This window comes from Strigops habroptila, chromosome 5 (genome assembly GCF_004027225.2).
Source record: "Strigops habroptila isolate Jane chromosome 5, bStrHab1.2.pri, whole genome shotgun sequence".
NCBI lineage: Eukaryota > Metazoa > Chordata > Aves > Psittaciformes > Psittacidae > Strigops > Strigops habroptila.
This window is the reverse complement of record NC_044281.2, coordinates 77,142,299-77,270,931: the sequence shown is the minus strand read 5'-3', so window position 1 is coordinate 77,270,931 and position 128,633 is coordinate 77,142,299. Positions and strand designations below refer to the sequence as shown.

General features: G+C 38.2%; 1 protein-coding gene across 2 annotated transcripts; it reads right to left on the bottom strand.

Moving 5' to 3' along the window:
• Nucleotides 1-7,259: 7,259 nt before the first annotated feature.
• Nucleotides 7,260-68,074, bottom strand: PLPP4 (phospholipid phosphatase 4). Of its 2 annotated transcripts, XM_030487859.1 has the most exons (8): nucleotides 67,739-68,074; nucleotides 47,640-47,748; nucleotides 43,246-43,336; nucleotides 39,863-39,926; nucleotides 38,492-38,616; nucleotides 12,673-12,843; nucleotides 10,137-10,325; nucleotides 7,260-8,768 (listed from the first exon to the last, which is right to left on the bottom strand). In XM_030487859.1, the coding sequence occupies exons 1-8, from the start codon at nucleotides 67,792-67,794 to the stop codon at nucleotides 8,758-8,760; spliced, it is 816 nt and encodes a 271-aa protein (XP_030343719.1). In that variant the 5' UTR covers nucleotides 67,795-68,074; the 3' UTR covers nucleotides 7,260-8,757. The 2 variants fall into 2 exon arrangements, with proteins under 2 accessions (XP_030343719.1, XP_030343720.1); XM_030487860.1 differs by lacking the exon at nucleotides 67,739-68,074 and adding an exon at nucleotides 67,092-67,642 and having other exon boundaries at nucleotides 7,260-10,325.
• Between the last annotated feature and the right edge of the window lie 60,559 nt (nucleotides 68,075-128,633).

The following is a 128,633-nucleotide window of genomic DNA, read 5'->3' as shown; positions in this document are numbered from 1 at the left end:
AGCATAAGCACGCCTACCAGCTCACCTGCCACGTATTTATAGAAAGTAATGCACAGTATAATGCTAGTATTCCCCAACTATATTTGGCTTCCATTGATTTCAGCAGTGATCAAAGTTCTGTTTCTTAATGACCAGTAATGACATTAATTTTGGTATAAACCTTTCTTTATCAGGCCTGTAGATAGATATCTGTCTGTCCTAAACAGAGTCAAGGATTCACTTGAAGCTGAAGGTTTAAAACCTCCTCTAGAGCAGTCTAAGTACAGAATGGTCTGTTAACTAGAAAGAAAGCCCAGAGTCACTAAGCCGTATTTTAAGGGCCCAGTGTTGGGCCCTTATATTAGCCTGTTCCAGCTTCTCTGAATAAAATCTGAACTGCTCAACTGTGTAACCTACACTGCTGAAAGCAAAAAAGAAAGAGTCATTTAACCGAAATAGTAAGAGCCAGTGCTTTGCAGGAGAATCTGTTTCTTAAATAATCACCTTTGGGAATCACTGTTTAACAATAGCGAGCAATCGCCACACACAAAAGGTACTGAAAGCCCATTTAAAAAACCCCTCACACCTAAAAACTCAGCTTTTTCCCTGTGTAGTAGCATTAGCTCACAAAAGTTAATGCAAGCATTATTGTAAGCATTTAGAAATGACCCAAACCATAAACACACAATTTAGCCTGAAGAAAGGCATAGTGTTTTATGAAAGCACATCCCTGAACCGTAAAATATCAGTTGTGATGTTGCACCGGCAGGGCCAGAAGAGGAAAGTATCTGTGAATCTTTCTCTACTTATCTGAACGTTGTATGATTAGCATCCCCCTTTCAACTTAACCTTTATTCCTTTAACACACTTAGAAGGGTAAATTATACCTCTTGCCCTCCTTAAGTGAAAATTCAGCACGATGGGGAGGTGACAGAAAAGCTTTTAGTCGAGTTCAGCTGACAACAAGATGCATTTCAGTCCCGGTCTCCCCTAGCAAAGCCATTGAAATTCAGGTTACAGCATTGTTTTAGATCATATTGTGCCTGTTAGTTCTGGTGTTTAAACAAATTCTTCACAATATCGATGTACCTAGGTGAATGTCAGCAATGCTACCAGCAAAGATTTAGCAGAGGAATAGCAAACTTACAGTCCTTAATGTACGATTTACTTGAGTAGGTTCTGAGGTTGTTACACATCACATAAGATTCTGAATGGTGATACTAATTACAGCAGTGACTCCAGCTATTTAGTGGATCATCACAACATAATGAGGCAGTCTTTTTATGATTTAACTTGTAAGCACCTTTCTTCATATCTGCATTCACTGCTTTATAAATGCCTCTTATCGTATAGCCATTACTAGTGCCATTAAACTCCATAAACCCTCCTATCATGACTACAGTTGTACAGGAAGATCACAGTAGAAGGAGTGTAACCTTTCCTCCTATTGTTAGCAAGGACAACATAATGGCAAAATATGTATTTACTTGCCTCATAGTTCTGTGCAAGTCCTTAGAAACTAATATAAGCATTAAATAGATACATGTTCAAAAACTAGTTGGCTTCTGCAGAATAATCATTCAACAAAAGTAAAGATGGAAGAGATTAATAGCCTTGAATGGTTATAAGCTGGTATGCTTTAAATTAAATGATAGCTTTTATTTAATGACATATAAGAATTTGCTTAAGAACACAAACCCTGGTGCGTCTTCATTTATTAGGAGTTAGGAAAACAATACAAAGCTGAAAAAGCTCATTAGGTGATCAATTCTAACTCTCCTTGCTGCAGAAACCTTTCACAAACTAGGGGCCGTCAAGAACCAAGGTCAATTCTTCTGCCCCGCCTTTATCCAAGACACAAAACCATTCTACAATTTCACTGCATTAAACCATGCAGTGCTCAAACTTCACTAATTCCCAACTGAAGTGCACTCACAACTAATTCATTTCCATTTATAACTCCCAAATAAAAGAGACCGTTTTCATCTCATTGAAAACATAAAGCCACTTACTAGTCACAAGCTCTTGTAACACCTCTTCTTGCACCATGGACCAATTCTCTACCCTCTCCCTAAGCTTGCCAGCTCTTACTAAAAACGTTGATGCAGGAAGCTGGGTTTGCCTGTGGTAATGCTTGCTCTCCAACAGCCTGAACTGGATACTCAGATCAGCTGTGTTCATCTCGTTTTGGAGTTAGTAGCACAGGAGTTTTCCTTTAGTATTACAAGAGGGAACTCTAGCTGATGCTAAAAATAAACTGGTTAAAAATGAAAATGAAACTATTTCTCATCAGAGCAAGGATGGGAAATAGAAACAGAAGAGTCACACTGATGTTTTGGGGAAGGTTTCTCAGCCCAAGGTAGAATTACAAAAGGAGCAAATTAGGAAGGAACAAATCAGCCACTCAAGAATAACCCTGTTACTATGGGCATTTGCTTGGCATGAGTGGGTTGGAAGCCTTGAAGAAGCATGAGTAGAAATCATTCTCTCCACATGTTTGTAGAAGGCTTGATGCAATGAGCTGTAATGGAGAGATTTTAAGATTTTTTTTTTAATTAAAATATTCCTAAAATTCTGAGTTTTATGTGCATATGGAATTAAAACTATTTTCCAACCAACCACATGCTTGTGAAATAGAAATCGTGTTTTCAAAACAAGCCTCAGAAACATGATTTCTAGCTTTTTGTTTCATGAAATTATTTGTTTGAAAAGGCCAGCTCCAGTCTTTTTCACACTCACTGACACAGAGAACAATTTAAGTTGCTTTATCTTTGTTGGACAGTGCTGCAGATATGAAATCCAGCACATTCACTCCACAGACAAACTTACACTTCTTAGATTAGAGTGACATTGTGACATTGCCATAATGTTCTTTTCTCCTTCCTCTTTTACAGTGTTATATTGGTTTCAGTAAGAACTCACATTTGAATCTTTTATTGTGGCTTCAATCTGTTGGGCTGGAAATGAAGATGAAGCGCAGTTTTGTATACACAAATGCTCTGTAATGATGATAAGAAGTGATGTGCACGGAATACAGACTAATACATTAGTATTGTACATTAAGTCTGTCTGGTAAAGGAGATAGTTATTTGACAGTCTGTTGAGTAACAACAAATGATTTGCAAGCATCTCACTCAATAAAGTGTGGACTTCTTTCTCCTAATGAGCCTGATACAAAGAATTGAATACAAAGCTCAAGGAGATCTTTTACAATAATAACTCCTGGGAGCATCACCTACTGTGTGTGTCCAGCAAAGGTCAATAGACAATTTACTGTTGAGACTAGTAAATCAAACATTCCCTTGTTTAGATATTAGGTAGTAGTTCTTTACTGTGAGGGTGGCGAGGCTCTGGCACAGGGTGCCCAGAGAAGCTGTGGCTGCCCCATCCCTGGCAGTGTTCAAGGCCAGGTTGGATGGGGCTTGGAGCAACGTCGTCTAGTGGAAGATGTCCCTGCCCATGGCAGGGGCTTGAAACTGGATGAGTTTTAAGGTCCCTTCCAACACAAACCATTTTATGATTCTATGATTTGTCCATTCATGCAGCTTGGGCAGTATTTCCATTCTGCATGCTGATGCCCGTAGCGCTGTTGCACTGCATTGCTTAACCCAGAAGGGGCAGGGAACTGCAGGGCAGGCTTCAGATTCAGTGTTTATGATCCTGTGAGCTGCCTCACTCGTGTCAATCTACTTGTGCAGAGCCCTTAATGTCAGCCTATATATTTCATTTACATCAAAGAGAGAAAGTTAGCCCAAGCAGCTGATCCCAAAGTAACTACTGGCTGCTTTCCCTGAGCGTGGAAATACAGAATTGAAAATGTTATGTCAAACCATTCCAGCCTGTGAATTAAATCAGTGCCCCAAAGGAGGGGTGACTGTGATATATATCAAGCTGACTAAAGCTGTGACCAGAAAAAGGCAGTTTTCAAATAAGAACAAGGGAGTATACAGCAAAACAACAGGGAAGACCACTTTAAAATCCTCTAATGCATGTAGAGAGGATTGAAAAGGGAGAGGAGAGAGACAGACACCATCCAGGAGGAGGTATGTGTAGATGTCAGCAAACACTTCGCTTCCCCTTCCTTTCATCAGTAGAGTAGCTGCTCTGGAGATGAAAACAAGCGAGCTGAAGTAGCTCAGAGGATATGGGGAGGGGAATTAAAAAGCACAGTTATACATGTGAACAAGAGGCCAAATAAAAGCAAACACTGGAATAAAAAACAGAGACTCCTTGTGTCCAACCCCATCTACCCCTGGGAATAAACTTGTTTCAGACCATGTGAATCGAGTCTTCATATCAAGTGTTAAATTGTAGTAGCTCGACAGAACAAGAGATGACAGCTGTAAACCTGCCAGTGAAATTAAGAGGGTTTTTTGGTAAACTAACAGAGAAACTCAGTTCGAAGGTTTAAGGTTTACAGAGCTGGTTGAATTGTGATTCACACTTGACATTCTGCAATACTCATGAACTGGTCGCATGCATCGCTGTGTTGTTTTGATCAAATCAAAACACTGAGCAAGGATTTTCTATTTCATGCCCCATTCATACCTTGCTACACAATGTGGACGGCCCCAAATGCCTCTTGGTTTTCCCTTTGGAAAGTTTTCTCAAAAGCTGGCAGCAAAATAATACCGGGCAGGTCTTTACTCTGTAACTTCAGGATACATCTATTGCAGCTCAGATGTTTTTAGTACAGTAACCTGGGTTCAGACAAGGTCCAAATCTGGCCTGAATGGTCTGAATGCTGATCTCTTGGCTATCTCTGCAGGTTTAAGCAAACAATTCTATAGCACTCGGTTAGTATGCCAAGCATCTCTAAAAGGAATCTGAGTTCAATTCTGTGTGTCAGGAAATATCCTCCCAGTGTTGTTATTTTAATTTTACACATGTTGAGCAAGTTTTGACTTCATGGCAAAATGATAATGTTTTCTTTCTGTTTGGAGGATGCTGCCGGAGCAGGGAATGATTTGTGCTCCTATGGGGCGGGAGTTCTCTCTATAATAAATTGTATGGAACTGGGTGCATCCTACTGAAAACTTCTAATTTAGTTTTAGCCTTTTAGGAGAGCAATTGTAGAAATTCTGCTTGCTTATAAGAATGCAAAAGAGTAATATGGAAAATATGCCTACCGTTTATACCTATGGGTGTTAATCCTACCTTTGACAATTTGTTTCTGCTTAGCAATTTTAAGATACACTTTACACTGTGGGAATAAAACCCTAGTGGGTGCCTTAATTTTGTATTTAAAATAGAGTCAACTAAATAATTTGGAACTATTTCTAACTGATCTTTGCATCGTGTCTAATCCACTAGATATACTGTTGTGTATTTATAGATTTTTTTTTTTTTTCCTTTTGGGGCTTAAAGCATATTAGCATGGCCTTGAATTTTAATTTATAGCATTACCTAAAGATTACCGATCCTATTAAATGCATAGTTACAAACAACATTTGATCAATATGATATTCTTTTGCTTTCTCAGCATAAAACTGATTTTTGCACAGTTTGTTAATTTTGATTTATGTGCTTTATATTTTTATTTCATTTATACTGTTCTTATTTTTCTTTTTAAGTGATCTTAATAAAGGGAGCTGCTTATTTGTATGATTTTCTTTCTAAAAGAATAGAGAAAAAATAGAGAAAAACACTGGAACATCTGGAGAGAATGTTTAAACTCTTTGATCATGAGAATTCTGGAGAAAAATAACAAGTGTTCAGCATTTTCTCTTGCAAGAAAGAAATTCTCCATTAGACAGATGTTCATGCAGCTTTAAACCTCTCCGTTACACAGATTGACATGGAAGGTTTTCCTGCCCTGTTGATATGGTAGCTGTGAATCCCTAGACACATTCCCAAGACACATGCATAGGCACACAACCCCTGAAACTATTCATTGTTTAATGCACACCCACAACAGGATGACTCCTGCAATATAACGTGTTTGGAAAGGAACTATAGACTCTCCTTTTCACATTTAAATTGATGAGAGTTTATTGGAAGCAAGATCCAGCCTGCAGTAATGGAAGACCAAAATCTCAAAATTTGCTTTGATAAGAAGAGTATTATTCTGCAGTAACTCCAAGCAATCCAGCAGTGGTTACACTGCTGTAATGAAAAGCAGAATTCCTGTTTTCTTTCCATGAATTAATAGAAACATAGCGTATCTCTTCCATACAGGACACAGTGCTGTGTTTGTCCCAGCTGGCACAGCACTGTTGTAAACAGCGACACCGGTGAGTAGGTAATACATTAATTTTATAATTATTGTTGCGTATTGCTTGTAGCAATTCTGAACACATTCTGGACCTCAAAAGCAACAGAAATGTGTGTCTGACCTTCTCATTCCCACCATGCTGATGCTGCTGTGTTCAAGACTTTTCCCCTTGTGTTAGGTCAGAGGAAGACAACAGTTTTCTAACTCAGGAGAGATATATGTTATCACGAGAAAAGAAAATTGAAGACAAATTGGTTGCAATATTTTGCTAATTATACTCCTGAAAATGTAAGAGTGTGAGCAATAACTATGTGAAGGCTTTATGCTACTTACTGGATGTGATATGCTTAGTGATCCAGAGCAGTTCCACTGAAGTCAAAGGAATTTTAGTACCATAAAACAGGAGGAAGAATTTTTCTTTTTTTTCCCCAATCCATAGCACAGTTTTTGCCATGGAAAGGAAGAATGAAAATGAGGTTCTCTTTTCATATTAAATAGAAAGAACTTGATGGATCCACAGGCAAAAGAACAGAGGGACAAATCAGACTAAACTGCACACATGAAAATGTGAGAATGAATCGGTATATACGCTCCAGCTGTATTCTAACACATTGCCTGAGATATGCATTTTCTGTGGGACATTTTGCTGACTGGTTCACAATCTCATGCCTCTCCTGGATTCAGGACATTTCTGCTGTGTTCAATCAATCAGATTCTGTCCTCCTTTTCTAGTCCAACCACATTTGTTATTAAACATGCCACTCCTAGTACTATTTGAAATACGGAACTTGACAGATGAAAGGGACCTGTTGCAGTTTAGCTGGTTAAATATTTAAAGATTTCAACCTTGCAGACTTACATGGTACATTTTCCTGGGTGTAAGTTGGATAGCAGGAGGAAGGCTGTTCCAGTTTAGTGGTATCACTAACGGCTTTTGGAACTGCTGTTGTTTACCAATGATTCAATCATATTAGGGCTTGTTTTGTTGTAATACTCCACGTGGTTTATTAATGAAACTTAACTTGGTAACTTCTATTCTTCTCAATAAACTGATAACACACAGATGTATAAACCCACATTCATGTGTTGTTTTATTGGTGCGTTACAATGTTACATTTCCTTCACACTGAGAAAGCATGAGATTAAAATACACTGATCCACAAAAATGCCTTCCTTATGCTGACTCTGCACTGGTAATTACAGCGCCCACAGATCCTTTCACAAGTTTCATTTCATTAAGTGTTTCGTAATTTTAATTACATTCTAATCAAAGCTTTTACATTGTCTATTTGATGACTTTCAATTTGATTATTCCCATTAAAATATGTTATTCTTTACTGCTTGGCAAAGTTCACCAATTACTCTTGTAATGTAAGTATTTATGCTGCATTACACTTCACATTCCAATCTTTTAACAGCCACTACTCATTTGAGGGCTGTATAAGCTTTCCCCATCCCAAAGATAACTTGTTTGTATCAAAAGCCATTAAAATACTGGCAATGTGTACAGCACACTTAGGAGGCCCCACTTGTCTTTGAGAATAAGCCAGATCTATATAAAAACATGCAAAATGCTCTATGCATCAGTATTAAACTTCTAATTTTGATTTAAGATTTATTTTCTTTTAACATTTGCATATAACCTGGAAGACTAAGGTTCCTGCTGAAAGAAAAAGCTAATGGCTAAGCCGTGTATAATGTAAAGACATGATACCCTTACTGTAGGGCTTTCGTTAATCCTCCCCTATGAAATAATACAAAATTATATCCCTGTTACAGAATTCTGTAGGATGGTTTAAAAACTTTATAGAAAGATTAAACCTCCACTAAATTGTGTGGATTTCTAGAATAAGACTCGATAACACTAGAGGAGTGCTCTGCCAAATCCAGTGCAAATGCAATGCTGGAATAATTTTGCTTTGCTGATGCTAGTTTTTTGAACTAGCATATATACACCAGCAACCCCAGTTACGTTTGGGTAACTGTCTCTATTCCAGAGCTCAGAATCCTGTAACTGTCAGAAAAAAGGCCTACCTCTAACTGATGCAGTCAAACTGGTATCAGTTTTACAAGTAGACCAGACCTAATTTCTACAGAACCCTCCTGGGTTCATGCCTATTACATTCTGTTCCTTAATGCCATTTCCTATTTATAGTTATTTCCAAATATCATATAAGTTTATAGATAGTAAGGTTGCATCCTCTTGTACACAATTATTACATTTACTTTTAAAGGGTTTCTAATTTACTTGCTTTCTATAAAAATTCAAGTGTTGCCAATCAGGAAGTAGCTCTTCTCAGAAAAATCTACAAAGTTTACCTTTGAGAAAAGTAAATGACAAGCTTTACATAAAGACATTGAGCTGTTTGAATCACGAAATGCCTACAAGGCCAATACATATTCCAAGAGGAACACAGAAATTATAATTATGGCAGCAGTCTCCTCCAGTCTAAAGCACCATAATAATGGTCATTGATCAGCGCTGTCTTGATCACTTTAACCAGCAGCTCCAGATAAGAAATGTTCAACTGCCAAGATGTGGTCTGGAACATTTGCCTGCATTTTCACAGGATATCTAAGGAAAAAAAAAAAAAATCTGGAATCTGACATTGTGCCACCCAAAGGTACATCATTTCACAGGAATAAGATGTATACTACATAGTGCATACATAAGAAAACAGGATCCTACCAGTAATAAATTAACTAAAATCATACACTTAGTAATCTTCTCCATACCAACAGTGTTGTGATTCAGGTAAGTTTCAATTCAGGTACCAAGCCAATCTTCGCAAACACCATGCTCGAGAACATGATGAGCTGAAAATGTGGAATGGGTCTAGTGAAAAACTGTCTCAAGCATTCTTATGGATATGTTACAGCGCTGGAGACCACCACAAGCATTCATGGTTGTGTGCCCAGAGTCACAAATGAGAATCTTTGTGTTTCTTTAGATCACCAATGCTGCAGTGAGTCACAACACAAGAATGAACATGGCACACCAAGATTCACAGAAAACATTGTGATTTTTATCCTCACAGTTTTAGGATTTTTTAAAAATTGTTTCCCAGACTTCAGCTTGTTGAATGTCATGGGCGTCCTTTCATTTTGTTTTGGCAGTAATTACTGTGATTGCCCTCAAAAAATTGTTGATTTTATTTAAACACCAAGTTTCTAATCCTTCCTATGAACATATATGTTCCTGTAAGCTATATAATAATTTTAACAGTGTGGAATTTCTTGACTGTCAGAATCATCCTGTGAAACCACTAATGCATGAAGCTTGGCTCTTACAAACACTTAACCATTCATACCTTTTGGCTGCTTGATCATTAGTAGCTCAGAATGACCTTGTCAAAACTTGACAATTAATACAAAGTTCTACCAGTATGTGGAGATTTTTTTTTATGTTAGAAGGCAACAAGCTAAGCATAAAGATGATGCCCTAACTTACTAAATTATATAGAGAAATGTCTGGCCACAACAGATGCTGAACATCTGGTGAAAAGTGCTTTGTGTACTCACCACCCATCAAAATCAATGAGTGCTGAAGATGACCAGAACTTGCTAGGAGATACTCAGTACTTCAGACAATCTGTTCCCAGATCTACTCTATCCTCAACTGCATCTTCTTAAAATTACTTTCTTAACCATTTCTCCACACAGCATTGTTCTTACGCCTGTTCTTTTCCCTTCCCTCAAGTAGCCTATCTGTTTGCAGTAGACTGAAAACAGATAATTCAGCAAGTCAATATGAACTGAAAATTTAACTTTAAAAGTATGATGATATTATGCCATTAAAACCAAAATATTTATTTTCTCTTTATAAAAAGGAAAGAAACAAAACTAAAACAACAGTAAGAAACACTGTGTTAAGAGACCAGTTTGGAGGAAATGTGAGAAGGCTAAAAGTTCATTCTGCACATTTCTTAAAGTCATACAGGACCTTCAGTTATTCCCTCTAGAGGCAGCCCAGTAGCATTATCTGCTGTAGGTCTCTCTTCTTTCTTCACAGAGTTCTGATCTAGCAGGCTGACATAAGATTTATGACACGCTGTATTACCCAAAGGAGGGTAGTGTTGTCTGTAGCAAATATAAGCAAAAATGAGGCCAATGATCCCTCCAACGAAAGCATCTAGAGGAGAAAAGCAACAAAACCAGAAGCATGTTACCATGGAAAGGTCAGGCAGTAGCAACAACTGTAAATAAAAGACATTTGACCTAGAAGTGTTTAACCCAGAAAATGTGAACTTCAAATTTTCATAAAGAATTTGGAGCCCAATACCACAATCACAGAGAGCACATAAAATCAGTATTTTGTTGGGGACATCTCCAAGAGTTTGAATAGCCAAAATCTAGATAGCTGGCTATGTTTCAGGAGATGAACAAGGGGAATAGAACAGCCTCCATGGGGCCTCTGTGATGTTGCAGATTACCTCTGACCAATATTTGTGGGTAAGCAACCCACGTATCCTCTTCTAGTGTGCCATGATTTACAGTGACCACCATCAGGTTTTCTTTTTATGAACAATTCAGCAGAACTATGCTGTTTCTGACATCCAGAGCTCCCCCACTGAGCTACACCACAAACTATTGCACTGAGTGCAGTCTGCTCCTTTTCTCTGCCCAAGTACCCCCAGAATGGCAGCTACAAGAGATCTACTCTTGTTTTGCATTCTAGAAGGCATTCTCCAATGCAGACAAGGAGCAAGTAGAATATAAGATGGAAAATTATCTTCCTTCAAAAGTGGGCCACTCCAGCTAGAACAGCTCCTGCAAAAGACAGCTGTCAAGGACCATTTCAAGCTGGGTGAATTCTTCCTAAAAGCACCTGAAAGGTCAAAGACGAAGCATGCCTGATTGATAACTGATTTGACACCTTTTGAATTTCTTTTGATGCTCTTTGCTATCCCATACTCCTACCAGAAAATAAAGTAAGATAAAATAAGGCCAGTGTATGAGATACTTGCAGCTCTCACACAAGGGCAATTACAAGTTTTCCATGGGAACCACACAGCACTGGAAGGGTAAGAGGATTTGTTCTGTTGTCAGGTTCTCCTTCCATCTTACTAATAAACTCCCCAGACCATGTGTTTCTTTTTCAAACAACCAGAGCAAAATATCACTGAAAATACACACAGACTTTGAAATCCTCAGATTTGAACACAAACAATAACAGAAGTGAGGCAAAAGGCACAGGCTAGAATATGACTTGACACAATCTTTTATTTCAACAAGATGTACCAAACGCTGTATCATCTGCATATACAAAAGATTAGGATTATGCATGCTTCAGACTCTTGATGCTTCATTTAAAAATATCCCTTGTTGTTGATTATAGGTAGACTTCTAAGAATGCAGGTTCATCCACGAGCAGATCTTTTATACAATCCACTCATATTATCAGATGCTGCTGTTGAAGACTTAAGAGCAATCTCCCATTCTGTCAATAACTGTCACTCCTTCACAAAGGTAAGATTTAACATTATGTGGCATGTTTCTTTAGCTTTGTGGATATACTTCACGACTAAGAAAAATACTGCATGCTGCTTCAATAACCTCCTCATTCATACTGAACACATTCAACATTTATTTGCAGTTAAAATCTAATGAATATTCACTGGTACCCCGTGTATGGTACCATGCTGAATCCATCACACTAACATCTAGTCAATATAACAAAATAACAACATCAAAATAGACACAGCCCAAAGCTATGGAAAATCAGTTTTAACAAGACATAACAAGAAAATAAAAGATTTCTCTTCCTCAAGTAGGACCAGACTTTGGAATTACAACTTTGGCCAAAAAAGTTAAGAGAACAGAAAGCATCAAACTTTGCAGAAAGTTTCTCAGTGTGTGAAGAATTTGCTACAACCTATGGTATGTAGCTTGATAAGCAAAGTCTCTATACTTGTCAAGGAGGGACCATGAACCCACCTCATGCCAAATATATTTTGATTTGAATGAAAACCAGTGTATTACATCATGTGCATCAAATAACCAGAACATAGACAAATGACTGAGTGCATCTTTGCAATGACTAGCTACACACAGATGCATCAGTCTAGTCTAATGCACATGTGTTCACATATTAACAGTCCCTCATGTACCCAACAGGTACCTAACAGATACCTGGAAAAGCAGTAAGTAAGGACTAGGCAAAGCTTCTAATGGGCCTACAGCTGGATCCATCCAAGACAGCTATGGCACACATGTACACTTGTAAAAAAGGATGATGTAAGAACCCACAGATCTAGATTTGTATATAACTACAATGATGTACATGGTGTACGTAAAAATATAGAAGAGTAAAGAACCCCTGCAGTATTTTCAGACATAAACCCTCAGCATCAATCCAGGAGCAAGGAAGATCTATAGCATCCTATCGTGAGTTTTAACTCATGTGATTTAATTAAAATAATCAAAGAAATACAAGGCTAATAAAAAACAGCAGAAAAAAAGGTATCTCCATGGCTCACCTTGCCAGTGATGTTTGTAATCACACATACGTGACAGGGCAATCATCATGGCACAGTAGAGTGGGAGAATTGCTGCACAAAGCCGCCAGCTCTTCCCCCGGCCATTTTCCGTGAAGCAGTGTAACTTTCCGGCTAAGTAAAAGGTGGTAAAGCCAAGGCCTGAAAATGCAACTGATAAAGAAAAACACAGAATTACAGTAATTCTGTCATTATCACTGTACAATACTATCTTTCAGATCCTTTAAGAACTGACAGCAGGATCTTTCTACTGCAGAGAAGCCTTGGACTTTCTAGGGTGCTACTAGGAGCCACGTTAAATTGAGATGACCCATCTGCCCCATCCCTGGAAGTTTCCAAGGCCAGGCTGGATGAGGCTTGGAGCAACCTGGTCTAATGGAAAGTGTCCCTGCCCGTGGTAGAGGGTTGGAACTGGATGAGCTTTAAGGACCCTTCCAAGCAGTCTGGGATTCAATTATTCTATGATCTGCAAAAAATTGAGGAGGCTTCATAATTTGAATGGTGATTCCTATGTAACAATATAAATGATGCTGTTATAACTCAGTATTTTAAAAGGATGTAGCGAATTGTCTAGTTAGAGAGTTTTCTTTTTTTTTTTTTTTTTTTTTTTTTTTTTTTTTTTTTTTAATAAAACAACTTACAAACTTTAAATAAACACAGTTCTTTGGGGGATAAATGGGAAAAGGTATTCTGCCACAAGATCCATGATGTGTGTATGTTCTCCACAATAATGGTGTTATCTATGCAGCAATGCAAGCAATCAGGCAAGTGAACACTGCAAAGCAAATCAACTTCCTACTCATAGATACTCAGCTTTCACATAATCTGACAAGTCTGCAAGTACTGTGGTACCTCTAGACATTCATCTATCCAATAGCAATTTAGATTTTTTTCCTGTAGCAATTTACCTTTTTCCTCTGGTGCAGGCATTGGCTGTGGAAAGAATTCCTGATTTTATTTGTACATTAAATTAAACATTTAGGTAATTTTTTTAACTGGAATCACAAAAGCTCTTTCATGTTTAACTTTCAGTACATCTTTCCCAATTTTAGACCTATTCTAAACAGTTACGGTTCAAAGCAGAACAGGATTCAGTCAGATTTTACTGCAATGGAATTACATTTAAATGAGATTTTTAGGTTCCATTAACCTTTTTCTATAGAACATGCACAACTGGCAGTGATGACAGAACTCGGGCACCAAGTTTCTGTGATGAACATTTTTCCTCTTGGTACTTTTCACCTTCCAGAGGGATACTAGATGGATTTATATTTTTAATATACATTTTAAATGTTTTTTACAAAAACATTTGAACATTTCTCTTTTTGTGCTGCAGGAAAAGTAGCGTTACACTTGAACAGGTATCTCTGTGAAATACATTTCCTATTTTCTCCACAAATGTCATACTCAACTTTGCTCCTGACTGCAGAGATCAAAATAGAACATGAGCACATAAACCACAGATAGCAAAATTATAAATATTTATCCAAGCATTTGGAATTCTTTTTCTGATTACCTTTATACTTTTTATCTTTGCGGTATCCAAGCACCTCCATAAGAGGGAATAGGTCACATTCATAATACATACGTCTGTTCTGATTCTGCATCCAGTGAATTTAATGGTAAAATCACCATCAGTGCTGGGTCAGACATGCATCTTTTTTCCTAATCTCCTGCTAGGGCTTTTCAAATGCTCTTCTCTTCATGTTCCCAAATGCTAGATGTGATAAAGTCAATGCTTTGTGTTCTGCTGATAAATCTAAGGGATGGTCAATTTTAGCTGACAGTACAATGAAGTAGTTTCATCAGATTATACTACATAACTGAATGCAATTACTAAAGATGTTTTTAATCTTCAAACACACAAATAAATCACTTCTTTAGACTGGCTGTGGTGGAGCAAGACAGAATGCTGATTTATCATCAAACCACTATACCAAATACATTGTTTCCTACATGGTTTTTCAACCACCGCTGCTTCTGTACTTGTCAGAAGACAGTGGGAGGCAAACTTTAAAATATAACAAACAATCCTGAATAAGTAAAAGTTTCTTGCAGACTGGCTTACCTTCTTATGTACAGACATTTGAGCCATATAAACTTGCCTTTAAGACTACCTATCAGATAAGAAGAAATAATTTCTTTTGACATTTCTACATCATTGTATTTTTTAATGAATTTCTTTTCCTAAGAGTACCATGTCTCCACAGAAACAGGTTGTGAGCTGTATAGTCAGAGCACCAGGCTATAGCCACAATGATGAAAATAAATCTATCATCCTGACAACATATCTCATAAAATTGGAATACACTCCCCCCTTTCTCAAACATCCTCTCCAACCCTTAGTACAGTATTTGACAACAAATAAACATTGCTGCTTCTTTCCAGTGTAGACACCCTCTTGTGCCTTTCCCATTCCTCAGATTAGCCACTGGAATATGACAAAAGACAACAGTTGCCTCTTTTGTGCTCTTCCAGTTGCACTGAATAATTTCTGTGGCATAGTCTTTTGTATCAAAGATATGTAGCTCTTCATAGGCTAACGACACACATCCACATCTGTGAGCAGACATAGGGTTGTCCATTCTGCAGACCTTTGGAACTAGAATCATGTCTAAACTTACCTGAGACTGCAAGGACAGGACTCGCCTGCACCATTCCATCTTCCAGTTGAGTAAATGGAGTTAGCAAAACTCAATCTGTATTGGATATTCAATATCAAGTGCAATCCTGGAATGAATACTTTCAAATACTTCCTCTCAAAATTACTACTTTCTTTTTTTTACTTTCATATTTCCATTTTCCATCTCAGGTTATTTATTTTTTGTAGATCTTTAGAAGATGAACTGAAATCTGAAGATTCAGTATTCCCATAGAAGCATTAAGTGCTTTGTGGCTTCATTCTCAAGCAATCTACAATGCCTAGCAATTTAGAGGGCTTAAAGAAATATTGCCCAAACAATAGAGTAGATGTTCAGTTCACACATACTCATGTTCAGAATTACTAGCATTTGCCAGGCAATTTTACTAGCAGTTGTCAGTGTGGTGGACAGCAGCAGATTTAGCTAAATGGGCTTTAGAGCAAACTTTGTGGTATTTAAAAAAGTAATTTCCCAGAATCTGGTTTTTTTTTTCAGGATCTGTCACATCTCCAGAAGGAGGTGCTCATGAACGAATATGGAAGTTCAGCAGGAGCTATACCTGCACTAGACCCAAAGGCAGATTTTGCCTTCCTCTAAGCAAAAGCTTAGGAAGAAAAGAGACTCACAAACACTCTTCCAGGGGAGCTTATCCTAATGTAAGATGGAAGAGAACTATAATGATGCTCTAGGTTATGGCCATGAAACTAATATTCTGCAGAGCAGCTTTATACTGCAATGTTGTAAAACTGACTTCCCTTACCCTGGAGCGCGCACATCCAGAAAGCGCCGCTTGACCCAATAGTCCCAGTGTGTGCAGAGTCAGCAGCAAAGAACGTGGAATTAACAGCGAAATGCTCTGTGATGTGGGAGTACTCATTATAAAGGTTATTATATATTTCAAGACAACTTGATTGCTCTGTACTCCATGAAGGCAACTTTGCTTGATGCCTGTATTTTGAAGATGTTGTCAATCAATAAAATTAAGAATAACTATTTAATCTACAAGAAACCTGGGCCTACAGGTGATATTTGCATTGAAGACTTGATCAATCTGTAGAATATATTTGAGCATTTTTTTTCTTCACCAGCTAGAGACAATAGGTCACTGTATTACAGAGTAAATGCAAATACACACATACACACATTGCATGCCCTAACATATTATGCACTGCTTAATGTTACAAGAAAAATTATCATTCTACAGAAGAAGACAATGCTCCTCATCTCACAAATACTTCTGTTATGTTGGTTTCTTCCTAGATCATGAAAAATTAATACTCTTTTCATACAAAAAGGCAAGATCAATATGCAATACCAACAAGCCCTCTTAGGAGACATTGACACAAATGAAAATAAGAAAATCAGTCTGATTTAGTTTAAAAAAATGTTAAGATAGATGATGCAAATTCCAGACACTAGGAATAGGTGCTATGAGCTAACTTAAAGGGGATAAAAGAAATGAGAGCAAAACACATTAAGCAATATTTGATTTGTCCCCTTATTTTTTGCTTCCATTTCCTGATCTGCTGATAGCACCAGATAATTGGATTAGAGCCAGTGGGGCAATTTAAATGCCAGTAAAAATCCTGGATTTGCAAATCTGTACCTTTCCGAACAGATTCTGAAGGAAGTTGAGATTCATAGTGCATCTTACTCATGTTTTGAGTTTCTTCTTTAAAGGAATAACTGGAATTCGCATGTATAATACTTATGCTCTACTTACACGGTTTCATTTCAAACTCTTATCTACAAAGAATCTTTAATAATGCATATGCAGTCTCCCGATTATATTAATGGTACTCTAGATAGTCATGAATAACCATTAGTTTATGAAGAATCAAATCAATGTAATTCCCTTTTTATACCTGTTGTAACTGTTTACGCTTTTTCATAACATAGATACACTGGTTATGTAGACCTGCCAGTCAAAGGTATCTGACTGATTTTGTTTGCAACACAGCTATAAACCACTCAGAGACTGCACTGCAAGATCTGTCATATGATTCAAGCTAGCAGGGTGGTAGAGGGCAAGCATGTTGTCTTTCTCTGCTCATCAAATTGAATTCCCTATTCCCACTCCCAGAATGAGATTTCTGAATACCAGTTACACATGGGATCCATCAACTTGAAGTCAGAACTTTAAGTCAGTCCAGTTCACAAAGTGTACTGAGGTTTTTCTTTGCAGATAACACTGCCTATTTTGGTTGCTGGATAAGGACTGTTCAAAAGTTCACAGAGTAGGCAGTCAGAAGGGATGAGCTGATCTTTTCATTGACCTCCTACATATCACATCATTGAGTATGATCTGGCACCAGAATGAGAGTTTGGATAAAGTACACAATTTTCAGAGAAATAATCTGAAGACAGAGGAGGAAAATTATCTCAGATGCACCAACACCTGGTGAAGTTCTTACTGACAAAACCATGATCAAACTGTAAACTGCCATCATCAAGGGCCATTTTCATCTGTGGATCTGATTCATAAAACACTTACAATAGAAAGAAATATAACACTGCTATGGAGGCAAAACATTGCTAAGGTTCTCCAACAGCCTTCCTACAAGAATTGCTGTTCCCACTTCACAGTAATCAAGTAGAATTAATTCAAACATTCCATTGCAAGCACCTATTGAGATAGAAGTGAAAGGAAGTATCTGAGTATGTTTATTTACTGCTACAGCAATGACATGAGCAAAACATTTCATAAAACCCCGTGAAAACCTGGCATGCCTTCTGCCCAAGGAGTTCATGTACTTAAGCCTTCATCCTGCAATTGCATCAAAAGATGCAGAACCTTGCCAACATGGAAAACTTTGAAGGGGATAATGGAACTCTGTAGAGTCCAAGCCTTGCAGATTTGATAAATGAGCAACCAGTAGAAGGTAAAAATATGGAACAGTCAAAAAAATCCCAATGGAATAGGTATTTAGAACTAACTGGATTATAGCTGTAGATTCTGTGTAAAGACAAGTGTTTTAAACTTTATATCTTAGTTTAGGAATCACCTACTTAAGAGAGTGCTTTTGTGTAGGTGGGATATCTGAAACTCCTATTGGAAGGCACATTTTGAAACTATACCATAGTGGTACTTGAAGAATGTTACAAAACAGTTTACTCTTGGGCATTATGATTATTGAAATGAATAAAACTACATTAGACTCAGTCTTTCAAATTGTTTTGATCATCTTCTTTAAACAAAACCTAAAAGGTTCACAGAAGAAATAAGGACGATGATAGCATCTGGAGACACTGCAGACCCCATCCTGACATCTGATTCTCTCCAGACAGGGGATCTAGGCAAGTTTAGAAACCCATCTGTATGGCCCAAACCGAATACCAATTTGAAATGAATAAAGTGAGAAACAGTGAACAAGAATCTGATCTAAAGAATCCCAAATAAATTATTCATTAAAAATGTAATTGTTTTTGTGGGTGTTTTCTGGAAATTACACTACTCCATGAGGATCTTCAGCTTCTCAAGTTTTAACGGATGCTTTGCTAAGCACACAATACACATCTTTAGAATAAGCAGTTTTTGAGCTGAAGAAAAAATCCTCAACTTAAGAGGCAACAAATTATGAAACCGAAAAACAACCATTCAAACAGCCTATGTAACAATCAGAGAAAATGATCCATCTCTTTGTCTGTAATACTTTATACTTGCAGTGATTACTGTATATTTTCCAAATGCAAACACACACTATTCATCACTGGAATTGCGCAGCAGCCTACTGCAATTTTAGCTAGGGCTGCTGGTGAATGTTTTCAGTTTCACACTGTTCAAAGACTGAAATATTTATCTTTCCTGAAGGAAGTTTTAACACATAAATTTTAATGCTGAAATTCAATTCAAAGAGCATTTTATAGAAGTAAAATTCCCAGAGAACATTCTGAGCATATTATCACAGGCAAAATATTTTTGGGTTTTTTTGCAAGTGGGACAGTCAATCACCTTCCTTTTGGCTTAGCTTTATTAATTTCTTTTTAAAAAGAAAGAGACATCAGCAGAAGCAGCATGAAAACCACATCACAAAATACAAACGTATGCAGGCACTTGGGAAACAAAAAGGAGGTATTGGAGACAGAGACATGTTAGCACAAAACATAGACCTGTGTTATCTGAAAGGCAAGTAACTGGAGTATTAGTCATTAGATTGTTTTTGTAGGACTATCAGAGTGAGTTCTTGTGAATGTTTTGTGTGGGTTTTTTCTGACATTTTATTTTCAATGCACCTTTCAAGATACCTTATTACACCTGAAATATCTAAAGTGGTCTCAGGGTACATCTCTTTGCTATCAAAAAATGAGAACTAAGTTCCGATTTGTTCAGTTAATGATGGTATTTACAAAGAGTCCTAAAAGTGAACCTGTTCCATAACCTGCTTTGACATTTCTTTTGACAGAAACCTTGAACAAATCCCCTTTCTCTGAGAACACAGTAAAGACAAGCCTAAAAGGGCTCAGATTCTGGAATTACTTTGAAGAGCAGGGGTCAGCACTCATGCACTGATCAAAGCAGCCTTAGCATTAAGATATGCTACAAGAGACTGTCTTGTAAACTCAGTGCTAATAATACAACTGTATCAGACTAGGGAGACATCTTTCTCTACATGGTATGTTTTTTACTCTTCACTCGCTGCCAAGATCTCCATGCTTCTCAATTACACTTGGTGAAATTAGGTCCACCTAATGAACTTGTATCAGATTTAAACCTAGGACTAAATCACATCAGGATGCAACTAGTCCTTGAACACACACATGATAGTGCTGCTCTAGTGTGGTCCCTGGCTAACATATTGTTCTCCTGACAGGCATCAGGAATACCAAGTGTTGAGTGAATTCTTTTGGGTTTTTTGCTAGAACGGATGTAGATAATTTTACGAAATAAGGTTCCAATACTAAAAAAAAATACAAAAGTTTTATGTAAGTAAGAGTTTGCAGGGAGGAAAAGGGCAAGGAAACTGAAGCTTTCTTCAATCACACTCTAAGTTGCAAAGTGTACCAGAACACCAAGAGGAGAGTGGCTGCACAGCTACATTATACCAGCACTGAAATCCATGCTGGGATCCAAACTTGTAAGTAATTCTCTTGAGGAAAGTGGGTATCTTCACTTCCAATCCAGCCTAGATCCTCTGAGGATAGCAAAAATAAAGCTGCTGTCCATTGTGGAGCACACAGTGGAACTGCGAATTATTTAATCATGCAGAGAAAAGGAGAAAATATGTTACCATTACTACCAATAAAAAAGTTATTGTGTTAAAGTGTGTAAAAGACAATGCATAGAACATGTTTGCTAGGTTGCATAAATACCAGTGAGGAATGACTCTTTTACACTGACATGATATCACATATAAAAACTCCACATTTTTTTCTAAATTCAAGAAAAATATAAAGTCTTTTGGTAATATGCTTGAGACATACATAATCTGAACCTCAGACCATCAAGAGTTGATTTATTATTAGAGCTGGAAAACAACTGTAAAGAGTACATCTCAGAAGCCCCTCATGAATTCAAATGGCCTTAGCTATTAAGTACTGAGAAGTAAATATGTGAGGGAAGAGGTAAAAGCATTAAACACAACCATTTCTGAGTATACTTACAGTTTGAATTAAGAAGCCAATAAACCCTACAGGAGATTTTAATTCTTTTTCTTGTACATCTAAGAGATCCATTCCTTATTTTGCTGAATTTTTCTTTAAGAGGATGAAATATTTCATAGAGACACTGCCATATAGCTGTTAATTGAGAGATTTATCTTGAAAATAGGGAGTAACAGCAATTACTGCCAAAAACCTGTGGCTTGTAGCTCATCTGTTACTTAAAATGTTCACTTTCAACTGAAGGAAATATGATTATTCTCCATGAAATTGCTAGCTAGATAATTAACAGTTCAAATCTAGATATCCAACTATAATTACATGTGCTGCAGTAATATTTTATATAAATTATCACAGGATAGCAAACAATTCTATTCAAATTCAATAATTTCCTCACTCTGAAGCCCATAAATAATTTTATTTTTTCAAACAAATTAATGGCTTTTAAAATGTAAGAATCTTCTCATTTTTACAAGTGACCAATTTCAATCATATAGTGAAAAGGGGGAGGAGTAGTTAGCTGTTCTTTCACTTAAAAGACAACATTTTCCAGTCCCCTGTCTTCTTTTTGGCGACACAGCAGGACATACCACAGACACACTCATTTAATGAGTGCTTCATCAAGCAAATCAAGTGCATGCATGAACTGTGATCAGCTTTGATATCATCAGAGAAGGCAACTTCTCAGGGGTAATACAACAGTAATCCACTACACAGTGACAAACAACACTGAGTGAAACAGTTAGCTGTGGAGATAAAGAGAAAATAAAATATTAACCAACCAGGCAGTCAATAGCAAAGGTGCTATTTCTTTTAAGAACTGTTCTAATAATCCAGAACTATTGTGGTAATCCTTACCTGTCCAAGACGACAACTCACATCAAGGAAACTCCTAGTGTGAGCATCAGAGACTATAACTGGTTTAGAGAACGAAAAAAACCAAGAGATGTCTCTCTCCTTTCTCCAAAACTAAGGAGCAGACCGGACAGACAGCAAACTAACTTAGGAGTAATCTTGAGAATGATTTCTACTCAAATCAGCAGAGTTTAACTAGGAGGAATGGGACAAACCCAAGCAAACGCAGACACTTGTATGTGACTCAGTTATCAAGACTATAGTTGCTAAATAGCTGTTTCCAAGGTATGCTGTATAACATTTTTTGGTGATAGAATCAAGGCCAAACCATAGGCACATCCAAATTATACTCCTGCTTCTCATATTTAACTCCTACCCATTACCTACCCAACTGCAAGAGGTGTGCCCTGGATACAGTGATACTCTCTTTTTCATTCAGACTCAGGCCTCCTTGCCACAGTAAACAATACCAGAAAGTGATACACTATTCTGTTGCTTCATAACACAAGTATCTTTTAACCCTTGCCTTTAGATTTTTGTTATTTACAGCAACTAGTAATTCCATTTTTCTAGACAGGATGTTTCTGTGTTCATCCACACAATCCACACTTGCTGATTTCAAGCAAGTAATGAAGGAAGAAAGCCAGAGTGGGGAAGAGAGAGACCAGAACAGAATAGGATATTTTCAGTTGGAAGGGACCAACAATTACCATCTAGTCCAACTGCCTGATCATTTCAGGGCTGACCAAAAGTTATAGTAAATTATTAAGGCATTATTCAAATGCCTCTTAAACACTGAGAGGCTTGGGGCACCAACCACCTCTCTGGGAAGCCGGTTCCAGCATTTGATCACCTTCTTAGTAAAGAAATGCTTCCTCACATCCAGTCTAAACCTCCTCTGGTGCAGCTTTGAACCATTTGCGTATGTCCTATCACTGGATACCAGGAAGAATTGATGAGCAAAGAAGACAGGCTAATAAAGAATAAAAAAGAATAAATTGGCTAATAAAAAACTTCTTGAATCACTGACCACTCCTCAACAGTTCAAAACATATTTAGTCCTGAGTGTCTGTCTAAATGCTATGATATCTAAATGCTATGATATCAAAAACATCTGGCCAATAAATATGTATATTTTAAAGACCTCCTGTGCTATTATCCACTGGCAGTTTCACCCATGAGTCCAACTCACACTACCTTCCAACACAATCAGAAACTTCCAACATAATCATTCTCCATGAGTTTCTGGTTGTTAAAAGCAGAATGCTGGAACCCCAGACAGAAAGACTTCTAAAACCACTGCCTTAGTTCAGACTGAAAGAAGCGAAAACTAAAAGTCTCAAGAGAAAATCCCCATGGAAACGAGTTGATTGCAACAAAGCAGCATTAGTTTTAAAAATATTTTGCATAAACATTTTTTGTGCAGGTTTCTTTGGATAAATACTGACTTCATTATTTGCTCAGTCCTTTGAGGAGGAAAAAAAATTACCTACTCACTTATCTGTAATAGCTGGTGGTTTCCATGTAGAACTGACAGTAACAGCAAAATCCAAACAAGGCTTTCTGTAGATGTTCTGTACTTTTTCTGGTATAAATAATATGCTTGATTTCCTGCATTTATCTTGTAGCTCTTATCTCAAGAGACTTTTAATATCCCCTGTTTTTCAAGAGACCTAAATCAATGTTTATGTCTCTATGACTAAGATTTCTGCAATTTGATAAATCAGTCATCTACCTTTAAAGAAAGGTGCCTAGCATTTTAACTTTACAATTCAATTTCAAGAGTTCTATTGATTTATTTCTCTTTTGCTTACAGAAGAATTGTAGTTGATACTCTTGTTTTTATTGAAATAATTCTGTTTGACTCAGGATTATTTGCATTATAAGAACATGTCCTTATGTGAGTCAGCTCTGTCATTCTTGCTGCTCAAAAGGGGTTTGCATCAACCAGTAGCATTTGGAGACTGATCACAACTAGCTCTTGTAGGATGGAAAATGCAGACCCCAACTCATGAAAGGGACCACCCTTTAGGCAGATTTAAAGTCCCCATGGAAACAGAACAGTTGGGTTTACTTCAAGTAGCTCTAGTCTAGGTAGAACACTCTCATACATATTCTGGTTTATTCTTACCATGGGCTCAAAGACCACACCATGATGTGAAATTTGTGCTACAAAAGGGGACTGTCATAACAGTGTCTTCAACAGCGTATGCATGATCAGAATGAAAATGCTGCCACAGAAAATCTTAGGGACCCTTTGTCTCTACAGACATAGAAAACCACTCTACCAAAGTAAAGTGCAAAGACAGCTTCTAGCAGTCATTCCTGATCAAACCCGATCAAAATGTTTCACAGCTGATGGGACTGGGGGCAAATTCACACAGATATCAGCTTCTACTTCTCAAAACAGGAATTCTGACTAGACCTATGAGTCTCTATCTTCCTCTTTGCAGAGGAGGATGAAGGGACACCCTTCACAAGACCAGGGTCTGACCTGAACAGACAGTAAGAAAAAAGCAAAGAAACATGTTTATGCAGTGAATACAATGAACACGCAATCAAGACACTGTTTTGCTTGGGCTATTTACTTGCTTTTCATATACAGTGCAGTAGCCACTTCTCTTACCTTCAAAGTGCTGCCTAAAACAGCCCACTGTTGAGCTTACCTAACTTAAAGAAAACTCCACACTGAAGGACATATTTCTAAGAAAGAGCTAACACACATCTGATTTAGAAACATAGAATCATAGAACAGTTAGGGTTGGAAATGACCTTAAGATCATCTTGGTTTGTTCTTGCACAGAAATGCTATACAAAACCATACCGAATGGATTTTGGAGTGTGATGTCAGTGCTATTTCAAGGAATCTCAATGTTTGCAACTGCTGTAATGAGACTTCTTCCTTAAAGATGCTCGGAAATTGATGCATCAGCCTCCTCTGTCTGAGTTGAGTTGATAGCCATCCACTTTCAAATTAGTCTTGAGTTTTCTGACCCATTTTACTCCAGAGAAGAGCTGTCACTGCAGTTCATAGATGAAAATTGATCTTTAGATCTCTAGTGTAACTCAAAGTCCTTTTAACTGAAAAGGTCAGTCAGAACAATGGTCTTAGTTCTACATAGAGCTAAAGTCAACAACATCACAATGAAGTCTTCTGCAGGCTGTGAAGTCAAGCATATACCTTAAATTTAGCTTAAAAACTTCCTGAAAAGTTAAAGTAAGTCAAGAGAAAAGAGAGAAATAGACTGAAAAGTAATTAAGCTTCTTTTCTACGCGGAAGGAAGCAAGTTGAACAGCAATAATAAACAAGAAACAGCAATAGATCCCGGGAAAACTGGTTTATCGAACCTAGCTCAGAGATTTACACATATTTCCAGCTCACTTTTTAACTTCAGCTCTCCAGCACTTGAGGAAGAACCATGTTAACTCACAGATTCATTCATTTTATTCCTCATTAATGACACAGGATTCAAGATGATTCCATCTTTTTGCTTACTCTCCTCTGAAGTCTCACTCTACACTTGGTTCCTTGCATGATCTGGTCTCCAGATTAGGAAAATCAAAACCAAATAAAAAGTTCTCCCCACACTCTTTGGTATCCTATGTGAATCACAAATTACAGTGGACTGCAAGTCAGCAAATCACAGTCTTGAGATCAAGAAAGCAACAGGCTTATTTGGTACAAATCCTGATTTTTCATGCAGTCCTTGGAATTTCTAAATAGCATGTTACCATGACGAATCACATTACTTTCAGCTTTTCTTCAAGAAGGTCTGTTGAATTTTGCTAGATAACAGAGACATGTAACAACTCATGTTTCAGTTCTTTAGTCATTTTAATGAAAAAGGCTGGGCACTGGTGAGAAGCAAAGAGCTTTTACACTGCTCAGAAGCAAGCCTGCTGCTTGCAGAGAAACTGATGGAAAGTAAGGACCTTTTCTTTCACCTGAAGATTTGATATATTCTCAGACAGAGAAGTGGTTAGCATTGACAAGCATGAATACCTACATCTTTTCATAAAGAAAACAGGCAGACAAATAGCCACCTTGTTTTTCCCGATATTATGCATTTATAGCTGCTTGATAAACTGGCACCTGAGCCAGTTTATACTCAAACTCTAGATAGCTCGTGGAAATTAACTATTGATTCTTCCTAGAAAATGGGTGGAGCTCAGACCTTCAGCATTCACCTTCTCTATTCTGCATAAGGGAACTATCTCCTTGGTACTGTCTCCAAAGCTGGATATGCTGCCACAAGATAGGATGCTCTGTAAGGGATGAGGTTGGTGATGCACATGGTCATTTCCCCTATTGCCACCTGCCTTCAATGACGATCATGAAATGTAAATACCAACAGTAGTATTAGCTTTCCAGTAGAGACTCTTTCATTCTGTGAGAGCCTTACTAAAAAGCAGTCCTAAGAAGTTAACACAGAAACTCCATTTCTGGGAAGTACATCAGTGCTGGAGGGAAAGATGTGCATATTCTGAATATCTTTAGGATACACAAACGAAGAAATGTTCACGTGGTGAAAAAAGCTGGGATTCTTCTCTCCTTATTCAAGGATAGGGCTGGGGGACCTCTGCAGAAGAATTTTTCTTGTATATATTCTTAAGCTTGTTACAACAGATAGAGCAATTACTGCTTTAATTCATAACGGAATCTGGCTACTTAAAGTAGGAAATTACTATTCAGGACTGGTCTGAAGATGTAATCTCATTTATTATGCCAGCAGAAAAGGGTAACCAATTACTTTTTTCCTATTGCTGTTTGTACTTAGAGACTGTTCTTTCTCCCAAAAAATAAGCACAGGTGACCTCATATCCCATACTCTTATAATATGCATAGCTTAATTTTAATATAAACAGACCACAGAATCACAGAATGGTTTGGGTTGGAAAGGACCTTAAGATCACCCAGTTCCAACCCCCCTGCCATGGGCAGGGACACCTCACACTGGACCATGTCGCCCTAGACTCTGTCCTACAATGTGTAACCTGCTCCACTGGCGATGGGAAAGATCCTAATTCCTTGGTTACTGCTTGGTTAACCCTGTTTGCTGAAAACTTCTTAGCTATAGTAATGATGACTATTAATAGATTAGAATTCTCCAGGCAAATCAGTTCTGCCATTGATATTGCTCAGAGCAAGATTATGCCCTGTGTTGGAAATGGATGCTTACCTCAATTTGCAATGAATTTATTCTACCTGCAAAGGCTCATCCTAAATAATGAAACTGAAAAATCAGTTCTTCATGGTACAACTGGTTACAACCTTTCAAATCTGGTCACTGCAAACACCAATTACATCAGCAGTGATGCATTACTACCTAGGTCTTATTTGTAAAAAAGTGCAATTTGTTAAAAATAAACAGTAAAAGGAACTGTTTCACTGAAAAACATGAATTCCTTGTAAAAACAGGGTCAACCAATATATAAAATTTGAGAGTTTACACGCTATTGACCATCTTATCTACAAAGGCTGTGAGGTAAGTGTCAACTAGAGCTTGAAAGGCAGAGAAAATAATTTTCTTCTTCACTTTTAAAATGCCATTACTCTCTCAAGCATATCAAGACACCTTCATTCATCAAGGAGGCAATTAAGAAACATGACATAACAGCCACTGTCATTGTCCCCCCCAACAAAATATTCTGATTACATGCTTAATTTCAGATTTCAGATTAAATTCTCTTATTTCTTCAGCTGTATTCAACTGTAATCACTATAACTTTCTTTCAGCAATATAATACAAAGAGGGAAAAAAATCCACCCTAAAAACCACAACCACAAGAAATAAGAGCTCTTGTACAGCTATGTTTGTTAACATTCACTCTGGAAGCTGAAATCAAATCGAGATGTTATTGTGAAACGGTTTCTTCAGACCTTGATTCTTCCTTGTAAAAAGGAACCTCTGGAATCAATAAAGAATTCTATTAAAAAATAAAATCAATGGCATGATTTAACCAAAAGTCAACTTTTCAAACTAAATAACTAAATTGCAGCTACAAAAATAAAATCACAGATGTATTTTATTTATTTTGCTGCTAGTACAGCACTTTTATCCAGATTTTTTTTTAATTATTTTATTCCCATGAATCTATCCAATTCAACATCAGATTTTATTTATCTCTGCACCCACTGAGTTATTCAATTGACTAATTTTTATCAAGTTTAATTTTCAGTCAGTTGATGTGAAATCCACTAGTGCCAATTAGGATCTTCCCTGCTGGGATCAATAGCCAACGTCAGTCTCCTGAAGCTCAACACAGGGAACTGCAAAGTTCTGTTCTGGGGGAAGAAAAGCCAGACTCCTCGCTTTGGGAGCCAGTAAAAGGAGAAGAGACAATGGGCACAAATTGAAGGACAGGAAATTGCATTTGAACATAAGAAACAACATTTTCACTGTGAGGGTGATCAAACACTGGAACAGGTGTCCCTATAAGAAAGGACAGGGAATGTCCATCTTCAGTTACATGCAAATTTTAACTGGACACCATCATGACGGACCTACTCTCACTGACCTTGCTTTGGGCATGGGTTGGGACTTGAGGATTTCCAGAGGTACCTACAATTTAAGAAGTCTGTGGATGAAACAATAAGCTGATACAAACCCAACCAGGATGTGATTATTTATTTATTCATAGCAGACATCAATTTCAAGATGTATATGTGGATATTCATGACAATCATGGCCTCAATCTGCTACTGACTACCAACATTAAGCAGTACAGGCTCCAAGGAGGTTAAATTAAACTTTTACCAAGCCATTCTTCTTTCCTTCAGCACAAAAGGTATCAAACCCAGTTTCATGCAAACTCAAATATATGCCAGCAATCCCTTATTTCAAAAACATAGGTTAAACAGTTCTGACCAATTCAAAACCAACACACTTCTTTAAAAAAGTTACTAAATAAAGCTGAGGCTAAAACTCTGTCAACTGCAATCTGCTTGCAAATGTTATGAGTAGAATAAAAACTTAAGGGGAGTTAGAATCATAGAATCATAGAATCGTAAGGGTTGGAAAGGACCTTAAGATCATCTAGTTCCAACCCCCCTGCCATGGGCAGGGACACCTTGCCCTAAACCATGTGGCTCAAGGCTCTGTCCAACCTGGCCTTGAACACCGCCAGGGATGGAGCATCCACAACCTCCCTGGGCAACCCATTCCAGTGCTTCACCACCCTCACTGTAAAGAACTTCTTCCTTATATCTAATCTAAACTTCCTCTGTTTAAGTTTGAACCCATTACCCCTTGTCCTACCACTACAGTCCCTAAGGAAGAGTCCCTGCCCAGCATCCTTGTAGACCCCCTTCAGATACTGGAAGGCTGCTATGAGGTCACCACGCAGCCTTCTCTTCTCCAGGCTGAACAGCCCCAACTTTCTCAGCCTGTCTTCATATGGGAGGTGCTCCAGCCCTCTTATCATCCTTGTGGCCCTCCTCTGGACTCGCTCCAACAGCTCCATGTCCTTTTTATGTTGAGGACACCAGAACTGTACACAGTACTCCAAGTGGGGTCTCACAAGAGCAGAGTAGAGGGGCAGGATCACCTCCTTCGACCTGCTGGTCACGCTTCTTTTGATGCAGCCCAGGATACGGTTGGCTTTCTGGGCTGCAAGCGCACACTGCCGGCTCATGTTAAGCTTCTCGTCAACCAACACCCCCAAGTCCTTTTCTGCAGGGCTGCTCTGAATCTCTTCTCTGCCCAGCCTGTAGCAGTGCCTGGGGTTGCCCCGACCCAGGTGTAGGACCTTGCACTTGGCTTGGTTAAACTTCATAAGGTTGGCATCGGCCCACCTCACAAGCGTGTCAAGGTCCCTCTGGATGGAGTTATGATTAATCACTTCCTCTAAGAAAGCACATACAGTCAAGAATTTGGCTTTCATTCACACAGGATTTTTGGTGTTTCTAAATAAAATGTGTTATGTTACTGTTATTTAGCCACACTTGCTTGTACAAGGACTTCCATGTCAGTATATCAGATATCTGTCTAGGAATTTTTGTTTTTTATCCTAAACAACCTGTTTACTGAACACTATTTGAAGCACGTCTGTATTGCTGAGTTGCTACTGTTTTCTAAGAAAGCTTCAGGAGAGAATCCATTCAGAAGTCATTTATACAGCAAGCAGACCAGAATACAATGCTATGGGTTTTGCTGCTATTGCAAAGCTGTATTTACATCAGAATGGCCTATTACTTGTTGAGCTCAGATATGAAGTAGGTCTCTGGACACAGCCTTTGTCTGTACATGATTTGGCTTTGGACTTTCCTTTAGCAGTTTAATAATAAATTAAAAATATAATATTTATGTATGACTACCCAACAAACAGTCAACAAATGTGAAAGAGAAGGCAGGTTATAATAGGCAATAAGAGACACACACTTTAAGATCACTATGCTGTGCTCCCCTCAACCCACTTTGCCATCACACTTCACAACATTCATAACCAGAACAAGAAGCCAAGACCATTCTGTGGCTGCAGCAAAATTTCTGACTGCCAGTTCAGTGAGGTCTAGTTCCTTTCCTTTGTTTATCCACTTACTACTTTTGTAAGTGACATTTGAATATAAGCAAACATTTAAGGTCAGATCTAATCAGGAAGTTGATCCAGTTCTGGCAACAGATCAAGACTCATTCATTAAACTATATGAACATAAACACACAATACTTTTGCAGCGCTTTTTAGATTGCTGTTGATGGCCTATCCTCATTCATACAGATGTATTCTGGTCAAAGACTCAGTTAAAATGCCATGGACCAGGGGTTTCGCTCTCTCTGATTTAGCCAAATCTGTACCCAAAACTTGGTGCCACCAACTTGGAAAGATGATCTGGATTCATATTTTAAGCCAAAATCTTCACAGCTGAAAACTTAGGGAAATTACTTTCAGGCAACAATTAGAAGACGACTTGGATTTCTATGAATTTATGCTTCTAAAATATGCTTTCTTTGATAGCTGTGTTTCCTGTTTTGTAGCATCTCTCAGTTTCTACCTCTTCATTCTCTAAATTGCCTTCCTACGTCACTCACACAAAGTACATTCAACTCCTCCACTTGCAGAAATCTATGTGCAGTCTTCGTAAATGGTGCTTTAAATCAATAGCCAGTCAGCATACAAATTGTCTAACAACTTCCAGTAAAGTAGACAGGTGTTCATTCTTGGTCATATTAAGATACTAAGGATCTAAGGATACTAAGGCCAGCCCTTCAAAGATTTCAGACCTAAAGAATGGAAATCTGCTTCCATTCATTTGCTCCACTTCAAAAAATTGCTAGATTTTAAATGCACCCTGACATTAATTTCCTTATTTTGCATTATAGTGCCTTAAGGGATTTTAAGAAGACTAGAGCATATATTATGATAGCATCTATTTTAAAGGACATCTATGATGATACTATCTGACAAGATAGTGATACTATCTGACAAGAAACCCACATCTAAACTTACCTTTACACAGGCAACTTACAGAGTGTACAATTATATCACACAGATGATCACTCTGTATCCCTTGCCAAGAATCATAACAACAGGCTTTAAAATAGAACATCACTGATACTCTGACAGCTCCTAAAGCATCATCTCATCCTTGTGTAAGCTGGTAGTCAGCTCTTTTTGCACCAGTCCCCACAAATAGTGCAAGAACCAAGAGAGACTTAAAGTCTCACCCACTGCTGCTCATTCCAACACAACATGCATCCCTTCCTCCTCCTCCCCATCGTATTTGGTTCTACCGCATAATTCTGTTAGATATGATCAGATCTAATGTTTTTGATATGTGGAGAGTTCCACCATGCAGTAGCCCAAAGAACTAGCTCCTGAATTCCTTATTAGCATACTTGGTGAGAAAAACAAGCAAATGTGTTACCAATGATGTAAATAAGTACAGAAAATGGAGTTAGCATGACAGCAAAAAAATAAATTGTACAGCAAATTACTAGAACACATAATAAACTGCAATATTGAACTGTAGCTTAATAGAGGAGAATCAGACTGACATGATGAATTCAGGGAAATTTGAAATGAGGCACCAAGCGCAGAAAAGAAATGTCCAATTAGGTGGCTCAAGATTAGATCGGAGATAGGTATTTATCCTAGACTGAACTCACAAACCATGTAATAACCAGCCTAATTTTGAGCTGCAGAAAAATCCTACTATGCGAGATGCTTAAAATTAATATAAGAAAATTTGTCAGGAATATAAGAAATCTTGTTGGGAATCATCTGTATACAGCAATAAACTGATATACTGTAATGATACAAGAAAGTTTTCCATCTTCAGTGTATATGAATGTATGTGTATACCTGAAAGAAAAAGTCTGCTTTCAGACTGAATTCTGTAAGATTTCAGTGTTCATGGCTTCCAGGTCAGACCTTCCAAAACCACATAAAGGGTAGAAGATATTCCCAAACTCTGAACATTCTTTTCATATTAAGGGTTCAAGAGTTTAACTGAGTTCTGCTGTTCAACACAGGGGAAGAAACCTCAAAACAACCCACATTTCTTTTAAAACATTCCCTTGTGCTTAAGAACTGAATTCTGACTGGCATGCAACTGAAATCTGGACTTGTCATTATCTCTTAAAGCTATAATGTATGACTGATTTAGGGAGAACAGCTACGTCTGGTACTGCCTCTGAGCATACCTCTCCTAGAACTCTCTAGAGGATCCTTCTCCCTTTGCAACAATTGTAAGCTGCCACTCATTAACCCTAGGTGCTTTATGGAAATACGAGCTTTCATATAGAAAACATGCTCAGTATTTCTGTCACCTTAATTAAACACTCCTGACGTATAGTTTTCTATTCACAAATAGAATCAGTCTGTCTAGTGCATGAAAAAAACCCTGATGGTTTGTAAGCTGAGCACGTTCCCTGAAGAAATTTAGATATATTATCTAAACAAAGATATTTACCTGATTATAGCAATGGTAATTTAAGACTAATTCAGAGACTAGAAATCACATTAGTATAATGTATGCCTGCAAATTCAGTGACCTTTTCAGCTACCAGCTATCCATGTGGCTTATCCAATTAACTGGTTTGTGTTCATTCACCATTTTATTTCCTCTTATCAATGAGTTTTCATGTGTTGCATTCGGTTAAATACTCTTTATTCATACATCGCATTTTTCACAAGCTGGTATGCTGGGTAATCATTACACTTCTTAATTCCAGACAATAAAAGGTTTATGCCAATTTCTGCATAATTTGTTCTGTTTGTTTCCTTAAATACACTAAATCGTTCTGTTTGCATGTCCATCCATTTCGTTGCTCATGGTATTTTTTAATCTTTTGCTTGCTGCTGCTGTTTGAATCTTTCTGCAAAGAGAGAAGAATGGTGAAGGATCTTGTATCAGTCCATCATCAGTTACATTATGTACTTTCCAGCACTGCAAGGAGCGATCCAAAGAAACAACATGTTGTGCTGCGCATCAGGAGGTTGAAGGAGGGAAACCATGCCAAAAAAAACCCTCAAAACAAAACAGCAAAGGATAGTTCCCATCATACTCCACCAAACATAAGACAAAGTTTCTTAGGAAGCTCACTACAGAGAAGGCTGAAATCCTCCAATTCCTTACTACGGTGTAACTGGCTTTGGATGTTCAAAAACTCCCACTATAGTCAGAGCCATATTTGAGAGAGACTTGCTTCTTATTTGGATAACAAGCTTGCAAAGTACAGCCAGAACAAACCCTGAGGAGTGTATGTGCTTACTCCACATACCTTAGGAGATTAGGATGCTGCGATGTATGTCCAGTATCAAGGTAGGCTGCCTGAAGGCTCTCTACAAGATAACTCTACAGAAGGCACAAAGGAAGGACACAAGCAGGAGGAAGAAATGCTGTGTTTATGATCTTCATAAACATAATTCTTTCAATTAGGTACGGACATAAAGAAGCTGGAGGGTATCACTACAGGTAGTAGCTTTAAATAGCATAAAATTGCCAATGGATTATATAACCATGGAAATATTAAAAAAAATAAAATACACCTACATTTTGGAAGTGGTTTAGTTAGACTAGCTACATGTAAACCTGACGCTCAGGAACAGCCTCTGAGCTACTGGACCCCGGCATGAGTCAAATCTTGGCTCCCTACCCCCAAAAGCTGGTTCCCTCAAATAAGATATACTGGAGCAGTTCAACTGGAAAAGAGGCAAAAAAATGCTCCAAACAATCCAGAAGGTCCAGGGGACTTTTTTGATCCAGTAGAACATGCACTACTGTGTGAATTTCAATGGAGTCATTGAACTTTGTGTTGTGCTTGTGTAGGTTCTAAATTCAAGTTGCTGTTGTGAAGAGTTATCAAGAGGAGACTCCCAACTTCAACAGTTTTTCCAGAAAAGGACAGCAAAAAACAGAGCTAGGAGGCAGCCTTGAATGAGGTATTTTCAGCAGCCACTGAGTCCTGCTCCTTGTTCAGAGAAGGCAGGAACAACAACGCTGTCTTCATGTGGGTCAACCTCCTGTTCTCATTAGGTACAAAATGCTTCATTTGTTTCAGGCAACCATAGTTTGCATCTATCTGCAAGTCACTCTTTGACTTTACAAAACAGTTAGTGCTCCATACATTTCTCTTATTTGAATTGCACACACTCCTTGGCACAGGGAGATGAAAGACATGGTAATTTAAGCCAAGAAAATCGTCTGTGATTTAATAAGGAGAATACACTCTCCTTCAGGGCACAAGCTGACTCTCAATGTGGAAGACAGGTAGTTCACAACATTTTTATTGAGCACGCAAGGTCAGGTCAGGCCATCTGGGGTGTCAGTACTGTCACTCTTGTTATACATCCCTGCGCTACATTCTTACAGCACAACATTCACAGCACCACAGACTTCCGTGTTAAAGGCCTCATTTTTCACAGATGAGGTTTTAGATCCTGGTATAACAAAGCCTTTGATTGACAGCCTGTCCAAGGAATGCTCTAAGAAAAACTCTTTTGAAGATGAAAATGGCTCCTGACTGAAGCTTCTAACCTCTCTTTATGAGCTGCCTGGCAGCTTTTACATGTGATTTATTTTCTTCGTGTGTTCAAGTGAAGTAGGAAATACCAAACTGTAGTAGGCTACTTGTATCTATCATTCCTAAGACACTTACTGTAGTTTATGGCAACTCCTGTCCTCCTCACTGGCGCTTCTGCAGCCACGAAAATGGATAAAACCCAAGAAAACACAAACAGTAACAAAAACACACCTTTTTTTGGTGCTGCTTCATGAATTCCAAAACAAACAGAGAAAGGATGACAGAAAACTAAGAACAGAACCCCTTCAGTTTACCTAGCAGCAATCTTATGCTGCAGGAAGGGAGAAAGGAGACAAGAAAAGAAATCTTGGACTGAGTTTGTGGAAGGAAAGTTTGCAGTTACCTACATGTTAAGAAGGCAGGAAGGAGAGCTTTTTAAAACTGAGGTAAAAGAATGATTTTCTACAGGGAGTGGGAGGTAGAAGAGGTAAAGTTCATATATTACACAAACCAAAATACTGAAAATGTAGAATTATAGCAAAATTTCCAACTGTGAATTATTATGCTCTCAACATCCTCATTGCTTTACAGGTCCAGGAAGGTAGTATAATGTTGTCTTTCCCATCCCAGTTTTTGTTTTTCACTCTCCAATCTAGTGAGGGATGAAGTAACAGCAAGAAACTAAATTTATTATCACTACTATAAACTATTCTTCGTAAAATAATGCTGTCAATCCTGGTTATCTAAATTATTTTGCTACACAGCAGGAGCAGAGGTTATCATTTTAAGATTATCAAATTAAAATGGTTTCTTTCTCCATTATGAGACTAAGATACATATGGATTTTAAAGCTTCAAAACACACAGTCTTGTCAGAGACTTAGACATTATAAGATCAGGCTTCAAACAGCTAAGTACTTCAAGCAGCTGCAGAATTGCCTCACTTCAGCATACACTTACCAACAGATAAAAGTTACTGCATACATAATATCTTTTCATTCTTATCACATTGTAATAAAAGGCTCTGTAGCAGGAAATATAGTCAACTCAGCCACATGCTAATATTATACTAGTCAGTGATGGAGAAAGCTGTTCTCATATAATTTTGATCGAAATACACTGGGTCATCATTCTGCTCCAACTGAATTTTGTGTGAGCTGCAGTAATGTAACTCAGAGCTTATAAAACCAAAACCAGTTCAAAGTAAAATCCCACTATACAATTTCTGGCTGCCCAAATGGAACAGGGACAAAGCACTTCACACTGTGACAAGCAGTCCTGGTAAGAGAACTAGTATGTGTGACAGGGGTAAGTAGACCATGCTACAACATACAGCGTTTCTAGTCTGTGCAAAAGCACATTGGGTATGTTCTGCAGCTCACACTTTGCAGCCTCCAAGTAAACTGTTGCATTTTAGTGAAGTGATGAACTATAGCATCTGCTGAGGGCTAATCTATAAATTCTAGTACATCAGCGTAGACATGCCTTTGTTGTTATTACACTGATGAAATACTGAACCAACAGGATTGCAATTAAGTGTGACAACCAGATCTGAAGACAAACTATAAATAGCAGTAAATACAATTTCTACTAAACGGCATATGATATATTCTGCTATTGTTTCTTTACTGTAATTGAAGCTTATAAACAAAATCTGAGGCAGCTAAGTTGATTTCTTGTTTAGAATTATAAAGCTTATAACATATCCACAAACATCTACTACTGCCTTATCTGTTTCTGGGATTCAAACAAGAAAAAGAGTGCAAGATCAGTTCAGAATTTCATTCATCTCATTACATAACTTGTTTGCAATATATAATTCTGTGCAATTAGACAATCTGAAGCTCTTTAAAAAAAGATCAAAACAACAAATTCCATAGATATGACTTAGTGATGCTTAATTGGCAGTTCTCAGAAACAGAACAGCAAAAAGCAACAAACAATACTGGCCAAAAAACTGCCCAAAAATCTGATAGTAAGAAGTTATTTTATAACTGAAAACAAGTTTTATTAGACACTTGACACAAACCACTCTAGAAGTCAGCTCCTCAAGACAGAGAAAGGAATCTTCGTAAACATTTGAGTTAACACAACTAATTCAATAGATATATGAGTTTTCATAAAGCCACCTAAATATCTGTCAGGATATGGCATAAGCTGGAAGTATCTGATCAAAACATCAGACCTAGGCTAAGGACCACCTCAAAGCCAAACAGAATGAAAAGTGACTGTGCTGTCCTAGGAGAGACAAGAAACCAGAAACTCCAAACTTGGAATACTGTATGCTTTTCTGGTGTCCTCAATATAAGAAGGACATGGAGCTGTTACAGCAAGTCCAGAGCAGCCTACGAGGATGATGAGGGGGCTGAAGCACCTCTTATATGAAGACAGGCTGAGAAAAAAAATGTTGGGGCTGTTCAGCCTGGAGAAGAGAGGCTGCATGAAGAGCTCAGAGCAGCTTCCAATACCTGAAGGGGGCCTACAAGGATACCGGAGAGGAACTCAGCATCAGGGACTGTAACAATAGGACAAGAGGTGATGGGTTTAAACTAAAACAGAGGAAGTTCAGGTGAGATATAAGGAAGAAGTTCTTCCCTGTGAGGGTGGTGAGGCACTGGCACAGGCTGCCCAAAGAAGTGGTAAATGCTCCACCCCTGTCAGTGTTCAAGGCCAGGTTGGACAGAGCCTTGGGCAACATGGTCTAGGGTGAGGTATCCCTGCCCATGGCAGGGAGTTGGAACTAGGTGATCTTAAGGTCTTTTCCAACCCAAACCATTCTATGATTCTATGATTCAAATTAACCTCTGTTTCCTGACTATCTGCTCCTCTAAATAAAATACTATTGGTAGACCTGTTCCCCCACTACATGCTACCTCTATGCTGAAAGAAAAGTCAGGACATTCCACCTATTCTCCTCTGCTTGCTTGCATCGGGAACAGAGCTACCATCTACCCCTGCCTGTGCCCAGGCAAAGCAGTCCAGTCGCAGTAGTCATCTGAAACTGGAAGTATAAGAACCCCTCAGAATCACAGAGAAGGATCCCTTTTTTAGCCACAGCCAGCAGTGGATACTGTCAGAAGAGAAAGAAAACAGGGAATGAAAGAACCACCTTTCTACTGGCATATTACCATAGCTTCTAGTGCTATAGGGACTTCTTGAACCTCACTTTGTTTCCAGGTCATTAGGATGGACAGCATCAAAACGATGCAACATGATCTCTATGCACCCCTTTCTATCCCTTCCACCTTCAAGCATAAAACCTCCTATGAAGAATCTTTAATGATAAAAGCAGTTGAACTGTCTTTGTGATTGGAACTTTGGTTTAATAGATGTAGTACTTCAAAGATATTAACTAGTTCTTGTTTAAACTATGCAGGTCAGACATGCCTTGTCACATTTCATACTTCAATGGAATATAACAAAATAAACAATTACTGTATAGACAAAGGTTGCATACAGAGGTCTGCATCAGGGAACAGATACCCCCTCAGTAACACACTGTTTTCTTTAACCTTGAATAGTGCTTCACTCTACTGATAGTCCTGCTGTGGCTCTCAGCGATGCTCGGTGGTTCTCATATAAGGAACAGGCTCACAACTTTATTTCTGGGAGTGGTGACCTAAGAGAGAAGTCCAAGCCCCTCCAGCAAAAATCAGGTTCATGATCTATCAAAAAAAGAGCAATTCCAAAACACAGATAGGACACCTTTTTACAAAGAGGCACTGCATTTAAATGAACTTACAGGAAGAGTGGATACTCGGAAAGCTTTTTCTGCCTTCAGACACCAGATCTGGATCACCTGTGCAGTGCATTTCAGAGTTCATTACTCCATCTGGAAAGCAGCGGTAAAAGAAATCGGGACGCGGTCTACAAAAAACACCATGGATATTAAAAATATAAAAGCTGTAGTGACAAATAAACCTCAAAGTGATTATTACATTTAGTGCTTATTACATATAGAGTTCACTCCCTCCCTTAATACAGCAACAGAAACCTGTACAATCTTTTAGGCTGGAAAAGACCCTTGAGATGACTGAGTCCAACAGTAAACCTAACACTGCCAAGTCCACCCTAAGGCAAGTCCCCCAATTCAAAGTCACTTTCTTTGCAGTCAGGCTCTCTCAGGGAAGCTTCCAGTGCAGCATGCAAGTGGGAGTTGTGTCTGAAAACCATACTGTCATACTGATCCTGAGCTAATAAACCACGTAGAGAAGCAAGGCAAACGACCAGAGACAAGCTGACAGAGCAACTAGTTGGCTTGAAGCGCAGGCAAAATGAGCTCATGTCTGCCTGAAGAAGATGGTGCAGACATTCCTAATCGTATTTCAAAAGCACTCTTAAAAGAAAAGTGCCGAGTACCACTATTGTCAGGACATTTGTACTGTAGCAGAGAGGGTTCATCAGAAACCAAGCACAAATACTGCTTCCTCAATGCAAAAAAAGGTGAACAAAAATTGCAGCATTGGTCTCTATTAAATAGTGTATTAAAGTCAAACATGTATTTTTCAGATGAAATTATTCAAAATTCTGATAAAGAGACAAATAGTACAAAAAAAAAAAATAAAATTCCAGAGTTGTTTGCTAATATTTTTTTGAGCCCTCCATTCAAATTTATGCTTTCCTAAAAAAATGTCCTACCTAAAGTCCACTTATTGCTTAGCTCCAAGGTTTGATCTGCCATGGATCTTGACGTTACCTGGAAATACTACATTCAGTAATATGCTTCACATGAAATGCATGCACTGGGTTATACAGAGATTCAATTGATTCCTCTTTAATCAGGCTAGTGGTACTGGCATTTGAACTCCCACATGCTGTGTTGCCAATTTAATGAACTGATTCCACCTCACACCTTTCCTTTCAAACTCCTCATTTGTCTGGATCTGCCAACTGGTCAAACAAATAACAAAACACAAGGGCATAGACTCCTGCCACAGTTGGATGTCACATAATGAAGTTGTACAACATTTGCACCAGGAAAAGGACAGCTTCACAGGGGCCCATTCTAATTCAGAGCAGTAGCTATCTTTTTATTAAGATGTATTGTATTTGTCAATCTGCCTTCATTTCTCTTAACAGTTAAAGCTACCATTTATAACATGACAAAACTTACCTTCCCACTATTAATTTAATAGTATTTGTGCAGACGCCATTCAGAGCTAGAGCCAAGGAAACAGCTATAAAACAGAATGAAAAAACAGAACAATAATAACCTAAATACCAGGCAATAAATCGCAGCATTACAGCATTTCATTTACAGACTGAAACCTTTACTAGACTGCAAACTGAATGATCTTTGAAGACTACTGTTTTTCTTATTACCCAGACTAAGGACAGACCCCAGAGCATTCTAATAATCACGACTTTGTGCTGCTTTTACTCTTGAGAAATCTCATTTCCTTCTACAAAGCCAGTATTCTATCATGCCATTTGCACAGGCGTAAATCAACATCTGGAAACAATTATTAGAGAATCAAGTACTGTGTTTATCAGTTTTGCAATTTACTAGATTAAAATCTTACATTCTTTGGGTCAAGATGAGTTCCCATATAGACCTATATATAAGATATACACATAAGTGTATACGCATATATACACGTGTGTTTATGTATGTATATATGTACATGTACAACAATTAAATAGTCCACTTTCAGGCTAAAGGATTGCCTTTTGGCTAAAACTAGAATTGGATTATTTTTTTCATCTTTTCTTTCAAAAGGATGTGGATGCTTTGATTAAAAATCTTGACATTTTCCCCTTATATTTGCTCCCAATATTTACCAATTTTCCTAATAAAATTGAAGTAATAAACAGGAACTGTCATACTAGGTATGACTGAATCATCCTTTTTATTTGTACTTGTGTGCTGAGTGCCTAGACTTTCTGAAGAACTTCATCTAGAGCCTGTGCAGCTCTCTGCCTTGATTTTGGTGGCACTTGAGCCCAATGCATACACACCTTTTAGATTTAAACTGAGATTTAATGTTGCAGTCCACACCTTAGCTCCCTGTTACAACACAAGAGCCACTGAATTTCATTTCCTATCAAAAAAAAAAAAAACCCTATGAGGCAAATCTCTGATTTCCAGCAGAACAGTTACAGGAAAACAATGACAGCTACATGAGCTATTTTCTCATTGGACTGCAACCTCAGATGCTACACTTCAGCAGCACTCATCCTCTGTCCATAAAATCCATGCTAGAAGATATTATAGATCATAAAAATGTGCCTTATAGGATCTATTTTTCTTCAAGTTAAAAAAAGGAGGCCCTCCATCAAAGCAAAAACAAGAGTTTTCTCTGACTATAGCAATAGCTGCCAGCAGAAATAAAAGAACAAGTCAGAGACACTGATACTGTTCAAAGTAGTCTTCCACTTTCAACACCTATGTTCAAAGTGACCAATCAATCCCATGCTCTCTTTTTCCTCTCAATTGTTTTCTCTCAGATATTTATGGTGTTTGTATGGCAAATTGAAATTTTCCACAAAGTCAAATGCATGTGACTAGCAATGTTAAAAAATGGGAGATGTAGATATCTGCTTTCTGAGACACGCAGTAAAGTTTAATCTCTTCATTGGGCTTTGTCTTGATTGTTTGTTGCCTACCTGACTGCTTCCACTGCTGCATATTCCTTTTAAAGCAATCCAAGCATCAAATAATAGCGTGAATGTAAGCTGATAAACAAATTGCAACTGCTCTCATTTTGTTCCTTTTAGGGAAGGTTCATACAGTCATATAATCAGGCCAATAGAGAGATATAGGTACTTCCAACAGAAGGATTAAGGGCACCTACAGTAGGAAGCTAACTACTCCTTACCCTAGGCACACTAAATCACCTTCTTTATATTAATGGCTATATGAGGGGCAAAGCATTTTCACATCATTTTACCTTTTGATTTATTCTATGTATGATGCCTAAAGAAATTCACCTTTTGGGGACTTCCTGATCATTATGAACATTATGTGCTAGATCTCAGCAAATCAGCAAAGCTCCACAGTTAATGAATCTTCACAATCAGCTTCACATCACCAGACACATTAACATACTTAATCATGTTAACGTACAGTATACTTCAACATAAGTAAGCCACAGGAAGTTCCATGTATATGGACAGGGGAATACTGAACAGAGATAATCTGCAGAACGGAACACCAAGGCTGGGATTTCCCTAAGTCTGGACAGCAAGGAGAATACTGGGGAAGCTGCTAATTTTTCTCCTGGACATTACAGAGGGAATCATAACAGAAGGAAAGAACAGCAGAAAAAATGAATGTCTTTTTAGAACAAAAAGGTAAGAATAGTGATGGAGAAACTAATCCAAAACTCCTTTCCTTCTTAAAAAACAGAAAGTTAATCTCAGAACAGTGACTGTATGCATTTCATGAGTCAGAGTTGTTTCTATTTGAATGGACTTAGTAAAATATCACTACAAGGCATTTCAGAATTTACTACAAATGACTGGTAGCAGCCAAAACAAAACTCAATCTTTTCACACTTGTGTTAGAGCAAATGGAGAAGGAACAAGCAATGGGAACCCAGTCTTGTCTAAGAAAATTTCAAAGGCAGATACACAGTGGCATTTACATTCTTTCTAGCTAAGGCAAGGCTCAGTATTGTTTGACCTCACGATCTAAGGGCCAATATATTAAAGTTTAAATTATCCAGTAAAGGAGATTTTCAGAAATAAGCACATTTCAAACACACTGCCAACAAAAACATTTACAGTTCTTAGTGCCTCCAAGTATGCTCTGCCAGTGAAAGTTCTTTAGTCAATTTTGGTCTCTGGCAATACCTATGTAAACAGGATCTGGGCATATATCACTGAAAGAATTCAAGAGATAGACGCAGCCAGAATTAGCTGGAAGAGTTTAAGATTTACCATCCCCATTGCCTACCTGCTCCTCCGCTCAAAGTTGCTGCCTACAACTATAATTAGAGCTCACCCATAACACAGCCATAGCAGTTCACAGTCCACCATTAAGTGCACATCTAACAACACTCGCAGTTAAAAATGAAACACTGACCTGTGATTACAAAAACTGAGCTATGAACATGGATTTTGCAATGGGGAACAGTAAATTCCAGGATATCAGAGAAAACAATGAGAGGAGCAATTTCCTACGCTAAGCAGCTGAATCTCACAGGACTTTCCAGTCATGCCATTAATTTAGAATAGCTACAATTATAAATAAGTGGTAATACTTTGGTTGTAACAGAAAAATATACATCTGAACAGTCTCTCGAGTGGTCTTATCTTTGATAATTGAATTCTGGCTCTTGCTAGCTAGATTGTGGAATGAAGGCACAGAATTTGTACACTTAGCAACACGCATTTAAAAAAAGTCTTTTCTGAGATGGCTTGCAACTACATCTGCACTGGAACCAACAGTAACGGACTAACAGAGACCGGTTTTCTTCAAGGCTTAGACTACAATTGGAATCAATCTCTGAGAGCTATCGCACATTTTTCATCTTGAAGAATGACATACATTACCTAAGAAAGCCTCTTTTATTTCAGTCTTGTCTGTTCGCCGGATTATTTTGACCACAAAAATGACTGCTAGTGGCGTAAGGAATGAAATTGCCTGTAAAAGATAACAAACACCATGTGTGAGAGCATCAACTCCTTTTCAGTCCAACTGATTAATAATTAGTTTCAGTTAGCTCCCTTTACACTGGAAAGCTGAATGATCTTTATCAAATTCCTGACCTTAAGCAAAGTGGGATCATAGAATCACAGAACGGTTTGGGTTAGAAGGGACCTTAAAGCTCATCCATTTCCAACCCCCTGCCATGGGCAGGGACACCTTCCACTAGAGCAGGTTGCTCCAAGTCCCGTCCAACCTGGCCTTGAACACTGCCAGGGATGGGGCAGCCACAGCTTCTCTGGGCACCCTGTGCCAGCACCTCAGGACCCTCACGGGGAAGAACTTCTGCCTCAGAGCTCATCTCAGTCTCCCCTCTGGCAGGTTAAAGCCATTCCCCTTGTCCTGTCCCTACAGGCCCTTGTCCAAAGCCCCTCTCCAAGTTTCCTGGAGCCCCTTTAGGCACTGGAGCTGCTATAAGGTCTCCCCTTCAGGAGCCTTCTCTTCTCCAGGCTGCCCCAGCCCAGCTCTCTCAGCCTGGCTCCAGAGCAGAGCTGCTCCAGCCCTCGTAGCATCTCTGTGGCCTCCTCTGGACTCGCTCAAGCAGGTCCATGTGCCTCTTGTGTTGGGGGCCCTAAATCTGGACTCAGGATGACTTTTTTTTTTTGCAAGTACAGGGCAATGAATATGCTAAAAATGCACTGTGAATGTGACAAGAATCCAAAAAACAGTCTACTTCGTGCAGTGCCTGTATACTGCAGTCTGTCCTCCCAGAGCAGGGATTTATTGTTTTTCTCCAGAAAGATATATCAGTTTCTACCAAGCACAATACAAGGGACTTTTTCATTAGTAGCCTGCCATGAAAACTATGATTTTATTCCCAACTGGTCCTTCCATCATCCCTTCTGTGTCAGACTTTCAGAGGTAAAAAGCAACTTGCAGTCCAGTTATGCTTCTTGTTGGTTCTGGTCTAAGTTACCAAATTCCTTCTGGAATACACAAATCTCTTCACAAACACATTTCTTCAAAAACAAATCGAGCTCTTTCAAAAGCGTTTATTCTCTTGAAGAAAAGTGGAAAGGACTGGGGTTTTAAACAAGTTGAAAATTAAGCTGTACGTGGCACAAGGGGTGCCAGAGCTTAAGTAAGTTTATGCTATCTCTACCGAGGCTGAACAGTGCTTTACTTCTTAAACAGTCCCACTGAAATAAGAGCTAGACAGGACAGACAGGTTATGACAAAACACATGCAACTCGCTTCTTTTTATAATACAGATTAATACCAGTCTTCATTTTATGATTTTAGAATTTCTGAGTAGGCAACAACATGAAAATGCACTATATTTGTTATTTTGGTGGTGCATCATGGACCAGATTCCCCTCACCTGCATCTGCAAAATATTGTCTAACTCAGTGGGCCATGCAGATTAAATCACAATCTGGAGTCTGCTCCCCTTTTTCACATTTAGAAAGGCAGGCATCAGGTTTTCTGCAACAAAGATGCACCATTTCCACTTAAAACTCCCTTACGTCTACAGTGTGAGTGAGATTTATTTAAGTTAGGATGCTAGTCTCATGTTACTGCTCCAGAAATGTTCACTTCTCTCCATCCTCAGCAATAGTTTAATTTCTGCTTTCAGAGACAAAGAGTGAAATAAAATAAAGGTTTAAAGCAAAACCTTGAATTATTAGTTTCATTCTAAAAAGTAAGGATTGCCACCAGGAGAGAAAGAAGAAAGATATCTGCATGCCATTGTTGAAGAACATGTAGAAATACAGCCAGATGACAGGCTCTTTTGCACAAGCAGGAGCAGCAGAAAGTATTAATAAAGAACAGAATTCAAGTGGTAGCTTGCTCTAAATCATTTTACAATCAACCCTCAGAAATCTGGTAAAACTGCAGATTTCCTCATATTTCACAAGCATATGGATTTTTGTGACAGATGAAGATTTATTCATGTTTGCAGTACATTGCTGTTCCTCACACAAAAGCATTAGCTGGAAGGTGGATATTATTCTATTTTATTTTTATTCTGCAGCAGAATGCACATATAAAGGAAGCTTGGCTTGCTAAGGACTCCTTTCTCTTTATTTTGCAGAAAGATTCTGTATGGCTCATTTCCATAACAGATTTGGCACCAATCTAATGAGTAATAGTATCTTCAGATGCATCTCGGTAATGTTTTCTTTTCCAGCAGTGAAATATTCCAAAATTGCCTTGGTTTTGTGAAACATGGACAAAATCTCTCTCATTCATTATTCATCCTGGCAAGCCAGAGAGATGCTAAAGTTATAGGGACTCCCACATACTTCCGTGCATTCAAGAGAAGTTGACAGTACATTATACTTTCTAAGACAAGGAATAGCCACTCACAGAGAGGCAGAACAAGGCTCAGGTCTTTCCAGTCCATGCCGCTACCCATGCAGAAGTCAGCTTTGTCCAATTTGGATCTAGGTTTGGAATATTCACATTTCTCTTGAATTCAAATCTCTCAGCATATAAAATAATCCAGCAGTTCATAAAGTCTTAGAGATTGCTTTCTGGTAAGCTACAGTCATACGTTTTGATATCAGAGTATGCCACTGGTGGCAAGAAATTCTTTACATAATGAAAGCTTGTGATCAATGTTAGAGTTGGATTTTTCTTCTTAATTAAAAGATAACACTTAGAAATTATCTATGTTTCTGAATTTTAGAAGCTGTTCACTGAGGGGCTTGATGTCAATGGTCTCAGCCAGAAAGCTAACACAGACTACACAAACGTTACTGACCCAGAGCTGCCTGAAAGTTCCACTACTGTGAAGCATATCAAAACCCGGCTCTATGAGAACTGGTTAACAGGGAAATGTACTACACATATCCCAGTATCGTGCTTCCCAGTGATTCTGCCTAGAGAACAGAGGATGGACTAATGATTATCCCAACTGGTTTCAGAAACAGTTTCACCACTGCAGCAATCCCCTGCACAATGATTCACTATTAGCTCTTGAACTCTTCAGTTATAAACACAGATCAGAGAAACCAAGCAAGGTAATGCTCAGCATAAAGAAAAATGGCAGAATTAAACTCAAGAGTCTTTCCTAATACAACAATTTAATGTTTGGGTTTGTAGGTTTGGGGTTTTTTTGGTTGTTTTAGACAGCTATATTCCGTTTCAGGAAGGACATATGTTTTCAGGCATCCAGCTGAAAAAATCCTTAATAGAGCTTCTTAACGCAATATAAACACTATGTTGGTGAACTTAAAACCAGGTCTTTAGGCTCTGTCTTAGAAAGCACAGATATACTGGCACTTCATAAAAAGGAAACACCTTCAAGTTGTTCCTCAATTAAAAAGTTTCCATAACTGAAAGCCTGACCCTTTAAAAGAAAAAAATGAAGATAAATTACAAAGCTGATTTGCATTTAGTCTGAATTCAAGCCTTAATCTGAAAAGTAAAATCCTGGCTTCACTGAAGACACAGGAAAGGATGTTTTGATGCAAGGCTACTAATATTTGACCTCATCAATCATGTCCACTCCTGCAAAATCTCCACTTCAACTGATGAGGCTTTTGCAAAGACTGACATATGTGTTTTAATAGCCGGAACTATAACCGTAATTTCTTAGCATCTCTGTAGCAGTCAATCTTACTGCACTCATATAGTTATATATGCAGATTACTATGATTCTTAATCATTGCTAGTGAAGGTTTTATCAAAACCACAAATTTTGTTACCCAAACCATCAAAATCAGACAGCCAGCTTGCATGTCACCATAAGCTGTGATGGAGAAAGCCAGAACAACAGTGACAACAGAGCAGCTCTATGATACATTCAGTACACTTGTTGGCAGAAGCCAAAGCATGTCTACATGTCTACCATGCCTACATGGATAAAAAAAAGTTTTTGGACTGAAACAAGTCAAATGTCTCAGTGCCTATCATGCCTAAAACAAAGAGAATTTTGAAATTTAAACACTTAACCTAATAAGAGCATGGCAAGGTTTTGTCAGGTCACCCAATCAGCTAATTCAAAAAGCTTCTCTAATCATTTCACTAGCATCCCTCTAAATTACTACAAGCTTAAATCTTAACCTGCAAAATTAAATATTAACCTGCAAAATCAATATTCATGATTTCAGTCACCTGGTAATGCTGCTTTTTATAAGCTCCCCACAATTTCCTACATTTCGCTATTTTGGACATCACTGGTTTGTCATTAGAATTAAAGAAACACCCTATCATCCTAAAAGATTTCCTACTGTTTATTCTTACTGTACTTAGCTTACAGCCATCAAATGACCAATAAACCTTTAGTACTTACAAACATAAGACGCGTAGGTATGTTGTCTGATTGCACCAAAGGATTTTTATACAGCCAGATCTCTTCTGGCTGGATAACCCGCTGAAATGGATCCAAAAATTCTGTAAAACTGAAAATAACAATTAAAGATCAATTTTTTTTCACAATTTGCAATGATAAGCAGAAACCACAGAAGAGTCCTGCTGATTTAAAACTTCCCCAATGTTAATTACAGTATAGCACACATGAATTATCCTTATAGTACATTGCTATCCTACCTCACTGCTTTTTAGTAATATAACCTTCATAAATATACCTTTAGGAAGTCTATATTCTACAACTTGATAACAGGTCTATAAACTTTACTGTGGAGAATAAATTGTCTTTTTTTTTTGTTTTTTTGGTGGGAGAAGTGTGCAAAGAATATTGTGGGGCTAGAAAAATCACATAGCGGATGTTTCACACCAAAGAAACTATATACAAATATCAAATACAAAATGTGTTTTTCAAATGTCAAGATCCAGACTTTGAAGCATGACAGTTGTATTTGCAAGATCACAAAGCAGGGTGAAAGAAGCAGCCCAGACAATTCCTTCTACTGATAGAAAGAACAGATAACTTCAGAGAATCTCTCTGAAAGAGACTTACTCCTACAACAGGATGGGCTCACAGAAACACATTCAGATTGCCAGTATTTTGATTTGGCTGTCAAGCTTAAGAAGAATCTAACTCTACCAGACAGGTCTCATTCTACCAAAGCTGTTTCAATTTCAGTTTCATGTCATTTAGCTCTCTTAAAAAACAAATAAACAAACAATAAAACAAGAAACCAAACCAATAAACAAAAGAAGCAAAACCACCCACTGTTTTGTAATAATGTTATTTTGAAAGGAAGATCATCAAAATAAAAAGGTTGAAGTTACATTGTTATGTAGAAAGTAAATTATTTGTGTGGGTATGTTGTCCAGCACTGAAAGAAGCAGCAGGAATTGTGATCTTTGGCTATAGTAAGAAGTTTCAAAAGCTTTTTAGGATTCTATAAATTGCCTCTATTCATTTAAACCATACTCCTTTTTCCATGGAGCCCTTCACTGTCCTCTAACTCTTCTTCATTTTCTTACCATAACCTACAATCTCTGCATTAGCTACAGTCTTCCACATCCCCAGCACACACTACTACTGACCCCCTTTACCGGAACAAGCTCAGACTTCTACTAGACAGAAGGTACAAAACTGTCTACTCCAAAGAGCCCAACCACACTCTTCCTCCTAAACAAAACCAACAAAATCAGCATACAAGTAGCACACAATCTTGCCACTTGTACCAATAGTTATGTTTCCCTTACTGACCTACATGGACAACTAGATTCCTCTGGAAACTTAAGGAGTCTGGTATTGCAGGGAGAATATTTACTATTATACTTGGCTTCTTCAAAACCAGAGTCTGACCCTGCTCTCCAAAGCAGGTGCAAAGTGAATTTCAGAAGTGTCAAAACTCTTTGTGGCAGCATTTTCAAGCTGAAAACTTAAATGTTTTTTATGTTTAAAAAACATTGGCTTGTGCAAGACATGAATAAGGGAAACACTTATAAAGAGAACATTTCCAGGAAATAAAACACCTTATTTACGAAAAATTCATTTTAAAATTTTTCTCTTTAACTAGAAGAAAAAAGGTTGATTTCTGGCCAATGCAAGTTAACTTTGTTTCCAAATTTCGGCTGAGTCTCCTAAAGTATGCTATTTTATTTTCAGTCTTTAAAGATATTGACAGCAGCTAGAAGAAAGTAACTGCTGTTTCAAAGGGTTTAGTGGCCAAGTAAACTCGCAGGTCAGGGCATGACATCCTACACATGTCACCTGGGAGAGCTGAACAACAAAGTTCACAGCTATACCATCCAGACTTAACATTTGTTATGAAGAGATATACAGGATCCATGGCCAGGATGTACTTCACCACTGTGAACATAAATAAATAGATAAGCACATGCATATCTGGGCATACAAGAAGTGAAAGAAGACAACTGAGTTTCACTGTCTAAGTCTTTTAGCCAGTCACATCTTTTCTGACATACTCCCTCAAGTATCTGTTGGTCTGGCTGTTCTGAGGCATTTCTCAGAGAACTAGGACTGATGGATATGCCAAGGAATGCCCTGAAGCATGGACATGTTCTTTGACATATCCAGACCTTTGAAGCATTTCTAATTGCAAAAAACAAACAATACACAAATATTTATGCTTCAAGGTGATCACAGTATATCGATGCACCAGTGCACTTTTGGAAAATATGTCACATTAGACCAGAGATTTAAATAATTTGACATAAAGATATTTGAATTATGAATGTCAACAGAGTTAAAGGTTTGGGGCTCTTCTTGTTCTTATGTTTCCTGTCTCCTTGTAATGTAAGAAAACTAAGACTAAAGTATTGTTGTTTAAATCTGAGAAATTAAACGAAACTCACATTCATAGTTTTCACAGGAATCGTAATACAACACTGCAAATACATGCTAAGTCATAAGATTTCATTCCTTTAAGAGCAAAACAACACATGTAGAGATGAAACTATAATAAATAACATAACTAGTATCTGATTCCAATTGAGGACTCATTTTCTGATTAGTACATAAAATACTGTCTTTGTACTCTTCTAAAGAAAGATTAGTTTCCACATATCGATCAATGAAACTAATAATTATTATAGTTACTATTGTATTTCATAACAGCAGGTTTGCATCCAATACATATTAATTCTGATTATGTATCTGTTTCTTCCCGTGATTTGTATTCTGAATGTCTTTCAAGAATAGTGTTCAAATGTGCTGAAACATAATGCAAAAAACAAGTAAAAATGCTGAAACCAGGTTATATTGGGTGGGTATCTGGCTGATACCCACCACACAGTAAAATTATTTCAGTATCATTACTCAAAGAGAAAAAAAATAGATGTAGAAGGCAGCAGATCTTGTCTGCATGAACAACAGAGCAATACAAAATAAACAGTTAAAGGGAAGTGACTATAGAAAAAGAAATCACTTTTTTTCCATCTTCAAAAAGAGCTCAGCTGCTAATTAAATTTTTATGCCAAGACTCATAAGAGAACAATTCTCTTCTTTTTTTGAAGCATCACCGATGGGTGACTGGATACAACATTTCACTAGCTTGAAGGCAATTCCCTCCGTACTCTATTAAACAATCATGAGGACATACTGGCTTCTAAGCTGCCTGACACTTAGTGATCTATGTTCCTTTATCCTAACCAAAAGTACAGCCTATTGCTATTCATAAGCCAGCACAAGCTTGTTTAAATGAGTAGATGTTATTGGAAATAAATGTAGTCCTTGGATAAAGAAAACTGGTTCCTAGACATTTTCTATTATGGCTGAAAATACAAGCTCCATTATATAACATCCCTTTGTAGCAGGTGGGAAACTTAGGATGATTACTTCATATTAGTACATTAAATTTTAGTATTAGCTTTTTAGCCTTACATTTTCTGAATATTGACATATTCAACAATTTAACAAGCAAGATTTTGAACACTTCAGCCTAACAACATATATTTAAGACATTAAAGAACTTACTTAACTTCAAGAGCCTTTAACAGTGACTTTCAAAGCAACCTAAGGGACATGGGAACCCTAATTCCATTAAAAACATCAGTGAGGAACAGGTGCCCAAGTGCCAGAGATTGCTTTGGCCATTCCAACATTACTACCTACAACAGTACACTAAAAACCTGTTCTTTTCTGAGGACACAAGCACTTCCAAGGTACGTTAACTTCATTCCATTTAACAGCATGTAGCCATGGAAGATAGTTTCTATACAAGCAGCACTCCACAGACTGATCAAGGTAAAAGCTTCGTGATAATATGGACAAATAATGGGGGTTTTTATGAAACCAATCACTGGTAGTGAATGAATCAAATATTGCATAAATATCATCATGGAGTCTTTGATCTGTGCTTCCACCATGTGTTTCATCTCCCATAAGAATAGCAGGGTATTGTTTGGCACCTCACCTTACTGTTTCAAACACTGCTTATGGTGGCTACCATTCCCTGGCATTCAGCAGCATGAAATCAAGTAGCAATGACAATTGGAAATGACTAACATCAAAGAGCGAGCAATAAACAGCATTGCATTGGCAAAGTTGGTAAGGTAGAAACCTTTAAATGTTAGACTACAGAAGTATGTTCCCAATCTAGTGACAAGGACAGGAATAGGACAGATGGTCCCATTAGGACTGTATTTTTGTATCCTGTTAGAGCAAGATGGAAGCTACCAGCAATGAAATCATGTCTAGCATTCACCTTAGAAGCACTTTGTAGTGTTTACAAGGACTGCCACCGGCCAACAGCTTCATTTTCAGAGTAACAATGTGAAATAACACAGCAACTCTGATCCTGGCAAACTTCAGGACTTAGAGATCTGCTTTGTTGGAAGAGTTCCTAGCACACTGGAAGGTTAAAGACTGCTCCCTTGTTTTGAGCATCAAGTAAAGGATGTACAAGGGGATTTTCAACTAAGGGACGTACAAGGTGGGTTTTGTTTGTGTGTTTGTTTGGTGGGAGGAAAGGGGGCATTTGTCTTGTCTGTTGTAGACAAGGCTTGTCCAAAGTAACAAGTGACAGTAACTAAAAGAGGACAGAGAATTACATACGGCATGACAAAGTACCAGAAGAAAAGTGAACATGTACTTGTGATTGTGTTAGGGTTTTATACCAGCTACCTAATGACCTCCTCTTTTCTAAGCTGTTGGTAAGCAGATAGGATCCTAAAATAGCTTTGGACACAATTCCTCGTTTGAGCAAGTAATGAAGAGATAGCAGGTGTTCATGACCCACATAAATCACCTCTGAGGGCTTGTGGAAAAAAAGTTTGGCTCTGACCACCATCCCCTGATTGCAGAACTCTGTGTGGGCAAACCAACTGCTGCCTCTGCCACAGAAATGGGGTAGCTGCGGCTGTGCTGCTGGAACTCCATCATGCACTTTCTTACAGGGATATTTCCTTGAGTATTCCCCAAACTAGGTCTCAAACCTAGTAGTAAAAGCTTTTATAGTGTACCTGCCATGTTAAATTGTGCAATCAGTTGTCCTGACACTAAAACTGTGTAGTTGTGAGCCACATCAGTGATGCTGAAGTTGGTAGGGCTCTGTATAGGTTGGCTTCATTACAGAGTATACGCACAATGCATAACTCGGTGAGAGACACTCACACAACAGATTCACAGCCCCAACATTTTGAATGAAGAGCCACGAAGCAGAACACATCATAGCGCATAACAGCTGTGGAGATAAGAAAATTATGTTCTGAAAGACAGGATTTTCTTTAGGGGTTTCCAACAAGTGACTTAAGCTAAACAGAAAGACCCCAGTGTTGATATGGGCTGGGTACACCGCATTGAACACTCCTTATGCACATCACCTCTGCTCACATTTCAATCTAAGACATCAACTTATCCATTCTGGAGCATATTAACAGTGGGGAAAAGCATTCATGTCATGTTATTTGATATACCTGGAGAGAAAACTTATCCTCATTCCATGAGAAAACCTCGTCTTCTTTATTCCCTATAGATAATATTAAGGAAAAAAGAAATGTAACTTTTTAATGGCTATTTTGGGAACTCCTGCAAAGACAGACAAAATATGAAAAACTTGAAATGGTCTGTGGCTGCAATGCAAAATTAACAGAAGAGAAGAGAGCAGGATAATGACAAGGTAAGATAAGAAACAATGCCTGTGGTTTATCACCATCATTCTGCTCTCCACAAAGTTGGAGCAGTTCAGTTTCTGAAATGCTGCTGCCCATGAGTATTAGCATGATGAGATAGCTTTGTGTTGGCTCAGAGGTTAGCATAAGGAAAGAGATCTGAACCATTTCATTTCTAAATCTGTGAAATCCACAGTTCCTCAGCCATCAAGAAAGGAATTAGGTACTGGTACAAAAAGTATGACCAAGAACCAATTATTAATGTTGAACTGCAATTTCACCAAGGAAGGAGCTGACATAAATTAAAAATTAAATTCTAGTTTTGACAGAAAGAGAAACTTTCCCTATAGATAAGGCACAACACTGAGTATGAAGAGATTTGATGTTTTCTGCCACTGTTTTACAAAGCAAGGTAGGATTATTCATTCCAGCAAGAAGTGTCAATACCAGTATCAAAGCAAGACTCCTAGTTTGGTGATTAACTGTACTGGAATTCAAGTGCTGACAAAAATTCAAGTAGGAATGCAACAGCTTTAAGTTCACCATGGAAATCAAAAGTAGAGTTACATTTAAAATATAATAGAATTTATATGCAGTAGATACCGATTGCATAAGAAGCATATATTAGTTGAATTTAATATGAAATCAGTTTATTGGTTCTTCATAGGCTTTGATGGAAACATGTTAACTTCCCTAAAACCAATTAATCAAGTAATTTACATTCACACTAAGACACAGAAGCAGCTGTGTCAACAAATTATCTCTACCTTTTTAACACTTAAATACCTTTATTTCCCAATACAATGCCATGCAGCACATGCACCTACCACTTCTGATGAACAATCTATAATCCTAATGCAGAGCTTTATTGGGTTTGAGTGTCCTGCAGGAACACAGGGTAGTTAATATTCACGAGGAACACCCTATAAAGATAATTCAGAAGCTGTTTTGATTGCTACAGAAATTAGAAGATCTGATGCCTTTCTTCATCTGCAGTAACCTTCTGTTTGTAGGCACAAGGAGCACTGGCAGAAAGTAAATGGTAAGAAAAATGTTGCAAAAAGCTTCTTTAATTCCATTCTTATTTAGTGCCGAATATAGCTCTGGAAATAGCGCAAGTTGGATCCATTTTTTATAAATTCTCTGGTTTTGAGAAGCTAAAACAAAGCCTTCATACACTTCCTGAAAACATTTAATATTCTAATCTGAGTGTATACAGCTTTCCTCACTTTTAGTTCTGTGGGTAAACTTTTATGTAGGGAGAAGCAAAAAGTCAATGGAAGTAAGTCCTGGGCTGATAAGGACAAAGGACAATATTTTGGGGGGGAAGGCAAGTAGAGAACTGGTTCTCAAGGGTAGTTGGGCTTCAGATGAGTCAGTATCACTTAATGGAAAATATTTCTGACTATTTTAAATTAGCTAGCAATTGCAGTGTGACATTCAACTAGCACATATGCCTACATTAGCCCTTCAGATAGATGAGAAATCATTTTGATTAAGAAAGGATTGAAAATAAATTCTGATGCAGTTTTAAAAATAAACATATTACCATGGCTGTCATATTTCCCAGACATGCTGCAAGAAGACACCTTCCAGTATTTTAGTTCAGCCTTACTAGCAGGTTTCCCAGATTTGTCTCATATCCACTGATTTAACAGCTATGGGGGTATGACTTCTTCCAAAGACAAACGGCCACCCTCTTTACTCTCCTCCTTTCAGCTAGCATTGCACCCCAGTCAAGGTGAGCTGTACTATTCCTGGGCTAACAAAGCCAACCATGATGCAAGACAGGTTCTTCAACCAGAATGTGTCTAACTAGATGATGGAGCCTGTGCCAGTTAGTGTCTCTGATTATTGAGCCACTGGACCCTTCTCTGGTAGAGCATTTGGGGCTGCATTTATAAAGGTTTCATCAACTATGCCTGAGATTAGGCTCAAGTCTGCTACAGCGCATGACTTGAGCCACATGTACCCACACTGAATATATATACCCACAGAAAGAGGTTGAAACCAGACCCAACCCCTCTGCTCAAATTCTCTCTTCCTTGCTCGGTCCAAATTCGAGATACAATACGAATTAAGTGAGTCAGCAAGGAAGCAACAGCTGGGGAGTCTGGGCTCAGCCAAAAGCTCAGATCTGGAACTAACAACAATATAGATTCGCAACAGGAGATTGAAAATAAATCCTGCAGTTTATGAAATAATATATAAGTGATATGTAAATGTTCTTAGAATACCTAATATGAAATAGAGAACCATCAATCTTTTCACAGTGCTGAAAAGGAGAGAATAGCCTGGAGTTTCAAACCTATTGTTAGTTTCCTTCGTACCTAAATTATACCTCTGCTGCTTTCTCAATCCCTGGCATTTGAACTCTCTCTGGGTAAGCGATTTCCTTCTTGTGACATTATTTCAGTTGTACTAAACCTAAGAGAAAAGGGGAAAGATTATCTGACCATGCATGAACAGCACAAGAACAAGCAATCAACATCACCAGGCTCTTGTTCTTGCACACCTGAAAGAATCCAAAACCTTCCGATCCATACACTCTCCTTGCTCATGGGCTGAGCACCCTGAATGCAAGTAGCACTAGTATCGCTGTGTATCATTATTGCCACTATGAAGTGACTGAATCTAGAAAACTCCTGTTCAATAAGAATAAAAATGAGCATCCAGGCATTATTCCACTTAACTAGCTTAGATACAACCTTTTCACCATTATTTCTTCTTTACAAAAACAGAGTATTTGGAAATGAGCAAAGCAAAAGGAAGAAAGAGAGAGCATCGCAGCTTTGAACAGAAGAGCAGGAGACATGAGTGAGTATACTGAAACAAGGGCAAAACACTACAAAATTAATCAAATTGACATATTTTGGCTTGGTTTACATTTTCTTTAATTGTCTTTGACCTAATATTGAAAGTGGTTTTTGCATCTTTTGCTTTCTGGTCAGCAGGATATAAAATAAACCATATTTGAGAGAGAGACAAAACCATATTTGTTTTGGCATTTAGCAGCTCCTGAGGTGTAAAAGCAGTTCAGTTCTCGTGATCCCTGCTCAGGAGGAGCAGGGGTCCACTTCAAGCACAAGACAAGCAGGTCTGAACTGCTGCTTATTCTGTCGATGTACAATACTTCAGGCAATGCAGTACAGCTGCTCTACTACAGAGATAAATAACAGTGGCAGTCTTAGAGAAATAACTGATACTAACAAAGGGAAAACTATTAGCTACCATTTTCATTGTATTATCTCTCTTTTTAGTTAATAAAAAGCATGATTTATGGTATTATTACCTCTGTGCTCAACTTCTATTAAATATACTCTGGGATGTAAACTATTTCACAAAAGCAATTTTAATGTGTGTGTGTTTGGAGAGAAAGGAGAAAGGAAATTATCAGTATATGAACATTGCTGTAGCCTTTAGAAGTTTCAAAGCTGGCAGTTGTACATTAATCTTCAGTGAAAAATAGAATTCCTACTACAGGCTTAAATCACCTAAGCACGTATCCGAATAATGAGCCAAAGCACACTACGGACAGTCAAAATTTTGCATTTGATGTTTTTTAATGCTTGTTTTTATTACATCTGAAATCATTTTCAGCCAAACAACTCAACAGTTCCCTGGACAAAAATCCTAGCTTCACAGCAATTTGGTAGAGCTGAGCAGTCTGATAGTTTCTTCTGTTTTCATACCTGCCTGCCACACTCCTACTGACTATAGGTTTGGACCTGAAATGCAAGTCAGGATTTAAGCTCACAAAGATGTCGAGTTTCTCATAGCGACCAAAGCTCTCCCTCTCAGTTATTTCTGTCCCTCCATCACTCCCCCAAAATTCCCTTTGTAGCTCATTGTTGCTTCAATGCTACTCACTCCTCTCCCTCCTGCAATAGCTCTTTTAAGATCTTGCATGGAACTAGGTTTAATCAGTTGGAAGTGACAGCTTGGCCCTAGCAGTTTATTCAGGAGCAATCTCTAACACACACTAACACATACCTCCATGCTGCAGGATCTCATCTCTGCCACCCACTGCCCTGCAATCCCATCAAAAGCCCCATATCAAAAACCTACCACTTCTGCACAAGAATTTTTCTCTCACTCACTCAGCTTTTACTAGAACCTGAATTTTAATAATATGAACACGTCTTGATAATTTTCTGCCAAGTTATTTTTACTCTAGAATATGTGTATTATATGAGGGTTACATGATTCGTATCCCGTTCGCTACGCACCACTCTTCCCGTTAAACATGATGAATAGACAGAGACATGACCTTGAAAGAGGACCTGTATGGCAGGGAAGCTTATCCTCACATGATGTTGTACCCAAGGGGTATAGGCTGAATAAAAGTGAGGACTAAGGAATATGAAACAAATTGTCCACAACTAGAGCTAAGTGCCAAAACACATTCTCAGACTGCTTTTTCAGACCAAAAATGCAGGTGCTGGTAAGCAAGAAAGAGAGGGGAGAAATACTATGGCCCAATCTAGAAGGTTCCATCAAGAGTTTCATTGTGTGAAATTAAAACATTACTTCTTGGTCAAGCAGAAACATAGCATTTTAATACAAACTGAAATGAACTATTTTGTTTGGGCATCCATTAAACGCATTTTAATTTAAAAATGTGTTTAGAAAAGCAATTTTTTTAAATAAAACACTTCATGATTAATAAAGAGACACTTTTCTGGCCAAGTTATTTACTAAATGTAATACAAATTTACAAGTTATTTTGTTCCAGTTTTTCCTTCACAGTTGCTGTATGCAATAACTTTATTACTCTCGGGGGAAAAAGAAAGAGACATGCCTAATGATATTCACAACGATATTCTACTATGTTAAAAATCACTCACTTCAAAAACACTTGTGTGAATAACTACACATTCCAGAGCATTAATAATGTTTAAGAAAGAAAAGATATAAAGATATAGTAATGAAGAATAGGAACATCACTTTTAGCATTTTGTAGCACTGACTGAAATCCAACATCAACAGTAAAGCACCTTGGGCACCAGATAAATGAAATTATTAATGGCCTCTCTGCAGGCTATGAGAGTACAGTTCAGGCTATCAGATCTGTTCTCCCATTAGTGAAAATTGGCAGCTAATGAAAATATAACAACACTTTATATCAAATGATAGTCTTCTCTGTTGTTTTCGATTTGCAGGGCTTCACAACACTGGCAGGGTGCCACAAATCCTTCAAAGTTGAAAGATTTCTGAGCTGACATTTACACCTTCATTATAAATTCTAAAGAAGTAGTAAGACTTTTCACTCAAAATAGAGTAAGATGCTGAACTACAATATTGCAGAGTGAAACATTTCACCTAATGTAAGATTTCGTTTTCCCCACAACCTCATCAATGCAGAATACTTAGAATACAGTACCCAGTGTAGCACAGCCCTCCAGCCAGAAGGGATCATCAGCTTCTGCTCAGTCTTTGCTGAAGTATTCTCCAGGTAACACTGTTTTCCTTCCCGCTCATCAACATGAGCCAAGAATCTCTTGCAAGAGATTTTGCTTTAATGTCTTTCAACTTTTCCCTGCATATTGGGACACTCTCAGGCAGCATAAACTACTAAGTGGACTAATCCACTACGTTGACTCGTGCCACTTCATCTGTCTCCTGGCAGCCACGCAGCAAAGCAAAACTTTATGTAAAATACTCCCAAAAAACTTTAGTGTAACTTGCTTTTTAAAATTACCATTGGAGGAGAACCTACCTCAGGCAATATGCCTCTGGCAATCTATCACAGCACTCAGAGTCCTTACAATCCCCGCATTCAGCCTAAGTTTCCCTTGTTACACGTTTAAAAATCTTTCCTTTCTGTACAATTCCTGACGGACACAAAGGGCAGTTTGCCTTCTTCATGCATCTTTATGGCAGCTGCTTACATGTGAAAATTACTGCCATGTCTCCTCAGATTTCTCAATTAAACATCTCAATTATTTCTCTCTTCTCAGAAAAGATGTTTCTATACCCCTGTTACTACCTTTTTCAGTCCCTCTCCCAATTTTCTGGAATTCATCTACGTAAGTAATCTTATTCACTTAAGCCACTTATTATTACAACACCAGTTGTAAACCTGTTACTCTAGCCTACAGTAAAACAATTCCCACCTACTGCACTTTATCTATGAGCAATTTTAATTAAAATTCAGTGGTATTTTTAACAAGGAAAACATTTAGCTATTTGGATAGTAAAAGCTTAGAGTGTTTTGTAATGCAGAGAAATAAACAAATACAATACACAGTGACTGTAGCAATCCGATTTACAACAAAGAAAAATTCCTAATCTAGTTTTCTGCAGAATCATATAGATCAGTCACAGATTTTCTTGCATAGCAATGACTAGTGGTCCAATGATCACAGATATACCATTTACAAGGCAAGGGAAAGACATGCATGGAAAGCACCTCTAAAAGCCATGTAGGTATGAAAAGCTTAGTTCACGTGCCACATCTGGCAACTTATCTTTTCGACAAAGACAATCTAATTGGATCATCTGTAAAGCAGTTATCCTGATTCAGAAACCACTGAAGCTTTCCTTAATCATTCAAGTATAAATCCCTGATGTTCATTAGTGGATCACAACTAATACTTTAACTAGGGACATATGTACTGCCTTTAGCTTTCTCTTTTTGTCCACCAATCCTTGCCAATACAGATGCAGCACTCAAGCATCCTCTGTTCAGTATCTGTACAGTGTTTACTACAGAAAAAAGCTACAAAATGCACTAAGTGTAATCCTTAATCCACTTTTAGTGTCAATAATTCTGCCAGCTATTTCCAAATGCTCACTTTTCAGTCTCCAACAGATTGCGAGACTATAAAGATCTCTCTTTACTGTGCCAGGTATGAGTGTCTTCTCAGCAGTCAGACTGTACTTTTTATTAATGTCTTTGCCCTAAGCAACACATTTGTGCCACAGCTTGACTGTGCTTAGATCAAAATCAATTTTTTTAAAGAAAAATTTCCCTTACAGAAACCCTATCAGTCTTAGTAGCATCCTCACTATAAAACATCTGCAATCGGAGCTGGGAGCAAATAAACACAAACTACCAAGGTCAGTGAGTAAATAGGATTCAACAAGAAGAGACACAAAGTCACCATTTACTCCTCAAAAAGTCTGGAGCAGATGCTTTGGCATTTACAATAACATCCTTTTTTAGTATGTATTCAGCTCTCAGTTTAGCCACGAACATCAACAGTAAATCCAATCCTATTAAGAGGACAATTAGAATCCCTGCCATTAAATCCCCTTTTTCCCCATCTGGGACTTGGGAAAGACAAATGAATTAAACTTAGTTCCACAATCTGAAAGTACCGATACAACAGTTTGTAAAAGACAGTTTGTCTTTTGCACATATTGAAGGCTGCACTAAAGACAGGAACACTTTCTCCTGAATAGCCATTGTCAAAGCCAGTAAAATCCTATTCTAGTTTCAATAAATAAGAAAGCAACGGACACAGAAGCTTCAGCTCAGTGGAATGCTGAGCACCCATGGTGGGTTGACCCTGGCTGGACTCCAGGTTCTCACCAAAGCTGCTCTGTCACTCTGCTCCTCAAATGGACAGGGGAAAGAAAATAATATAACAAAAGGCTCATGGGTTGAGATAAGGACACGGAGAGATCACTTGCCAATTACAGTCACGGGCAAAACGGACTTGACTTGGGAAAAACGGTTTAATTTATTACCAATCAAATCAGAGTAGGGTAATGCGAAAGAAAACCAAATCTTAAAACATTTTCCCCCACCCCTCTCTTCTTCTTGGGCTCAACTTCACTCCCAAATTCTCTACTCCCTCCTCCCTGAATGGTGCAGGGGGATGAGGAAAGCGGGTTGTGGTCAGTTCATCACGGTGTCTCTGCTGCTCCTTCCCCCTCAAAGGAGGACTCCTCACACTCTTTCCAGTGTGGGGTCCCTCCCACAGGAGACAGTTCTCTATGGACTTCTCCAATGTGAGTCCTTCCCACAGGCTGCAGTTCTTCATGAGCTGCTCCAGCGTGGGTCCCTTCTACAGGGCGCATCCTTCAGGAACAGACTGCTCCAGCGTGGGTCCCCCACGGCGCCACAGTTCCTGCCAGCAAACCTGCTGCAGCATTAGTGGGCTCCTCTCTCTATGGGGCTATAGGTCCTGCCAGAAGCCTGCTCCAGCACAGGCTTCCCACAAGATCACAGCTTCTTTCATGCATCCCCCTACTCTAACATGGGTTCTCCATGGGCTGCAGGTGGGTATCTGATCCACTGTGGATCTCCTTGGGCTGCAGGGGCACAGCCTGCCTCATGGTCTGCACCACGGGCTGCAGGGGAACCTCTGCTCCGGCACCTGGAGCACCTCCTCTCTTCGACTTCACTGCCCTTAAGAATCTGCAGAGCTGTTTCTAACACACATTCTCACTCCTATCTCTGGCTGAAGTTGCTATTGTGCAACAACTTTACCCCATTCTTACACGTTATCCCAGAGGTGCTACCACAACGGCTGATGGGCTCAGCCTTGGCCTGTGGTGGGTCCATATTGCAGCCAGCTGGCACTGGCTCCATTGGACATGGGGGAAGCTTCCAGCAGCTTCTCACAGAAGATACCGCTGTAGACCCCCTGCTACCGAAACTTTGCCACACAAACCCAATGCAGTACCAAGTGTCTCTCTTAGCTTGGTGATATTTCATAGGTATTAGGATAAGCACATGGTCATTTTGTTGTTGGCTTCATATTACACTAGGTATAATAGCTATTTATGGCCTTTTGTTTTTACAGTAACCTTTCAAAGACACAGAAATAAGCAAAGTTAAAATTCAGGTTACTTTGTGATCTATCAGCTGCATTCAGTGAATTATAGAAGCTCCATGGCATTCTAATTCTGCCACCAATTCAAAGGTATAACAGACTGCTGAGCACTAGAACAAATCTGTTGCTTGTCGGTGGAGCTCAATAGGCAACCTTTGATATATGTTCTCAGATCCTAAGCACCAGAAAGACTAAGGTCTTTTTTATAGCAGGTCTTTCCCTTAACTGTTCATTAGCTCAGCTCAGTGAACTAGACTTCAACCTGGGCCACCAAACTAAATCTTTCCCTCAGTACCATCTAAGTTATGATTTGCAATACAGTACTTATTTTTAAACAGGTTAGTAAGCAAACATGTTGATGTTCTCACTTCCTATTAACATTACTATTTGTGAAACTAACACTGAAAAATCTCCAAGCATATTGAGTGGGTTTGGCTACTGTCCACACACCTCACGACAAAGCATTTGTCAACTAAATGAACAAAGGGTGAGAAAAAGAAGTACTAGTCTCCTTTTCTTAATGAAAAATTAGGGTGCACAGAAATGAAATTCAAGACTTTTAAGATGAGAAGCCAAAAATCAGTTCCAAAAAGTGAGAATTATGGGATACTCAAATTGAGAATGTAGGACACAAGATTAAGAAGCTCATGTAGCCAAATACCTGCTTCACTTTGAAACTTTTAACTGTAGAGCCTGGGCTTAAAGAGTGCTTTGAAATCTTGGTCCAACTGATTTGTGTCATTTGGCAGCATTTTTGTCAGCATGAGGAAATAAATCTCAGTGTCTCAGACTGGTGATTTCTTCTCAATACCATTTTGCTTATATTACCTACATATCTCTGGCTGCTCATGGCTCTCCGCTCAGTTTATCCTCCAAAAATCCAATAAGTGTGACAGAGAAAATGCAAGTGCAAGCTGCAAGATGAATAAAGCAGCATTGTGGAATTTCCTCTGCTAATTGATTTTCTGTCTGTGTTAACAAGACTATAATTCATAGTATCATTTATGAAGGCAACATATGCAGGATATCCAGAAGATCACCACCCATGACTACTTGAAAGAGCTTTTCACTCTAAGTCATTTCATGCATATTCATAACTTGATTAAAATCTTAACATTGTAAACTTGTTAGAAACCAAATATGCACAGATTCAGCTTTTAGTCACTTAAACCAGAGTCTGAATATGGCACACACAAGATGTAAGCATTAGTCAGTACTGTGTGCTCACATGTGTGTAAAATACATGTACGTTAGCCTGCAGATATACATTTATTCCCAAAGGAGGCTGCTAATAAGACTGTGCCAATTACTCTGAATGACATTTATATTTTAATCACATCACAGTCACTGAAGAACTCGAGGTTTGCTGAAGCGATCCTTGGAAGACTGTCTTTTTAATCAATTAAGACAGCTCTAGAAACATCAGCGATAGGCTCTTGACAAGTCATTGGGCTAAATATACTACAACACATGCAAATTCTTCTGTCTTCCTACCAAGAAAATGATGTGGTCTTCTAAAACTTCTGAAAGAGATGTTAAAGTTTTCCTTGTAGGAGATACCTTAAACAGAACATGTATTTTGCTAAGAAACTAAGACATCCCTACTGGCAATTACAGGCTCACTCTGAGCTACCACTCAATGAATTCTTTTTAGGATAGATGAAGAACACTGTTTTAAGGGCATCACTCCTGTGTAAAAATACCAGACTTGCTCACAAATCTTTTTACAACTGCCTTAACTGTATAAAACCAAGTCAGTCAAAGCAATTTGCTTTCATGAGGGATTCAGCAAGTGACAAACGCCACTGTCCACATGGAGCAGATGAAAGACTGGCCACGTTTAACATGTGTTAGCATTAATCAGGCATCTTAAGATGCTCCAGGTCATAGGAATAAGTACAAAATGAAGAAAACACAGATGCAAGACCCTAATTCAATCATTCTTCAAATTAGTGTTTGATTTTTTTCTATAAACAAAGTACATGCTTACAGTTGGTATATTAAACAATGGACCATTTCTACTTCTGAGACCTTACATGAAAAACTTCACTTTAAAATAATCCGGTTCTGTACTCACAGATATTTCTTAATAAATAAAAAGTGAAGCAAACAAAAACATGAAGTGAGAAATTATTAAAGTCAAGGTTTAAGTGAAAAATATTTGAAACTGCACAATGTAGTAAGACTGTAATGGACAAATTATAGCATGAGAATTTTCTTTGCCTAGTAAGCAGCAAACCATCTACACTCATTAGGATCGCTTCAGCCCAGTCGAAAGGTGTAAGGCTACATATTTTGAAAACTAAATATTAATTTGTTAATGTTAAGGAACTAGGAAAAACTATATGGCCAAAACAGAAATATCTCTATCCTCCATACAGTTTCTAATTTGTGCCTTAAGAGCTATTTTGCTGAAGTACTCAGAGAATGTCTATTTATGTTCCCACTAAAGTGTGCACTAAGTACAGTTTTCCCTGCAACCGTTGCACTTGCCTTCTGAGTGTTGTTTGGTGTTTTGGGTTTTTTAACTCTTGCTTCTGAATTTCAGGCAGCTGTAGTTCTTCTAATAAATCTCTCCTAACTAATCCCTCCTTCAATACTACTAAATCCTGAGAGCTAAAATGCCCTTCAGCACACGTTTGTAAATGCACAGAAGCTTGGGTTGCTGAATTTCGATAGCTAAACTGGTCTTTAATTGCTAAGTGAACGCTTAGCAATTGTTAAGAACACATCATCTAGAACATCCAGAGTCAGTTATTATCATAATCCTCCCTGAATGTCTGTTGAATTCATCCAAATCAATGAAGAACCATCAAAACTGTGTGTTACTGGTGTACTTTTGCATGATAGAAGAGATCTTAAATAACAATTGTAGATTTTTGCCTTTGGTGGAATGACTAAAGTTGATAATTATGGCAAATGGGGAGGGGGGGAGGAAAGGTTGCCAGTCTTAAGTATAGACGATATGGCTGTTGTTGCTGTAAAATACATTCAAATTTGCAATACGTTTCATTTCAGCAATCACCAACATAAGTTCTCACAATTCAATTTTTATGAAATGGCATTTATCACCAAGCAAAACTACAACATGGAATATGCACCTTTTTTCTTTTACATTTTATAGTAAAAAATATGCCAGTATATTACTCTGAGTTATATTAATCAGTAGGTCGAAGCTAAAGAGACATCTGAGAGGCACAGATGATTCAGAATTGGCAAAAAGCTCTGGATCCATTATCTTCAAGGTCAGAATTCTAACACTACAAAGGTTAGTAGTGACCCAAAGTCACCAACACCTTTTCAGAATGAACTAATTGTCTTCAGTCCAGTTCCTGATGGTCAAACACCTACATCTCAGCTGACATTCACAACAGAGATGATCTTAGACCTCGCTCCAACTCATTGATGTTAATGGCATTCCTTTCCAAGGGAGGTGGGAACTTTACAGCCTTTTCACTCCTAGAAATAGGTTCTGCAGTAAAGCTTACATTGCTGCTGCCTGGATTCCAGTCCCAGAGCTTCCAAATTCACCAGCAATTGTTCATTATTGAAAAGATATTCAATTAAGTCAACACTCCATAAAAATCCTTGCCCTGGATGCCCACAAAACCACAGAAAAGACAGTATTTAAACCTCTCTAACATAAAAGTTTCAAAATATGAGTAACTGCCTCTTCAAAAAAACCTAGAGAAATGTTGAATACTATTTCAATGGCAAAAGATTGATGTTAAGATTATCTGAATATAAAAGCTATTCTTTTAGGCTACCTAGAGAGTACATTCTTGCAACCATTAAAAGCAAATGAAGTGCAATTCTTCCTGAAACTAAATCCCAACCTGAATTTCGAATACTATGGTGTTCAGTACTTTTAGATGTCAATTAATTCTTTAAATGACTTATTGCAATGTCACAATTATTTCCCACAATTCCAAAAAGGCAGGAGCTGAGCTATGTGAAAACATGAATACATGCCTTTGCATTTGCCATCATGGTGACTCTACCAAAACCTTTTCCTCCAGCTGCCCCTCAGTTGATTTTAGAACCACAGCATGAAGAATAGTGATAATTACAGAATTATTTGGAGAGGAAATGAAGAGAGAAGACAAGCATAACTAAGAAATTACTGCTTATAATGGGTCATGATTTACATATCATGGTAATAATCCATATGAAGACTTCTCTTACTGGATGGTGTAAGTTAGGAATTACACATGAAATCGTAATAAAGAGCAAGGTTCTGATGTAGCATCAGATTCTGAGGTCTTCGCTCACCCTGTAATTCCTTATAATTCCAAAAAAGAGTTCTGCCAAGACGAACAGGTCTACTTTCAAAGATGCAACTGAACTGAAAGGTATCAAAGGTATCTTACAGGTTTTTGAAGGTAGCAAAGTTTATCCCAAAAGGAAGTGGGTTACACTTACTAAACATGTTGCAAATCAAAAGATTTGCATCAATATTCAAGTGAGATGAGCACTGAGGAAAAACTCAAACACCAGTAAATTGGGCAAGTTATTCAATAACCATGAAGGGTTCAGGAAAAATTCGCACCAAAGCATTCCAGTATCACTAACTGTAAGTCACTGTCACAGCTAATGGATGCCCTATACTATCACTGCCTGCACCTGCGACCAATAGCATCTATCGGTAAGTAGACAAGCAAACAGCAGCAGAATCTGGTCTGGTTTCTGTGATACTTCTGAGACATCACAAAGATTGAGAATACTCAAGCATTAAGCAGCTGAAATGCAAACTTATAGGAAAAGTAGAACTTTTCATTGTTCAAACATAAACTGCCAGAAAGAAGAAACAGGTATAGCCCTGAAAAGAAAGCGGGAAGCCTGCCTGAAATACACAGAGCAAAACAATACATAGCTGCTTTCTCCTAAAAAAGGAAAACACAAAGTGTTCGCGCAGCGACAGCTGCACGTCTTTCAGCAACCAGATTTCCATTACTTTCCTTCCTACATACCAGCGTGCGGATATACTTCTCAAACCCAGCTGAGATCCACCGCATCTCCTGTTCTGCCCCAGATCCTTCCCCGGCTCCCAGACGGAGGTTCTCTGCAAAGAGTGCCTGCCCCGGCTCACTGCGGGCTCCCGCTGCCGAGGTGCACCGACAAGCTTGGCGGATGAGACCGTACAGCACAAACTACAGCGGTCCAAATGAAACCAGCAAGCAGGCTTGGGGTGCTTTTTCGGTTGGATGGTTTTTGCACACTTCTCCCACAAACAGCAGTTTCTCCGACAAAAATTGCCCGCAGGTCGCCAGCAAAATCTCAGGGCGGGGAGTGCTCCCCTCTGCTCCCACAATGACTCCCTCGTGGAAAGATTCCAGCACCCGGGAGGAGGGAACGGCGGGAGCTGCCCCCGTTCATGGCACCCGAAGGGGCCGCCACCGGCGGGGTCTCTCCGTTAGGGCTGCGGGGCCATTAACCACCGAGGGCCATCCAACCCCTCATCCCAAACCACACTTCCCCTGCACGACGATCCGACACGGCGCCCGAGTGCGAGGAAGGACTCGGGTGCCGAAAGTTAAGGCATCCTCGGAGGTTCCCGCTGGTACCACTCCGGCTGAAGCCGCCACTCCCCCAGCCCCATCTCCCCGCTGGTACTTACACGAAGACCCCGAAGAGCAGGGCACGAATGCCGATCTCGATCGCCAGCTCCCGCATGGTGTGTCCCGGCGGGCAGCCCCGCGGTGCCGCCTCTCATTCCCCGCTCGGGGCGGAGGCACCCGGGGCCGCTTCAGGCCGCCCGCCTGGAGCCCGCCCCGCCGCTCGGAGCCGTGCGGAGCCCCGGCAGGAGCAGCCCAGGTCCCTCCATCCCTCCTCAGCCTCACGGAGGCGGCGCGGCCGGGCTGTGCGGGGAGCGGCGCTACCGCCGGGCTGACGCGGCCGCGACACGGGGGGAGGGTCCCGGTGAGTAACGCGGTGTCTCCCCGCGCGGGGGACGGGGGATCCTGGGGATTTCCTTTCCTTTCCCCTCCTTCCCTGCTCTTCCCTCCTCTCCCCGCCCCTGCCGCGCTGTCTAGCCGCTGCCGCCCGGCCCCCCCGGGGCATACATGCGGCACTCATCGGGGGTCCCGCCTGGTCCGGGCAGCTCTCCATAATGGGAAACCTGGGTTGATGCCCCCGCCTGAAAAAGCGCTTTTTCAGGTCATATTTAATACATTGATCCCCGCCCTCGGCTGGAAGGAAAGGAACCCGTTGCCCATCAGTGGGAAGGGCTGGTGTTCTAGGCCTCGTGGGTACGGTACAGCTCCGGTGAGGAGCCTGGCTGGCGTCTCGGTGTTCGCTGCTTCGCTCCCGAAAAGATGGAGCTAAAAAATATCAGGTAGTGGAGGGGGTAGGACCACCATAGGCACAGCTGGCAGCAGCTGTTTATAAAGAGCTGGTTGGTTGAGCAATGGGCAATTACATAGCAGACCACCCGTGCTCGCACCGAGGTTGGCACATTTAATCTTTGTGTGAAGGGCTTGCAATATTTGGGTATTTTCTGCAGTATGTATGTAACTGGCTTTCCACCCGTTTAGACATCCATGCCACTTGAAACTTATTGCTAATGCAAATAAACCCGCATGTCACTCTTGCTTCACTTAGACAGATTCTGCCCATTATGGGATATTATAGCCTAAATGTGTGGTTAGTTCAGTGTCTGTTCATTCCCAGCGCTGGGTTTAGCTCAACAAACAGGCAGAGGAGGCAGTTATGTGGGACTGCAAATTGCTGGCATGGGAGAAAGGCAGCAAAACCCTAGCCTTACTTTACTCCTGCAGTGGCAAGCTCTGAGCCACCCTAATCCTTGTCTTGCTTTAGCAGAGTTCATTAAACTTCCTCACTGGATGGAGGGATTGAATCCTGAGCATCTTATTGTAAGAGAGCTTCAGCCTTAAGTCATGAAATGCAGCAAACTAATTCACAGTTAAATGTATTTAATTATCTGCTTTCTTGAGGCCTTTGAAGGCATGTCCTTCAGGAAAGTGTTCCTAGCTATTAATACTGCACATAGCTACAAAATCATCATTATTGCAGTAGGGATCCAATTCACTTTATTACATGATTATTGCTGGAGAATTAATGCCAGAGAGGCTTTATTAAATCTATCTACTTAGTATATTCACTTTGTATCAAATGGAAGCTCTGAATTAGCTACCATGGAGTAAATCTTTTATTGACCTTGTATGTGGAAGAACAGAGGCAGAAGCTTCCATACTAACCTCACCTATGGATAACTACACCATGGCTGTTGCAAGGAGTGTGACTGAAGCCCAGAAAACACAGGTCTCTGACTGGCATTGGAAAGAGAGCGCTTAAAATGTTAATGTTACTTAGATGAGATCTTTCTCCCCAATATGCCTTATTCCACTAACTTTCAAGACAGAGCTTGGTCAACTATTTATATTCAGGATTTTAAAAAATGCGATTCTATTTCAGAAAACAAAGTTAAATTGTGAAGTCTCCATATTAGTTTGTGACCGTATGACTGAACACATGTATACATTGTTGATAGGGGTGCACAAGAAAAACCTTTGTCTTCATGAATAGTCCTTCCTTACAGAAATAGTCCCATAATTTGTATGAATCAGGCCAGTCATGAAATGAGGACCTGCAGGACTGTTGGATAATGCTTAGCAGTATGTGCTGCTGTTACCAGTTCCATGCAAACTGTGGAGGAGGCAGATGACAGAAGTGAGTAAACTGTTTGTTCTGCTTGAGCATCTAGATGCCATGTATATAGTGCTTAAAGGAAACAATTACCACTCACACATCTTTTCCCCTTTTCATTTTTGTCCGGGAATTGCATATATCTCTTCAACTGTGGATTCTTCAGTCTCTGGCTTTGCTACAGTACCTTTGCGGTTATCCTGCTACAGAAGAGGGAATTTTCCTCACAGGTTTGTATTAGTGTTTGGAATCATTCAACTATTATCAGTAGAGCTAATAAACAAAACTAGTTATAAATTAGAAATTAAACAGAATTTGTCCTGCTGCAGCTATCTGCTTGCACTGTTCTGATTCTCCAAAATATATCAGCTGATTGTGATTTATGAAGCATAAATGCTTCAAATTGATTTTTTTTTCAAATCTAGACCCAGCTTGCAGCTGGCTGCTGAACAAAGCTTGCTTTGACTTTCAAACCGATTATGAGTTTTAGGAATAATTGGCAAGGAACAGATTTCAGGCTGCATTGTGGCATTAAGCTACAACCCTGCCGCAGGAGCCATGTGGAGTCACTGCGCTGCAGCAGATGCTCAGAGCAAACCACAATGACCCTGGGAACAACCCCATTTCTTATTCCTCCCATCCCTGTAGTTGTACAGGCAGAGCAGGTGCTCTCAATGCCATTAATTTGCTTAGGTGTGACTGCAAAGGAGAGAGAACCGATCCCACTGCGATGGAGGCAAGTATCAAGCCTTTTAGGTTGACTTCTAGTGTTCTCGGTATTTTCCTCTCACAAGGATTAGTCTCTATTTGAGCCACCTGCAACCTACTTTCAGTCTACAAAGAGATGTTTGCAGGCAGAAACAGCTGCACAGCTGATAGGGCTTTTCTGGAGGTTACAGGTCTTTGCCAATGCAGCAGGATGTGTGTGTGCTTCTTGCCTGTCTTGGGGCAAGTTCTTGCAGCTCATGGTAAACTGAGTTTTAAAAAGCCTGATTTTCCATCAAAGCACATAAACTTTATCCTACCAGAAAGCTGTGGAAAATAACAAACTTGAAGCAAAAGGGACAGGATGAAAACCTAACTGGTAGTAACAACTGAAACTGCAGAAGCTGATTTTTTCTGTTTCCTAGGAGCTTGTAACTGTTTATGATCTTAAGGGCAAAAAAACCTTCCTAGAAATAACACTGTATGGCCCATTCTTAGGTCTTGTAGTTGTAGAATTTCTTAAGTCCAGAGAGTTTCATGGGCTGATGATGGCTTTTGTTCCATATAAAAGATTCTTAAAAAGGTTACATGAAAGTCTAACTTCTTGAGTCTGATATGGCTACATGCACTGGTCCATCACAGGAAAATCACAGGTCCAGCCCAAAATGTTTTTTAGACAACTCCACCATCTCCATCTATATGTATTTTTTACGTTTTTGCATTAGACAAATATTACCTATAAATATTCATAAATCAAGCATTCTCAGGCTGCGCAGGTGAAGAAAAAGTAATCTGTGAAGAGTCACCAGTAGTGTTTCAAAAGTTGAAGAAAAACATTTTGGTCTTAAGGAATGCATCCTTAGCTGGAGAATTCACAGGATTCAGGAGGGGAAGCGGTAGCAGGATTACTTTTTAAAAAAGACTATTGTTCAGTTATTTAATAATTCAGATGAATACTTTTAAACAACCTCTGTTTTTCATATCACTGCAAAAATGTAGAATATTGAGTCATATTTAACTGCCATTGAAACCAATAGGGATCTTTCTGCTGGGTCAGGATATTAAAATTTGTCATATATGTCCAAACTGAGTCACAGAAAAATTATCCTGAAAAATTCCTATCATTGTGCTCACTCAAGAAGTTCCACTTCAAACTGAATTTCACAAAGCAGTTTGTTATTGTCAATGATAGAAAACAAAGGATGTTTAGTATTAGGACTTTACATTTGCTCATTCTTGAATCATTTGAAATAGTGACCAAGTTCACTCTGGTTTGAAACGTTTTGAGGCAAAGTACATTTTTTTTGTACTTTCGATTAGTGTCTAATCTATGAATATAAATACAAATACTTTGGTGTGTTTTTTACAAAACCACATCAATATTAAAAATTAAAATACATTTCAAATGGAAGAGGCATTTAGATGCCCAAACTGTACCTGTTCATTAAAAACATCTCAGAATGTATTTTCTATTTTAAATTGTGTCACTTACTTCTTTTTCTTTTTCTTTTTTTTTTTCTTTTCTCAAAATACGAATTTTGTGGATCTAGAAACTGTTCCGAAATTGAAGTTTTCATTGTAAGGGTCAGCATTTGCAAGCTTTGGGCCCATCTGCACAGTAAACCTGGCCCCTTTCTCAAGTAAAGGTTTTCTCAGACTTCTTAACACTGGGTTAGCAGAATGCAGTGGAAGTTGATTGAGCTGCACTCTGAGTATACCTTACACATGGCTTTAAGTGGCATATGTGTACAGTCAGCTCTTTTACCCAAATGAGGTAGCAAATGGGAAATGACAGTATAGGTGTCCCCACGCTACTCAACTAATGTACTAAAAGTGGTGTCCCTGTGAGTTAGAGAGATGTTGTACTCCTGCTGAGGCAGTGAGACTGGTGGCAGCGGGCAACCCAAGGGCACAAGCACAACCTGAGGACTTGATCCTGTGCAGGCAAGCCCCTTTGTGTGCCTGAATGCCTAATGAAAATCAGAAGGCTTTGTATAGATTGAGGCAGCTGCTCCAGTCAGTCTCATTGATTCTGAGGTGACATTATTAACCATGTGAAACTCTTCTATTAAGTTGAACTGGTGCAACCAAAACATTGAGGAATGAAGAAAGTAAGACATTTGGAACACATAAAAGCACATAATACATTTCTAAGAAAATCTCTATGTATATGTATGAGTACCTCATGGGAAACTCTTAAATCTGCATAAGTCATTTCTTAACTACTAGAGCACATTCCGTAAACAACTAGTCTATATTTAATTTCTATGGTAAAAACAACATCTACAGAATGCACAGAGAATGATTATGTGACAGGTTTGTAATACATTGTAATACACAAATACTTCAAAACCATGTTGTTTAGCAGTGAGAAATGGCCATTATTTTGCTATATTACCAAATTGCAGTTATTACCAGTAATTACTGTTATTACTAATGAAAACAGGATTCATTGAAATCTAAAAGATTCCCCAGAAAAGAAAGCCAAACATAGAATTTTAAGATATTATACAGAGAAATTTCTCTAGAATACTTGAAACAAGCATGCTGTCTATGGACCAAACACCCTCTCTCTTACCGTTTGTAACTTTACTGAGGATTTTTACTGATTAAATGCCTCACTGCTGAATCCATTAAATCACTGGTTATTATTACCTTATATACATGTGAGAGACTGAACTGAAATCAGACTCCACTGTCCATTGTCTCAAAGATCGGTATGAGAAACTGAGATGGGATTCCACCAACCATTCTCCAGTTGGACCCTGACTATATAAAGGGGAGTAGCTGAGAGCAGAAAACTGGTTTATATTTCTTTACAATGACCCTGCCACTGCTCAAGTCATCAGGAAGTGTCCTTTCAGGAGAAGCCTTTCAGAAAGTAAGAATTGTGCCTCCAGTATATAATAATATCTTATGCAATATTAAATAGGATTTACTAAATAGCTCAAATTTAGGGCTACCTCTAAGAGAAACAGATTTTTCATAGGACAGAGGAGGCAGAGCATTGATTCTTTGTAAACCCGTGTAAGGAGTTTGGAATGAACCCTGAAAACAGGCAAGGGTCTTATCCTAACACATATACATGAAATAATTTTGTATATTTTAAGAATTATTCAAGTGATGTTGACTAAAGCTTGGCAATTTTGTCAACTGTTCATAGTTCTGATGCAAAATTAGGTTCAGCTTAGCAGCCAACTTCATTTTGGAGTTATTTACACTCAGCTTTGTCACAAGACATAAAACTGACAGGGGTTTAAATCCATTCAGATCATACAGTAAGACATGTCTGCATGAACAAAATTTCCCACTCATTGGATCTGCAGACAACCAGAGAAGCTGTGGCTGCCCCATCCCTGGCAGTGTTCAAGGCCAGGTTGGACACAGGGGCTTGGAGCAACCTGCTCTAGTGGAAGGTGTCCCTGCCCATGGCAGGGGGTTGGAACTGGATGAGCTTTAAGGTCCCTTCCAACCCAAACCTTTCCATGATTCTATGATTAAGCAAAAATATCTGGCCAAACAATCACTGAAATCAAACCTGGCATGACAAATTGTAGCTTTTTATTCTTCAAAAACTAAAATCTATTTAAAAAATCTACTTATTCCTTCAAAGATAGAAATTGAAGGCTGTTTTATCTCTTTTCTTATATCTTCTGTATTTCTGTCAGTATTTTTTTCTTTTACCTTTTACTGCTTCTCTTATTATTCTTCATGTCTGCTTGACTAATTAAAACTAGGTCACCATGGGGAAAAGCCCTCATTTTCTCTTCCCCTTCTGCATACCACATACCCAGATTCCCTATGCATACTCACAAAGTTACCCTCATGTAACTGCTTGGTGCTGTGATTGACATCTAGAGCAATCAAGACTGAAATACAGGCAGAGCTCTCTTCTAGGGGGGTGGCAGCCAAGAGCTTGAACTTTAAACTCTCTTTTGCCAGTTTATGTCAGTCAAGAATTTTAGCTTTCTGAATTGGTTATACTTCTTGAAGTCATGGAACACTGCCAGCACAGAATAGTTTAATTGAGGAGATTTTGTCTATTACACATTATTAATCTATTACAGGTTAGCTTTCTAATTCTGGGAAGTTAATCTTGCACGGCATGTCAAAATTTAATGTGCACCAACAAAACCTGTTTCTAGGACATAGCATCAATCTTTGCCTTTATTTGTCTTTACAGGACAAATGTTTTCAGGTGCTAAGGGTTCAGAAATCAGTATAGTTCGATGAAAAGACAGACTTTATTCTAGCTCTAACCTTCAACAACTTCATAAGTATTGGCTAGGGAAAGAAGTGTCCTGAATAGCACTGCTGGTCTTACTGGAGAGTTTGATCCATACTGCACATCCAGATGCAGTGCATAATCCTTGGCTATAGATTTAACCTCCAAAGAGATGGAGGATTTTGTTAAAGACTGAGAACATTTTACTTATTCTGTACATGTCTACACAGATGCATATAGCAGGTGGGAATTTCCCATCATCAGTGGATTTGTCTGCTGTTCTATATATACTGCTGATGATTTCTTTCCTAAGTACCTATTGGTACTCTGATGGACAAGAGAAACTTCAGAGAACAAAGCTCAAAGGAATTACAAACCTCAATCAGCATGATGTAACTAAGCACATCTTAATTGTCCTGGATATCATATTTAAACATTTATAAAAGCAAATTGTTAATGTTTGTGTTCAGTTACTATACAAATGCCTACAATTGGCTCATGATTGTGCCTAATTAAACAGTTCTTCCAAACATCAATGTATCAGCATATTTCACTAGTTGCCTTTTAATGAAATTATGTCAAGTATAGAGTCTGAAAATTTATTAGGCTTGAATGTATGTGCTTAGAGCCATCTTGTGGTCCAGAACTACACTGTTACTTCTATAATCAGCAGCTCAGTGAACTTTGGTAAGTCTAAATAATTAAATTCAGGTGTATAACAAATCGATATGTATTATTTAAGAGCCAATTGACATGTGCAACATTGTTAGCTTCAGTGCTTAACATACTGTATACGTTGTTGTGGGGTTACAGTTGTGAAAGTATTCATGTTCCCATAATAAACTTGTGATAAATTCAAGCTTAAATTTACAATAATTAGTATTCTTGGTTAGTATTTAATAGGAGACTGACTTAAAGCAGGAATCTACTATCTATAATCCTAAGTAACGCTTCATGCCAAGAATGGCCTTATTGAATTCAATGAAATGGTTGTATAATTACTTTTCTCTTTTTCATTTGCTTGTCAATGTAGTAGAAACTTGACAACAGTTGCCACATTTCAAATTACTCTTCACCCAAAAGGGAACGTAATGAAGTGGGACAATTAAATATATGAGGTAAATGGAAGAACAAGCACAAACATCATGAGTAGTGCAAAGCAAAACGACCACTTGGATTGGACACAAGTTGCAAAACAAACGCTCTGAAGTTTGAATATGGCCTAGTGGTTTGGTACTCAGGAACACTAATGGACGATTTGTTCATGTTTCACATGGATTTTTTGAAACTACTAGCCATTTCATCTGGATTTTGTGTAATAAGTTAGAATATTGAAGCTACTCAGAGCACGATTTTGTTCTAATCCGATTCTATTGGAAATAGCCCTGGGAACAGCAAAATTGGACGAGAGAGTTTATTAATATGGCTTCAGACTAGACTCCCCTTTAAGCATGCCATGTGTTGCATAGCCTTAGGAATTGGACTCTGTAATGGCACACTTAAGTGCACAGGGATCTGCATTCCCAGAACTGCAAGAACACTGTGTTCTGGTGGCTGTGCTCACTGTGGGGGTATCCGAGAGCTTCAAGAACAATGCACCAGGGGTTTCCCAGCAGGAATCACTTTTTATTGCTGTTCTGTGGGCTTCCTCAGCCACCAATCATGTCAGTGATACGTAGGAGGAGAAACAGTTTTTTCTGCTAGATGAGAATGAAACCATTTTCTAAATTGTAGCTGTGAGCTACTGCAAAAGCAATTTCTAAGCCTGGGACTAGGAAACAACACCAGGGACTTCATTCCTCTTTAAATTCCTTGATGTTGTGAAATTGGATGTATTCAGCCACGTTGCAGCAAAAGGAGCAATTTATTTTATCCTCACAACAATGTCTTACCTTACTGATTGCTGAACTGTCCAGTCAATAGCCGCACAAGTAGAAGCAGCGCTCTAATTCCGTGGTTAATCAGGATACATGAATGATGTTTTGTTGGACACATAACACAGGTCAGAGGAGGGCAGAAACATCCTGATTTAGGACCAGTTTCCATGAATAGCACTGAAGGCAGAGTGAAATTAGATTTGAACACTTTATGTGCTTGTGACTGTGGTGACAAAACTTTGTTCCCCAACTTGAATCCTGGGATTCAAGTGCATTCATAGCACTTAGTCATAATTTCTGTGCTTGTTTAAATAAAGAAGTCATTCCTGTCTGGCCTATCTAGCATGATATAGATTTCTGTCAGATGAAGATATGAGGCTTAATTTGTGTCTTTTCAATCTATAGAAAAGGATATATTTTACTGGTAATCAGGAAGAGGGAGGACACGGCAAGTGTCAAGGACTATTACCTTTTAGATGCCTAGAAAATGTATTCATAATTTCATTATTTTCTGCTAGGTAATAGAGAGCTTCTTTTCACCCGAGCTGCACTGTGACAGCCCCAGTGCTAACTTTCGTTTTCTTTGTCTTCTATATTATCTATATTTTAAAAATCATCAGCTCTGCAGCTCCAGTAGGCTAAGGAGCTAATTGGGCATGTATGTGTGTGTTACTGCTAATATTGTACATCTCGCTGTAGTTCATCAAAGTAAAGATTGCTAGTTGATTAAATACAGTGGCTGAATCCCAGCTTACAACATAAAGCAGTCTGTTTTCCAAGCAAGTTTGATCAGCAGCCATTAATGTTGACTAGCAGGGAAAGTATACACCATTTAGGTAATAATCCTACAGTTCTAGTGGAAGGTGTCCCTGCCTGTAGCAGGGGGTTGGAACTGGATGATCTTTAAGGTCCCTTCCAACCCAAACTGTTCTGTGATTTTACGATTCTATGTAAAATGACAGGCAGCTGATTTAAGTTAGCTCCACCAAGCTTGGTGCCATCCCAGGCTACAGCAACTTGGATGCTGGCCACTCTAGGTACTTAAGCAATATTTAGGTTTCATTTATGAGGCAACTGTGTCTCCTCTTAGAAGTAGAAATAAGCAATTCTCTCACTGGAAATTTTTCCGTGTGAAAGCCAAAGGCAAATATTAAATATTTATTTGACTTCTAAAACGTATGATGAAGTTTTGGGTATTGATATTGTAAAGAACGATCAGTTCATACATATTTTACTTTCTGCAATAGCAGACAGATTTTAGTCCACTAGTTTTAAAGAATAAGATTTTATACTGTTTGGTGGTAGAAAGAAAGCTGTTAACATTACATTATACCAATACTGCTGTGTGTAAATATTGAATTGTAGAACTATTTTTGGCAAAAGAATCTCTTTCTGCTTTGCAAGTACCCACAAAAGGATCCTATTGTAGATTCAACCACAAATTACATGGTTTTGAAAAGGATATCAATTAAAACTAAATGAAATTGTGGGAATCCTACAGGATTCCATATTCACTGAAATAAGTTCTGTGTATTTATCATAATCAGTGTGGTATAAGAGGAGTAATAATGACTAGCTACTTATTGTGGGTTTTAGGAAATAACCTAATATTATTCTAAATCTTTAGTCTGTGAACAAGAAAGAACGGAGCGTCTTTGTTAGCAATGCAGCCTGCTAATATAACAGGCTTCTTGTTAAAGTTTCCAAGGCTTTTAATGGAAGTCTTGACATTTTTTGTGCTCTGATTTGTTCTATGGGGAACATTTAACTCAGTTTCATTGGAAGTGGGGTACAAGAAAGCAGTAGGTACTTACTGGAGTTAAGTTAGAGGCTCTTTCACCAGGCTGGCACTTTAAAATTGCAAAGATACACATTAGCTAAAATGCTTTAAAATCTTTAGGAATGAATTTAATGAAGCACACTGGAAAATTCCTGTGTAAGCAATAAAGCTCTTCTTTTTTCTTCCATTAGGCTGACTTCACTGATTATTCTGAAAGATTATTTTTTTTTCCTTTTCCTACTGAATATTTATTTTAAAGAGTGGTACGAATAAAAGAGAATTGCTACTTCTAGAGAAGTATACAAAAAAGCAATGTCTTAAAATGTCTATGCAATTTTTACTTGAATAATTTATCCCTCTTGCCCCTAGTGTTGTTAATCGTAATGTATGAATGTGGTAAGTAACCAGTTATGCTAGATTTGTGTTGAGTATGGAAAAATAGAATAAGTAAATGAACACAGATTGCTTTCTAATTATTAAAATTCTTTAAAAATTTCCTTTTCTCAGGATTCTCAATCTTTTCATTTTGTCTTCAAATCTTGTAATTTTCTTACTAGTTGACAATTAGAACTCATATCATCTTGTCTGGTTTTTTGCTAGTAAAAAATACAGAGTGTTTTCTAAATACTGGACATGAAATAATCATTATTTGTATGTACCAAAATAGAAGGCTAACTTTAGTAATAATAATGAAAAAAGTTTTTTTGTTTTTTTGGTTTTTTTTAGGTGATTCCAAAATCCCATTTTGCCCAACATTCCTGAAATTTGGACATAGTTTTTTGGATACTGGCATTCCATCCAAGTTTCCTACACTCAGGTGGAGTAAATTGAATGAATCAATTCTTGGGGCCAAATGACAAGTTTACTTACACTTACTTTTCAGTCCTCTGTGATTTTCGGATGCTCTTTTTCCAGGTTTCTTCTGATTCTTCCCTTTTCTTATTCTTCCCCAATCTTACGGTTTCTTTTCCTCCTTTGAAGAGTTACACTTTTTCCCAGCTCCATTTTCTTGCTCCAAATAATCCAAACATATTTACTGGACTGCAGTGTAGATCTTGATGGAGAAAGGGGATAAATTACCAGCTGCTGGTTTAATGCTGGAATTAACATACTTAAGAACTGGAATTGAGAGAAGTTTAGATTTATAGTGATACAAAAATATCAAAGCCTTTCACATCAATATAATCCAAAAATAACCTCAATTTCTCATTACTCCTGAAGTGACTAAGACTTGCTCTCCTTTGTAGTTTTCTGCAAGTGTAAAGAGCAGTTGGAAAGGTAGGTCTCTAATTCCTGCTAGAGGCAGTGAAAAAAGAAGTTCTTTAGATTTACAGTAGCAAAGAAAGTGTTTAGCAGTGTAGTGGAGAAGGCTGCTTTGAACAAGGGATTCATGTTGTGTTTTGTTTCAACACTGTTTTCAGTCCACAGATTTGGGCTGAAAATTCCCATCACTTCTTTCAGGACTAGGTCCTGCCAATCCTAGTCCAGAAAATGTTGTTTGGGCTTATTATTTCCTTGCTTTTAAAGGAAGCACCTGGATAAACCATGAAGTTAATATTTCATGGTATATTTGACGTGGTATAAGGGTATAGATACTTATTTTTAATGAGAAGACATTAGTTGCAGTTTGACAAGCTATTCATTGGCAAAACACTGAATCTTCAGTGATTTCTGAAGTGCTGGCAATGTTCCCACTTGTTTTTAGGACATAATTGTGCAATTATTGTGATAATCTGATTAGTTACTTTTTGAGAAGGGCATTAGTGTATCAAATATTGTAGAACAACTACAACCATTTGTAGGTAGAAAAGGCATATTTTTTCATCTGCAAGTACTTGTAGGTCATGAACACTGGATATTTGCTCACGATTTTCCTTTCGGTAAATGAAAGCGCAATAGTTTTCTGCAACTGTATGAGCTTTATAGGCCTGGCAGAAAGATAAATTTGTAACTTTGTTTTGCCAGGGATAATTTGAGGGGAAATTGCTGCGCTGGAGCACTTAGTCTTTGAAAAACTGAAACTGTGCTACCTGCTGTAGTAATGGTAATCCAAATTAGCTGTAGTAATGGTAATCCAAATTAGCCCAGTTTCAACGTATATCCAAAGCACTTTCAGAAACTCACACAGAGCAGGAAAGAAAGTAAGTGTTCACTGCTTCCAGCTCTAAAGGCATCAGTCCTCCTTTTGTCCTCCAACAGTAGGTCACAAGACAGGCATAAGTCTTTGCATTAGACACATGATGGAAAAGAGTCCACAGCATAAGCTTCTGCGAGGCAGAAATCCATGTGTCTTCATTGTGGCACAGAGCTGCAGCTTCTTTGGAATTTTCCACATCTTTCAAGCTCTTCACAGAATCAGAGCAATGCTAAATTCTTGTAAAGAGAATAGAAAAGTGAGGTTCATGAATTTTCCTTCTTGCCAATAAACCCATTACAGTAACTTATTTTGTATCTAGAGACAGAAAATAAGGCTCCAAAAACATATGAGCAGCCAGTCTCGGTGTTTAAAGTGCCTGATTCACTCTCTGAAATGTAAAGTGCCTTGAATAAAGAAATAAAAAGAAATAGAGGTGTCAAAAATCAGGCATTTCTTTAAAAAAGCGTAGCTCTGTATAGATGATAATGATACATGTAGATCAAAATGACAGAGTGAGAGAGAAAAAAGACTCAAGTTCAGCTCCTGAGACATAATCCTAAATTGTCATTATGCTTTGCAATTTTAATTGAGTCATTCAGCTCTCTTTTATAAAGCCCCTTTACACAACAGTCTGAAACTTTTGATGTTCAAGGGATCAGACATAAACAAAACCACAGTCCTGTGCACGGTGGGTACCTGATTTACACCGTCACCATGCAGTACTTCTATTAACATCTTAGAATTTAGCACACTTTCTTTAGTCAAAACTGAGTTTGTTTCAAAACAGCTCCAAGCTGAAAGAGACAAAAAGAAAACCAAACACAAAAACATTTAAAGCTCACTCTTTCTTTAAAGAAAATATCCATTCTAAAAGCACAAAAATGCCATCACAGTCTAAATCGAGATGAAGCGAACAGTTCCTAACCAAAGCACCATAACCTCTGGAGTTCTTAGTCTTGTAAGAAGTACTTGTAATCTTTAAAAGAATTGCATTAAATATTCAATCTTAAATATGCAAATACTAAATAACATACTTTACTTGATGTTACAGAATGTATCATATACTCTGCGTATATACTTATTATGAAAGTAATAGCTCAAATTTTTTAATTAATTAAACCTTGCTATGCCATATGGGAAAGCTATTTGTTAATTCATTTACTGTTATTTACTACATCATTTTAAATCTATTTCCTGCAATATATATGTAGTAAAATAACTGCTGCAATAAACACTGTGATGCCTACTCCTAAAAGCTGGCATTTTGATTTGACATTACTAGAATGAAGGCAGCAATGATATTCAGTGTTATTGGAACTTATGATTAAAATCCTAGATGCTTCATTCTCTCTCATAAGTCCCAAGCATCTCTATCAAAACTGGAAAATGCCCCGTTTAGATTCAATTAATTTCTTCCTTGAAAGGATTGAATTTCTGGGAAATCTGTTATATTTTCTTGTAAGGCCAAACAGCAGAAGCATTTTCTTCTCAGGAAAAAAAGGAAAAAAAGAAAGAAAAAAATGACATTATTTTCTACAAAGGCATGGAGTGTCTGATCAGCTTTACTGAAACAGTGATTCCCATATGAACTACCAGCTTCTTACCAAGTTGGCAGATCCTGGCGAGCACATGGAGAATAGGGACAATTTTGCTGCTTGCACAGCAAATGACCTCACACCTAATGAAAAGAGGATTACAGTGAAACATTCAGCCCTCCTTTTCTTTTCCAACATCCCCCAGCCCTTGCTTCTGTAGTAAGTTGACTTTGCGTGCCAATAGCAAAGCAGATGGGAGGCTGCCTCTGTAACAGGCAGATTTTAAGTCATGGCATAGTGCTAAAAACTCTGAAGGCTGTCATCAAAGGAGTAGAATAATATCCCACAGAGAGAGGGAGTTGCACAAGCCACATTCTACCTCAGCAAGACTGTGCAGCTAAATGTAGGGATCACTTCAAAAACGAAAAGGGCGTGGGAACTTTAGGGGATGCTGAAATGATTTTATATTTCCTATAACATTTCTTCAGCAAAAAAGAGAAGCTCAGAAACACCTAAAGTATTTATTTCAGGATTGGGCAGAACTGGAAAGAATCAGTGCTAAGGTGCTGTGCTTTCAGATGTGCTTTCATCAGTGGAGCCTCTGAAAAAGGAAACCAAGTTATGTGGTAAACAAAGGGGATCCCAGCAGAGCAAAACCTTTCTGTAACATCTGTGTTTATCTTTTAGGCGTTCTGGAATTCTTTTCATGAGGAACGCCTGGGGGAATGTTTTGAAAACAGGGCAGTATTCTAATCCTACTAGTATGTGTTGCACATGTATATATGTTAACACGTAGCACAGCCTATTAGGAGTGGGGTTGTAGTGTGAAATGGTGATGAGCATTTGGTGTCTGTTATGTATATTTAGGAGGTTGTTCCAGGCTGTATCTAGGCTGGTGCTCTGAACTGAATGTCTCTGAGGACATTCATTAGATGAGTTTATACTAAAGAACTCATGAGATGACTTTCCAGTTTCCAGATTAGATGCATCTTCCTAGTTAGTGTCATCCAAATAAAACTCAGTTTCTGTTCTCTGAGACACAAAGGTGTCAACCAAAATGGGATTAATGGAAATGATCTGGAGATTCTCTCAAAGAGCACACTCCTGGTGCTAATAATAAGGACTCAGCTTCAGGCACCAATACTGAGATCAGTAAACGCTTATGTATTAATTGAGGCTTCCAGTTTCCCAAACCTGAGAATCACTCCACTGGAGTTCCTCATAGGTGATTCACAGGAGCTGGCTTGAATACATTTCAGACCCCTTTACTATGACACAATCTTTTGCTAAGTCTATCCACTCTTCCACAAATACCATGCAAGGTACCAGAGAAGGATATCACAGACAGTCCAACAGAGCTGTTTGTCCAGTCACCAGGCTAATAGCTATCATTCATTCACATTCTACTTCCCTGAATCCTTATTCTTGCATTTATCTATTGACCAAATGAGAGTGTGAATGCTAAAACAGATGTCTGAGACAGCTTGAGAGACTATTTGAAGACTGTTATAAAAGAAACATTTCTCCTCATTTACATTTGTGCATCCTATGCTGTGTTTTTATAGTGGTTCACTTCCGAAAGGAGGTAAAGAAGAGGCAAGAAATAGACCAGGAAATGGGAAATAAGTTCCAGTGCTATATATGGGATAATTCCAATTTTACATCTAACCTTATGCAAACGTCTTGGTTAGTGTGTAGCCTTGTAACTGCACCAAAACCTGAACTAAACAACAAAAGAGAAAGAAGTTCATAAGGATTTATTTAGATCTCCCGTTGATCAATGTGTATCTATTCTACTTAGAATTTAGACCCTAGAGATGAGCAGGACTTATACAGTCTAAGAAAAGAAAAAGACACACAGGTATATCGAAGAAAATACCTCTGCATGATATAAACTTCTGTAGCATAAACTGGCAAGAATTCATTGGATGAGGGGAAACCAACCTGGAAGATCCTGCAGCACATTACTGCCGAGCCATCTATAAACCATCAGTTCTGAAAACCAAAAGGGAAGCAAATAGGCCAAGTGCAACTGTTTACATGGGTCAGCACTAAAGCTGAGTTAGGAACAGAACACAATACAAATCTCTAAGCATGGAAGCATAACTAAAAAAGGGCCTCATCTCCTATCTACTTTTGTGTCTTCTACTGACAGCATCCAAGCCCAAACTGGTCTCACAGAAGGAGGTAAGATCACAAAGAGACAACAAACGTAATTTAGAAGTGGATTGCAACAGAACACAGCTAATATTTTTTTATAATCTAATAATTAATAAAAAAAGAAAATAATCCCAGGAATCTTTGTTCTGTGATGGTCAGAGACCTGTAGAGAATGAAATATGCAGCAACTGCTAAGATTATCTCTTTAGCAAAAGGGAAAACACTTAACTACAGAGAGATTAAAGCGACAGGTCAGAAGTGGTTTAGGAGACAAATGGGAATCTCTCTGAGAGGTTTAACTAAAGCCCTGGGAATCAGAGCCTAAATCCCTGAAAGAAGATTGGAACAAATGCTGCTCTAATGAGTTCTAATGCCAATTATTAATGGCATCTTCTACTCCATCATGAAACTATGTATGGCGGCTGCAAGCAACATGTGGGGTTTTAAAATTACCTTGATTTTTTTCCACACAGGAAAAATACATCCCTATTACTTCTTTTTATGAGATCCCCCTCTGTTACCTTATGCTTAATCATCAGCGCAATATAAAACATCAGTCACTGCTACAAAAAGGAGCACAAACAAGCCCTTTACTCAGCTGACTTGTACCTAGTGTGGCTGCAAGACTAAACGTGGAATGCCTCTTCCTTGTATATTAGAAGCTATAGATTATAGTAAACACATTTTCAATATCTACTCTGTGCATCTTGGCTCAGGACTGTTAGTTTTTTTAGAGAAAAGCCTCTTGCATGTACTTGTAACTTAATTCCTGACACCACTCAGATCAGTGCCAATGAATGGTTTCTTAAGATGTTGTTACTATTTTAAAAAAGGCCTTTAACTTTTCAAATAGGAATATATTACTTAAAAACGTTGAAGAATGCTTTCATTTCATGTTCATTGGGCTCAGTGAGAAGGGAGGGGAGAAGTTATGTAGGTGTCTTCTCCGTAGTGTTTCTAACTTTTATCGTGTTTGAAAATATACCAGTAAATAAAGCAACCTACCTCAAATGCTTTAACAGTTGCAAAAATGTTTCTTTTTGTCCCCTCCTGCACTATCCCACACACATTTTAATGTTCTTTGTGGAAAAGCCAGTAGACATATAACCGAAAATGATGTTCTTTTTATGCTGTTTTACGAGGTGAATTTCACAGTAAATTCAGTGGAGATTCTTCCTTCAGCATATTTTGCTACTTTATAAACAACCTTTGTACATACCTGTTCCATTTCTATGATACACAAGTCCAGAGTAAAGCCAGTCGTAAATTCTCATTCAGTTTTTGGCATTTCCATACTGTGGCAGATTGGAGATTGTACAGCAGCTAATAAGCTAATAAATATAATACGAAAATACATGATACATTCTATTGTTAGCATTATTTATCAATCCTATTACGAACAGCTTTTAGAGAATAAGATCAAACCAGTGTTGCTGTCTTATATGGTGTTAATATGATAAGATACAGTCCGTTGACTTTCCTAGAAATTTGGATCCTAAAAAACCCTAGCTCAGAATGTTTATCTAAGAATCTGAATTCAACATGGTATCCATATCGCCTCAGTTTGTCATCTCATATGTTGTGTAATTTAAGATAGTTATTTGCACTCCCTTTGTAGTCAATATACAGTAGCATCTTCAGAAAAGAGGTTATCCTGTCTATTTTTGGTACAGATTTTATGGTGGGATGAATTTCTTTACGAGTTACCTATATCTGGTGATACAGTTGAGTATAATGCTATTCAGGAATATAAAAATAAAGGCAGATAAACAGAAGTTAATTAAAATATCTTAGGACTCTAGTTCTCACAAAGGATAAAATGCTTTCTAATGTGATTTTTTTGGTTATTTCACTTTTGCTTTAAGCTAGTGTGACATTTGTCAGTCCAGCTTAAAAATAATCCCACTACAAAACACATCTAAAAATATGCATGGATTTTATTCAGTGAAGTCATCTAAACCATAAGATCATTAAACTCTAATCACCTATTTACACGCACAAGCTATTATATGCTACCTAGTCTCATGAGCTTAACACTAAGAGTGACAGTGCATTTGGAAGAGTTATTTCAATATGACTTATAACCTCTTGAGAGAGAATGCCGTCAAGCCTAGAGACTTGTGCTTTATCACAAATTTCAGCAGATCCCAGATATTACTAGCTATAAGTGTAAAAATGCTAGTTCACAAGTCAACTGTAGTGGTTAAATGTTGCTGTAAAAGGAGGTAGAATTTTAAGAGAGCTAAAATACTCTTTGAAGACTGCACTTTTTGACATCAACCAATCCCTCCTCTGGCAGGAGCACCACTTCAGTTTTAAACCTTAGGCAATCACTGCTTCTCATAACTTGTGGCTAAGTTCACAGCCCCTGTTTCTCACCAGATCCCCAGCTTGCTTCAAATGAATGTAAGCCTCTATTTAGGAACTCTTTCTTTCCAAATCAATGCAACATTACTGTGCAGTGGAACTGGGCAGAATTTTGCAACCAACCTCACATTTATTACTCATTTGGGACATGTTATTTTAAGATCCTTAAATTAGAAGGGGAAAAACAAAATTAAAACTATGTCTCTGCTTTTGACACTGCCCATCTCCTTGTCCCCTTCTCCAAAAAGTTCAACTCCCCTCTGTAATTTTCAAAAGGTTTCCCTAGTTTCCTGACATATCAATTCTTACATTCTGAGTGGCAGTCATGCTGTTTTCAGAGGTTCCGTTCTTGTCTGCCAAAGGCTAAAAATATGTCTGGTCATCAGTGCATCCAAGGTAATCCTATTCATATGATGATGGTCCTTGAAAAGCCCTTCATTCCAACCTGGCAATGCCTACAAGTTACCTAATTTCCTTCAATTCTACTTTTCTAGAATAGAAATTTTTCCCTTAGTCCTGACAGCATCAAAGCAAACGGGTAAAATGAGCCAATGTAACAACATTCAAAAAGATGAATGGGTAGAATGAACCATATCCATCTTTCACAAGAGTAATGCTGAAATTCACTACCCTGTCCCACAGCTACTAAAAATGATGCCACTGGTTTAAAAATAATGAAACTTTGAACATAGAAGCTTGGATTCTTTTGTATTCACACCACAGGCATCCTTAGTTACAAGCTGAGGTTATAGACTCTGCCCTAGAATGGAATAGTCCAGCATTGTGCAGCGCGGGGGTAGGGAGGGACACGAACAAGGGCAAGAGAAAAGAAAGTTATCTTGATACTGGAATATTAATTCCTGAACCTTAATGCTCAGTATTTGACTTCTAATTAAAATAAAACATTTTCTGGTGAAATGGGAGAGGGTCCCAAGCATATCCCCTCGCTCTCCAAGGGGGAAGACACCCAGGGCCAGCTCCAGGACAGCACAGCAGAGGGATGTCTCTTCCTACTGGGAGAGCTCCCAGCCTTTGCTCCAGGGAGCTGCTTGGTGCTGAGGCCAGGCTTGATCTACAGCTCCTGCCGCACCACAGCCACCCTCGCTGCACCCTGCGAAACTGTGTTCACATAGTGAAAACCAACTTTGCTTACAAAAGACAAGAATATATTGTGTAAAAATGCAATTAAGGATATAGCTGTGAAGAAAAATAGTCATAGTACATCCATTACTAACTATAATCTCTTAGCTCTGGTAAATCATTACAGAAACTGGTGTTAAAAAACTATTCTATTATCAGAATTACATATTGAACTGTGTAGAGGCTCTAAATGGTTTCTTCCTGAAGCACTTGCTCCTCACATATTGTATTCACCAGGAGCAGCTCAGGTCTTCAGGGTTACAAAAATCAATAATTTTCCACATGTGAGCTGCTGTTCTGTTCATCCCTCCCTTATCAGGGAGCGAGGCTGTGTCAGAAAAACATTGGGATCCCATAAAAATGTCATGAATTATTGAAGACAAATATTAATATCTACAGAATTAATAATACATGTTGAAGCAAAGTCTCATTATTTTTCAAACCTATTTTGTAGCTTGACTCATTGCTCTTTGCATGTGAAATTATACTCATACAATCTACATTACCATCAACTAAATATTATTTTCACAAATCTGAATTTTAACTCACTTTGTTTTGATACTTCAGATTAGCTCCATGGAAATCACTGTAGGAGGAGTCATTATTTTTCCTCATAGACTAAAGATGGGTTTTGGACATTCCTAAAGTTTTAGACAGAGGGATGCCATCCAGAGGGACCTTGAGAGGTGGGTCCATGGGAATCTCATGAAGTTCAGTGAAGCCAAGTGCAAGATCCTGCACCTGGGTTGGGGCAATTGCAAGCACAAATGCAGGCTGGGCAGAGACTGGATGGAGCAACCCTGAGGAGAAGGACCTGCAGGTGTTGGTTGATGAGAAGCTCCCCATGACCTCGAGCCCGGAACCCCCCAGTGTGCTAGGCTACACCCCCAGAGCATGAGTATCAGGTGGAGGGAGGGGATTCTCCCCCTCCACTCTGCTTTGGTAAGACCATACATGGAATACTGCGTTCAGCTCTGAGCTAGATGAGTTTTAAGGTCCCTTCCAACCCAAACCATCCTATGATTCTATGATTTGAAAAGCATTATACTTGAAAGGTAAAAAGGAATGGAAGATTAGCCATGATAGTCAGTCTAAATTATTTCTTGATGTGCAGCAAGTGCTATTGTAGTCATAGGTACCTGAGGATAGCAAGAAGATAAGAAGTTAGAAAGAGGCAGTCACAGGATGTCAGGAGATTATAAGGCTGAGTTGTAGTACATTTATTAATAGTGACATTAAAGCTTTTTGCTTTGTCATATTCAGCTCTAGAAGCATGACTACGTGACAGCTTCCCAATGCAGTCTTTTTGGCTCTTCATGGAGATAAAATCCTCTCGTAAAAAACACCATCATTCTGGATTTAAATTGTTGGCAAGGATTCCAGGAAAGAAATTTTGCTAAGTGACTAAATTATGTAGGTATTGAATCAGCAGATAAAGAACACATTTTTAGAACCATATGTGCTAGTAGAGCAGAGTAGGGAAGAAGTTGTCACATATGAATATACACTTGTATTAGTCTTTTCTCTTCAAATGACATTATAACCTCTATTTTCAAGAAATACACTACATTTTGTAGTTTAACTGTAGTTGCCCAGAAGATGACAAACAGAGCATGATCAAATTATTCCATGCACATCTCATAGAATCTGTGATTGTCACTCCTTAGAACAGCAGCCCTGTTATAGAAAGGGCAGAGGTGGTGCAAGGTGTTTTTCATCTTGGATGTGAAGTTTCTCAGGTACTTCAGGTTGGCAGATAACAGAGGCTAGATCTAGTTATGACAGGCATTTCTGGAGCATAGTAAACCAAAACCAGGAAAGGATAGTTATGTCTTCTTCAACAATAGAAATTTAACCATTTTTATTTGAATGAATTTTTAAAAAACAGAGTTAACAAAGGAGTTTATTTTATTCTATTTTAAAAGTGAAAATTCTTGTGAGAAGTCCAGTTGAGGTTTTCCTGTTACATGGTTGATGAGACTTCTCAAGGATGGAGATTTGAACAGTACTTGGGACATAGGTTGTCAAAGTTAGGTTACAGGGACTTTGAGCAACACAATCTAGTGAAAGATATCCATGCCCACAGCTGGGGGCTGGACTAGATGATCTTTAAAGGTCCCTTCCAACTCAAATCATTCTATGGTTCTATGATTTTATGATTGGACTTGGTGCTCTAAGGTTATTCGGCCTTTTGATGTCTAGATAGTCTTATCAATTGCTTTCTCATACTCGGGTCCAAAGAAGCCACACAATACGACCACCACAGATCTGTAAACCACAAGTCCACTTTTCTAAAGTAATCAGCATGCAAAGTCTGTCCCAAAATTGTCTCAGAAGACAACAACAAGCCAATCTATGCCTTCTCTGTTACCAAAAGGGACCATCCCAGCCTTCCTCTTGGTCCTGCTTCCACATAATCACCTTTAAGTTTACCCACAGGGTAAATTCAGTCATTCACTATTCAAATGAAAACGAACTATTTCATTTTTGGAGGTTACATTTTCAGTCTGATGGTTCACGCAGAACTCCATGAATACTAATGCTTGCTCAAAGAAGCAGGAGGGAACTCGCAGCTGGAAGAGGTCAAGTTAGATAACCCCTTGAGACAATGAACCCAGTTATGAAACTATACCCTGATATTCTCCAAAGTTCCTTTTTCTGAATAGTAAAGCCTTGAAACACTGTGCGTAATACGTATTTCATATCCACAGATAATTTCAACTAAATAATTGCTAAAGAACAAGAGACTTTATCACAGAGATTAAATCATTACATCTTTCATTAAGGAAGTGGTAAGATAGTTTGCCCTGTATCACCTCACACCAGAGCCAGCTATAAATCATACAGCTGCATATTCCAATTCAGGAGGAATTTCAACCTTCATGCAGTGTGATTACTGTTAAAAAACTTTGTGAAAACAGGTAATGTTTGATGGATATACTAGCTGATTTGTTTGCATAATGACTATGTAGAGTCCCTGTAGGATGATCCAAATAAATAAATACAATGTAATTTCCTGAAGTTCAGTGAAAAAGTACAAATAACATTTCAAGTAAAATCTTTTTCTCCCAGCCTTAACTGTGCTGTGGATAAAGTAAAACACAGTAGTTGCCCCAGCATGCTCAAGGTTTCTGTACACTGAAAACAGCTTTGAAATATCACTTTTCTACTATCAAAGATGTTTAAAGTAACCTTTTTTTGAAAGTTAGTTAATATAAGCACAAAATGCTCCCCTCCCTCCTCTGTTCTTAGTAACAAGCTAGCTTTGGTTTTGTGTCTTGTCTTTTTTTAAGCATCTAAATTATAAAATGATAAAGTTATTCACTTGCTTTCTGTGGTCTAATGGTGAATCTAAAAAAAATTAATAAATTCAACATCATGGTATTCTAGGCTGGTCCACTTTTGTGTTGCTCAAATGAAAGCAGATAAATTTATGTGGCCAACTTAGCTCTCAGTAATGCCACTATCTTGTTTTGGTCCCACAAAAATGAAATTACTGTTTGAGTTATTGGACGTCAATGCTCTATAAATCTAAGCAGTTACCTCTAAAATAAACACGACTAATGTGGATTAAATATTATGAAGAAAAGATGACAGTGTATAAGCACCATTTTGACACTGAGATACAGAAATTTCTTTATAGTAATACTGAAATGGAAAGCGAATCCCATAACCAAAGTTCACTGCTTAAATTCCAGGAGAATATTCTATACTCTGTATATGGAGCTAACAGATAAATGTAGAACCACATGTAATTTAATACAATTAAATTAACTGGAAATTTATTTATTAACAAACTATATAGTTTCATAAATTATTAGAAATTTATATACATGGAAAGCCTTATTATTTTACACACAGATCAGTACACTTTTAGAATGTAGATTTAGTCTCTTGTAAGCCTTGCCAAGTAGTCAGACTGTAAAACGTAAGAATTGAAACCCAAAATAAGAAAGGACAATTTTTTATTATTGAAACCAAATCAAAAGCGGACTGCAACAAATCTGTCCATAGCTTCTCTCTATTGCCACATGACAACATGTATAGCACTATCAGAAAAGATTTTTAAGAAGGTAAATTAAATAAAACCTTTTTATGTCTTTAAATGGGAACTCATTGCATTGTTTTAACAGTTGCAGAAAAAGAATCCCAGCATTATATTTAAGAGTTTAGCCATGTCCTTGTGAAATATGTGCCCTCTGATAATTGTACGGATATTTGCCCATTCCCATTTTGAAAAATCCCTCTATACCCTCTGATATATTTTCTCTTTTGCTGAAATTAATGATCCAGCTCTGTAAAGATTTTCTTGTAACATGCACTGGTACAGTGGATGTAGATATCCCTGAATCAAGATGAATGTTTTATAGCATCTGTTTCTAAGCTGCAGATTCTTTTGAGAGGTAGCAGGAATCTGAGACATTAGTTAAGCAGAGCGGGTAGGTCACCTAATCACTGAAATCAGATTTGCATGTTTCTTTTTTGCAGTATAAAGGCAAAGCACCTAAGCAATTCAAGAGATGCTGCTACCATTGTGATACACAGTAAGTTACCTCGTTATACAAGGAGTTATACAAAGAGTATTTTGGTAAAGATTATTCATTTAAATTATTTGCTGCTTGGACTAACTGAATGCTGGAATTCAAGATCAGCTGTGTTTGACTTCAGTGGACAGACAGTGATATATTATACTCATGTGTAGAGGAAACCTAACCATTACCTCTTTGCAACATATGCAGTTTCAGATCTACATATAAAAAGGGTAACAGAATGATCAAAGCAGGTAGGAAACAAGGAACCAGTATACTGATAAGGACATCATCTTTTTAACATGGTGCTAGCAGGGTAAATGCAAATTCTTTTCCCTTTTCATGGGATTTAGAAGAATATTTTTCCTCAAAGACAATATTTTATTGAGGCTCAAAACATCTTTGTGCTGAATCTTCACGAGTACAAATTATGACTTCCCGTGCACTTCTAACCTCTGATCTCACGTCTGCAGGAACCACAGCTCTGCTATGGACTGCGTCCTATACCTGAAAGCAGAGCTGGTTCTGTTTATCAGTTCAGCTATTTCCTCAGGCTTCCCTGGCAGTTCCTTCAGCTCTGCAGTTCATTCTTCCTGGCACCTTCCCTCCTTCGAATTCCATTTGGCTCAGTACTTATTGATTCAGAACAATCAATAATTCCATAATCAATAATTTAGATCAACTGTTCAAAAATATCTCTTGATTCCCTGCTTAGGTACATATGCCTTTTTCCTATCTCAGTTTCCATTACTGTGGCAATACCTCTGGGTATATCCCTTTGGCAGTCCTTGTACCATCTCATTTCAAAGGCAATGCATTATTTGGCATGTTGTCCCTGCTTTTCTTCAGAAACTGTCTAACCATCATTTGCTTTTGGGCTTGAGGATTTTGTTTGTTTCTTTGTTTTGATTTGATTATTCCAACCTTCATTTCTTGTATGCAGTTTTGTTTTGGCATAGCCCTTTTGGGAGGATCAGTGTGAATAAGATCTGACTATATTGCTGACTGTTCCATTTTCATCTGTCTCAGTGTCTTCAACTTGATCCTTGTGCACTGCAACTTGGTAGAATGCTATATTTAAATATGTATCTCTATGCCCTTTGACACCTTGGAGTATATTTTACAGCCTTTTTTTTTTCTTCAGTACTTCTATCTTTTCGACTAGCTTGTCAGTTCCACCACTGAGACTGTCAGGACCTACACAAAGTACATGTATTTTGTGAATTAATATTTATGAAGACAGGCAGTGGGATGTGATTTTCATGAAAGAGGTTTCATGTTAAATACAAAGTATTTTTGCATTAAATCGTCCATCAACAAAGAACTAATTCATCGAGGAATGACCTTAACTTGTTCATCTATGCCATCAATCTTAATTCAGAAACCCAGCAATACCCTTATACAGGATAATAATGTAGTTAACCTCACACGTAAATCTTCAGTGTAAAAATAAGGCATATAGGCTGAATGATATTTTAGCTCTTGGTTTCTATTCCATAGCATATTGTTAGGCTAACAAGAAGAAACAGAGGAATAGGCTTGTAAATTCAGGGGGTGTCATCCTAAGTCCTTGCTTGAAGTCAAATCAAGGCCAAAAACACTGTGACAGAAATACATGACATTATTAGCTTAATTTTGCAGAAATCTGAGTACCAGTTTAGTGAAGGCTCATTGTCTGCTCTTGTGCTGTAAAGAGAAAAGGGATCTGGAAGCAAATGGACCTGCTTAAAACAGTGTATAAATGCTGCAGGGGTGTAACATGTGGTGCTTCTACCCCATAATAAGGAGATTGTTGCTTGTAGAGCACCTCCTGAAATACATATTATTGTTTCTCAACACTCAGCCCACCAAGGGCGCTGTGAAAGAGAAAGCATGGCTGTGCACCATGGATGTGCACATCACTGCATGCATAAATGCTGTCAGCTTAAGGACTTTTGCTTCCTCGATGATTTATTCAGGGTTATGCCAGTAAAACAGAACTTCGTTAGTAGAAATCAAGGTGCTGTCCTATTCTGTCATAATTTACAGTTTATATTCAGACAAGCTAGCAAGATGCAAAAATAGCTTTAAATCATATCTATTTTCCATCCTTAGATCTTGTCAGGAACCACTGTGGACTTTTTACTGTAATTACAAGATAAAATAAGTTTAAAAATTTGCCTTAAAACTAGCAGACGATCGTTTCTGAAGGGTTGCATCCCTGCCTATGGCAGGGAGTTGGAACTAGATGATTTTGAGGTCCTTTCCAACCCTAACCATTCTATGATTCTATGACAGCTCAAGGACTGGCAGAATGCAACTGGAGTACACCCACACAGAACAATGTCATAGGAGCTACTGTCCTGAGAAGATTCCCTTCCTTCCAAAGCATGTCTGGATAATCTTTCTCTAATGCCAGTATTTATTCAGAGATTTCCATTTCCATGTCTGCGTCTTTTCATCTTGTCCAAAAAGATCTGTCCATCCTTCATGATCATACTCAGAAACTACTCCAGAAGTGGAGTTTTATAAATACAGGCGTGCTATTTTCATGCCTGTATATTGCTGCAGCTATTTCTTTCATCTGCCTTTCCTTTTCAGTAGACTCTAAGATGTTTAACTTATAAAGTCTGAATGAGTTGGTTATGGAGCACTGGACAAACATTAGCTACAGGGTGACTCTATGCTGATGCCTAGTGTAATTGCTTTTCACAGCAGAAATGCTACACTTTCTCTTTTCATCCCAGAAAAAGCAGCATCCTTCCTTCTCCAGCTGAACCAGTAAAATCAATACAATCATAATTTTACTGATTATTATGTTCTTGTGACTATGAAAGGTTGCTTTCTGTGAAACATCAGAAGAATAGGATTATCAGTACAAAGAACTCCCTAAGTATTAAACTGATTCCCTGTTGTCCTGTAGTAAATACAAACACATATACTATTTAACTCATTCAATACAAATCATATTAGATTCTACAAAGAGTTTGGGCTCCATCTGCAAATGCAGCTGATTGTGTTTACCTGCATAGATAACTCCTACTTTCTGACAGGAGATTTAATCAGCGAAAATAAATTACTCGGGAACTAGTTTCACAGGAAAAGCTGGCTCAAAGATGGATCTATTTTATTGTTTCAGAAAGTTCATAAGTGTATCATTTTTCCCCAACAGGTACATGTCTCAGAGAGATATTAACTGTAATGGAGCAGGTTAAATTATTCATATCTTTATAAGATGGGCAGGCTTCTCACTATGTGAAATTGGTAAAATAGGTGAGCTGTGAAATCTATAGAGGGTCATCTATCATAATGTACTAGGTAACCTTCACATACACACCCAAATGTCTTTGATTAAAGGCTTTTCTTCCATAACTTGTGATAAATGTTGGATTATTAATATTCATAATCTTGTAATCAAAGACAGAGAACATTCCAAAACAGGAATTGGGCAGTAGCTAACGAGAGAAAACTTTAAGCTTTCAGGAAAAAGAATACATTAAAAATTGCCGACAAGGAAGGAAAAAAAAAGAAATGTAGCTATGCCATTATAAGAGGGTGTCGTGATTTAAGCCCAGCCGGTATAAGTTGTGTAGGAAAAAGGAAATAGATTCCAATACTACTAAATTAAGCAAAGAATGTAAGAGGAAAATGGCTTTAGTAGTTAAATCTGGGGAGTTTCAGCAGCCCATAATATAAATAGGGACCCAGACTGTTAAAAAAAGATATCTGCTACAACTATGACATTCCTTCCCTCTGATTTTGTGCAGCAAGTGTCTGTAGCATTAATTAATGCAATAACATGTTGTTTGCCAAAGATTCATACTCTTTTAAAGAGGGCCCTCTAGGCATATTTGGAAAAGTTCCACAAGTTGATTGCTGATTTCCCTTTTTATTCCAGAAATAGAGGTAACCTGAGTGCTGACAATCATTGTATTTGGAAAGTGAATTGATTTAGCTAAACAGAAAAGAGAGTGAGAGAGATTGAGAGCGCAGGAAAACAAGGTCTTGGGACCTGAAATGATGCTAAAAAAGTGTCAGCTAGACTTATATTCCATTCCTTTGTTAAAATATCTGTGTGCTGCTTTGTATTTTTAATGGGAAACAGGGAATAAATATTGATACAAATGCCCCTATTTTAATGTGAATTTAAATTTCAGAAGCAGACAGAAAAATTAACTACTTACTGTATTCTATTCTCATGTTCATAGCTTAAAAGGGTTCTGTTACTCAGAAATTATCAGAAGAATAACATGGAATGTAGGTGATCAATTACTCATCAAAACCAAGGAATAAATGTTCCTCAGGATAAAAACTCCTTGTCTATGCTGTTCAGCTTTTGCCTCGCGGAAAGTGAATGAGTTTTCAAAATTTTGAACTGGTTTGGGGTTTTTTTTTTCCAATGAATAAATAAAAAGAAAAAAATGCAGCAAGAATCTTGCAAGATAAAGCCAGTATGAACATTTCGTGCAATAAAATTTATAGAATCATAGATTCATAGAACAGTTTGGGTTGGAAGGGATCTTAAAGATCATCCAGTTCCAACCCCTTGCTATGGGATTGTTCTTTAGCAGAACTTGCAGATAATACATAAAACCCCACTGAACCATATACAGGAAAGGTTGACTAGCTAGTGTCTGTAAAATTCGATGTCCAGTTGGAAACCTGTAACGAGTGGTGTCCCTCAGGGATCGGTGTTGGGACCGGTCCTGTTCAACATCTTTGTCGGTGACATGGACAGTGGGATTGAGTGCGCCCTCAGCAAGTTTGCCGATGACACCAAGCTGTGTGGTTCGGTTGATACGCTGGAGGGAAGGGATGCCATCCAGAGGGACCTTGACACGCTTGTGAGGTGGGCCGATGCCAACCTTATGAAGTTTAACCAAGGCAAGTGCAAGGTCCTACATCTGGGTCGGGGCAACCCCAGGCACTGCTACAGGCTGGGCAGAGAAGAGATTCAGAGCAGCCCTGCAGAAAAGGACTTGGGGGTGTTGGTTGACGAGAAGCTTAACATGAGCCGGCAGTGTGCACTTGCAGCCCAGAAAGCCAACCGTATCCTGGGCTGCATCAAAAGAAGCGTGACCAGCAGGTCGAAGGAGGTGATCCTGCCCCTCTACTCTGCTCTTGTGAGACCCCACTTGGAGTACTGCGTACAGTTCTGGTGTCCTCAACATAAAAAGGACATGGAGCTGTTGGAGCGAGTCCAGAGGAGGGCCACGAGGATGATAAGAGGGCTGGAGCACCTCCCATATGAAGACAGGCTGAGAAAGTTGGGGCTGTTCAGCCTGGAGAAGAGAAGGCTGCGTGGTGACCTCATAGCAGCCTTCCAGTATCTGAAGGGGGTCTACAAGGATGCTGGGGAGGGACTCTTCCTTAGGGACTGTAGTGGTAGGACAAGGGGTAATGGGTTCAAACTTAAACAGAGGAAGTTTAGATTAGATATAAGGAAGAAGTTCTTTACAGTGAGGGTGGTGAAGCACTGGAATGGGTTGCCCAGGGAGGTTGTGGATGCTCCATCCCTGGCGGTGTTCAAGGCCAGGTTGGACAGAGCCTTGAGCCACATGGTTTAGGGCAAGCTGTCCCTGCCCATGGCAGGGGGGTTGGAACTAGATGATCTTAAGGTCCTTTCCAACCCTTACGATTCTATGATTCTATGATTCTAATTTTCAGCTACACCCTTAAGTGTGGCTCATGTCCTGCCTTGTTAAATCAACAAGGTCACAGAGATAACCTGATGGTGGCAGAAGGTGTTTGCACCCTCATGTGAAATACTTTGATATCATTCCAAGCAGCTGTGGTAAGCTGAAACAACTGAGATCATCTCAGCTGTTCACTCTCCAAAAATCAGAATCTGTCCTTTCTCCATTGAAACATATATTTTTTTTTCTTTATGGGCAGAACTTCTCCATTATCTTTTTAGCTCTTTGCCTGCTCTTCAGTCTCCCTGTATAAGCAGGACAATTCTAGAAGGTTGTTGGTGTTCAGCATTTTGAATCACTGCAGCTCTCCCAGCTATGCAAAACATATTATTGCTATTCCACCAGCTACATTTGGCTTTACAGTTCTCTTCTCCCATGGCTTCCAGAAATCTGAGCTGAGATTTCACATGAAATTCATCCCAAAATCAGAGGGGACCTGTTTTGCTAAGGTCTCATGCAGAGCCTAATGGCACTAATGAAAAGGTTTAATTTGATTTTGACAGGTATTATATTGCATCTCCTACTTATCCATAGAGACATCTCATATTCCTTTTCTGGCAGATGGTGGCTCAACAGTCTCAACAACACTAATCTTGAAATATCAGGGAAACAAGTTCCAAAATTTGGGAGTTATTCCTTCAAAATAAACTCTTGACTGATTCTTTCTAGTACCAATTCTAGCTGCTGTGTCTTACACAATCATTGAATTTCTCTTTTCTTGTCATTATAGTGGCTTTTTTTTTTTTATTTTCTGTTCATTATGTATTTATTGTTTAGAAGATAACACTTCAACCTTTCCTTTTCCTCATGTCTAACAGTTCAGTCATGCTTATCCAGTGCAAACTTGATCTAATTTCTTAGCAAGGACCACCGGGAAATTAAGGAGGTGCCCTTCATTAGTGTCTCTTGTAATTATGTTTCTAACTCTGCTTTCTAAAACAGCTCTTAGATGCTGGGACTGTTTCGAATATGATCAGTGTCTCATTATCTGACATGTTCTTGAAACTGCTGAAACAGATAAACTACCCTAACTTGGAGACTACCCAGTGTGTGTGTCCAGTCATCTTAAGTAGGAGAAGGTGTGAGGAAATGCATTCAGTGGTGTATCAATTCCAGGATAGATTTGGTTTCTTTGAACTTTGTGATATTACTGCTAGTGGATAATAATCCATACAGATTCAATCACTTATAATAACAATGCTTACCTCCGCTGCATCCATCATAATGACAGTATATACCTGGTTACATAGGCAGAGTCAGTGTATCAATTTTCTAGTATATAAATATATATTCTATATGTAAAATACAGCTAATATGCCACTTTAGCTGACTGATTGACTATTTTTGTGGTGTATGAGGGAGACCTTAGTATTTTTCTTAAGCTGGCACAAGTTTCCCCTACATGGAGTTGTTTACCTTTCTTTTCTGTGTTTTCCCTTTTGAATAAAACTCCTTGGAAAAGGGGTCTTTTCCCCCTTGGTGAGCAAATCCAACTTAGGATCCTGAGTATATAAGGGTAGAAATTCCTGAAAACTATATGGATGTATAGGGAGAAAACAAGTATTAGCAGCAAAACCTCTTTGCTTTATGGAATTTCATTGCTGGCCAGAGGAATTCAAGCTACAGAAACAGGATAAGAAAAAGCCCTCAACAGAAAGAAAATCTGACCTGTTGAACTTCTTTCTCCTGTACTGATGTAGAGTCCTCTTGCTCAATGTCATGAGGGTCCTGAGGAACACAGTAAGTCTGGCATGCCTCAAGTCTCAATTTGGCCATGATACGGATTAGATCACTGTAAATATTTCTATTCTCAAATGAATGGTCTTTGCTCTCTAGACCTATACAATCTGGTTTGACTCTAAAAATGAGGGAGGAGGCAAGGGGTGGTCAGCCCTCACATTTCCGTTGAAGCAGCCATCAAAACTGCCATTTATTTAGCTTTCTTTAGGATACTTTCTGTAATGGCAAATCTCCTACCATCAGAACTGGACTGAGTTTTATATATTATACTTTACCCCGAGATTAATTCACCAGATTAATAGCACTGATAAAAAATAGCAGCTCCTTAGTCTACTAACTCCAGGCTTTGTACAAAATGCAGCTCCACTAGCAAACCTGAATGTTGGTGGCTAACGGCATATAATAAATGCACAGTACAGCTGTGAGTATACAGGTAGTATCTGCTAGGGTTTTCTAAGACTCTGTCTTTGCAACTGCTTCAGCAATCATAGAATAATAGAATGGTTTGGGTTGGAAAGGACCTTAAGATCATCTAGTAGCAACCCGCCTGCCATGGGCAGGGATGCCTCACACTAGACCATGTCACCCAAGGCTCTGTCCAACCTGGCCTTAAATGAATATATTGTTTGGCTCATTTCTTCTACCTCATCTGAACCAAACTCTCTGACATCAGAAAACTGTGGGTTAAGAGTAGAGTGACTTAGGTATATCATTGTGTTTTCTGCAGGTGCTATATTCCATAGAGTATCTGATTCAATATTCCCTGCATCTTTAAGATGTATCTCAGACTTGAACCTCTGCCATGCCCCGAGAGCACTCCAACCCGTAGGCTGTAAACTCAATTGTGGATAACTTAATTTCATTCCAAAACAGTGAGCACTTAATTTTACAAATCCCCACACCTATGTCAGATTTAGTCCGCTGCAAAGATTACCTATAGCCCTCTGAGAGCACTTTCCTGGGAGACAAGGAATGTGCTTTAGACCTTATTTTTACATATATTATAGGAAGACCTTCTCTCACACCTCAAAGAGGTGTTTTAACAAGTATGCCACATAAGCAAAGGCAAAGGGTCTGATGCCCTTTTACAATAATTAATGAGTAAACTACACAGAAAATATTACCTATGTGTTCACAATCATGAGTTCAGGGAATTAGTGGAATTTGCATCTTACAGATAAGCTCACATCAACCTTACAAATCACCTAACTCAGGCATCAATCCTCAGCTCTTCTGACACCTCTGAATATGTCATCTCTTTACCTCAGATTTCCCCATCCTCAAGCAGTCTCTTACTGCCTTTCCTAAGTGCAATAGGATCCAGAACTACATTTTCCTGTCTCCTACCCTATCATTTTCCATCCTCCTTGCTATGTACCTCCTCTTCAATTATACCATTTCCATCAAGTATCGGTTATGACCTTCTACCCATTACAATCACACATAGTGAGAGACATGATCAGCCCATGTGCTCTAGCTGGTGATTTAGGTGCACATATCGTCAATTCATTTGTCTCTGTGAGTGAATATGAGCCTTGGCAAATCAAGTATGCATTTCAAAATGCTTTTTTTACTCCACAAGGCAAATGAATGAGACAACCTGACCTGGTTATAGCCAAAAAGATGCTACCCTGTGGCTGTGTAACACAGAAGTAGTACACTTTAATCTCAAAAGAGATATCTATGATTAATTCCTCCCCTCTACCCTGGTCTTTTCCTCTCCTTCCCCTGGAGGACTGTTAAATCTTTTAGCCAAGTCTCAAGCTCCTGTGCTGATTCCTATCACATGGACCTATTTGTTTCACCATATGCACATCCTTCAGCAGGGATCCTGCTGAAATGCTGTTCTACCTGCTGCCTTCAGATTGGTTGGAAATCTTCAGAAAGAATGTTCCTGTCTGTCTGGTTACCAGTAGATGCCTCCCTAATTTCCTGTTTATTTACTCATCCAGCAGAAAATGAAACTCCATGCCACACCGGGTCATAAATATCTTCTGAAATTTGAAAAGGATTGTGGAAAGAGAATTTTCACAGCAAGCTCTCCTGACTGTGCTCTGACACTTCAAAATCCAGTGGGGAATACAGGTATCTGAAACACGCAAAAAATCCCAGTTCAATAACTAGAGACAAATCTGGATGTCTTCCTTGCTCTGAAAAGTCTGAGAAGTACAGTTCAATCTGACTATGATTTGCATCTCTTGGGTCACCTCAGATTTTTCAGTTTTTACTTAGCAATGCAGTTTGCCCACATTTACAGATATCTCTGGCTTTGGATCAGCAAGCCTCTGTTAAGAGGTGATTGAATTCATATTCATTGCAGACATCAATTAAGTAAAAGCAAAGCATGATAAAAGACAAAGAGCAAAATACTGGGATGTAAGCAACAGAAACAGAAATAATGCAAATACCCTCTTCAGTCCCTCGAGTTCCTCTTGCCTTCAGCTATACCTCATCCCTCCTTTCCCCAGGGACTGTCTTTACTTTCCTGGTCTTGGCAAAAACTATACTTATGATTTTATCCTGATGTTAATATATTAGAATTGAATGCCAAGAGCACTACAATGGGGTAATATGATATGATATTGTTTTTAATCCCAAGCAAATTAATTGCAATTACATAAAGTACCAAATCAATTATAAATGTTAGAAAACATAAAATACATGGGTTTGGTTTTCCTTTTCTTTTAGCCATCTGATTTCATTTTTCATCTTGCACAACACAGTTTTTCTGTGTCTGTCTGCTTCTAATGTTTGTGTATTGCTATTTTCACAGCCAGGAAAATTGGAAACCTCATTACTTTGCTTCCTCATTAATTTAATTTAACCTAATCAAAGGAATTCTACTGGAGCATCAGTTCAGGGTTAGGACTTAAGCTGATCAAAAAGCAGAGCTTCCATCTTTAGAGAAAATACTGTTACCAGAATAAAACATATATTTTTTCTTCCAGAATCCAAACCAAGAATTTGAGTTAGAAATGTCCCAAACCTACAGCTTCTCTGTGATCCTGACATTTGAGAGCATTCATTTGATTGAGTATGTGTAATAGATTTCTAGGGATTTCTACAAAACACTCCCACTACAGACTGGCTGAAAAACTGTGCCCTGATGCATTTTAAGATGAATCTTTTAGACCCAGTTTTGAATTGAGAAAGAGTTCATTAAACCCAAAATGTTCTGAATATATTTCCAAAAAGATTTTATTTAGGTAGAAATATCTATTATCAGCTCAAAAAAACCCAGAAAATATTATCGGAAATAGGTAGCACATATATATAGCTTTTTAAAGAATTATATAGAATCATAGAATAGTTAGGGTTGGAAAGGACCTAAAGATCATCTAGTTCCAACCCCCCTGCTATGGGCAGGCACACCACACGCTAAACCATGTTGCCCAAGACTCCGTCCAACCTGGTCGTGAACACTGCCAGGGATGGAGAATTTACCACTTCTCTGGGTAGCCTGTTCCAGTGCCTCACCACCCTCACAGTAAAGAACTTCTTCCTTATATCTAACCTGAAACTATCCTGTTTGAACCAAATTGTAAACTTCAGTGGTGTTTCCTAATAAATCAGAGATGTTTCATCATAATTATTAAAAAGTGCAACTGAAAAGGTTGAAATATACTTGCTGAAAAAGCAGGAAGATTTTCAGTTTCTTACTAGCAAAAGCAGAGTCTTCTTATGTCAAAAGCAAGTATTTTCTTGGTACCAAATTGTTAATTAAACCAGTTTTCAGTAGAAATATGTCATGCACTGAAAACCCAGTGGGTTTTTTTCAGTTAAAAAAGCAAAAACCAGTCCAGTGACAATTCTGATAACTTGTTAATAAAGTCAATTAAATATTGATTAAATCTTGCAAAAGATTTAATAGAAAACAAAATGGGGTAATTTTGACCTTTCCCAAATAGAAAGAACTTCAGAATTCTTTTCAGAGTTATCTTCACATATGTTTCTCCACCTCTAAGCCTATAAGCAAAGTGAAAGAATTCAATACACGCTTCCTGTACATTTTTTCCCACAAAAGCCAGTTAAAATCTTAAGTGAAATCTAAGCATGAATGTGATGTAAACACCCTTGTCCAGTGAAGGATTTACCTAAAATCAGGACACCAAAGGTCATTCACTGTTACCACTGCCTGGGGCTGCACGCACACTGGGTCACAAGATAGAACTGAATCATACTAAATTCGTGCCAGCAGACCTAACCTACATGCACACTGCACCTTCCTTGCTGTAGTACTTGCTCAGATAGCTTATTTGTAAAATATTATACTTATATGGCTAGAGAACACCTGATAATAAAACAAAAAAAAATAAAATCCAGAAATATCATCCTCGTCTGGAATCTTTTGTGGTCTAGCCAGTACCAGTGGAAAGAGAGAGAGTGGATCATCTCCCAGCTGCCAAAGCCACGGTGCTAGGACTAGTCCCCAATTTGCTATGTACAGTAACATCACTGACTACACGGTACAGCCAGAGTTTAAATGAAAGAAGTTTCCAGGCAAGTTCTTTCAGTGTGACTATAGGTAATGCTGCAGGCATCAGGGCTGCTGATGCACAACCTGAGCCTGTCAAGTGTCATACAGCAGTGTGAGATACTGAGATTTCCGCAGACAGGACTGTCAGCTGGAAGGAAGATGTCCACAAACACTACATGAAAATGTGATGTAACTTCCCATGGCAAGTTCTAAACAAAAAAAAGGGCTGAGATTTTATATGAGCTGGGCATCACTAGAAATGTCAGGTAATTCTAGATACTAAAATTAAATTGAACTGTTCCTGACTTTCTTCTTCCTTCAACAAGCAGGAGTGGGTCTAGCAAGAATATAAACTCTAATGACTTGTTCCTATAAAATCCTGTCCAAACGTGTATTACTGCAATAGGGCAGGGTCCTGAAATGAGGGTTTATTTGCCAATAAATAGAGCATTCAGATCAATGCAAAATCTCTGCTCTGGGATCTCTTCAATATGCGCAAAGCCTGCATATAAATCCCAAACTTGAAGATCTGAGCAGGGTAGAACCCTGCAGCTGGAGATCCTCACCAGGACTTCCTTCTGATTTCACACCTCTCATTATGGATACTCCTCTATTTGGAAAATCATTATGATCCTGAGCATCCTCATTGTTATTACCCGTGATGCAGAATTTAGAAACAAAGGCATTAGATATAAAGAAAAGTACAAATGTGCCACTGGATTTGATTCAGTACCTGTGAAGTAAAGAATAGGATCTGGTTGTGACTAATGTAAGGACAAGGTGCTGGAGGTGCTTCTGTCATACTGCCACACTGAATAATGAAACACGTTCATCAGCACTCCTTGCTTTGGGGAACACAAGGGGTATGCTGACATTTGGAGAACAGCTAACATTCTCTTCAATATTTTATATATTTGACAAACAAGTAATTAAGCTATTTTGTAAATGTGCTGTATTAACAATAAAGCTGTATTAATAATAAATACAGTGGCAGAACTCAGGTAATGAGTGTTGTGCATTGCTGGGAATGGGCTGACCTAGTAAAATTTACTAAATTGTAGATTAAGGCTCTAAGATTCTCTCAATGTAAAAGCACTGACAGCTCAGTAATTTGTGTCCTAACAGTGAGAAAATGGAACATTAACCTTTAAACTCTCCCTTCACAGCCACGCTTTTGCCATGTTTCTCAGGTCATCTAAATATTTCAGAGGTTAGCCACGTTCTATCAAATCTGTGCAGTTCCTATTGCTTTGCTGGGATGTTAACACCTTTGACTATGTTTTTAGCTAGAAATACATACTTGAATATCTGCTGTGCTTGAATGTAGCTTTAAATCAGAGGTACTAAACGTTTTGAAGAGGAGAGACGTCTTCAAAACAAAGATCTAACAAAGCTAGTTTGAGAAAACAGGGCAGGAGACTGTTGCCCTTGTGGGAAGGGATTAGAACCAAATAAATGCAGATGTTTCTCTAAATAAAACTGAATTTACTGAAGCAAAGTTATAGGTAGAGCAAATGAATCTTACTTGATGTCTGGAAAAAAGTTTGTCTGAATATGATTTAGCAGATGGAGGAGGAGAAAAGGGCTCCATGCAAAACAGTTGATTAAAAGACATTCATAACATGAGATAGGGAACTGAATTAATGAAATATTGCCTGGAGTGTGTGAGCTTTTAATATTATTTTAAATAGAAGCATCAAGAAGAGACCATGCATAAAATTATAATAATTGTATATTATGTAGAATATAAAATATTTATTAACATTCAGAAAATTAAAATGATTGCATTTAATTAATCTGTTTAACCTCTAAATAACTAATTCATCTTATTAATATAGTCAACATTTGCTGACAGATAACAGAAATTAAGTGCAGTTATTTCCTTTTCTATGTTTAGAAACATCTGTGAAGTCATAGGAAACACAGAAATTTTAAAAGATTGACTTTTCCCAGTGTTTCAAATGGATATTTCTAAGATGTTTTCATGAAGAAGAAGCTGAGAGTAGCAGTTGCCGTAAGTACAGGAAATGAGCCTAGCTGAAGAACAGCACAGACATAGCAGATTCAGTTTTCATATGGATTTATTACCTTGTTATTTGGGAGGTCTGGAGCCAAAGATATGACTTAGAGCTTATAAAAGCAAATTGGGTTTCATACTTTCCTCCATCTATATATTTAACAGTGATTCTTTACCTCTTTTTCTGTCTATATTTTAGTTGTGCTACATTTCCAAATGATGGAAGCACCTGATCTTTCAGTCTAGTCCAGTCAGAAAACAGACATAAATTTGGGTCTAACAGCTCTAATCATTATATAGATGAGACTCATTCCTGCTGCTGTTTGATAGTGATTATTAAAAAAAAACAAAACCACAAAAATCAAAAATCTCAATTAAAAATCTTGTTAGCTGAGGAATTTAAAAATTAGCCATAAAATGTAGTGAGTTTTTAAACAGTATATCATAACTCACCTTAATGAGGTGCCATAAATATGTATGAGCCCTGTAAAGACAGCTACCCAGTGATTACCTTTTTCAGAGAAACTGTTGAATCTGAGAATGATTTGAAAAGTAGATACAGTATGAGGCTTTAAATGTATTTTTACACACCAATGTCACAAGCTTCATCCCAGTTTTCCATTCACCGAGCCATTATAGGAAAAGGACCACCTTGGCAAAAGACTTCAAACTAAAGCATTTTCCTGATTTTTTAACATTTTCTTTTTTTCCTCCTCAAAAAATGGTGATTTGGCAAAGCAAAGGGAAGATGAGAAAATTCACAATTCAAAGTACTTTGTAATTATTCTGGTCTTACAATTATCCCTAAAACTGCTTGGTGTTCATTGCATGCCTTGTTAAAAAAGCCCTTGTTAAAGTTTGGATACTTTTTTGTATTCTGGGAAGTAAAAAAAGAAGTAAATTCTCTTAGATGAAATCCAAAATTAATGCCCAAAATTGCCCCCGTTTACTATGATTTAAAGACATCCAGTCGTTTCATTATCCCCAGTGGTGTAAGTAAGGTCCTACATTACTCTGGACAGAATTAATTCCCACACAGCCTGGGAAATGATCTTTGAATACACTGCGCCAGATGCAAAAGCAAAAGGCAGATTGTTGTTGGGTCCCCTAAGAATGAGAGGCTAGGGAAATATTCATGTTCCATCAAAATGTTTTTCTTCTGGTGCAAAAGAAAAGTTACTGCAAGATTAAGCACTTGATATAGCAAGCCTTTCAATACAAACAAAACTTCAAGCAAGTAATATTATCACTGACTTCAGTGGAATTGTTAGTTGCCTGAATTATTCTAGGAGTTTATATGCTTTTTTGGAGCAAAGTGTTAGAAATCCTGACATCTCTCTGTGCATGAAGAAAACCTGGGTTAGATAATATATTCATGTTCTATTCAAAATACAGCCATTAAGGTATTTAAACTAAACATGATCTGTCAGCTCTGATTTAAACCTCAGCATTTGTAATTTTTAATTACAGTGCAGTATGTGAAACTTATATATGAGTTTTCTTAAAGATGCGGTGCTCATTGGCACTAGGTGCCCAAAACCATGTACTGTACTTTTCTGCTTGTGTAAATACGCCAGGCAGCTACAACAGTAATTTTGATTAAACAAACCAAATTGTCTCATTATTGATCTCTCATGTAATTAAAACAAAGTGGAACCTCTTTCACGTCAGCAAATCTGTTCTGCTTTCTCCAATAAGGGAGTATTTTCTGCATATCTAAATTCGTATCAGTTCCAAAGATGAAATTCAGACAGCTATAGCAAGGCCTAAAGAATCAAAGAGGAAAAATATTTCTCAAAAAACTCCATCTGTTATCAGTCTAGAAGAAGGCTTGTAATTTGTGAAGAACACCAGAGTGCTGTCTGAAAGGGGACTGCTTATGTTCATCTCCTACGTGTTTTTGAACACTTGTAGACACTTTACTTTCATCTGGGAAGCAATTACTAATGGGATGCAGTCCACTCTTTAACAGCAGTGATGCAGTTAGTTATTGGCAGCAAAAAACAGAGACTTATTTAAGTCATTTGCTATCCAGCAGCTATAGTAACGAAACACAAACCTATAAGACAAAGCAACTAAGATCTATTGCTTTTAGCAGGAAATAAAAAAGCAGCAATGATAAGACAGGTTCTGAGTGAACATCAAAAGTATTTAAACATGCAATGAAAACTCCTTAATGTGGGATTGGCAGTGTGATGCCAACCAAGTTTCCCGAGAGAGATCCAAAGGAGAACAAATACTTTGAGGCAGTGGATTTAGATGGGCCATCACGCTGGGAATGGCTGGAGATGAGTCTTTTACAGACACACATACACTGCCGTTGTTTTCTGTCTTCCAGTCTTAATCTAAGAGCTGGAATGAACTGTTTTGAAAGGAATTTATTAAAACCTGTAGGAAAATACTAAGATGAAGACAAGGGGAATAAGCAGAACGAGGATAGCATTTTAAAACTCATCTTTGTGTGCAATGATCGTGTGGTTAAACTAACTTGTTTACAAGAGTATTTTTTCAAATCACCTTAGTCAGCAATTTCCACAGCCTCCTAAAAGCAGGAATGCCTCAATGCTCATACTCAGAAACGCTTAATAGAATTGGGTTCATTGGTCTAACAGAGGGAAATGAAACACATCCCAGCTACCCAGACATGTAAGCCCAGCTACCCAATTGAAGTATTTATGGCTACCCAACTGCAGCCAGAGAAAGGGTTGTTACAATAAAGCTTTTTAACAAAGAGAAGCATTTAAAAGGGTCTAAAGCTATAACCAGAGCTACAACCACTGTGCCATATCCCTTCCCTCAGGTATATAAGTTTTACATGATTAAAGCTTCATTAAAATCACTGCTCCTGATTTAAGTGGAACAAGGATTTCTAGGCATTTAAATGTAAGACATACTGCACTGATAAGATTTTTCTATGCACCTTTTAAATGCTGCACCACAACTATAAACATTTGAAAATCATAATACCCTCCTGCCCATGAACAAGTAGTGATATAAACTTGCCATTACAGTCTGTTTTATCTCTGCTCTTGTTGTATCATAGAATGGTTTGGGTTGGAAAGGACCTTAAGATCATCTAGTTCCAACCCCCTACCACGGGCAGGGGCACCTTCCACTAAACCAGGTTGCTCCAAGCCCCATCCAGCCTGGGCTTGAACACTGCCTGGATGAGGCAGCCACAGCTTCTTGGGACAACCAGTGCCTGTGTCTCACCACTCTCACAGTAAAGAATTTCTTCCTTAATTTCTTCCTTTCTATCCTTGTATCTACACCAGCCATTCTGGTACCAAAGCGCAGACTGAGTGGAGCCAATAAAAACATTGTGTAACAGTAAGATATTTCATATTTACTGCTTTCACACTGGTATAATTTCCCTGACATTAATGTAATTAGCTCTGATTTACTATGGTAAAAGCATACAGAATTGCATGGAACAGATAGCTAGGTGGTTTCCAAGTTATGACACAATCCTTTCAAATTTAGCAAAAAGCGAATGAAGTCTTTCCTTCCTCATTTTAGACTGTACACTTTAATGGCACCTTATAAATATTTATGAAGTTCATTAACAGACATATAACATTTGAGCTTTAATTGTTTTAGGACATTAAAACTTCATTTTAATAGAGGTAATATAATTTCTGAATTTTTAGCATATCAGCTCCAGACATTGCCTTTTCAAAACTTAATGGCAATGATGGGCTTTCCATCACTAGGTCAAAGGCCTTAGCAAATGCAATTTTCCAGACCCATCTAAAATATCATTAATTCTGTTCCTTGCATATAAAATGAGCTGACTTATCAGAATCACAGTTTATTTAACATACGGCAAACCTTTTAGACTCTCATCCACTATTTGTCAATTAAACTTCTCAAGTTGACAAACCCAACTAAGATCAAACTAGATTATGAAGTTGTATTAGGAAACTACATTGAAAATCACAAATGAGGAGACTATTCCATCACAGTAATAGTTTCATTGAACACAAACATGTTTTATCACTAGCATTAGGGAACTTATTCTGCTGAATTGCAACCCAAAAGCCATTTTGCCATCCTCTTTCCTTTCATATTTACAGAACCCTGCTGCCTAGTTTACCTGCAGGTACTGCTCTTCAAAGTCAGTGGATTCTCTTCAATTCTACATAGGACAATAGGTCTAATGTGGATTATTTCTTCAGCTGGAGTAGGTGGAAGAAATTTTGACAAATTTGCTGTCTTTCATTTCTGCCAGCAGCTAAGGAAATACATTCTCTGACTACTTTGGCAAGCTTTTATTGCACCTGGTTTAAAGAGTTTTAGAGGTGCTGTTACTTCAAAGTGGTGTTTCCACAATACTAAAACAAAACATAGTTCTTTAGCTCCTTGGTTTTCTGTTCTTCTGAAGTGCAAAAAGGAAAAATTCAGCAAACTATTGTTTCAGTCAAGTTTCAGTGAAGAAACCTACCCAAAGGGATTCCCTTGCCCTTAAAAGAACAACAGACATGTTTATAACACAACATTCGAGCTGTGTCCCACCATTTTGCAGCCTTCTGCAGCAGGTGGTAGCATACCCCTGCTATGACAGTCAAATTTTAAAAACCAGTTTGTACTGTTATTGGAGAGCATAACCCATGCTTCTTACTAAGCTAGGTCCTTCAGTGTCCTTAGTGGCATTTTTTTCTGGATAAATTCTTATTGAAATAAACTGTATCTTCTTAGAACCTTTTAAGAGCTGTATGCCTTAATTAAAGTTAAACTGGTGTGTTACTGATTAAGTAACAAACAGCCATTAAAATAATTTTAGTAAACTAAAGTGTCTAACTAGGTGGAGGAGATAGAGAAAACTCATGAGTAACCAGCATAGTCTGGCAGAGAGCAGTGCTGTGGGGAAGGTTTCAGTGGAATTAAATGGACTGAAAATTATGCAGTAGTTACTATGACTTTTAAGATCATAAAATTATTGATTAGAAAGGATCCCTACAGATCATCTATTCTAACCTCCAACTAGAAACAGGACTCTTGCAAAGAACAGATGATGTCAACCACAGTTTTGTCAACCCATGAATGGGAGGTCCTACAACCTTTCTAGGGAGTTTTGTTGTGCTACCACACTACTTCACTAGTGAAAAGGTTTTTCTCAACATGCCTATTCTGAACCTCCAAATCTCCACATTAGTGCCATTCTCCTGTGCTGTACCATCCACCACCGAAGAGCGGTGGACTCTTTGCCTTTGTGCGACTTCCTGTCGAACAGATGAAGGTTGTTCTTCAACATTATGAAAGTCCCCTTTTCAGATTAAACACTTGCTCTAGGTCCCTGACCATCTTTTAGTCCTCAATTGCAACAGGTTGCCCAGAGAAGCTGTGGCTGCCCCGTCCCTGGCAGTGTTCAAGGCCAGGTTGGATGGGGCTAAGAGCAATCAGGTTGGATGGGGCTCTAGTGGAAGGTGTCCCTGCCTGTGGCAAGGGGAGGAGGTTGTTTGGGTTAAAGTCCCTTCCAACACAAAACACTCTGTGATTCTATGATTCTATAAATTGCACTCTTCCTGGTTTCTTAATATCCTTCTTGAATTGGCCTCAGTATTTCACATGTAGCCTCGCCAGTGTCAGGTGGTGAGGGATAACAACACTCTCAGTCTTCTTGCTCTTCTCCTAGCATAGACACACCTGCAGTTTGTGATATTTACAATGAGAGCACACTCGTGGATCATGCTCAGCTTGACGGCCACCATAAGCCCATAAGTCTTCTTCAGGAGGGATGCTCCCATCCTATACTGATGCACAGGCTTATGCCATGCCACATGCAAAATGTGTTGGTTGAATTGCACAAGGTTCACATTGTCCCAGTCCCTAAGACACCTCTGAATTGAATTTCAGCTATGTGGCAATTATTCCTCCTCCTTTAGTATCACCCACACATTTATAGAGCGTACATTATGTTTTTTTAACTATGACTTTCCAAATATGCTGCAGTACATGGTTCTGTCTTGCATAGTATTTACCCTTGTCACTGTCTTACAGTTGGAATCCAAGTCACATCTGCCAGGATCATCACAGCTGAGTCAAGATTCCCCCATCAATTCCAGCCTCTAGGCATACTAAATGTTAAGCCCAAGAAGTGACAGCACTGAGTGACAGTTTTGGAATATTTTGTTAAGCTTTTTTAGTATGAAAGGTAGATATTGCAAAATTAAAAGTGCAGCTAAAAGTTTCAAGGAATTCTTTCAGTCCCTTCACATAATTAATTTAAAATATAATAAAACCTAAAAAAAAAAAACCAACCAAGATCTCTGGTTCAGTGTCTTCTAGATTAAATAATTTTTTTTTTTAAATTTAAAGCTATGTTTTAATTTAGAAACTGACAAAATGAAGATAATATAGAAGTGTCTGTTTAGGTGAAAATATATTTCTTGGTTTTTTTTAAGGAAAACTGTTATCCTCAAGCTGGTGAATCCACTATTGATAGAGATGCAGTCATGATCCAAAACTGAAAGCCTATCAAGGTGCACCTCAAGGTTCCAGGAGATGTCTAAGACTCACAAAGGTCTTTTATAACCATGGTAGTATCCTCTACCGTCTCTTGTTTCATCACTCTGTGAGTCTGATTTTTGTATGTCTTAATATGACTAAATTCAGGTTAAAAATATAATGGCAAATTGTTTCTCTAAATTGCAACAGCCTTTCTCAAATTCATAGTAGATTCTAGCATGATTTTAGTGATCCCGTACAGATTTGTGTGTTTATGTCTATTTCACATGTGCTTGCACAAGAATTTCAGGGCAACTAATCCTCAGGAAGGCATGTGAACAAGAATCTTCAAGGAGAAATCCAGGAGCAAAAGAGAAAGCAGTTACTGACTTGTAGATGTGGGAACTAAGACCTGTGCCAGTGTCCCAGGCTTCACAAATACCCAGTTTTATTTCTCCATACAGCATCTATTTGATGGGACACAAAAGTGCCTGTTTTGAAACTAGGTAAATCTCATCCTACTTCTAGATAGCATTATAGCAGCCTTGCTTTCTATACTGAAGGGCTAGTCCAATTCAGAGTGAAGTTTGGCTGACAGATAAGAAATAAAACAAGACAGATACAGTCCTGAAAAATAACAGCCATAATTACTTTAATGGAGCAATTCCTAAAAAAATAAGTATTCAGTGGTTACTAAAACAGAGCAACTCTAATTAACATATTCAGTGGTTGTATTCAGTTGAACTGTTAGGATTTGTCTGCATTTGGAATTTTATCAAAATAGCTAGTCAAGAATAATTACCATGCTAAGCTCTCTAATTCAGCTTTAAAGTGTCTTTTTCCTATTTAATATAACCTATGCTGGAACTACGCTTGAAGAGGTGTTTTGGAAGAATTCTGAGAGTAGATAAATCCTTAAATTATGAAGGACTCACATCATGTAATACACGAGGATGAGGCAATGAACATTCAGCCCTGAAAAATCTCAGATTTGTATTTACCTCTATCAAAATAGACAAATATGACTAAATTATGCACAATCAATTGCGAGTTAATAGAAAAACTGAGAAGTGGCATCTCACATACCTCAGCTGTCTCAAGATCTTAAAACCTATGAGCTTTGATTTAACTATATTTATAAGACTTCATGAATACTTGATAATTACCTCAAGATAACACAGATTTCATTTTATCTGCAATTCCTTTCATTCATTTTGGCTACTAAAGTTCATTTGTTGGCATGTTTTAATTCAAATACCTTAAAAGATTACTATGTTTTGTACCGAGAACATACCTGCATGGCATTTATTCTTACGCAGCTAAGGCAGTGCTATATCAGTGGAAAACAAAACAGTTAACATAGAACCCATCCCTCAATATCTCCTGGAGACAGAATAACAATGGTCCTTGCTGGTTTATATTCAGGTGGAAGCCTTAGCATAGAGAGACTTATATTTACCTACAGAGACTCTTGTTTGGGATTCACAGACCTCACAAGCCAGACTGGGCCCAGAAAAACTCAGTCAAGGCAGATTAAGAAAAAAGTCCATGAAAAACATGGAAGAGAAGTCTTATGTGTGTATTTCTAACATTGAATTAGTGAAGGAAGAGAGAGGTGGTGCAGGAAAAGCAAGTGGAGGACTCCTTAGAGAATGATGCTTAATAGCCAAAGAATGCTTAAAACTGGCAAAGCAACTGAGGAGAATGGTTATAGAACATTTTAGTCTTCATTTTGTCTTGATTTCTTGTAATGATGTTCAGAAGTCTCAGCAAATTAACACTGAGAAGTGACGGAATTTCCCAGTTGAAATGAAGTCTTGCGTATCAAGAAGAGATCCCATGATATCTGACATAGCAGTAGAAGTCTAAAGAAAAGGAGATGAACCTAGAGGATCCAGGAAATCAGCAAAATTGGGGCTCTTCATTAGGGACTGTAGTGATAGAACAAGGGGTAACAGGTTCAGACTTAAACAGGGGAAGTTTAGGTTAGGTATAAGCAAGAAGTTCTTTACTGTGAGGGTGGTGAGGCACTGGAACAGGCTGCCCAAGGAAGTTGTGAATGTTCCATTCCTGGCAGCGTTCAAGGCCAGGCTGGACGGAGTCTTGGGTGACATGGTTTAGTGTGATGTGTCCCTGCCCATGGCAGGGGGGTTGGAACTAGATGATCTTAAGGTCCTTTCCAACCCTAACTATTCTATGATTCTATGAAAATAATTCAGTACCTCTTTGAACGTAAGTCTATATCACCCTATGGATCTTCTGTTCATGCTGGAGAACACCAGGACGGATTCACCCTCTCTCTTGTCCTTGAGAACTCCAGGGGTTCTTTGATGGTTGCTCTGGCTGGAGACTGGATGCGTAAGAAACACCATGGAGAAGGCAAGAGCAGAACGGGAGAGCCAAAACACTGAGAAAGGTCTACAGATCAGTGAATTTAAAAGGCACCCAGATGCTATTTCAGGAAAGAATAAGGAATAGCATAATTCTGTAAATATTTTTTAGTGCTCTGTCATTGTTATTTTTACTAACACTTTTTATGGTTTGGGTGAGTTTTATAAACTAGAGAAGGGGTGGTGTAAATGAAATTTGTGTGGCTCACTGCATCAGTTCAGGGCAATAACACATGCTATTGTTATCAAATCATGTCCTGTCAATACACATCACGTACCCTTATACACAGAGTTGAGTTTGATGATCTGGAGGAAACTAATTGATCTAGTTTTACAATGTGAACAACATGAAGTCTGGATGTATGTGTCATTTTTTATGGATAATCACTGGACTATATAGAGCTGCAGGAGTCTGAATGTATGAAATCCATTTTGGAAAGATCAATGGTGCTAAGAAAAAGCCAAGCAAGGGCTGTCGCTTTCTTCTAACAGTCTGTTGAAGCTCTGAAATAAGAAGCAACCCATTTCCTTGTTATTCTACATGTTTTCCTCTTTCCCTCAGGAAAATCAAGCCCTGATAAATAGCCAGAGTGAGAAATTAAGTTCACTAGGAGCTATGGTACTAATTTCCAGCAGCAGGAACTCTGCTAAATAGCCCTAACCCCAAAATGCTGCCCCATCTGCAAACTTAATTTAAGTGCCTGCAGCTCGGTTAGTTCCAAAACATATTGCACTACTGCACTGCTACATCTTTAACACTTTATAAATAAGCCTTGGCTGCTGTTTCTTGTTTTTTTTCTTAGCTAGTGCAATGAAAGTATGCAGTAACAATTCCAACAATACAAAAGTAGTATTCTCAGCTAGCATAAATCAGTGTTATGTCACAAAAGGCAATGTACTGTAGCTAGTTTATGGCTCCTGGAGATGTGGATCAAAACAGTATTCGCGTGAAACCTGCTGCATGTAGCTCTTTGGCATTATTTGTGAAGTACTTAATCCCCAAAAACTTCTTTTCTGGTTATTAATCACAAGATGCTTGTTATCCTGACCTGCCAATAGAGCAGCTGAAGAAAGTTTGCAATCCTAGTACAAAATTGTCTCATTTTTTCATACTGTTTATTGTTTTATTTTGCTTTACAGTAATGAAGTGAATTCGAAAAAACCCTACTTTAATATTGTATGAACATAGAAAGCTACCTCGGAAATCCTGCAGCCCACTGAAGTCTGAAGTTATAAACAACCATTCTTTGTATATTTGCAGATGTGTGACTATAGATCTTTGATTTATCATCACCAGTTTTGACCACTATGACATTCACTCCCAGGTACACAACTAAGTTCAAATTTTCCCATTTAAAAAAATCTAGCTCATCTTCGGCATGGTATCAGAAAGTTCTTATCATTCATGGAGTTATTCCTGTTTATAAAATGCCAGATCACCACAAGCTATAATGAAGATTATAGAATCTGTTTGGAAAATGATTGAAAGAAATAATTTTGTAGACCACGTAGTTAACATAATTCCATAAGACAGGTGCTGAAGAAAACACAGCCCTCAAATTTCAAGAAATTGTATTTTGTAGGACTGCCTACTGCTAATAATCACTGCCAGGCAGATATATTGTCAAATGCTGAAAAGGGACATTTGTTCTCCGGCTGCTAAGTGAAGACATTGCCTTATCAAGTGCCAACACCTTTCATCTTTCTCCCACGATACTGGAGTAGTTGGATTGTGTGAAAATTTCTTCCTTCCAAATAGGCTGTTCCTTTCATATAAGTGTCTGAGGGTTCTAGCATAATAATGAAGATAAACTGAAAATACTGTGGTGTAACAAGGTCCTACAAACAGACACTCAATTAACTTGAGAATACTACTAAATGAACAGAATCTAATGTCTTAGATCCTTTTTCTCTTTACTACCATTTTTTCCCTATCTGGCATGTCTTCATTTCAGAGCTGATGTAAAAGCGTATATAAAGGGTATAATATAATTCTCACATTTTACCTATTATATTCAAGAATTTTTAATAGGTCATGAATTATTGTTGAAATAAAAATTTATTGTAATAAAAGCTTGTTAGTTTTTTCCAGATGTTTTTCTTCCTTCCATATATTTGTAACTCAAATTAAGAGCCTTCTTCCAGCACTTAAATTAAGATTACAGAAATTATTTCCCAGCCCATTCATGTTGCCTGAAATTTTATGTAGAATTTTGGCAACAAATGCCAGAGTGAACCATAATTTCACTTAGAGCCCAAATAGAGAAGCTTGTACATTGTAGCAGAAGTTTTACTCATTGAATGTCATAATGCCATAATGTCACTGAGCCACCTCTATCGCTAAAGCACTGTCTCAACTTTGCCAATAGGGAACAGAAGCAGAGTAAGTGATTATTTGTTTAAAGACGATGGTGCAAGTCAATGGTGAAATAGGGAAGGAAGTCAATATTCATCCCAGAGTCAATTCACATGCATCTGCAGCCTACAAATGAAATTTGCAAGTCCATTGACTAAACCAAAATTTTCTACCTGACAAACACACTGCTAGTATGAGAGTCTAGGAAGTGGCAGGGAAATGGGAAAATCTTTTTGCTCTGCCAAATTAGACTGAAGAATGATAAGAAGCCAAAAAAATCTGGATTACATTCACTTTGGAATCAGAAGTTTCTTGGGTTTGACTAGACTCATCATTGGATACTGCAATGTGGAGTGTAAAAAACATATCAGCGTGGTATCTGTGACATTGTCTAAGGTTGGAGGCTTAGTGAAACCTTACAACTTGCACGTTTTCTTCTTGCTTTTTTCTATCTTAATAAAGTTTCATCTAAGTGGTACATACCAAACTACATTGCTGGTCCCATCTTTAAAACTATTTCAGTCCATTACATTAGGTAATTACATTTAGAGCAAAACATTTTCTGGCAATTGTATTATTCTTCTTTCTGTAGCGTAAGTATTTGTATTTGGTCCTTGAAATCTTTTACACTGTCCTGGTTTCACCTGGGATAGAATTACATACTTTCCTGGCAGCTGATACAGTGTTACGGTTTGGTTTTAGTGTGAGGATATGTTGATAATACACTGATGTTTTTAGTGACAATGTGAGAATAACAAAGCCCACATTTGTAATGAATGCACCAGCTCAGAGTTGCTTCTCCGTGATAGCTGAGCCCCCGTTTCTGTGCACAGTGAAACCTGTGAATGCACCATGGTTTTGATTAGGAGGCTGGTAGGAGAATCTGTGGTCTTGCAGGCTATTCTCTTGGGTTTACAGCCCATTACAAGTGACTCCTTTTGCAAAAATGTGCTATTATCAACTCATGATCAGCCTCTGACTTGTTCTTACTCCATCGCCTCTCAGTAGTTCCCATTCTGGAATTACACAGTTGATATTCTAGTCACTGTGTAGTACACAGGACTCTCCTTCCTGAACTCCGTCCTAGCTGATTCAGACCATTTATCCGGACTACCAAGATTTTAAATGCTAATCCTGTTCTCTAATACAGTCTTAGTCTGTCCACATTCCTCTGCAGTGCCTGTAGATTCAATAAAACCACTATCTATTCCATAATTTAAATCATTAATGAACACATTGAAATCTGACCTCTGCAGATAACTATTCAATACAGTTTGACCCTGACCCAATGAATAAAACCTACCCAGGAAAAGTCCATTAGCCTGGTTTGTATCCATCCCACAGTAAACACGCAGATTTTTTTTGTATTTAGGAAAATGTCATGTAAATTACTGACAAACTCTGAAATCAGAATTCATTACATCTTTGGGTCTGCTCTGCTCATAATGTCTATTACCTTTCTGGAGAGATACACTCGTTTGGCTGACACAGTTTATTCTTGGAAAATTCACATAGCCTGTGATACACATGGGTACCTGCTGGGAATTTCACAAGGGGTATGTGATCATTTATTCTGGACTGTTATAGAAATCCAAGTTTATAATATATTCATGGTCTTAAGGTCCTTTCCAACCCTAACTATTCTATGATTCTATGATTCTTGGAATGTATTTTCTTAGAATCTACTATTCTTTTCTCCCCTTGCTATATTTTTAAAGACAGAAATTGTGTATGCATTTTTTCAGACACTTTTAAATGTAATTATCTTAATTGCTGGCAGTTGACTGATGCAGCAAGATTGTTGAAATACTACCCTTTTTGGTGCCATGGACTGATAGTTTTTGTTCTTTACTGACTAGATTAGTATTTTCCTTGGTCATCTTTTTTTCTATTAAAGCACATCTGAAGTGATTTCTTCATATTTCCTCATAGTTGTGTCTTACTTTACAACTCAACCTGTATCATCTTTACCTGCTTGTTACTCTTCAAGGTATTTGCTCTTAGTAACCTGGACTTTAACTCAAGGCAAGGTTTGATGAGGCTTGGAGCAACCTGCTCTAGTGGAAGGTGTCCCTGCCTGTGGCAGGGTGTTGGAACTGGATGAGCTTTAAGGTCCCTTCCAACCCAAACCATTCTGGGTTTCTATGATTTTTCTTTGCCTGTTTCTTTTCATCTGTTACAGGCCATCAAGAAATCTATTAGCCTACTACCATTTCTTTTGCCAGAAGCCTAAAAATATTTATGGAGGAAATAAATTAATTACCTAGTCCAGTACTTTCCTTTTGAACACTGCCTGTTGCTGGTTCCTCACAGTCACTTGCCACTTAGTAAAACTTGTACTACGTCCTATTGTACACAAATTAATACATAACTTCACAAGTGATACTGTGTCAACTAATACATCAAAAAAACAGTTCCATTTACTACAATTTTTTTCCATTTACTTTTTTTGGTTTTTTGGATTATCAACATTATTATCAAAGAAAAATATGAGATGATTCTAAGAATATACTTTTTGTAGACTTCCGTTACATTTTTTTCTCTTTTTCCCATTTTATTGCTATATTTAAGCTGTTCTCTTCTATAAATCTGTTTCCAGATCTTTGTCTCCCATTTCATTCAAAGCAAATCACTGGTTTGGGCGTTATCACTTCTCCCTCAACTTCTTTAATAATGTATGCGTAACATTTTTTTAGTTCCCTGCTCCAATATGCACTCCTAAACAGAAGTCTAATAAAATATTTCTTGTTTTAATGTGGAGTCCTGCTCCAGGCGTCTGTTTTCAGAATATTAGGGTGGAAATTATCCAGAACTCCCACTTCTCTGCAAATAAACAGAAATTTCTTGGGCTTGAGGGTAGTCAAAGTAACACAACTTTGTTCATACAGTCTCAATTGACCTTAAATTAACATCCCATAGTTTATTCTTTCTTTTTTTCTTTTGGATCTCTCATTTGATCAGACACTTGATTGTTTTTGGTAAGCATTGCATTAAAACATCAAATGAAGATGTAATCAATACTGCCAGCAAATGAGACAAAGCATCACAGACAATTTCGTTAGTTTATAATAAAAAGAAACTATACTTCTACCTTATTCCCTTTACAAGCAAGACATTTAAACATAGTTAACTGTAGGCTAATTGTATTATAATCCAGAAGTAGAAATCTGATTGAAAGATTTCCATCAAGACGAATATCGAAAAACCACAGTTCCTGTTAAAAGGATACCCCTCTCTTGTGTTTGAGGGCTCGTCAGTGAAATGTTGAACAAAAAGCTATTCATCCATCTGTAGTTTAGAGTTTTTCATTATTCTGTTTTATTTAATCTAGTATTATGTCTATAGATACTTATAAAGAAATAAAAGCCAGCATGGGCTGGGATCTTCCTTAGCATTACAGGTTGTATGTTTGGGGGCAGTTCCTCAAATATGACTGCAGTGAATTCTTGGAATTATTTTTCAGGATTGTTTCTACTTATTTCCTCAGCCCCATCACCTGTCTTCTCTTTGCTCATGTGCTCAGTACCATTCACAGAGTCACCAACCTTGCTGAGCACTAGGGCAATTTAAGGCAAGTGCATCCCAACCTTGCCACTCCATAGCCACGCTCCTTCCTCCTGCTACTTATTTATTTCTGAAATTATTCCAATACATTTCCATTCATGAGGCCTATCCCAGCTTGATACTGAGTAATTCACATTTTAGCCCTAAGCTGTTTGGCTCGTAACTCATCTGTATACGGCCCAAATGCACAGACCAAAATCAAGCCCACACAATATCAAAACCTATTCTGCTAGTTAACAATAACATTCTTCTCTTCTTTCATAACCTCCAGTCTTAACTATGGATGTATTAAGAATAAATAAGAATGTGTTATATACATTATCAAATTGGTGGATGCTTGCAGGGGGGTACTAACCCCTAGAAAGGATTATTCTGAAGGAAATATATTTACTGCAAGGTTAATGTGTTTAACAAATATATATCACAAATGTATTTGTTTCAAATTGCTATGTTGGCAGGAAGGCTTTAAGACAGCTAAGCCAGAAAAAGTCACTAAGCCATCATCATAAAATTTCACTGACCCTAACAAGTGCTAAGAATTCCACTGGATTAAGAATATCCTGGTAGCATTCATACAACGTAAAGCCACTGCTTCAAGAAAGTATTTTTTGTTGGAATTTTTTTTTCCAAAATACCTTGTGTTAATTTTAGGCATGCAAAATACGCATATGAGTAATTCCATTTGCAACATCCAGTATTCAGTTTAAATTATTGTCCTTTTCAAGGAGAGAGCTTTCCATTTCATGCACGCGAAGAGACATGATTAAAAATATAGGAGCTACCTACATTCACGGACCACTGGGGGAATCTACCACAGCATGCTTTTGTCACATTTACTAGTTTTTAGTAAGAATTATTAGCTCTGAGAACAAGAGCTGTGTTACTGGAAAAGTATATTTCTTTATTCCCTGGTCTTTTCCATACTGCTTGTTACAGAAGTTTCTTGGCAGTAACTGTCATTCAGGCTTGGCTTTACAGTCAAAGGGGGCCCAAAATGAGGTCAAAACTTTGACCTCAGTACCACGGACTTATAGAAGTAATAAGAAAAATGCCATCTGCTGATCACTTCATTCTCTCTCCAGTGCACAATTTCTAATTACCTGCAGTGCTTGTTGTCTTCACCTTGCTTTTACATGCAGCTAACATGCTCCATATTTGAATGTACTGGAAATATAATCTATTTAGTATTGCCCTTCGTACACCAGGCTGGATCAGCATGTCAAAGAATATGACAATTGGGAAGCAGTGACTCACTACACTGTCCAGAAATATAGTGTAGAGTTGCAAATCAGAGCATCTGAGAAAATAAACTATGCTAACTGCTTCCTTTTGCCAGTTAAAATATGTGTCAAAGCTTCCAGGTTCTTATAGTGCAGCTTGAACCTTGGCACAGAGCTAAGTGGTGCTTCTCTACTTCTTGGTATACCAACAACATGAATCTAGCTCACTGCTACTTTGCTTTTGGGGCTCTGTTCCACGGGGTATTCACAATTGTCTCAGAACTCACAAAACTTTCTTTAAAATTTTGTCTCTTTCATATGAAAAAGAAAAAAGAAGACAAAATAACTTTTAAGACTCTCTAAGGATGGGGCTTTTTCACACTAATGTCTTGCCATCTGCTTATGCAGTTTATTTCATACAGTTTAGCGCTTGTTTAGCAATGGCAGTATTTTAGATGCTATTGTGTATCGTGCTATTGCCTATTGATTTGCTGGGCAATAAAGCCAAAATGCCTCACATCATGGAATCCAACAGTTGTTATCAACTTAATGTTACACTTTTAAAATTGAGAAACTGAAAGAAAATGCCAGAACAATCTAGCCCACTATTTTGGTGCCAATGTCATAAAAAGATGGCAAAAAATGGGCCAAGAACTTACTTTTAAGGTGCTGACTTTTGAAATTTCAAAAAGAAAAGAATCCTTCAGATTTGTGATTTCTTAAAGACCATTGTGATAAGACCCTTGTGATAAGGGTCTTTAACATACTAACAAATGCAAGGCTCGATGAAGGAAATCTTTACACAACTGCACCTACTGAACTTGTCCTGCAGCAGAAGTTGGAATAATCACATATTGCTAAGCGCCAACCTAGAGTTTGTAGAACAAACCAAGACAGAAATTTCGGTTCTTCATTCTGGGGTCAGAATCAGCTCTATAGGTCTGTCAGCCTGGATCTGAGGCTCTTATTTTATTATTATATGGAGTTATTATTACAGCTAATTATATTGGTAATCCTGTAAACATTGATCATACCACAAACTCAGGAATAATCAAACTGATACCAACTTGAGAGAACAAAATTCAGCAACTGGTCCAGAAGAACCAGCTAAATTTCCTACTGTAAAATTTCTGCAATCAAACTGAAAGGCAGAATGCTAAGTACTTTGCAATGTGTATATAGTTTGAAAGTGTATTCAATTGAAAGTGTATTCAAGTCTGTGCACCCATCCTGTCCTTTCAAAAGCATAGTTCTTCCCATATCTGCAGCACTCGTTCATATTAAAGCCATGTCCACAAGTCTACAGTATAGGAAGAACTGGGTAATGACCCAGTTCTGCTATTGACTGAAACTTTAAAGCTGGTGGGTTTTTGATTATTTGTGAGGTTCTGTTTGATGTTGTTGGCTTATTTGTGAGGTTTTGTTTGATGTTATTTGGTTAGTTTGAGCATGTTATAAGTAAATTTTGCTGGGTGGCACAATCTGCCCTAGAAATATCAATAATGTAATAGCTGCAGTGAAAAAAAGCACATTATTTTTGCAGTACTTATAAAGTAGACACAAATCATCTTTATGTTCTATAGTTAAATATAAACTACAGATAAAAACATCCTTTATTTACAGAGAGATATAAAAGAACAGAATGGGAACTGTCCTGGACACCTCTCTTCCAGTAAAAAAATTACTCTCTGCAGTACATTTTCTCTTGATTTGCCCAAGCCCTTAGCTAGGTTTCTCTAGTGCTATGGTTCTCCTTTAGAGATTCATAGGCTATACTAGTGAGAAACTTCTAATGATAGTCTGCCAGATTCTCCTTTTTTCCAGATTACCTGATGAGACCTTGATCTATATCATAGCTCAGAGCAAATACTGCAGTGCCTCATGTTGGCTGGCACTCCCCTATAAACTCCACTGACAGTCATACTTTCAGCTTGCAAGAAAATGACTTTCCCCTCTGAAGTACAGTGTTAGGAAGTCATTTGCTAAAGCAAAAATGCAAAAAATATAGCAAGGATGCTGTTTTGTGTGTGTGCTCCTCTGGTTGGATATATTGCTTGGAGGATATTTGTGGGGGAGACGGGATATCTAACAGTTAATATGGTCATTATATTTAAGCAGTGCCTCACACTAATGGGACCCTTTTTGCTTGGTACTGTGGACTTGCACAGCAGGAGATTGTCCTCACTGTAGTTAATATTATACATCATTTCCAGTGAAACTCGGGAATTCCACCTACAGGCTAAGACTGCCCTGTGAAACACACTGCAGAGACAAAGATGAGAAAAAGTTTCAGGTAACATTCTAAACAGACAAAACGCGGGATTAGGAACAGAATAAAAGCAAAGGACCTTTTCTCAATAGGAAGCAGGTTTTCTGATTCTTACTCTCATTTGCTGCTTTTCCCAAAACTGCAATTTCTACAATGTCCCTTTGCTTGTTTTCGGGTTTAGCTTTACAACCATGAATTACAGAAACTTTGTATTGCCTTTCTCCATACCTATACACTGCAAAACAAGACTTGTAGGTGGATGTGAAAATAATATCCCAATGTCCTAATATCTATCACTATGCAGTTATGACACAGAAACTGTGACAGAGTTTTAAATCCCTTATGAGATGTGAGACCCAAAAGTCTTACAGCAAAAGATGAAGATAATGGCATCCTTAGTCTGCGAAGAAAGATGGCAACAAAGAGTTTGCTTATGTCAGTCCCTCAAATACTCTAATCTGATGCACAGGTCAGAGGAATTAGATTTTTTAAATCACTTCTCTCATGGCACAGAAAACATTTATACCAGTAAATAATTAACACATAGGATCCTCTTGGCAATTTTATTATAAAATTCATGATTAAATTATATTTCATGTCTTGGGAGATAGCAAACTGTTAACCAAGGTCAAGCCAAGTTGCAGCCAGTCCAGGAAGGAATTTGTCATATATTTGATAACTAAAAATTATGCTAAACTGAAAAATCCAGACACTCAAATTTACACATGTAAATACCGCCTGCCCATCCCTGCTCCACTGCCTGGAAAATATCTACTCACTCTTCTTTCTGTCTACTGATCCTGCCCTAATTGTACCAATGCCATTAAAATGCTTTGAAGCTGCTGAATGGTAAGGACTTGGCTAGTGAAGAAGACATCCATCTCATCACTACTTCACTGTACCTCCTAAGGTGCCTTTGGTGGAAGTCAGTATTTCAACATTTCTGTGGCAGCATTGTTACCATTAAGAAACCCCAACAAAATAGCCCTAAAGAAAAGGCTGCTGAAACTGAGGAGATCTATTTGTTCCAATGGCAGGTCTGGCCAGGCGTTTGGAAACAAGTCAGAAGATTACCCAGCATAGCTCATTCTAGACTTGCATTTTATTTGAAACTATGATTTAGAAAAATTGTTTTTAGTCTCCTAAATAACCAGTGGGATTGTGACCTCAGCACACCACTCTAAGTTACTTCCAGCATAGAACCATGGTGCTGCTGCTGCAATTCAGAGCTTGCGGAAGGAGGCTGAAAACAGAGCCAAGTGCCACTGGTACACTCAGAGCAATAATGAAGAAGGAACAGAAAACTCAATGGGGACAGAGATAATGAGGCTGTTCTGATGGAAACTTCTGGCTACCTTATTGAGACCAGCCTGACTACTGAAAACACAAACAGCTCATTATCCGTATCTGGCTAAGCTTGCTCAAGGAAAGCTGCTGCAATTATGGATCTGAAGAACTGTGGTTGTTCAAGAGCAAGAAGTTACCACCAGAAGAGCTTCAAGTTAATATTGCTCAAGATAACATTATTGAAGGGAGGTGTCTCCAGATAGTCCCAATTTGAGTGTACATCCCACAGAGGTATTCACTGCTTATGCTAACATTATCTCTATAATTATACTAATTACTAGCTTTATTATGTTAAACAATCACTTTATTTAGGTAATTCTGGAGTAATTCTAGACTAATTAGCTCAGATTTAATCATACCTAAGGGAAAGATAAACTGGGAACGCACTGACAAACAAGCATGATTTAAAGTGTAGAGTTTATTTTCTGAAATTTGCTAATAAGATCGACTTCTAATATCACTGATGCTTTCACATTTGGAAAGCAATCTCCTTCAATTTCTTCTGACTTTCTGTGCATAATTTTCTGAGAGGAAGGGTAATAAGTTCAAGGAATCTTTAAAAAGGAGAAATTTTTGTGAATTATCACTTAGTTCAAACCTAAAAGAGGATCTAGCTGTGAATTTGAACCCCAAACTGTCCTGTCAAGAAGTTTTCCAGATCCAGTTTTGATGACTACCTTGCACATCAGAGTTTAGTAGATGTCAGCTTTTTCTAAGCATCATCTATTATAAAATCCACCTCTGAGCTGCTTCCAATAATTGCAAAGAAGTGCCAAAACTTTTCTCAGGGAAATAATTTCCATGTATTTTGAAACCAGTTAAAACTCAATACACTTGAGTTCTTGTCTGCCCACCTGCTTCCTTCCTTCCCTCCAAATGCTTTAAAGTCAATGCTTAATTCTGCAGAGAAGGTAAGTTTTCAAATAAAGAAATGAAAAATAAATTACCTGCAATGAACACACAAGGGCTTTTCAGTGCTTTTCCAATTTTTTCTCTACCAAAAGGAAAACTAATTGCTCCAGAGCCCACTTGCCTTGAGCCTTCTACCTTAGGAAACCTCTGTTATTAAGTGGTTCAGTTGTCAGAAGGATTTAGCCCCTAATCAGTCTTTGCAATCAGATCATGCAGACTGCCAGACAAAAGCTTGACTTTAATTCACTACATTTTATATTTATATATGTCTGCAGCACCAGATGCAACATGCAGGGAAGGAAACAGTGCTCTATCTGGGACACCTTCTTGCATTTCAGCTTTGCTGTTATGTTATGGGCTAACTGTGCTTTTGTCTCCTTCTGCTCTCCCGGCTGAGTTCTTCACAGTTGCTCTAATTAGTAGTTAGACTTGTTATTAAACTGAGATTTGATATCATTGAACCATAGAATATCAGGTTGAAAGGGACCTCAAGGATCATCTGGTCCAACCTTCCTTGGCAAAGCATGACCTGGACTAGATGGCCCGGAAACCCTGCCCAGCTGAGTCTTAAAAGTGTCCATATAATTTTAACTTTCCTTAAAACCTAAACAAAGGCAACACGTTAACACTATTTTTCCATTTCAAAAGCTCTTTAACCTTCTATTTGTGCTTTCCTTATATTTTCTATATTGGCCGTTACCCGCCTATAAGCATCATCATGCTCCCCACCCCACTCTCCGCCCCCCGGAAGGCATACGTGTAGTTGCAGCCAATGAAACTTGCACAGCTGCTTGTCACGTTTTCTTAGTTCAGACATTCTTAGATGGGTTAGGGATAAACATTATTAGAGCTTTGTCTAGTGGAACCACTCAGGGAGATGAAGAATGCAGATTTTAAGTAAAAACTGCTTCTAGCTTATATATATTTACTTATATAAATTAAAAAATAAAAAAATAAGAAAAAAATTAGAGCTGAATGTGCAAAGAGTCTGAGATGAACCTCAAAGGTATGAATAGTCTTTGCATCAGACTTCTAAAAGTTGCTGCTCCTCCAACACCATATGCATTCGTATGGGTGTGATGTTACCAGAAGTGCATTTTTCCTTTCACTTTGTTTTAATGTAACCTACACCCAAATTCAGATGCAATTTATTTGAAAACATAGTTGCCATGATGATGAACACTGTAAATGTCAAAAGACTTTAAACTACAAAATTACTGTTTCTAATTTTAATATTCTTCATTAGTAGTGTCTCTCCTCTCTCTCTAAATCAGCCTCAGTTCCGTATGTAGTAATCATCTGTTATCAACATTTTCAATATATATATCTCCAGCCCACTGATTCTACTCAAAATTCACTAAGTCAGTCAACAAAACTGTTCATTTTGTCTGAATTATTCCTACAGAAAGGTGTTTACTTCTTTGTAACCAAAGCATGACTTTGGTTTTACACCTTGATTTACCAGACTGTCAGAAAACCAGGCAATAGCATTGTATGAAAAATACCTGCAAAATAGCTGAAAATTATTATAAACAAATGTCAGAATTCAATCCTTTAGTTTCAAGAGAAAACAGCTAAAGTGCTAAAAAGCCAAAGATTTCACTGGGATTTCGTGTCTGTTTTAAATTCATTGTAAACAACAGTGAAACTTCCACAAATTTTACTCAAGATGAGACATGAGTAGACAAGGACATTTAACTGCATACACAAGTGATGATCTGTAGAAATGAAAGGAACAGATCATGTACCTCATCTCCTCAGAGACACAGAGAAAATAAAGTCCTTTTGCTTCTGGACTTCAGTGTTACTGAACTGCTGGCCCATCCTACTGGATATTCTGGCAGCTTTTCATTACAGATGAAGCTCTTTTCTATAGAAAGAAACATTGTTTGCTGAAACTTTCATTATTTCTGCTTATTGAACTTCTGTCACCACAAAGGAAATGTATTTAATCTTTAATTTGTGATTAATTTAGTAG

Excerpts from the sequence above, each read along its gene's own strand:
- PLPP4 (XM_030487859.1), bottom strand. The coding sequence starts at position 67,794 with ATGCGGGAGCTGGCGATCGAGATCGGCATTCGTGCCCTGCTCTTCGGG. Across the intron at positions 47,749-67,738 it reads CTGCTCTTCGGGGTCTTCGT|TTTTACAGAATTTTTGGATC; the intron begins GTAAGTACCAGC and ends TGTTATTTTCAG. Across the intron at positions 43,337-47,639 it reads TACCTACGCGTCTTATGTTT|GCAATTTCATTCCTTACGCC; the intron begins GTAAGTACTAAA and ends TATCTTTTACAG.